General features: G+C 39.1%; 1 protein-coding gene and 1 pseudogene across 1 annotated transcript in view; one reads left to right on the plus strand and one right to left on the minus strand.

Annotated features, from left to right (window-relative positions):
- LOC102432467 (cadherin-6) overlaps nucleotides 1-43,550 on the minus strand; it is a 128,625-nt gene extending 85,075 nt beyond the window's left edge. Inside the window, exon 1 of the mRNA XM_006081482.3 lies at nucleotides 43,361-43,550. The gene's annotated coding sequence lies outside the window, so the exon portion shown is untranslated. The remainder of the gene's footprint in view (nucleotides 1-43,360) is intronic.
- Nucleotides 43,551-55,589: 12,039 nt separating this feature from the next.
- LOC102431822 lies at nucleotides 55,590-114,401 on the plus strand (annotated as a pseudogene).
- Nucleotides 114,402-133,221: the final 18,820 nt, after the last annotated feature.

The raw sequence follows: 133,221 nt of genomic DNA on the forward strand, positions 1-133,221 counted from the left end.
GAGGTTAATCATCATTATAACAATGGAGGCCTAAGAAAGAAGGTCTGGAGCCTAGAAAAGGAGACAAGCTTATCTCTATAAACTCTGACTGAATACACGGGCAGGGTGTTGGTGAGGGTTGACAAAGAAGAAGTGAAACCAAAAGGTAGAAAGGAAGGGAGGCTGATGCTCTGTGATTTATAGTGACATCCCCCAGTTGTCAGGAAACCAGTGGTGGACTGGAATGCAGTTCCCCACCCACTTTCCCTTCCCTTCTAGATTTATAGGATTCTGAATGGCAGACATTAGAAAAACAGCATCTTAGCTCTCAGCAACTTTCTCTTGGTGTCATTACTCTGGGGACACTTTCCCATTTTTAATCTGTGATAGTTTTGCTGAATTTGAAGATCTGACTTAATTAGTAGACACACATGCACTCGATATATGTGATAAGACTTTGACGTAATGGCATAAGTCATTAAAAAATACAGAGAGTCTTTTTGAATTTTATCCCAGTGTATAGAAATGTTCAAATCTACATATTTCCTTTTCTAGTATTATTTTAGCATAATATTTGCATGTACTTAAAAATTTAGTGTGTCATAAGTTTTTGATATAACATCAGAAAAGACTAACATATTAATGAAGAATAAAATTATACCCTTAAATATAATTATTAGGCTAGAGTTTTATAAACCCCCAGACTTTTAAAATATATTTTGTCAAAATATTTATTAAGAACACACTTTAAACAGGATAGCATTATGAAAAAGAAATTTTGAGATATTGCCTATCACTATAATTTTTCCATTCATTTAAAAGCTATCAGAATTGAACATTTAATGATTTAATCACTTGCTGAAGATTATTTTTGTCTTCTTAGTATGCCACAGACACAGAGTCCTGCCCTGTGGGCTTTAGGTGTGGTGGAGACAGGCCGCAGGGTGCACAGGTGGGTAAGGGATATATTTTTGCATCATTGAGAAGGCCTGTGCAGACAAAATGGACATGGTAAATGGATATTGAGTTACAGAGAGTGAGGGGGGGCTATTTTATATACGGTCAAGGAGGACCTCTCTATGAAGAAACTAAAACTATGACAAGCCACTCGTGGGAAGAACCGGTGGAAGTTTCCAGTAGAGGAACCAGCAATTGCCAGGCCATGGAGGAGGAACACTTCCCATGGTCTTAACAGAGCAAGACCAGAGTAACTGAAGTAAAGTAGGAAGGGAGATGACCAGAAACTGTAATGAGTAACAACAAGTAATAATAAAAAAACAGGGTAAGCAAGGTTTGGTAGTTAAAAGATAAGTGTGTATATGTATGTATGTGAGTGCATGCATGTGTATGTGTATATATATCTTTGTATGCACATGTATATTCAGTTGTTCATTGCATGGTAAGAGTATGGTACAGTGGATTTGGATGGCCTAAGTTTACAGAGCGGCTCTTCCATGTCCAAGTTCTGTGACCTCTGAAATGTTATGCAATCTCTTTGGTGCCTCAGTTTCCTCATCTGTACAATGAGGATTATTAAAGTACCTGCTTTGAAGGGATGCTGTGAGGATTAAATGAACTAATACATGTAAAGCCCTTTAGACAGTGCCTAGACAGTGCCTGGCACATGGTGTATGTAGCACTGAGTATAATTGCTGTGTAAGTGTTCCTTTTATAATTTCCTCAACAACTATGAGTAGACTATATTGTGATTAGTAACTCCAACTGACATTCTCAATCAGACTCGCTATTTCTTCACTGGCCACTCATATCCATTGACTTGGAAACCTAGTTTAAACTTTCATTTGTTTCTGGAGTATTTCAAGCTTGAAGAGGAAACCTCTTCTGCTTCTCAGTTGGGACAACTCAGTGTTTCTGTCCTGGATAGAAGGTGCAGCCAGAAACGTTTCTAGAGGTGAGGGGCGCATTACACATGTGTCCACTTGAGGGAGCTCCGAGATCTTTCTCAGTCTTCTTGGCCCTGGGACAGGGTGCCCACCTCACTGGGCTTGGGTTACATACATTGTGGAAGGAAAATTTAAAATGTCCAGAGTTTAAGTTTGGAAAAAAGTGCCGGGTAGTAAAAATGATAATTTTACTGTTTCCAGTTATGTATTTAATTGAGAGGAACAGAAACACTTTTTTTGAGAAGTTCAAACCGCTCAGCTGGAAGCATAGGAATTAGCATAAAGTGAAATATTTATGGGAGCTTAATACTGTTTAAGACTCGTTTTCTCCTTGCCTTAAGACAAGAAGTCAAATTAACCATTTCTAATTAAAGAGTTGGCAACAAAGTAGGGCGAGGCCAGAAGTGGAAGCTAAATGGTAATGTCTTAGTCGTAGAGTGAGAAATAGTCCTTTGACATAGAGGTCACGGATGTGGAGATATATATGGATCCCCGTAGAACAAGAGAAGCAATCAGGGTGATTTAAAAAGAAATAAAATCATGGTCGGCTTACTGCCACTGCTTTTGACATGAATGTTTTCCTCTCAGGGAAAAGGTCTACAACTGGACATCATAGTGCCCCTCTGTCTCTCTATGTCGGTAGTTCAGCTACAAAGGAAGCATACATGCGATTTCAAAATGAATTGGGGTTGCTTTAAATATGACGCATGGGAATTCTGGCCCAAAGGAATAGGCATCCATTAAGGATATGGAAGAGGTAAGAACTTCTCAAAGCCTAATGAAGACACAATGATTTGCTTTAAATACTAATTTCATATACACATTTTAATTGTCATTACATCATGAGCGAACTGTTAAAAGAGTTTGCACATTTGGCTCTCAAATCACTATAGGTCGAGTCATCTAAAGATGAAAATGAGGCAATGGAGACTGCTACCCAGAAGGAAAGGAATATGTTGCCTTAGAATATACTTTCAACAAATGAAAACTATAATTAAAATATGATCGGGTGAGTGGAAGTAAATTAAAAAGAGCATATCACACTTCCAGAATATTCTTTATATGCTTAGATATTAAATTTTAAAGTTTGATTGCCTTAAGATGGCTTTAAGAATTTTACACAAAGATTCATGTTAATCTTTTCATTTACATTTCATGAAATTTCCTACAATTGTTTGTTAATTAACACAATCTTTTAACCTGGATGGTGTACTATATTTTTAAGCTACTTTTGTATGCTGCTCAAATTTCCCTTCAGTGTTATCTTGATTTTGACTAAACTGAATGGATTTGTGCTGTGTGAGAACAGGATCAAGATTATGCTGCAAACGGTTTTTAAAATCATTTTCTTTATCATTTCCATTTTTCATGAAGCATTTGTTTCCTTTGCTTTGCCTATAAGTGTCTTCTCTTGTTTTTCATTACCTCAAGGTCTTAAACACCTTCTGTTGATTTCTTAACGATGAAACAAGACACTATGCCTATTGAGGAAACTGAATGCTTCTGTATTCTCTCATAAAAATAATTGAAAGTGTATTTTAATGGTGTTTAACATACAAAGTTAAATACATACTCAGGGAGATTGCTTCTCTGGCAGGGAGTGAAAATAAGCCAGGGTTTTTGAGATTTTTCTCAGTCTGTGATGGCTACACAGACAAGCCTGCCCACTGTCTGTTTATACAACATCCATCACCCCTTAGTGCGTTCTCTGTGTCTTTTCGGAGCAGTTACCAAAGGGGCAGAGAGGACTTTCTCCCCAGGTATATTGAGCTGATCTTTTAATTTGCAATGTAGACCCTAAACATTACCCTGAATGAGCACTTGGAGGAATACACAGGCCCCAGGCTTCTTAACTACTGCTTCTAAGTTAGGACTTCAGGGCTTTCTGTGCAAAAGAGAAAGCAAATTCTTTTCAACTGGGGTATTCTGCAATGAGTGGGATCTTTGTTATCCTGACTTTGTTGTGGAGACAAGACACAGTGGTGGTAGAGATAGCATTGGCAATTAAACTCAAATACTGCGTTCAAAGGATGTGGAAGATAGAATTTAATTATGAAACAGATAACACTACTCAGTCATAATTGTCATACCAGCATTCAAGCCAAGGGCCTGTTAATCACCAGCCATGAGAATGGGTAGCAGAGCCTCTGATGTCACCAAGGGCAAAAAATATCAGGTCACAGTTTCACTGCATCTTAATAATCCCAGTTAGGAACAACAACAAAAAATAGACACTTCTTATTTTCCCTAATACTAAGTGAAATATTTATTCAGTTGCTTTGATTGTAGGCAATTGGATTTCTCTTTTTCTTGGTTGATTCTTTCCCTAAGAAATCTTTAGGCCCACTTTCTTTAATTCTCACACATATTTTCAGAGTTATAATTCTTTTTACATAAAAAATTAACCACACTTACAGGTTTAGCCAATAATATCAGGGGAACTAGAGACCTATAAAAGCTTCCAAATTGGCACCAACCAGCGAGCCAGAAGAGCCGAGTTGCCGTAACAACTTGTTACAAATGCCTAACAGCTCCGAGAGAAAATATTTTCCTGAGACTCCAGTTCCTCATCTGTTTTGCTTCTCTGCAAACTTCTCAATTATAATGAGCAATATGCCTCATTTCCTATACACCAATCTAGTTGGGCCAAACATTTCACTTTTAACTAGTATGGTGACCAAAGTGGAGAACAAGTCATCTGTTATATAGAACAGAAGACCGCAGGACTTGGAGTAAAAAAATACTTGCTTTGCCCTTTCTTCCATTATCACTGAGTTAAGTCCCTTAACAGTAGATTAAGAAAGATGACATGGTTAGGGCAAGTTGGTAACCTTGGAAATGCCATACAATTGCTAGTTACATGAGATTGGAGCTGTGGCATCAGAATGACAAAGAACTAACCTTAATTGAACACCTACTAAAGGTCTGTTCGTATACTAGGTACTTACATGAGCTATGCTTTTTCTACATGTTACAGGCAAGGAAACATGAAGGGATTAAATAACATGCCTAAGATCATAGAGCTTTGTTATTGGCAAACCTGGGATGGGAAAGTAGGTATATCTAACCCTGGGATTATACTTTTTTTCATCCCTCCCAGTTTGGAATCAAGGTGAATGCAGCTTCTTCAGATGATTCGGCTCCTGAGGCTGGCACGGGGGATTTGTGGTGAGCAGAATGATGCTTCCCTAAAGATGTCCATGATCTAATCCTCAGAACCTGTGAATATGTTACCTTAAATGGCAGAGGGAATTTGCAGATGTGATTAAGTTATGGGTCTTGAGATAGAGAGACTATCTGGGTGGATCTAAAATGTCATCACAAGTATCCTTATAAGAGGGAGGCTGGAGCATCAGAGAAGGAGGTATGATGTAAGCACAAGTCCAAGAGCAAGAGATATGAAGATATTACACTGCTGGCTTTCAAGATAGAGAGAGAGGTCATGAGCCAAGGGATGCAGGTGACCTTTAGAAGCTGCAAAACACAAGGAAATTGATCCTCCCCTAGAGTCTCCTTTTGAAGTCCCGGCTGACACAATGACTTTAGCCCAGTGAGATTTCTGACCTATGAAATTGTAATACAAACAATTGTATTGTTTTGAGCCACTACTTCATGGTAATTTGTTACAGAGGCAATAGGTAGCTTACACAGGATCTTTAATGGAACTCTCAAGCTTTGCTTGTCCAGATGTTGGCTGGCTCAGCTAGAATCCCTTAACTTAGGAGGTGGGTGGATCCCAGAGGCCTGGCAGTTGACATCAGGAACTGCCTGAGAAGCACACTGACATCTTGTGGCTGGGATGGGATCTGTATTTGCCTTTTTAGAAAAATGAAGTTGGGGGTGAAGGCCATAGAGGTGTCAGTTTGGGAAGAAGCCTTGGCCTGTGAGGGTTAGTAGGAGGTAAAGAAGTAACTAGGGTGCTGGGCTCTGATGCACTGCCAGGGAGGGAGCAGGTGTATGTTCCAGATCCTTGGGAAAGAGTCAGAAAATGGTTCTGTTCCAGAACATATAGAACAGAGACCTCCCCAAACTGCAAAGCATATAACCCCCTAAAAGGTGTATTTATGTATTAATTATATCCATGCACTTCTGTATTAACATACAGTATACGGTATTGAACAAGCACAAATATGAATTGTAAGTATATGTGACAAAAATAATTTTATAGAAGCTCAAATATTTTCTTCATAAACCCCAACTGATTATCTTTCACATTCACCAGGGAGTGTAGAGCATGAGGGAGGTTTGGAAATGTGATTTGATGGGTGGAGGGTACCCTCTTCCTTTCTCTTCCCTCATCTCTTGCTCAAAGGGTGAGAAGAAACCTCCCTTCTCTCTGAGTTTGCATGTAACCTAAATGGAAGGACTGTGCGGTTGGGAGTTTGAGGAGCCCCGTTTTAAGGGAAACATGCCTGCAGGTAACACATTGTGCTTGGGAGAAAGGAGTGCTGTTTCCAGGGAGGAGTAATTTTCAGGCTTTGGGATTATGTGATTTGAACAGACTCACCATTTTCTTATGAAAATCATGAGATCATGTTTCTTCACATTTGATTCTGAGGAGCATAAAATACTGCAAACTCCTTAATTAGTTTCACGAAGTGATTTGACTGCATAATAAAATGAGGATTGTGGGATTTCCATGTTCTCATCTTTCTTCTTCAAAGGACTAATTTTCTACAACATATTTGCAGTCCTAAACAATTTCTGAAAACAAAGACAATACTGAGTTTGTGTCCCTGGTTTGTGAAAGGGTTTCACCAGTTCCAGAGGAGGATGAGGCGGCAGTTTTCCTGCCGGCAGCCATCCTGCAGGGAGGAGCAGGTCCAGGAGGTGGGGACTCTGTGGGAAGGAGCAAAATGGGACTCGAATTTGGAAAATGGGTTCTGATCACAGACTTCCCTAACTTGCTGTGTGAGCACAGTCAAGTTGCATAACCTCTCTGTGCCTGCTTAGAAGAAATTACCACTTATAATCCAACCTAAATACTCTATTTTATACCCTGTTTATGTGATAGCAGAATGTATTTTTTTGTGTGTGTGAAACTAGAACATTTCCCTCCTCAAACTCTCATATCCAATGGGCTACTCAATTATATTGAAGTTGAAGAACATTAAACTTTACTGGAGGAAAAAAACCCCACTTTAGTATAGTACAAGGTTAGGGCAGAACTCATGACTCAATATCTCTCTTGCTAATTGGGTCTGGGGTATGGTGGACAGAGTCAGTATTTGGGATGTGAATCTTGGTCCATCTACTTATGAGTTATGCAAATTTAGAAAAGTTGTTAACATCTGTACTATTCAGGTTCCTTACGCACAATATGAATAAAAATCAGTATTGTCATAAACATCTGAACATGTAGCATCATTGGTATAGTGAATGTCTAGTATGGGCTCTCACGTTGTGTTTTTAGTAGTAATAATATCATCAAGCCCAAAGGATACAGTACGTACATCTCCCACGACTCTAAGGGATGATGTAAGCCTTCTGTGTTTATTTTATGCAGTCTCTTCTATAAACACAAGGCCCAAAGTCATTTATGCATTAAAACAGAGCAGTTAGAGCAGAAATCAAACCATATAAAGACATGATTACTAGAAAATCGTTCACTGGACAGATAGCTCCTTAAAACAGGGTCTCACAGCCTCAACACGATTGACTTCTGGGCCAGACAGTTTTTATTGTGGAGCAAGCATGTCAAACTCAAAGGCTAACATGGGCCAAAAAAACAAGGTTTAAGTTTATAGGGGCCACAAAAAAACAAAAGCTTCAATTTTCATAGAAACATAGGTTTATTTCGATAGAGACATGCTGAATACAAAGGGCTGAAATAAATGAGTCATTCTTAACATAAAATAATAGAACTTTTTAATAAAAATTAATATTTTTTCTTGAATATTAACTTCCCAGACACTGAATAACTGCCAAATTAATAAGCATAACTCAAATAAACCTATTTTTCTTGTTCTCCAAAAGCGAAATATTTCCTGCTGTGCACACCAAACAAGTCAGTCCAAGACTAATGACGTGGCAATCAGCTGCTAAAATATTCGCTGCTAGTATTAGTGGAGAGAAATGGTGCACCTGCACATAAGGCAGGAAGGGAAATGAATGCAACACAATTATAGTAATCAGTCATTAGCAAACATTGTAGCTCGTTATTGAAAATTATGTATAACAGGATATTGTAAAAATTGAGTTATGAAATATTTATTTAACTGTTTCTTACACACCGTTATATTGGCTGGGTGGCAAAAATATTCATTGTGGGCCACGAGTTTGACATGCTTGTCATGGAGGCTGTCCTGTGAATGGTAGGATGTTCAGCTGTATCCCTGGCTTCTACCCATTATCAGCGGTTCTCAACCTGTGGGTCGAGACCCCTTTGGGGGTCGAATGACCCTTTCACAGGGGTCGCCTAAGACCATTGGAAAACACACATATAATTACATATTGTTTTTGTGATTAAACACTATGCTTTAATTATGTTCAATTTGTAACAATGAAATTGGGGGTCACCACAACATGAGGAACTGTATTAAAGGGTCGCAGCATTAAGAAGGTTGAGAACCACTGCATTAGATGCTATAGTACCTCCCAGCTGTAACAGCCCCAAATGCCTCCAGACATTGCCAAATATTCCCTGGGGGCAAAATCACCCCAGTTGAGAACCACTGCCTTAAAATTATGAGCTAAACAATACAGAGAACTAGACTGACCCATAAAAATTGTGAGATTACTTGTTATATTAGTAAAAACTAAAAGCACTAGTGAGTTAAAAGCTTGTCTCTGGAAACTTGTTGGTGTTTCATTCTACCGCTAGCTGTCCATGGGACTTTAAATAATTTACTTAACCTGGCAACATTTAAATTCTCTCATTTATGAAATGGGGGTAATAATCATACATGTCTAACAGGTCCTTGTGAGGATTAAATGAGTGAGATAATGTCATGATTTGGGCCCACAGGAGCAGTTAGCACAAGTTGGTAATCATCTTTCATTATTATTTATCACCGCTACTAATACTACTGTCACCACCACCATCATCATCATAATCATCATCATCGATAGATCTCTACACAGCACTGCTCTATTTCTCAATAGAGTATGGCTTTAAAAATAAGTATTTTGGAAAACTTTTTAACTCCTTTATGGCATTTCAAACTTCAGCCTTCTAAATGAAAGACTCATCTAAATATCCATCCTTTTATTTTTTGACTCATTCATTCATTAGTAAACATATTGCACACAGTTAAATATGCATTTCATCCAGAGATGCTCCAATGCAACATATACCACCAAAACTGAAATGCATTATTAATGGAAGTTAACAAAAGACAAATCATTCTATAACATGCAAACTACTTTTTTAAGAATTAAACACTGAGAGCTGCACATTTTACAAAAAATTACAAAAAAGAAAAAAATGAGAATCTCATTAAACTATTTAAATAAAATACTGGATTTACACACTCCTAAGTTCCACATTAGAAAGCACAATTATGATTCTGGGAAAGGAGGGATAATGTTACAAGGCTCCTGTTTTTCTAAAATCCTAATTTTATTAGCAGTGAAATAATTAATTTGGGGACAACAAATTCTTTAAGGAGAAACAAATACTAAGTTGGAGCAAAGCAGTTCAAGAAAGGGAGATAAAACTATATCAAGGAAGTCTTAAGAGCCATTTTTATTCCCCACTGTGACAATGCATACTAAAATCTGCTTCATTTTCAAAGGGCTTTTAAACAAATCTCCACTACTCAAAAGACAAAGGTGGTATCAATGAGCTTGCAGAAAAGTCAACTGGGAAAGAAAACAGGGGATTTTTTTTTTCAGGTACTGAAAGACACTGCATAGATTGAAGGAGTGAAGAGATCACTAAAAAATAGGTGTGTGTGTGTGTGTGTGTGTGTGTGTCTGAAAGAGAGAGAGAGAGAGAGAAAGAGAGAGAGAGAGAGAGGAAGGTGTTGTAGAAGAAAATAGACTTCATCATCTAAAAAAATAAGGATTTTGAAAGATAATATAGTCTCTCAAATATCTAATGATCATGACATTAATCAGGATAATGCATAAAATACTAAAAACAGAAGATAACCTAAATATATATTAGATTGACTTAATTTTATTTTTGCTATTTGCAATTAATGAATAGAGGATATGTGGAATTAGATGGACTTTGATTTAGGTTATAAACCTATCATTAACTAATTGTGCCACCTTAAATAAATTTCTTAACTTCTTTGAATCTTTTAATTTTCTCAACTGTACAATGAATCTAAATATTTATATGTTTATATCTCAAAAGTACTGAGGATTAAGTGAAATAAAGTATACTAAAGGATTAGTATTGAATTTGGCACCCAAGAGATGATTCTTATTGTACTGATATCTGAGTCATTGAAAGAAAACACTTTCATCTTAAGCCTAATTTAATGTACTCTTTTGGAATTTATTAAATTAAAAAACTTTTTGTAGCATTATCTCGGGCAAAATAAAAAGCACAAAGTTTAATATGTATAACAAATAAAAAAAGGACTTAGCATTTTTATATCTAATTTGCTCTGATTTATGTGCAGGGCTAACTTTTATATCTATATGAATCATTTTTACAAGATGGCAGGATTATATCCTCAGAGTAAGGAAAAATTGGTTTTAAAGAATGTTCACTTGATGTCAGAGTTTGGTCATTATATATCTTATGTTAAAAGCTATATATTTCAAATATTAAAAGATCCCTAGAAGTAGTAAATATTCCTATGCAAAATGTTATTTGGGACATTTTACAATTTATTTCTCTTGTAAGGAATTTTATAGAAAATCTGGTTTGGGAAGTCTTACCTATTCTTAAAAATACAATGGGAAAGGCATTTCATAGTCTTATGGAAAATGTTAATAGGTAAAAAAGAAAGGCAGACTAACATACTGAAAGCTTACTATTTGTGAGTGAGCATCCCCAGTGGTTTTGCATATGGTTTCTCATAGAATCCACACAACAAATACAGCACTTCTGATCCCTATTTTTATACCTGAAAGGACTGAAGTTTAAAGAACTTGAGAACTATCTGTCTCAAGGACTCATAACTAGTAATGGTCAAGTTGGAAATTTAATCATTTGTTGTATAATAGTCCACAACCGACGCTTTTGCTGTCACATCACTGGGCCTTTACTTAACAATCCTCCCCCAATATCTCAAACAAACAACATTCCTATTGAAATCTGTTAATTCACACTTTTCATAAGAGGAATGACATTTATTCTACTTTACAGATGAACAAATGAGGAATAAAAGAGATCAACTGCAAGATGACCCACAGCATCAAGTTCTATCATTACACTAAGTTGGATTTTCTGGTTCCTTCCAATTCCTTCCATGAGTCATAGATTTTTGGTGATGGCCATCTGTCAGGTGTGATTCATAAGATGTTTCGTATAGGCCAATGGTTGGCAAACTCATTAGTCAACAGAGCCAAATATCAACAGTACAACGATTGAAATTTCTTTTGAGAGCCAAATTTTTTAAACTTAAACTATATAGGTAGGTACATTGTTATTAACTTAATTAGGGTACTCCTAAGGCTTAGGAAGAGCCACACTCAAGGGGCCAAAGAGCCGCATGTGTCTCGCGAGCCGCAGTTTGCCGACCACTGGTAGGCCAATAAAAATATATTTAAAAAGGTAAAGTCTTTGTCAATGAGATTAATTTTCTAAAAATCTGGAGGACTGTTCCCACATAATTCTAAGATTCCATGACTTGAAGATGTTATGCATTAATTCTTTCAGAATAGAATTAAAGTTGGTTTCGGATGACCTACATATATGTGGACTGAATGCAAAATCAATAATAGGTTTCGGATTTTGGGTTACGTAGTCAACTCTATTGGTATGTAAGGAGAAAAACTATTGATTCAATCCACCCAATCAGAAGTGTTTACTTTCTAAAGGGTTCTGGCAGTGAGCTGGAGTGCTGGACTAGTGAGTGAAGAGTGACTGGGAACAAACTGAGTTGCTGCAGTTGACAAAGGACTTCATCAATGTGCAGCCAGGCTGTGCTTGCATAATGAACAACCAGGACATCTATTAAATCAAATCCTGTTCAAGAGATTCAATTTGCATGTCAAACTACATGGTTTCCATTGAAATGTCTTCCTCTCGCATACCCGTGTTCAGAACAGGGTGAGAATTCAGGCAAGACAGCATAAGATCTTAGCTTTGAATCCAAAAAGAAAAGAAAACATCCAGAAGATTTTAAGGATAATACCCATAAAAAAAGATCTCTTCAGTTCTTAAACTGGATCAAGCATGTTCCTCCCTCAGTCCTTACTCATGCTGCCCCCTTCCTGGTACTCTGTCCACCTTCATCTCACACCCCCAAGTTTTCTTTAGTCTTCTTCCTTTTCATCCTTCAGTTGCGAGATAAATTATCACTGCTTCAAAGAGGCCTGCCATGACTTCCTTATCAGAGTGCGTGCTCCCCCAGTTATTCTTTATCATTCCATCAGGTCTATCTCCTTGGTAGCACATATTATAGTTTTTAAATGACATACCTGTTTATTAAATTATTTATTTGCCTACCTCATTTTCCTTCTTTTATTGTAACTTTCTCAAGGGTAGAGGCTATGTCTCCTTTATTCACCAATGTATACCCATCATCTAGCTTAGTACCTGGTGCTTAGCAATGCTTCATAATGAAATGATGGAACAGGTGAGAGAATAAATGAATGAGAATTTGATCACCCTCACTTTAATCAACTACATTAACATTATGAGATAACATCAGATCCACGGATTGTGATGGAATGTGTTTATGAAGTTAAAATATTCCAAACACTTTTAAATGCATTTAGCATATCTGTTGGAGTTGGTCCTGCTTCCTGAGTTCTCACATTAAAAATATCAGTTTTTGCATTGATTTTGGCAATACGTACAATATTATCTCATTAATTAAGAAAAAAAAGAAAAAGAAAAAAAGAAACTAGTTAGTAAGTAGAACCTTAATGGTAGGTCCACACCATGACAAGACCTTTTAGTGCTCTCTGATAGGGATGATTTGCCATAGGAAATATAAAGAATTACTTTTAATTGTGATTATAGAAGCTTACAATCCTATATAATAAAAGCCTAATATGCTAAGTGTCCGGTCGTCTGGTCAGCTGTTCAACCAATCAAAGAGTAATATGCTAATGATATGCTAAGGCCACTCAATTGCTTGCTATGGTGTGCACTGACCACCAGGGGAAAGATACTCTGACTGGTAGGTGAGCTTGCTGCTGGGGTCTAACCGATACCCTGGAGCTCTTCCACTGTCCCTCCCTAGCAGGCCAACCTCCCAAGTCCCTCCCCAGCTCCGATAATGCACTGGTGGGGTCCCTTGGCCTGGCCTGTGCCCTCTCGAAATCCAGGACCCCTCCGGGGATGTCAGAGAGCAGGTTTCAGCCCAATCCTGCAGGCCAGGCTGAGGGACCCCACTGGTGCACAAATTCGTGCACCGGGCCTCTAGTATAGGAATAATATTCCTGCTCTGACTTAATCAGCTTTACTATACAAAACTATGGGATAAAAGAGCGATGGATTTAGGACATTTTTTAGCATGTATATAGTTTTCATATTTAAGACTTATGTACTACAATTTGTGTGTAGAAACTAACTGGGGAACTGCAACTTTTTAATGAGATGTTTAACTAGCTGCCTATTTCATTATTGTTAGAGTCACTGAAGAGGGAATGTACCAGGCCAAAGTGGTAAGGGATTATACATTCATTAGGTCATCTGGATCCCAGATGGGCTGAGCCCCAAAATGGCTTCAGCACCCAGGAATGGGGAGGCAGAGATTTTAAAGGACTCTAGGCAGGCTTTATTCTGGGTGGAGAATTCTCGGGCAGGTCGGATTCTGGGGAAGTCCAGAGAGGAGAGATAATGGTCTTAGCAAGTGGAATGTGGTCTAAGCGAAAGGAAATGTCTGTTGTGAAGTGGCCTAAAGCTCAATTCCCAGGGGAGGGGTATTGATTCAATTATTTGATCAGACCTAACAATTATATTCTGAATCTTGATAAATAGTGCTTAGGAAGCAATTTGAACTTTAACAAAAATACTTTCTTTATTAATTTGTTCATTAATTTACTCAATACTTACTGAATGCCTACTGTGTCCCGAGGCATTGTTCTAGGTGCTGGGGACCTATCAGGAAACAAGATCCAACAGGTATTTTCCCTCATGGAGCTTGGAATCAATGAGGGGAAACAAAAAATATACAAGCAAACAAGTGAGTCAAGATCATTTTGGGATGATGAGATAAATAAAATGAGGTGATGTGTTGGAGTATCTGAGTGAGCTACGTTGAACTGAGACATGAGTGATAAGAAGGATGCAGTTATATGTTGAACCTGGAAAGAGAGTCCCAGACACAGAGAGCATCAAGAGCTAAGGTGGTTTAGTGAGAAAGGATGTTCTAGAACTATAGGTGTTGAAGATGTTATAGTGAGAAAAGGTGTGATAAGTTTGGTGTATTAGTCAGGGTTCTCCAGTGGAACAGACCCAACAGGATGCCTGCCTATCTAACTTTATCTATATCTATCTATCTATCTATCTATCTATCTATCTATCTATCTATCTATCTTCTATCTACCTACTTATCTATCTATTCTATATAATAAAAGGCTAATATGCAAATTGACCAAACAGGGGAATGACCAGTTGCAATGACGTGACTGACCACCAGGGGGAAGACACTCAATGCAGGAGCTTCCCCCTGGTGGTCAGTGTGCTCCCACAGGGGGAGCGCCTCTCAGCCAGAAGCTGGGCTGACGGCTGGAGAGTGCAGCAGTGGTGGCGGCAGCCTCTTCCGCCTCTGCTGCAGCACTAAGGATGTCCGACTGACAGCTTAGGCTGGCTCCCTGCAGTCAGTTGAACATCCCCTGAGGGCTCCCCAACTGTGAGAGGGTGCAGATCGGGCTGATGGACCCCCCAAATGTATGATTTTTGTGCACCAGGCCTCTAGTATTTATATAAAGGAATTGGTTTATGCAACTGTGGAAGCTTGGTGAGTCCAAAATGTGATGGGATAGACTTGTAGGCTGGAGACTTAGGAAAGGGTTGCAGTTCAAGCTAAAAAACCACGTGCTAGCTGAATTCCTTCTTGCTTGGGGCTAGAGGAGGAGGAGGGAGTGCTCGTCTTTGTTCTCTTAGGGTCTTCAACTGATTGGATAAGGCCCACCCACATTATGAAGTAATTTGTTTTACTTGAAGTCCACCAATTTAAAAGTTAATTTCACACAAAAATTGCCTCCATAGAAACATCCATAGTAACATTTGCCTAACTATGTAGGCATTGTGGCCCAGCCAAGTTGACACGTAAAATTAAATATCACATTTGGGAAACAAAAAAAAGTTAAATGTGACTGAAGCACAGTGTATCAGGAAAGGGGTGGTAGAAAACAAGGACAGTAAGAGCAGAGGGAGCCAATGAAGCTTTTGAAGCAACATGAAAAACACCTTCTGATTTAAATTTTACAGATAACTGTGTAGAGGCTGGAATTCATAGAAGCAGGAGAGAGAAATTAGGGAGACAAGTTAGGCAGTTTCTGTGGTAGTTTGGACAAAAGGAAATGGTGGTTTGGATGCAGGGTTCTGCAAATGGAAAAAAGGAAGCAGAAGGATTTGGGGTACACTGGGGAAGCAGAGATGACTGGGCACCAGTGCGCCGAATGTGGGGCTCACACCCAGGGGTCTACTGCTCCCCCAAACCTGGAGTAAGATGGGGAGGAGTGGGAGGCACTTATGTAGGAATTTTCTATCAAAGTAAATGGAAGTGGGTGTAATTTCTTTAAAACTAGAAAACCCTGTGCTTTCTCATATACACCAGTAAAATAGGTTCTTTGTTAAATGGATGAAATTGCAGTGCGTTTGGAATTACCTACCTATGTTTTACTTTAATTAACTATAAATCTTTAAGACGTGAGATAAACCTCTTTCAGGTACAGTTTTCTTTCAGCTACAATTTTAAATACAACAATCGGGTATTGTGTTCTTTTGTTGTGTGAATGTACCTGCTTGCTTATAAAATGTTTAATTGCATCATAGGATAATATATTATAATTAAGCTTAAAATAGGGAAGGTTACAAAAAGGTATTGCAAGTATATTTCAAGTTAGTATTTTCAGGATTATAAATGCTCTGCAATTTCAGATGTATTATAATAATATTATTGAATAATTTTGTTATGAAAATGAATTAAAATAAACTTTAAAACTTTAATGACAGTGGAAAAAACAAATGCCTTCTCTACTTAAGCAAACAAACTCCTAAATGCCTAATTTCAGTATCACCTATACTTATACTCGACTTATAACTCTATTTAAGCTAAACATATCTTAAAGGTCTTTGTACTCTCAAAAACTGGTTTAAAAATTTTTGGGAGGGATTAGATCTATCTAAGTAGCAGAAAAGGAAGCCATGTCTTCAATCCAAATATTAGTCAAATAGAGGTAAGGCTGGGCCTGGGAGTCAGGTATTTTTTACTTGCTGCTGGGAACTCCATACTACAGCTTGTGTAAACCCTGGCCAACCTGAGGAGCGTTCAACCTCCACATCCCCTACTCTTTACTTGTTACCTTCCCACCTAAACATACAGCCCTTTGGGGTTAAGGAGAGTGTCTTGTTGATCATAACATCCCAGTAACTGGCATGGTGTCTGGGCCAGGCACTTAACATTTCAATGCTGGCATAAATGAATGATTTAAATAATAGTGTAGAATATCTGATAGAACTTGTAAACATGGGAGACTCCTTTACTCTCCTGGTGTAGGAGAGCCCAGATTTTGAAAAAAGTCAATAGCCCTGAAAGAACTGATCCCCTCAATTCACTTGTGAGTATCCAGCTATTTATTTTGAAATATTGTAGATCCAGATTTTCAAACTGAATTGTGACAATTGGTTGGTCGTGAAACTAATTTAGTAAGTCTGACAAGAATTTAAAAATAATTTAATGGAATACAATATAGTAAATGGATAGCTTTGCATGTAGAAAGATTATTATTTTTTGGGGTAAACTCTTCTTCATTATAAATGTACTAGAGACACGATGCACGAAGATTTGTGCAAGAATGGGCCTTCCTTCCCCTGGCTGCCGGCACCGCCTTCGCTCTATCCAGAGCCTCCTTTCACCTTTGCTCTGGTCTGGAGCCACCTTTCTCCCTTTGTTCAGGCCTGGAGCTGCCTTTCTGCCTTCCCACGCTGCTCAGAGGTCCGGAGCGGCTGGGGCAGTGCAGAATACCTGCATCGTCGCCATGGTGATGATGCAAGCGTCCCACCCCTCCCCCGGCCACTCGGCACCTGCGTATGCAAATCAACCCACCATCTTTGTTGGGTTAATTTGCATACTCACGCCTGATTGGCTGGTGGGCATCGCGAAGGTATGGTTAATTTGCATCTTTCTCTTTTATTAGTATAGATGTGAATGTGTCTATTTGGTTGCAATGTAAAATGTATGTCTTACTGTGGTTTGCAATTAAAGTTAAAAAGTTGGTGTAGATTTTAAAGTTGAAATGACCTTTCCTTTTTAAAAAATAAAGGATACAAATTTATGAAAATTGCCGAATAATAAGAGACAGGGACTCTATGGGAAAATTAGGCCATATTGACAATTTAACATACACAACATAGAATAAATGGTTCTAATCTCATTTAACAAGTATATAGTGTGCACTTGTAAGTGCCCTTGGCTGAGTAGTGTGAGGAATATAAAAATGCCTAATAGAAGGACTGTCTGGACTCAGAGCATGAGAGCACCCAGCTGAAGGGCTATAGGTTTCTAGCTACAGCCTTTAATCAGGAAAAGGTAATGGAAATATTTTCCTCCTCTTCTCTGCAGTTATGGCCATCTATTTCCATATGTCATAACTCAGGTTTATAGTACTATAGTTAAAAATAAATGAAAAGTTAATCGGCATTTGTGGGTTAGCCTAGGAATCACACTGTCACTTATTATATTTGGTATACATGGACAACTGACTTCCAAATGGATTTTTGGTATCAAGCCTGTTGCTAAGTTGGACGTGCTTGTACAATTTTGTTTTGAATTTTTTTGTAGCAGGACTCGCTATATTAGAACAGGAATTGGCAGACTTTTTCTCTGAAGAGCCAGATAGTAAAGATTTTAGGCTTCGCAGACCATACATGGTCTCTGCTGCAACTATTCAACTCTGTTATTACACTGTGAAAGCAGCCATAGATAATGCACAATTGACTTGTTCTAATAAAATTTTATTTATGGGCACTAAATTTGGATTTTATATAATTGTCATAAAATACCACCATTTTCCTGACTTTTTTTCCACCATTTAAAAATGAGAAAATCTTTCTTAGCTTGCAGGTTGTAACAAAACAGGCAGTGGCTGGATTTGGCCTGAGCCAAAGATTGTCAACTTCTGTATTAAAGCAACAACATATTTTTTCCCCCAAGAGATTTACTGGACTGGTTTTGTGCAACCGAATCAACAAAATTAACATGAGATTGCAAATAAACTTCTCAAACCCGGGAATGGGCTCATTTATTTTTTTTTGAAAAACACCAAGGTTTTGAAAAACATGCCAGATGTAACTTCTAAAAATGTATAGAATTCTGGCATAAATGAATGATTTAAATAATAGAGTAGAATATCTGATAGAACTTGTAAACATGGAAGACCCCTTTATTCTTCTGGTGTAGGAGAGTCCAGATTTTGAAAAAAGTCAAAAAGCCTTCCTCTTGCTTTGTAACTATGTTTTACTGTACAGTTATTGTGAGGAAAAACAGGTTTTAGGTCATCTGTTTCCTGGTTCCCACGTGGAGCTTCTTTTTCTATTGTTAAATTGGATGATCGAGGTTTGATTTTATGAAAGGAGCTGGCTGGTTTCCGTGTGTGTGTGTTTGTGTGTGTGTGTGTGTGTGTGTTTGGGGGCGGGGGCTGGGAGGATTCAGGAGTCACAATTTTGCTTGCATACAATAATCATTAATAAAAATTATTATTAATAAAACATTACTAATTAAAATGGCCAAGATTTATTGCACACCTACTGTGAGCCAAGAATTGTGTGATGGCTCTATATCTCATTTAATCCTCCTGGTAATTTACAGACGTAGGACACTGAGGGAAAGTGACTGTGGCTGAGTGATTTACTCAAGGGCACATGACTGGTGAGAATCCAGGGAAGGCTCTGACTCCTAAGCTTAATCGCCACCCTGAATCTGCCGATAGGTGGCAGTTCTCTTTAGTTTAGACATGGGAACATTAAAACCGCTGTTGTGGAACAAACCTACAGCCAACACATACTAAATAGGCAAAAACTAAATCCATTTCCCCTAAGAACAGGAAGAGGACAGCATGCCCACTTTCACCACTCCTGTTCGATATAGTACTGGAAGTGCTAGCCATAGTGATCAGACAAGAAGAAGAAATAAAAGACATCCAAATTGGGAAAGAAGAAGTAAAACTGTCATAATTCACAGATGACATGATACTATACATAGAAAACCTCAAAGACTCCATCAAAAAACTACTAGACTTAATAAATGAATTCAGCAATGTAGCAGGATACAAAATTAACACCCAGAAATCTATGGTGTTTTTATACACCAATAATGAACTCACAGAAAGAGAAACTTTCTGTGAGTTCATTTAAAAAAAATCCCATTTACCATTGCACCAAAAAATTAAGATACCTAGGAATAAACTTAACTAAGGAGGTAAAAGACCTGTACTCGGAAAACTACAGAACATTGAAAAAAGAGATAGAGGAAGACATAAACAAATGGAAGAACATACCATGTTCATGGATTGGTATAATCAACATCATTAAAATGTCTATACTACCCAAAGCAATTTATAGATTTAATGCAATCCCCATTAAAATACCAATGGCATATTTCACAAACATAGAATAAACTCTCCAAAAATTCATCTGGAATAAAAAAAAACCACCTTGAATAGCCACAGCAATCCTGAGAAAGAAGAACAAAGTTGGAGGGATCACAATACCAGATATTAAGCTATATTACAAAGCCACAGTTCTCAAAACTGCCTGGGACTGGCACAAGAACAGACTTATAGACCAATGGAACAGAACAGAGAACCCAGAAATAGACCCAAGCCATTATGCTCAATTAATATTTGACAAAGGAGGCAAGAGCATACAATGGAGTCAAGACAGTCTCTTCAATAAATGGTGCTGGGAAATTTGGTCAGATACATGCAAAAAAAAAAAAAGAAAACTAGATCACCAATTTACAACATACACAAAACAATCTAAAAATGGTTAAAGGACTTAAATGTAAGATAGGAAACCATAAAAATCTTAGAAGACTCCATAGGCAGCAAAAAATCAGACATATGTCATAGCAATATTTTTACTGATACAATTCCTAGGGCAATGGAAACTAAGAAATAAACAAATGGGACTACATCAAAATTAAAAGCTTCTGCACAGCAAAAGAAATCATCATCATCATCAAAAAAAAAAAGAAAGACCACTGCATGGGAGAACATATTTGCTGATACTATTTCAGATAAGGGTTTAATTTCCAACATTTTCAGGGAACTCATAACAACTTAACAAAAGGAAGGTAAACAATTCAATAAAAAATGGGCAAAGGACCTAGTAAATAGACACTTTTTGAAAGAGGACATACAGAAGGCCAAGAGACATATGAAAACATGCTCAAAGTCACTAATCATCTGAGAGATGCAAATCAAAACAACAATGAGGTACCATCTCACACCTGTCACAATGGCTATCATCAACAAATCAACAAATGACAAGTGCTGGCGAGGATGTGGAGAAAAAGGAACCCTCGTGCACTGCTGGTGGGAATGCAGACTAGTGCAGGCACTGTGGAAAATAGTATGGAGTTTCCTCAAAAAGTTAAAAATGGAATTCCCATTTGACCCAGTAATCCCACTTGTAGGACTATATCCCAAGAAGCTAGAAACACCAATCAGAATAAAAACAAATAAAAAACAAATAAAATATAAATAAATTAATTAACCAAGCTAAAAAAAATCACTGTTGTGGAATGAGTAAATGAGTCTTCTGCACACTATACATAGAATTCGCAATCAACCTAACTTTAGTAGTGTTATATCCTATGGGCTGCATCTTCAAAGCATTGATTTGCTCCAATCAGCATTATTTTACATGGTAGAATGGAACTGGCCCTAGGCTGTTTAGTTATATATTTTATATTACCTAAATGTTAATGGTTTCCCCCAAACATCACTTTCACTGCATTTCTAAAGGCATGTTTTTACTAACAAATTTAAATGTTGTAAATTATTTCAGGGATCCAATATAGAAGCTATAGTATATTGAGGCATGGGTTGAATATTATTCACATGCACAGCAGTTTATTATAGCTCAATAAATGTAGTATCTAATTCTATGTGATGCTGTATTTAAAGGATTTAAAAAGTCATTAAATATTTTCAATAAAAAGTAAACTATCATATAAAGCATCACTAACTAGTTGATTGGTACTTACTAAAGTACTTTCCTTCCAATTATAGTTAAAATCTATTAAAGTTAATGATAGACATCATTCAAGAGAATATTCAGAGAGAATTACGGCAGAAAAGAATTTCCAGTTCTCATTTTTGGCAATTTATCCAAAATTGGGTGAGACATGTCCTCAGCAGCAGGACTATAATTTCAATTGTAGAAACTAGATAAAAAACAATTAAACTTAATCATTCATATGTGTGACTTGATCCATTTCTATTGGATTTCATGAATGAGTTAACATGAATTGTAATACTTTTTACATCAAAATTTCAAACTTTTTGAAGCTAGGCATTTTGAAAGTAGTGAGAAGAGAGTGATAGTATAAAATGATTCAAAGTAATCAGTTCTTTTAAAACAAACAGACAAACAAACAAACAACACCACACAAAATTGGCAGTTCATCTGAGTGACCAAAACTTTACTAGGACATTTTTCATTAATTTCAGGTCAATATTTATCTGCAATCAATAAATAAAGGCTTACAGAAACGAATTCCATTGTTTACCTTGGCTTTGAAATGTGGTTTCCTTTAGATACAACACAATTTCTTTCTGATCCTGTGCAGATGGGCCTATGCTAATATGAAATGGTGCCTTAGAAAGGTTATTTCTGTGTTCTGCAGGGAGCAGTCATCCTTTGACCTACATTCAATATGTGACACAGATCTGATTGTGCCGCAACCATTAGCCTCATCCGAAATCCCTAGTTGGAGGTCAGGGCTCAGGTCGGGGACCATTACTCTTGGGTGTCAGAGCTAAACATAATGCCTTTCAAAAATATGTGGATGATATTTTGTTCTCTGTAGGATGTATGAAAATGGCCTGAGAATTTAATCCTGAAAAAAGTTCAAAACAAGAATGGGTTAGTTGTCTGACATGTCCCCGTGACCTCTTTCCGAAATCATCAGCATTGCCCAGTGCATTTGGCTTTTCCCCTGCCTGCTGTCCAGCTGTGTGTGTGTGTGTGTGTGTGTGTGTGTGTGTGTGTGTGTGCGCGCTCGGTCCTGTGTACCTTTCTAGTCCTCAAGACACCGTCAGATAAACCACGGTCCTTTGAAAATAGATTGTCTCCAATCCTGCTGTGCCAGAACCCCGGAAGGCACAGAGGGCAGAGCGTTACAGAGGAGGGCTTGGACTCACAGTATACGGAACAATGGCAATTTCTATAGTGCCAGTGGGCAGGGCAAGGAACTCTTCTTCTGAGCTGGTGCTGAAACGTTTAGCAATCATTCTCCAATGAGAATTGGCAGTCGCTTGCCAGCAGGAGATGTTATGTCAGCACAGGTGTCAGGGAACAAGGGAGGTTTCTGAAGGAAGTAATTGGCAGATCAGTTATGGCCGGGGAAAAAGAATCGCGCTGGGGAGGACAAGCGGGAGGGGGCAAGGCGCTACTCAGCAGATAGCGTTACAAGTAATTTTTAACCAACATTATTTAAGAGCTTTGGAGAAAGAGCCCCCTTTCCCAGAGGCACCTGCTAACCGACAGGGCATCAGGAAAAGAGAAAACGACTTCCGTAAAGGCTTTAAAAAAGGACTTTTAGAGGCAGTTAAAAAGACATACAATCACGTTCCATGTAAACCTCTTTAAGGAGCAGTTTACTGCCCAGGCTGGGCTTTTTGCACTTCACAGTCTGCTGTTTTCCTTTACCCACCATCCCACCACCTCCTCTCCAGAGCCCTTCACAGAAAAGCTGAGCAGCCTCTGTTTTCCGGCTGAGCTCCTAGCAGGATGGAGACACAAGCAGCTAGTTCGCTTGTGTGAGGTCCTGAGATGTAGCTTTAATTTTAACTCTTTCATCCTTGCAGTAAAATGCACACCGCCCCACCTCTGACTGTCTGTGGCATATACTGTTTGGGAGATTTTCCAATGGGCATGTTACAGCCTTCATTATGCACTTTCATCGTTTGGGTTCTAATGTTCTTTCCCATCATTCATTACCCAGCCTGCAAAGCAGCTTGCATCTGTGTTTTCAGAGTTGAAGAAAATGCATCCAAAGTGTCCCCCACCAGTTCTTTTTGAGAATTTGCTTAGAGATATAAAATGCTCACTGAAGGGAACAGGAATTCCATTCATCATTGTATCTGTTGTAATTAGCACATAGTAGGCAAGCAATCAATAATTGTTGAAAATAAATAAGAATGAGTGTATGAATGAATGAATATCAGAAGAACAGGAGTAGGGAATAGCAATGGGAGATGTTTAGAGGCACAGAGTTGGGCTAGAAAAACAGCTTTAATCAGCTGGCAGCCTTGATTTCTAGAATTGTCACTAATTTGCCCCAACTTTTTAAATCCTATGCAACTACTTTATTCCGGAGTGTTTTTCCAGAGAGCAGTATTTTAGGCAACAAAGCAAGCGAGAAAGAGAACCGAATCAAGAAAGTGTTATCAAGTTAGACACAACTTCATGGCCCTAGAAACCCTATGACGTGCATTTCAGGACTCTGTCTCCTGGGGAAGAAAGGGAGAACCATTTATCCATGGGCTCCCACCCCCGTTGGTCAGAGGTTCACTTCCCGGGACAAATAGCCTGCACCTCTGGCTTGTATGTGGTTTAGCATGAAACAGGTTCCTGCGGTGTCTCACTCTGTGGCATCAACAGAAGAGTGCCAGAGCAGAAGACAAGGTGTGCGTGGCACAGGACTGACCGTCAGGTTGCACCTGCAAGAAGCCGGTCTGAACTGGTGCAGAGCTGGTCGTCATAGCAGCGGCTGGAATGGGAGACAGGTGAAGCCAAGGAGATCTGACATGGTGCACGAGCAGTATTTGATACAGTCCCTCAAATACTAATATACTACATCATTGATGGCGAACCTATGACACACGTGTCAGAGGTGACACGCGAACTCATTTTTTTGGTTGATTTTTCTTTGTTAAATGGCATTTAAATATATAAAATAAATATCAAAAATATAAGTCTTTGTTTTACTATGGTTGCAAATATCAAAAAATTTCTATATGTGACATGGCACCAGAGTTAAGTTAGGGTTTTTCAAAATGCTGACACGCCGAGCCCAAACGGTTTGCCATCACTGTACTACATGTAGCCATTGGTTGTTTTTAGGAAAAATATGTAAAACCACTTACATCTGAATTTGTAAATTGAAAACTAGGATGTTAGGTATTGTGGTTAGTAATGTAAATTGAGTGTACCATTAGTAAAATAATGTCATTATAGAGTTAGAGAAATAGAGAATTAGACTCATCTAACTGTGTGTTTATGTGTCTTAGTTTTGATCAATATATTGTTTTCAAGAGGCCTTAAAATTGGAAGCCTGCCAGGAGGGACCTGTAGGTCTGATGCTTTCTCCACTCATGTTAGGGGAATGACTGTGCAAAGGAATTAGTCTGGGCTTGGCTCAGAGTTACTTGGACCGGATTTCTGGGAAATCTAATGCTGGCTACAGAAGTGGCCCAACTGATGAATGTAGGGATGAACCAGAGCCTCAGAGCGGAAGCATGTCGGATAAACTTGTACCAATATGAGAGGTAGAGTATGTGCACGTTAGTCTTCCACGGTCTACCACAGTGGACCTCAAACTTTTTGTTTGCACATCAATTAAATTAATACTGAAAAATCTATGCATTTCTTCCACATCAAGTTAACGCTAAAATATTTTGCTCAAAATTTAAGTTGTTGAAAATGTAATTTCTGGCCAATGGTAAATATAAATATTAACATTAAAACAAATTATCCATCACTTTAAAATTGTGGATGAAAAAGGGCCACATGCTAACCTGACTAGCTCAGGGAAGGCCTGCAAAGACCTGAAATAAAATTAATTAAAACTTTTTAACTAAAAGCAGTTTATGGTGGGTAGTCATGTCCTAGGCCGGCATCTTCCCCGACAAAGGTCAATCTTTATCCTAACTGAGCCTGTCTGTTGTCTTTTTGCAGCTACGATAACATATCTTTGGAATGTCAAAGTAGTTTTCCTTTTTCCGGACCCCTCAAAGCACAGGCACCACTCTGCAGAGACCACAAATCCCCTCATTGTTACTGAGTTAATTGTTGACTGTTAACTATCCTATACCCACCTGTGTAAAAGAAGCATGTGTCTATCATTTTACTTTTTATCCAATCCCCGCTTTGCTTTCTCCTCCTCCCTAATTTATCATCAGTGAGTTTCATGTAACCCCCTCATGCCTCCTCCTTTGATTGTAATAAAATAAGGTGCAAAACTGCCATTCTCTGGAGCATTATCTCAATCCAATTGTTGACAGTTTGGTTCAAATAAACTCACAGAAATTCTTCACAGGTTTGAATGTTTCTTATGTTGACACTCCCCCCCCAATAGGATCTTAATATAATAGCCATTCAGAAGCCAAAATGTCTCATATGAATACATGCGAACAAGCTCATTTTAACAGTAAAAAATTGTATGCCATTCCTTTTCTTATTGAACTTATTTTCATTCAACTTCCCCCAGATGTTTTTAACGGAATGGTAATTATTATTCTTAAATGTCTTATATCGATCTTATGGATTCTGCAAAAATTATGAAAAGGAATTGAAGTTTGAAATGAAGTTTTCTATAAGTCCCTAAGAAATACATTTTTTTCCTGAATAGATTTAGCTATTATCAGTATGACCCGAAGCAACTTATTTGGCAAATTTTTAAACTTCTATAATTATACTTATACATATGAAAGTTATCTTTATATGGAAAAGGCTCATGCAAATATATACAATCCTTCATTCCAATTAGCCCAAGAACAATCCCCATGGACCAATGCCAGGTGATCCAGAAGCAGGTGCAGGTGATGCAGAGGCCAAACTCCCGGCTGCCGGCGATTATAGGAGCTCGGCTGGGCGATCCCGCGTGACTGCAGGAGGGCGCTGGGCACCGAGATGTCAAGCAGGGCCTGTGCTCCCCGAGAGGCTCGTCCTAAGCCCCAAGGCCCCTGCGGAACCTGCAGCCCATCTCTCAGGCTCAGCAGACTAGGCTCTTTCCAGAAAGATGGTGCGTGCAGTGCCCGGGGGAGCCACTTGCCCAGAACTCTCTGGGCCCTGAGACCCAGGACCGGAACCCCCACCACCAGAGCCGGGCGGTCCAGGGGATCCCCTGGGCAGCAGCCCTAAGAACTGGGCCCTGGGGCTGCAAGAGCTCCCCTGGGGCGATGCCAGCGCCCTGAGCGGGCAGGACCGTGTGAGGGGCAGCCAGGGGGCGCCCAGCCATGGAGCGGCAGGGAGGGGGCCTCAGAGATGCGCGCACCGGTTTGTGTTGGCGGAGAGCACCCCAACAGCCCCACGCGGGTGTCTGCCCCTCGGGCTGAAGCTCCAAGCCGAGCAGAGGAGCCTCTCCACACCGAGTCGCCCCCATGGGTCCTCAAACGGTGAGTCTGACCGCGCGCACCCCACCCCCAGCCCTTTCGGGGTTCCCTGTAGCCCAGGTCTCCTGGGAAGCCGGTGGGTTCTCAGAGCTGCAGGTGTTGCGGGCTCCTCTCTCAGAGGCCGGCCTTCAAAGTTGTTGGTGCTCCACGTGGGGATGGAACTTTCAAACGGTGCTGCTCAGGGAGAAGCTTCGGGTTCGAGTCCCCCCGGCTCTGGATCGCGGCACAGGGATGGGGTTTATGGCAGGACTGTGCCCCAGCCTCTCCTATCCGCTCCCACGGGGCTCTTAGAGGGGTTGCTGAGCCTTAAGGGGTCTTTTCAGAGGAAGTTGTTGCATATGTAGCTGTGGATTGGTGTGTTGGAAGGGATGGGTTCAGGAACCTCTTGCATCACCACCTTGAACTGGAACCTCATTCCCCTTTGATTTGAGGTGTTTTTGGCAGTGGAGGGGGTAGGTGGTGGGTGTGGGTGTGTACGGTATTCTCATGTGAGCGCCAGGACTGTTTCTCTCGCTTCTCCCCAGTCACTACCCCGGGAATGAGGGCAGGCTGGCCAGCAGCTTAGCATAATATACACAGGCCATGACAACAGAGTGATGAACAGAATTCGCATCTACCATTTTTACTTCATTTTGGCTGCAGTTAGTTCACACCTTTGCAAACCCAACTGAGGGGACCAGCTCGGGTTGCAGATTTTCCGGGGAGCAGCGCTGGAGAGGCTCTGAGGAAATTCTGAATTTCAGCCGCATTTGCCACATTCACTGTGTCAGCCAAAACACGTTTGAGTGAGAAGTATTGTGGGCATAGTGCCCCCACTGCCACATTACACTTGTGACATAAAAAAATGCTGTGCCTCATTTCACTTGGGGAAATTTAAAAAAGAAAAAGCTTGCAGCTTGTTAAAAAAATGCCCAAGACCCTCAAGTTGATTTAAAATTTGTAAGAAATAATGGTAACAACAGTAGCAGCAAACAGAAACACCTAACATGTTGGGGGTGCTGCCTGTGTGCTCAGCACTCTGCTCAAGTTCCTTTCAGCATCATCTTAGTTACTCCTCAGAACACCTTTATGAAGTTGAAACTACCGTTCTCCTCATTTTATAGGAGGAAACTACACGAAGAGAAATGGCCAACAGGGTCATCCGTCCAACTGGGAAGTTATTGTACCTGCACAGTCAACCTGCGACTCTCATTGTCATGCAAAAGTAGGACAGTGTAAGAACTCAATGATGAAAGGGATGACCCTTTTCTTCAAAGTTTCACATGTAACTCATCTAACTAAATATGAAGCCTTTATGGCTATGGCTCCTTAATTCTGCCCCTAAATTGATAGGAAAAAGAAAGAAAGAAAGAAAAAAAGACATTTTTGTTATAGCTAAACATTTGCAGAAAGATGTACCCACACTGTGGCAAGGTCAGCTCTAAGGGAATACAAATAAGATCAGGACAGAAATGTAAGCTTTTAGACTCTATTGCAGGATGTCTCAGGGATAGCTTGTTGTGTGGCATACATCACATCCACATAAATGCATTTGTAAAAATAGCAACCCCACTACCCCACTTTGCCCAAAACTACCAGGATAACAGTGGCAACAGTATCCTGCTTTATAATTATTTCTCCTACTGTTTTGACTTGGATTTAGATAAGCATCTGCATTTCAGCTTATTTGCCTTTCGAATAAAACCTAAAAGAAAAAAAAAGTATTCTTAAAGAAGAACTTGAGGTATTTTTAGAAACAAGGAGAAAAGAAAATTGTTTGTGGTGCTATTTTTAAACCCTTCTTAAAGCTTTCTTAAAGCTCCAGTGGTCAGGACAGTGCTAAAGGCAAAAATGGTGCTTAAGGAAACACTTCAGAACATGCTAGGAAAGTTAGAGCCCAAGCCAAGCCCCGGAGATCGAGGGAAGTGCTCATGTGGCGTGGTGTCCTTGGACTCTTTGAAGGTTATTTCCTAAATGAGACGATGAGAACAAAATGAAATTATACTTTCCTTCCAGCTAGTTAAGCTTCAAATCCCCGGATGAAAAAAATAGTTTTCTTTTTTGGACAGTGATGTATTTCTAGTCAGTCCATTCCCAAAACAAACACACCAGAAACGCACTTTGTGCACAGAGTAAAAGAATAGATAGAAACAGGCGTCCTTCAAATGGTTCAGTATCGCTACAGTTGCCATTTTGCAGGTAACCTCACTTGATGGAATAGGTGAGCTTTGGTCTTGTTACCTATTACCTCTAAAGCCATAGATTATTAAACTGAATCCCATTTGAATCTCTCACTTACAGAATACTTAGATTTTCACTCGGAGCAATGCTGACTCTAAGAGACTAAATTGTAGTAGACGGAGTTAGTTGATTACTTAGCATCCTTTTCTCACCTTCTTTCCTCCTAATAGAATCCTGGTTTTGTTCAGGTACCTTCCTCTCCTTTTCCCCGTTCCCACCCCCCCCACCCCCCCGCCACACACAGGGAAGCTGACCCCAAGAATGAATCTTTAGCCTAAAAAAGCCAATGAGCACATGGAATTTTGCAGCAATTAGTGATGTATTAAGAGCATTCCTATGACTTGAGCGGGTTCAGTGGGTTTGATGGGCACTAACTACCCTTCATCCTCGATTGTGAGAGAGGTTATTCTCTCTCCTCCTGCTTAGACAAGAATAAGGAAGCACATAGCCCCACTTGCCACTGGCAACCATCTTAAAGTCTGAAGAGGAACAGGGGTTGAACAACTTTGGTGCTGAAGGTGACATGATGGAGAAACAGAAAGATCCTACCTAAGTTTTTGATCACACCACTCATCTGTGGGTCACTAGGAGCCTGTTTCACTATGGGCTCTCTTTTCTGTAAAATATATTTTATTTATTCCTTAATCCAGTTGGAAATGGGATTTTTCTCTTACCGATAGCTCAAAGTATCCCTAATACACAGGCTGAAAACACTTAGTGAGAACGAATAAGAAGTAATTAGATCTTTAGGATGCTGACCATGAATTACTGTAGCTTGTTTTTTTTCTGATCGTCTTTCCTCTGGTAATAGGCTTACTTATTGGCTTCTCTTTTACCCCTACCAGTTTAATCACTTCTGAAAATCCTTTAATTCTCTACTTATTATTCTGAAGTTGGGGATGTGAAGTGTGGGGGAGGACTGCCCCTATTCAGTTAGGTTACTTGTGTTAATGTGAGATGTTACTGATTGAAAGTGTTAATCAAAGGAATGGTGCAGAGGCAGAAAAACAAGTGGTGCAGAGGTTGGGAATCACATTTCTAATATTTCAGAACTCATAGTTTCTACTCCTTTTCCATGGAAGTCACAATTTCCCATAGTGTTGAGATGCAACAGAGAAAATTTCCAGAATGTACCATGGTACTTATTTTAGGCTAGGAAGTGTGCTTATGTAAAATAAACTAACTTCGATTGATCAGTAAGTTAAAAATTCTCTATGTGCCTTTGACTTCAGGAACTATAAAGAACATCACCTAAATCTCTCCACTTCATTTCCCAACCTTACAAAACATTTGGCATACTCAGGGCTTAGCTGAACTGCATATTTCATTGCCAAACAGTATTCATGAAGACACTATTACATGTATTGACTGCCACTTAAGGAATGAAACAGGACTACATAATCAGTTGAATTTAATTCAATCTATTTTCTACAGCCATGTTCAAGGTTATAACAAGGTATATAGAATCTGGTGTTAGACTTCTTATGGAACCTCAAGAAACATTTTCAGGGTAGGAATTTAAGGGAAAAATGATTTGTTCATAAAACATGTACTTAAGAGTGTTTGTAGATTATTTTGTAGATTCACCTTGATGTAGCACTATGGGTGGATAATAAATAAAAAGATAACCAAAAGTTTATCATACTAGTTTCCACCAAAGAGAAAAAATATTCAGCCTCAGTTTGCAACCTTAACATATAAATAAAAACTGCAAACAATTCTATGCTATGGAGTAGAGTGACCAAAAAAATGTCAACTTTCAGATAAGAAATTATCCCAAATAAAAAATTCAAGTATTGCCTTAGGAGACCCACCACTGATAGGATCTGTAACCCTATTTCAGATATTTGGTCAAAGTCACCAAGATCATCCTGGGTTCTGTAGGGTATAAACCTTTGGTCTTGACAGTCTAAGAGGCTGGCACCAATTTTCTTAAAGTGTATTTCCACAATGTGTCCAAAAGAAATCAGATTACAAGAAAAGAAAATTAACATCCAGCATGAATAATGTAAAAGCATATAAATGTAGTCCAGAATTTAAAAATGAGCACTCTCCACTTGTTCTTTCAACAAACATCTAATGTGTTCCTGCCATTTGTGAAAAACAGTGCTTATGTCTTAGCTGTAAAAATAAGACCCAGAGGCCTCGTTCTCTAGATGCTTCCAGTGTGATAAGTGAGGCCTAGACACTAACATAGAGACTTTTGAAAAGATGTATTTACAGCTGCATTGATGCTAAGTAAAGTCTATTATGGGATCTTGCAGGATAGGTAAGTGGAGGTGAGGGAAAGCTTCCTGGGTAGATGGATTCTTGACCTCTTTCCTAAAGATTCTATAAGATCCAGTAAACAACCTGGACAGGTGAATATTAGTACCAAGCTTCAGTGTCAACATAGCAATGGTAGATCCTAATCTATTTCGTGACTAAAAGACTCAATCCTGACAGAAATCTATTTATTCATTGAATACATTTCTAAGATGGCAGTTCCGAACAGTCACATTTAATATTAAATACATATTGTAACCAACCTGGTGTCAAAGCATGGTGGCATCCGTGGCACCCAGTACAATACCTTGCACAAAAGTGTTTATTAAATGGTTATTGAATTGAAATCCTGTTGCCTAAATTCTAAATTTCAGCTAGTCTTCTTGTATAAAAAGATTTCTTGCTGAAATGTATCTCTACTGGCCAGTATATGTAAAGCTGTGTGGCAAACTCATTGGGGGAAATTTTAGTGGTAGGTGAAAGAAACACTATGGAAATATTTTGGGGCATATTATAAAAAAATAAAATTCTTAATAAGCTTTTGGTAGTAAAGAGGATATGGTGGTTCTTTTTGAGGTGGGGCAGGAGGTCAAAAGCCAAACCTGACAATGAACAGAGACCCTACAAATCACAATGTAACCTGAAATGAAAGGCTAATTTCTGTATTCCTGGAAGATGTAAGTATAGAGATAAGACCAAATCTAATAAACTCTGAATGTCTTAATCCTATATAATAAAAGCCTAATATGAGAAGTATCCAGTCGTTTGGTCAGCTGTTCAACCAATCAAAGCGTAATGTGCTAATGATATGCTAAGGCCGCTCAACTGCTTGCTATGACATGCACTGACCACCAGGGGGCAGACAGTTGACCAGTTGCTATGACCTGCACTGACCACCAGGGGGAAGATGATCCAACCAGTAGGTGAGCTTGCTGCTGGGGTGTGGCTGATTGGGACTGAGCGAGATGGGCAGGACACGCTCTGGAGCCCTCCCACTGTCCCTCCCCAGCTGGCCAACCTCCTGCATCCTTCCCTGGCCCCAATCGTGCACCGGTGGGGTCCCTCAGCCTGGCCTGCACCCTTTTGAAACCTGGGACCCCTCGGGGGATGTTGGAGAGCTGGTTTTGGCCCTATCCTGGAGGCCAGGCTGAGGGACCCCACTGGTGCATGAATTCGTGCACTGGGCCTCTAGTGTTATATATAAAACTAATACTGTTAGCCCATTATTTATAGAGTCTAATGATGCTGCCTTCCTTCACTTTGTTTCCAGGTTCTGGCTTTGTGCTTAGGAAGTCCATTACTATTGCAAAGATTGTAAACATATATTTATCTAATTGTCAGCTAGTAAAGTTACAGTGTAATTTTGTACTCATAAGTCTTTAGTCCACTTGGGATTTAATTTCTATGAAGCAGGAGGAAAAGAAAAATCTAACTATTTTTCCCAAATTGTAAGTATGTGTTTTTCTTGTCAACTACTGTCTGTCCAGCACTGGGCGCAGGAGGCCCTCAATAAATATTATAGAATGAATAAATGAATGAATGATGAATCTGAACTTGAGACTTTCTCCTGCCAGGTTCCTCTTGGGATCAACAGTAAGCGATTGCAAGACTGACTCAGATTAAGGCAAAGAGCCAGACCTAAAGCTGACAGGCTTTTGTGAGGCTGATATCTGCTGCTTTGGGCTGTCATTAATTGATCTATTGTTATGTGACCATACTGATAAATCCATTGAGGGATGAAAAGGAAAGATGTATTTTCTTGTTTTCTTTCGAATTATATTTTAAGTCCTGAGAAATGTGTACATTGCATGTGTTGTGTATGTATATCTTCCTACACCATTGACATTCTTTGATTTGACATACATTTGAATCTATCATCTATCTGAGTATATACATATACATATATATCCATACAGAAATAATAAGCATAAAGGACATGGGAGTTTAATAGTTAAGTGCATGGGCTATCAAGTCTGCCAAGACTGACAAGTACTAGCTATGTGATCTTGGGCTAGTTGCTTAACTGTACTGACCCTTATTTTGCCTTTAAAAGTGGGAAGATAGACAGTATTTACTTCAGAGTATTGTTGTAAACATTAAGTTCATGTAAAGCAATTAAAATAATGCTGGTATATTGTAAGTGCTCTCTAATTGTTAGCTTTTACTATTATCCTACTCAGTTTCCCCAATAATCTTTCTTATTTTTGCTCAAGTAACAGATTCAAAATATCTTAAAAAAATACACAAAACCATAGGATTATTTGAATGAGAGGTTGAAAAACTCACTTAGCAAAAAAAGCAATTGCTTTATTTATCATAGGAAATATATAGTAATATACAAGGGCACTAAAACTGTAAAAGAAAACAGTCTCAGAAAGAACAGTATTTGAATTCTGAAAAATATATTGAAAGTAAACTCAGAGGCATACCCTGTTGCCAAGCACAAATTAAGAATTAAAAAATCAAAATGACAGACCTGTTAATCTACTTAGGAAGGCATAAATTGTTAATCAGGCCCCAGGCAACATTGCTTAATACCAAGTTTAATAAAAAGTCTGCCTAGAGGAAGAAGAGGTCTGGTGGCTGGATTTTGAAAGCTGGGCAGCTCTACTTACAGGCTTATCCCTATAGCTCTCAGGACACCATTGATAAGGTTTCCTTTGAAACTGGCTCCTTTTAAAGGAGTCAGAATTATGAAAAATTATTAGCATGGGATAAAAAAGTTATATTTTTCCCTGATATGAATGAACTTGAAAAAGAAATAAATTGGAAAAATATTTAAGAGAATCATTCGCAGTGTGTATGAGAATTCCATCCAGTAAGCATTTATTGAGCCCTCACTATGTGCTTACATTTGCTAGTGATGCCTTTACCTAAAAACTGTGATCTTGAGATGGAGAAGTGATGTTTTAAAGCCATTTTCTCCCCAACCTGGATTTACCTCCATCATAAGGCATCTTAGATCAGCTGGGCTTTTGCTGGGCAGGGAATAAAATAAGGAATTTTCCAGTAATCTTTGCATCATTTTTAGGAACATTTGTCAATGAGGTAAAAACTAAATTGGAAAGTATTCAACTAGCACATCATCTTCTGAGCAGTTGGAGCCTCGGGGTTGCTTCTTTGAATTGAGCCCAAATTTCACTCCTTGCTTTAAAGTCTTTCTTCATAGCATCATGGAGAATAGCTCATTCTTTCTTAGTTACAAAGCAGGGCAAGGTTGGCTCTCATTTTCTGTGACTAGGTTCTCTAACTGGCCATGATGGAAAGATTGTCATAAGGAGAAAAAAGAAAAAAAATAAGCCATTTCATAACTCATTTCAATTTAGTGACAAATTGGGAAGCAAGCATGTGCTCGATTATGTTCAGAATGCCCAGGGTGCAAAGCCAACTTCTTGTTCTTCAGTGCCCAATTAATCCAGCATAGGGTTTCAATAATTTCTCCGCTCTCTGTCCACTACATAAAATCTTTCATTACATCACATTAAACTTAGTCGCTTGAGAGCATTTCACTCTTGTGTTGCTTTCAACTTCATATTTTAAATACATTAACTGTCCTATTTAGCATTCTCTTTGAGAAAGTGGTTATTCATATAATCTCTAGATATTTTGCAGTGCCATCTCCTCTACTGTAGTCTTCACTTTAATACTTTTTAGAACACAAAGCACATACACATTTAAATTCAAGGTGTGTGTGTGTTGGGGGGGGGCGGGGGGGCGGTGAGGGGGGGAATTTTAAAGAAAAACAAAAAAAATACCCTGGTACTATTTGGAAAGATATTGTGGAACATAGTATCTGAGAATTAAAAGCAAATCTAAGAAAGAAAAAGAGGTATCATGAGAACATTTAAAAAAATATATAGGACCTATGTTTGGCATGTCTGCACTTATTTCAAAGGCAGTTGCCTGCAGGTAAATGTACATTGAATGCAAACATTGCAGAGCTGGTACTTTCTGGATCTGGAGGTTTGGGACTACGTCCTCTTGGTGACACTAATCAGTAAGTGACCCCTTCATTCTGCTGTCTTAATTGACATCTGCCCCAAACACCTATTTTTTTTTTTTTTATAAAAAGGGAGATTTGAGTCAGAGAAGGAGAGAAACTGTGGCACTGATGTTTATTATAAGGCCTCCCTCATAGAATTAATTCTTTAGGAAACACTGACAAAATCCCAACTAGATAGTTTTAAACAAGTAGTTTAATTTGAGAGTAATGGCTGGGAGGTACAGTAGCTTGACTTGGTTCAATTTAGAATTGGGCAGTAATATAACAAACTGGGTGGGTTTTATCATTTTGCATTGGTGATTACTTAGTCTGACCACATCATTTTAATCTGTGTTAAATTAAAACCTGTTGCTAATAAGAGCTTAGAATATTTTATTTGAATGTGAAATTGGGCAGTTTCATACATTTTATAAAATGGATGATAGTAGACTAATGAAACTCTTTTTTATTTTTTTCAATCCTGCAAAGGAGGTTTAAGCTTTGTAGCTAAAAATATGATAAGCTCATTTTCATGACTGAAATCTATACAATATGCTAGAAGGCAATTGTTTTTTTTTTTTTAAAAAATGCATAACTTAAAATATAAATCAACACCTTAGAAATTTTTTCCAGTTGTATAGAGTTCACTTTTAGGGAAAAAAACACCCTTTTACAATGGATGAGGTTAAGCTGAGTTTTCTTTAACTTGTCAAATTAGATGTGTATAAATTTAAAAGGTTTTTATTTTCCCTGAATAACCTACTTTGCAACCAAGTGGGCAAATTCATTGTTTATGACACATTTTGGCCATGGGCTTGGCAAAGCATATTTTTACAGGACCTTTAGTAAAGTCAAAATTGTATTAGTATTCATATCTATACGGTTTAATTAAGGGATCCAAAGATACCTTTGGATTGAATGACTTTAGTTTGTTGTTTTGGCTATTTTAATATCATTATAATTCTTCTTTACTTTTCATTCATCCAAATAAGCAGGAAGAGAACCAGGTCAATAATTTTTCATCATGAAGTTATTCATTATCTAACACAGTGGTCTTCACACTTTTGGATTTCATGGAACATTAATAATTTTTTTTAAGGGGGAGGTTGACATTGGGTTGCTTGCCAGGTTTCAGTTTTGTTAAGGGATAAAAACAACAACATAATCCATACACACCCTTTCATGAAAGAATAGACATTTAGCTCCAAAGAAGTAGGAAGGACACTGTTTGAGTCCTTTAAATGGACTAAATTGAGATTTAGGAAACATTGAATAGGTTCTCATTTTGCATGTGTGACCACTCACCAATAAAAAAATTTTTTTTCCAAGATGGACACAAGAGTTTGGCTAGTCTGAGGAATCACTAGTTCAGTTAAAATGCACTCAAAACTGCCATCAGACCATTACACATAAAACAGAAACCTAAATTTATCATGTGTCCCCCTAGTACTGGTCAGAATTTCAAAGGACAATTTTAATTCTTCTTTGCAACAGGAGCTTTATAAAATGGTATGAACACATGGAATTCCTAAAGAAGCCTGAATCTTTATTTTCTCCATAAGTTTCCACATGTATTCCTTCATGGCATATTTATAAATAACAATATTATAGATTTAAATTTCCTTGTTAATTTTTAATGTCAGACTTAAGTGGAGATGGTAAAAAGCAATAACACTCAACAACTAGAAGTTAACTTACAGAAGAGAGAGATGGAGATAAAAGAACAAAATGTATTTAGTATATCCATGGACAAGCCACTTCATCTCTCTGGTCACCATTTATCTCAAATGTAAAGGGCAGGTATTGGGCAAAGTCATCTCTAAGCTCCTTTCTGTGTCTCACATTCTCTAATAATGCTTCTAATGTTCTAAACTGTCTTTGAAGGCTAGATTAACTATATGACTTTTTGAATGGTGGCAGTAGAAAGAATATAGTTCAATGAGAATGGCTTATCAATATCACCTATATATAATATTGTATTATGAGAATGTCTTCCTTCCTTCCCTCACTTCCTCCTTCCTCCCTCTTTTCTTCCTTCCTTTAATATTTTTGGTGAAATTTTACTTGGTAAAGAAATAATTCAGAACAAATACTGAACTATGGTGGTAATGAAATAACAATTGTGGTTATAAAAGAAGAAAATTATTTTTACCCATGAGATAAGGATGAAATAAATACAGTCTTACTAAACTCGACCCACAGTCTCCACTGCTGTGTATAGAGTGAATATGCCAGATGCCCTCAGAGGGTGCTGTGAGGTTGGGATGCCCCTTGTCAATGAAATGAATAGCTATCATTTTTAGCTACCTTTGTGAAGTGCCCCCTCCAATGTGAGGCTCTCTCTGAAGGCAAGAGAAGATAATTTATTCTCTTATGAAAGTACCATTATTATGCTCAAATGGCCCACACAATCCTGTTTACTACAATTATAAACTTTAATGCACACTTGCAAATGGTTTACAAAAAATGACTAACCTACAAACATTTCTGCATTGCTCTGATCAAAATAATTGAATAATTCCCATGCCCTCTGCTTCTCTGTATTTCTCAGAGTCACACTTTTGCTTCTAAGATACCACAAGTGTTAGTTAACAGCAAATTCATTAAGTGCTTGGCTCAAACAGAAAATCCCTAGAAATTCAAACTAAAAAAGAGCTAAAAAAGGATAAAAGTATAACATTTTCCTTTGACCTATTGAATAATTGTTACTATACAGAATGCACGTAAAACACTTAGAACAGTATGTGACATGTTGAAAAGCTCAGTAAAGGTTAACTTATTAGTGTGTACTTTGTAATTGTGAGCATTATTTTTTGGATATATAAAAAATTTGAGCCCACGGTCACTTTTTTATTATCAGGTGGGGTGGGCTGTCTTGCTAGTTCAGCCTTTTATCATGATATACACATAGGATTCAAATGGGTGACATATTTGGTCTGTATCACTATTGTATACTTTGGGTTGTAGGCATCCAGAGGACCCATTGTATATCCATTTAGTTTGTAGGACAATAAAGGTAATGGAAGGAAGAGAGTTCATTTTCTTTGAAGCACTAAGAAAAATCTCTTTCTTTGATTCTCATGAGAGTTCAGACCACTTTTTTAAAAAAACACACTCCTCTAGTTATTTTATGATTCATGCAGGATCATTTCCTTTAGATGGCCATTTTTTAAAGGATAATTTTCAAATTTTCATTCTGTGGTAGAATGTTTACAAACATGTGGTAACATGTTTATGAACATGTTAATGATATAATTATGTTTCTAAAGTTGTATTTAATGGTAGTAGTATTTATAAAGTAGAAAATGTAACCTGTACAAAAATGGCAGTTTTGATTTTACTTCTATTTCTATGTTTCCCTCATATGTAAAAATTCACCTCCTTATCTCTTTTCATTTTGCTCACCTGGACACCTCAATTTATTTTTTTCTTGCTGATTTCTATTCCTATGACTTATGAGGTCTCCTGTATATATTTTGGGTGATCTACCAATTTGGGAAATTGTAGAAAGAGAAAATCACAGTGCTCTCTCAGGTGATAAAATATGAAGATCAATCATACTCTGTTCTGTGGTGGCTAGCTTTATATTCCTCACGCCCATAACTTGTTCTCCTCTACAAGAGAGCACTCATATTGCAGGAGAAGCTTGGGACCCATGCTGCCCATTTATACTGCACATCAAATTTAATAGTAACATTCTGGCTTTAATTAAATGCTTCCTCTTAGAAATCTCAACAAGTTGATCTAATTAATAGAGGAAATGAGCACCCAACACTGATAGTGTAAAGATATTAAACAGATGAAACAAGGTAAAATAATTTCTAATAATCTGTGGGGATGGAGGACATAGTACCCTCTGCATATGTGTCTACTCTACACTTATGGATGTGTGCTCAGAGCGTTCATCCTCCAGTAAGTTTTCTTTGTTGGAGGAGTTAAAATTTCCTGGATAGTTCAGTCTTGTTCAGAGTACTGGCTGTATCTGGTCCCCTCTGACCCAACCATTTTGGCTTAAAGGGCTTGTACTCCATTTTACTTTTGTAGTAAATGAAGGTGCACCACCTTTTCGAAGGGTTATTTGTACTTGTCCCCTCTTACCTTATCTTCTTACTTTGTGAATGATGAGGTTACAAAGACTCTATACATTTGGCTCTATAGTTAATTAGGGAGAACCTGAAGTTTCTCATATGACTGCTTTGAAAAAGGGAGCATTCCTAGGAATAGGAACTTTAAAAAATGTAGGCCAGTTAATCTTTATAAGTGGAAAGCTCAAACAAAAATATTACTGTTCAGATCCAGGAAAGTGCCTCAACCTCTCATCTGTCTTCAAAATGGAATAAAAATCCTAACAGAGGGGAAAAAAAGAAAATAAAAGAACGAAGAGGAAAAAAACCAACCCAAGCCCTATATTTTTATATTTCGTCTCTAATTCTGTTGGAACAGTGTGACAACTGGGTGCTCGGTGTGTGTTTTTTCTTTTGTTCAGCAATTTCCCTATTAGCATGATGTTCTTGAGGCTTTGTATTTAGAATCATTATTCGGAAAAAGAATTTAAACCAGAGAAGGTTTGATTTTCTACATTTTCACCTTTTTGTGAAGCAAATCAGATGAGCTCTGTAGACACTAGCTAGGCGGAAACACTATTAAAAATGCAATTCTGACTGAGGCACTGCTTGTTATTTTTATACGTGAGACCCTAGTTCTGATCGACCCCAAAGAATGGGCTGCCATGACTAAGCAAGCAGCAGAAGGCGACTGGCTTCTGCGGATGTTATCTCATTTGGAACACATTTCAAACTTTAGAACAGATTTTTAAATTGGGAGTTGAAACTTGCAGACTGTCAGCAGAAGAGGCTGATTCACTCCCATGGAACTATCTTACTTCAAGTTACAGAGTTTTAAAGAAGTAGGTTGTGATACATCCAAGAGAGAAATAAGAATCACCTTCCAAAATAAGGGTGACGTGTCTATCTAACACATCTTTTGGACTTCCAATATATGCTTCTTTGAATCAGGCTTCTTTAAATTAGAAACCTCTAGCTTTGTCTAACTTGTGGTTGTTCATGGATCTCTAAAAGGTTAATGAATTGTTTTTCTTAAAATATTTCTTTAGTGGTGGGATTTCTTCATGTGCAACTTTATGAGTTATAGCTTTAGCACCATTATTATTATTGGGTAATTTGAATAGAGGAAGGACGGTCTTGACAAGGTCAGGAAATTTTATATTGCTGGTGATGAATTCCTTGCTTTTATTTGGAATCATAGAAAAGTTACCAAAAATCTGGATACCCAAAGAACGGTGCACATACTCTCGAATTCCTTAAATTAGAGGAACTACACAAAAGATGCCCATGATAATGATTTTTGACCTGGCTTGAATGCCAAAATAGCATTTGGAGAATACTATCTTGTCTATGAAGAAAAAACTGTTACCTGCTTATTATCTTAGGTAACAAAATCAATGATGCAACTGAACTACAGAGAGAGATGCATGGAGTGACCCACTAGATGTCCCTTCCAACTAAAAAAAGTTTCTGTCATTCAAGAGTAAGTTGCCTTAGGAAGTTGGCATTCGTGACTGCAAAGCAAGTACGGGCCAGAAGGGGGGACCACACGTTTCAGTTTCACTTCCTTAGGAAGATACATAGTTTTATTCAGAATATCTGTCATATTTGATCTTTTAAAAAAATCCTTATATGGGACAATCACTCAATTAGCTCTAAATAGATAATCAGAACTTGTTTTAACTTACGATGCATTTGCAATAAGAAAGTAGCTTTAAAAAAAAAGAAAGAATAAGTGTCTTTTGATACCCTGGAACTGTAGTTGTGCTTTCTAGAAATTTTAGCAGTTTCAAGTATCTCAGAGCGGTATTTTGCAAGATAGGTTTTTTTATTTTCATAAGAAGGAAGAGTGCCTCAGAGCAAGTTTTTACTTGCAAAGCTGATGGAAGTGGTGGGTGGAGGAGGTAAAGTACATGTTTTCTGATAGTAGGCAACTTGGTAGAAAATGGTTTTGCTTCTATATATTATCTTTGCAGAGTTAGCATTCAGAAATGTAATTGCAATAAATTGATGTAAAAGCCAGAGAGTAAAGGGACTGAAAGTCCCTGTAGAGACACCAGTCTGTCACTTGCTTATAATGGCAGCAGAAGATAATTGTAGACAACTACAGGATAACTAAACCATTGCCATTTTCCTTCAAAAATGTGCTGCTGCTTCTCATGTTTTTTTCTGAAGAAACTGGTTACTTCCTCTGCTTCAAAAGTATGCCCTGAACCAGCAAAATAGGTAGAAAAAGATCTGCCTTTTGTTTTCCCCCAATGCCTGCTTCATTAGAACACACCAAAGAGCAAAAGTGGGTGAGATACAATCCTGTGTGATTGTATTTCCCAATAAATTGTGGGGTTTCTTTTAAGTTTGGGAGCTCTGCATGGAAAATCTGGCCTCTGGCATAAACTTTGCCCTCCTCCTTAGGACACAATGAAGACATCTGCTGGGTCACATCCCCTTCCTCCACACAACTTGCTTTCCGGCTCTCCAAAAGAGCAAACACGGAGCCATGCAAGTGCCATTACACAAAGGATGATCTCAACCTGGAAGAGATTTATTTTCCCTGAAGTAGAATCCTAAGGGTTTTCCTTTTCAGGTAAAGGCGTCAGCAAGAGAAGAAAGGAAATCAGCAATCCTTGCCCACCGTTTGTATAAGCATATTTGTTATTCATTCTCAGAAGAGTTGTGCATTGACTAGGTAGGTCCCTGTGTTCCTTTTCCAGCACAGGGAGGAGTTGGCACCTCCTGGACAATGAACACTCAGAAAGCGCATATTTTGCATGTGCATCCCTCCAGAGCAGCATTCTAGAGGGCAAAACCTCTTCTTTCCCACTTGCATGCCTCAGTAAGTGAAAGTGAAGATTGGACAAGTCATGGGCCTAATACACCTCTTTAGTGTGAATATCATAATTAACATGTATTTACAAAAAAAAAAATGGGAGAGGGAGAGAGAGAAATGTGTGTCTATTCCAGACGATTAAACTTCTAGGTTCTCCACTGTTCTCGGTAGTTAACTCAGGTGAGCAGCCCCGTGTGCTAGCAGAGACCTGCATATAACTCCCCATAAAATATGGATTTTATTGCAGCAGTGACAACACTTCTCAGCACCACGCTGACCTCTCCAGCATCTCCCATCTTAAAATCTCCCGCAACTCGTGGCAGCAGAATAACTACAGAAGTGATCTCAGCTCTGCGACTGCTGCAGTACACATTGCAACGGCCCCCGTGATTAGATTCCCGGGTCAACAAGCAAAGCACGCCGAGGCTCCACTCTCCTGCCTCGGAGACCCAACCCCGGGCGCACCCCGTCTGCTCTCCACCCAGTCCGGGCAGGCGGTCCACCCCCGATTTGTGCCTCGCCAGCCACGAGAGCACGGGCGAGCTGCGTTAACACATGACTTTTCCCTGGACAGTGTGCTCCATTTTCGGAGTCCAGTGTTGGACTTTTCTTGCCATCTGAGCATTTCTGTCCGAGCGAGCAAGCAAGCTAACAGTTTTCTTGAGCCCCTTCTCTGGGCCAGATCATCTCTTTAGCTTAAGTTTTCCTTATTGGGAGCAGCCAAGAGTTCTCAAGCCACCCGATGTTCTGCTTTACTCCAAAGCCAGCGAACGTAACTCAGCCAAAGCAGTCCCTTCACAGACCCTGGTGATGCGGGCAGGTGGAAATAAATCAAGCCCCAAACGGCCCTGCGGGTCCGACACGCACCAGCGCCCTTGGTAATTGACCAGCCAACTTTGCAAATGCCGGCGCTGCCCTGGAAGCCTCTGCCCGGGAGAGAAGGGCAGCGGGCTCTTCCGGCGGCCCCGTTACCTCGCCCCCCTCCAGCCCCGAGCGGATCCGTCTTACCAGGAGGCGGGGGAGCAGCGCCCGGGCTCCCCGGGAAGCGGCGCCGGTCGTGGGCAGCGGCGGCAGCGCCCGCTGGACCCGCGTGCCCACCCCTACCCGGGCCGGCAGGCTGAGCATCCCTCCCAACTCCGGGCGCGCGGCTCCCACCGAGAGGGCTCTTTCTGATTGGCTTCCATCAAAGCGATAGAATTAAGGCACCGAAAAGGCATGCACGGCTGCCACCGCGGCCACCGGAGATCGAACCCACCTCTGCTCGCCTTCCGGCGCCCGGAGACCCCGCGACCCGCCCAGGCTGCTCGCGCCGCCGCCGCCACCGCTGCGCTCCCCACTCTGCGGTGCTCGCTGCCGCGGCTGGAACTGCAGCTCGCGGGATGGGAAGGTTACGGCTCGGCTCCGGAGAGCTGGCTCTTGTGGGCACACACTGATTTGCAAGTGAATGAAGTGGGAGGGAGCAAAGAGAGGAGGACTTTGTTAGCGAGGCCCAGCGCCTGCCCCCACCCGCCCCCTCCCCTTGACAGAATGACTCCCTGTGTCTGAAGTCCTGAGCAATTCGCTCCCTTAACACTCCGTCAGCCCAGGCGTTCCTTTCTTTTTCTTTCTTCTTCTTCTTTTTCTATGCGGGGGGTGGGGGGGGGGTTAAGACATACTCAGAACTTATGTGACTCTGCCTGTTCCCTCCTTTATACTATCGGAAGGCACCCTGTGCTCACAGCAGCAAGGGTTTGCTGTTCTTATTTTACCGAGAGAGAGTGAGCAATTACAGTTCCCAGGGACACAGTGCCTCCTCCGCTATCAGTGGGCCGGCTTCGTGTTACCGCCCGCAGAACGTGCACACATATAAAACCAGCCCCGGCTCCCGAGAGAAGGGCGCGGATGGCTTTTCTTGACAACACACACAGGCGCCCCCAGACACAAGCGGACATAGTTCGAGGAGTCTTCCCTTCTCTCCTGCCAGGAAGACAGGTTCTACAGAGTCCTCTGATCTCCGTGACTCTTCCAGAGCGAGTCACCCCGGGGTGCTGCAGCACGAAGCCATGCTTCCCTGGGTTTGCAGAAACACGTGAAGCCCAAACCCTTCAGGCTCACCATGACTTAGGGCTGATTCCATCTTTCTAAGTGAGTTAATAATACAAGGCTACCCGGGACTTGTAGAAGAGGGCTGTGTAATGATATTCAAGGTCTATTGAACTGGTTTAGGAGCTTTCAGAAAAGTTCCTGCAGTAGGATAGCCTCCAGATTAAACTCTTTGGGGCACATCATTTGAATAGCTATATTTATAGTCCCCCCAAAGTAATTTCTAATATTGGGGAGCCCAGCTGCAAAAAATCTTAATCATGTCAAAGTATTATTAAATGCGAGTAATGGTTTTCCGAATAGGAGACGTAGACATGATGGAGCCAGGCACTGTTGGATTAGGAAAATTAAATCTAATTACCACAGTGATCGCACCCGGGGTCAGCAGCCTCCCAAACCAGCTGTTCGTGTGTCTCCAAGTTCACGGGGAGATTTCCGGCGCATGGTGCTCTAAAACAAAAATCCGGGCTCCTTTGGCCTCTGAGTAGTTAAATTGGTTGGAGGTTGGTCTCTTTCCCAGCTGAGCTTTTACTAGAAAATCTTTTGTTTCTCCAATAGAAGTCCAGGCATTTAAATAAAGCCCAAATCAAAGTCTTTCCTCTAGGCAGTCAGTGCTTCAAAGAAGTGTGCATGGAATGGCTTAGCACAGATGTTCCACACATGCAAGATAGAAAGACTTTGAGTTTCTTTCTTGAAAAGATCTTCCCCTAATGAAGAATTGCCACCAAAAAGAGGCTGATCACTTGTTCATGCAGCTTTTTAAACTCTTGTGGAGACAGAATAGGCAGAAGAAAGCTGCTTTTCATCCATAGCCCATTCCTCAGATTATGAATTTCTTACACACTTAATTGGGAATACTAGCTCCTTAACTTTGAATAATCCTTTACTACTTACAAAGTACTTTCATAGACTGTTTTATTTGAGTCATCTTTCAACAAGTGGTGTGCTTTCCCCCCATTAAGACAGAGGACGCATATTGATGAGATGGCATAGGTTAAGTAACATGTGCAACACAAGAGACCTGGTAAGCAGAAGAGGCAAAAGTATGATTGGTAAACTGTGTGTAGGTGTGTGTAGATATAATAATATAAGTATGCCAATTAAATGTCACATTTTAAGGTTACCTTTATAGAAAGTTATGCAAGATTGACTGATTTTTATGGTAAAAGTGGGATAATGGTAAAGTTGATATTCTACCCATTGAACCAGTTAATATCTCACAAAGGAAATCTCTAATTGTTTGCAATATACTATTCTTCAAACCCCATTAAGTCACATATCAAAGGTGATTAAAACAACGACTTTTCCTTTAAGAGTGGATAAACAACAATTTGCTTCTGGACAGTTCAAGTGGCAGCATTAAATTGCATAAAGGATAGCACTTAAAGTATTGTCTTTCTTACACATTTTTCTTTTTTTAAGGATAGCACTTTCATACTAAAAAACATGTTTTGTGTGATTTTCGAGGATTTCTAGATACATTTACCGCAACAATTATTAGTTTTTATTTACATGATTGATGTAAATATCCAGAATTATTTATTCTCATTTTAGAGATAAAGAACTACTGAGCATTTACTAAGGTTAAATGATTACCTGGCATCACATAAGTACTGTTCCAGCTCATTCTTTGGCACACCAAAAACATGCTGGCAAGTAACAGAAGCTAATCAGAAATAGTTAAGCAAATAAGGGGGTCCTTGCTATCATCATGTAGCGTCCTCTCACGAACCTGGAGGGAATTCTGCAGGGCCTCCAAAAGGCCTGGGAGCAGACACCCAGACTCCACTCTCGCTGTAGTGCTACTTTCTTCTCTTGACTGGGCTTCTGCTCCTGTTTTGTCTACCTCCTCTGTCCTTCAGTCCACAGGGCAGAAGAGCACCACCCACAGTTCAGAGCTTACCTGTGGCAAAAGAAGGGAGTTTCTCTTTCTGCTACATCACCAATTTCTTGGAAAGTAGCTCTGCTTGGTCAGGTGTTCCTCTGGACTGGTTGGCTAGGCCTGGGGCTGGGTCTGGGGCAGGAGGAGGCAGCAAGGTGACCTAAAGGCTGGCTCCCCTAGGACCAAAATGAGGGGCTGCAGCTAGGGAGTGTCCTTGTGACATAAGAAGACATTTCAAAGGGTGTGCCATTCTCCATATCCTCTTGTTTTGGTTTAGTAATTGGGTAGCATCTCACCAGTTTTTAGGCTACTTCACTATTTTATATACTTCAGTAAAACATACTTGTATTTTTCTCCTTTTACAGCTTACAAAGTTTCAATGTTAAAAAAACACTTCTTCAAAGACCATTATTAAGGATATTAATTTTGATGAGGGATTTCTCAACTTCCACTAAATCTCTCTTCAGATGATTAAGAGGCTATCTTGTTCTTATAATGGGGATGCATATCAATAAATAATTGCAAGTTCTCTGACTTTCTTTTCCATAATACACATCTGTATGCAATGATGATCTGATAAAAAAACATTTTCATGATCATCAACTAGTATTCCTGATTAGAAGAAAAAAAAAAGTTCACTTTCAAAACCACATGCCTAATTATGAATCTTGGCATGGATGGTTTTGATTCAGCCAGTCCAAATCTTCTACCTAAAATTTACCCTAAATGTGTTGCTGCCTGTGAAAGCACAGACATTACAATGCTTATTACTTAATCATCATGCATGTGCACAAGTGGACAGATTTCACTAAGAAATCCACGTCTGTTCCCCACCTCTGTCCTGTGTATGTGTGTGTGTGTGTGTTTAAGGCGGGAAAGAGGTTTGAGCACACACACAGTGTTTAAGGGGGAAAGAGGTTTAAACACTCTGGATAGTATTGAACTGAAACAAAGGAGACAGGAAACCTCGATGGAATTCCCCTTTTGTGAGTGCCATAGACATCTCAATACAAGCTAAAATAAATTCACACAAACTTCATGTGCTCATCCAGGTTTTCTAATCTTGGGAGAGTTCCCAATACGGTATTTAAAAATGGGTTGGATCCCAGGATGCATTAAGACATTTCTCTCCTGATCTTTCTATTTGATTCATCACTATAGGTAGATTACAATAGCCAGGAGATTTCCAAATGACAGAAATGCACAGCAGCAAAATGTTATTGCCCTACACAGGACATTTCAGTACTCTGGGCATTTCAGGGTAGGTGGGGAAGACTTCATTTTTTACTGAATTCTTTTCACATTTTATTCACTGCTTTGTGATGGAATCTAAATTTGCTTGCTCAGATGTGTATAACTCATGTATGGTGGCTGAAGAGGCATGTCCTTGTTTAGAAGAAACAGCTCATTGGGAGGATATGAAATATGTCAATATATTCTTTGAAATAACTGGCCTATATTTAAACCACAATAAGTGGAAATAGATCAGAATAAACAGAAAATTCTACACTTGCATCCAGAGGGAAACATTGATCTGTTTTGGTCATCATTTTGTCTCCTGGTGCTCAAAAAAGTGCTTGGTACTTATTTGTATACATAAATAGAGATTCAGACAACCTATAAATGGATTCAGTAGACAGAAACTGGAGATGGTTCATAGATGTAAGATCCTGCTTATGAACTAAAATCAATAAAACTGGAAAAGGGAAGGTTCAAGTTGGCCATGAACACTCTTCAAATACTTGAGGAACTGCCTATGGAAGAAAATTAGACTGGCTTTTAATTTGATAGAAGCTTCAGTTAGTATCAGCTGGTGAAGCTACTGGATTATTACATTTCTTTGATTCTAAGGACCCATATTTTCATATTTTAACGTCTCTGAAATTTTGATGACTCTTACATTTGACACGATGAGAAAGCATCCTGTCATGTTAAAATGGGCAGTGCCTCTTCTTTCTTAGTGACACGAACTAATGGTAGTAAGTGAACTTACTACCATTGACTTCTTAGATCTGATTACGTGCAGATGGTAGATTTCATCTCACCATATGGAAGAATTTTCAAGCTATTAGTGCTGTTCAAGATGAAAGGTACTGTCAGCTTTAGGATAGAGAAGGCTTCCATCCCTGAAGTCATTCTACCACAGACTGACAAACACTTATTATAAATGAACTCAAGCATAGGATTTGGGATTGAATGATCTTTCACATCTTTGTCATACTTGAGATTCTTGAATTTTGATCCAACCTTCTTATTTTAGTAGATGAGGAAAAAAGGATCACACAGGTTGAATGCTTTGTCTAAAGTCACACATCTCATCAGAGGCCAAAACTGAACTATTCATGTCTCTTATTTCCCAACCTGAAGCTCCTTTCATTTACTATTTATCCTTGTTTTCTCTGAGACTCACAGAAAATGGGTAGATAATAATATTTTGAAAAGAGCAATAGCTAATATTTATTAACTGTATACAATGTTCTTTACATGTATCATTACATTTAATCCATCTGACAGCTGATGTGCTAGGTATCATTACCAGATGAGGAAACTGAGGAATGGGAGGTACAGTAATTTTTTCTAGGTTACACATTACTATGAGTGAGAGCTTAGTCAGGGGTGGGCACTGTCTGGCCCTCGGGCCATGTAAGGCCCATGAAGTCATTCAGCCTGGCCCTGCCAAGGCATTAGGGGTGAGTTAATTAAGTGTTTGACCAAATATAGCAGGCTAATTTTTAAGTTGATAATTTTCTATGGCCCACGAATGACAATATAAATATACAAATGGCCCTTGGCAGCAAAAAGGTTCCCCATTCCTAGGCTTAGATTCAAGCACACACTTGGAAGCGAGTTCCTGTACTCTTAACCACTACATAGGGGCTTACAGATTCACGGAATTTACTGGGGAATCTATATGTGGTGATGTGAAAATCGAAACCTGCCGTAGTCCAAAATGTCTGACTTTAAGATAAATGTGCTTTGGGTGTTACATTACTATCTTCTTTATCATTTGCCTCAAGGTACCTGGAGAACAGTTCCAGCTCTCTCCTGCGTTTGTGTCCAAACAAAACCGTACGTGCTTTTGTTAAATTTTGGGGTCAGCAGAAAGCTTACTGAAAAACCAAGTAATTTACCTCTCAAATCAAGAAAATTTAGTTTTATTCCCTGCCATTTGTGTACCCAACCCAGGCCGATTTCCACTCTTTCCCTCTCTGTAGGTACTCAAAGTTAAGAAAACCCTGATTTCCTGACCTCTATTTCTGATTCATTATGGGCCCTTGGCCAACTGTAAAGACACTTCTAACTGGTCTTTTTGAGGAGAGTTATCTTTGTGAACTTAACAACCCTCAGGGACAGTCTTATTCCTCAAAGAGGAGTCCTTCATAGGGGACACAGCAGAATTCTTGGTCACAGCTGAAGTCTTCCCTTTGCCCCTGGAACTATATTTATTATCTCTCTCAGCAGAAAAAATAAAACTGCAAAATAGAAGCTGCTGAATGTTAATTGATAAGGAAATTGTTAAAAGTACTTTAGTTAAGTACATTTTGGAGATAATTTTCCAGACATCATAATATTCAAAATATAAAAAAACTATTTTTATACACTTGTGGTTTATTGAAAAATTGTGTAATCTTGACTACCCCTTGGCCTTAGTTTTTTTTTCTGTAAAATGAAGGTGTTGAAATAGTTTTCTACTACAGTAGTTATTCTGGCCTTTTCTTTACATCTCTATTTTGTTTATGGCCACTAGGGGGCAGAGGCAAGGCCTTTCTTTACATTTCTAATTTGGAATATGGTCTTAAAGAACAGCCACAGGTTATGCTTATATGCATGCATACAAGTCCTTTGGTTGATCTCTTACCTCCGCCGCCCCCAAACCTCCCCAGCCTTCCCACTGTCCTTTGACAGTCTGTTCGATGCTTCTCTGCCTCTGTATCTATTTTTGTTCATCAGTTTATAATGTTCTTTATTATCCATAAGTGAGTGACATCATGTGGTATTTTTCTTTCACTGACTGGCTTATTTCACTTAGCATAATGCTCTCCAGTTCCATCCATGCTGTTGCAAATGGTAAGAATTAAATTAAACATTAAACCTTAAAAAAAAAGAAAAGGGAAAAAAGAACAGCCACAGGGATAACCCATTTTTCTTGAGATATTGAATATTTTAAAATGCCTTTTTATTAATTAGTATTAAAAGTGTTGTGAACTTGTACTTCTTTGTAAAACTTGAGAATTTGAGGAAAATGATTATTACTATTTCTATGACCACTGAAGTCTTTATAAGTATAATTATGTACCTCCATGAACATTACCATGTAGAATTCACTAAGCTCATTAAAAATCACAGATACAAGACTTTTTGAAAAGTATTACAAGCCATGATATTTTAAGAATGCAGATAAATACATTTAAAGTATATATTGAAAATTTTCAGTGATTGTCAAGGTTGATAATAATTTGCTAATATTTTCAGAAACTAGAGTGAAACTAGAGCAACACAATAAGAAATTTCTAATTGCAAAGTTGAAAGGGAACTCACTGTTTTATAACTGAAAAGGGTCCATAATACATACTGATTTAGAAACTAACATTTATTGAACACTTACTATGTATTGGGCAATGTGTTAAAAACTTTGTTTATGTTTTTTTTTATTCTCTCAACAACTCTGTGAAGAGTTGCTCTGTCATGCCCACGAGTAAATGGAGATTTAGAGACTTTCATTATCGGGCCTGTCACTCTGCTGGCCTGTAGCAGAGTGGAGCTTTGAACCCAGGAACTCACATTCACCAGAGCGGCACGTGTCCACACTGGTGATAGCCTGGGTTACATAGCCCTTCTAGATTATAAATGCTTTGTGTTTACTACTATTTTGTGCGCTTGCTACAATTCTCTTCAGTAGAGGATGCGTATATTATTAGCCTTTGTGTTTTCAGGGCGGGCAAACTCAGAAAGGTTGAATCCTGAGCAAGAATCTGCAGTTTGACTTCAACAGAATGCACTTAGAAACAAGAGTTTATCTTCAACAATTAGAACTAGAAGATTTCTAATTCCTGAAATGAGCTGTTGGTTTTTAAATGCTTACAGTTATAGTCTAGTTGCTTCTAACTTAAAAATCAGACTGTAAAAGTCTCAGAAAGCTTGAAACTCCCCATTTTTGAATATTAACAATCACACCATTTATCACATGCCTATAATGTGCTGGGCATTACAGTCGGTGCTTTATTATGGCCTTGTTTGATTCCTCACAACAACTTTCCAAGGTCAATATTAATCTCATATTACAGATGAGGAACATGTACCACAAAGAGATTAAGTAATTTATCTGAGGTCACACAGCCAGCAAATGGTTGGATATGAACCCAAATCTTAAGTATGACTTGAACTCAATATACTCAATGAGGATTAAGGTATCAGATTTGATTAAAATGGTTGTGATGACACGTTCTATCCTTAGATATAGATATGACCCAAGTTGCAGCTGGTGAGACAGGAAGCCTTTGGCTTTATGTGGATATGAGGAAGTATATGCTATAGAAGAGGTTTCTGCTGGTCTGTTTATTTTGAAAAAATAAGATCATTTTTGTGAAGAATAAGGCAGGTCATGTAATAAGTTCGGGCAGTTGTCCTGCAGTGATTGGTCCTAAGCAGTGAACATGGGGGTTGAAATGCAAGCACTGTCTGCTGATAATAATACCCAGTTATTCTATTATTGTTTCCTCCCACCCCCAGATATTAAGTATTAAAAGTATTTAGATTTAATACTTAATATCTTTGTTTAGAGTGAAAGGAAAAGGAAGCACAAAGCTCGCCTCTCCTCAGACCCCTCAGCCTCTTTGAGGTGCCACTGGAAAAGGGGGGGGGTGTCTGATACAATTATATTGCAGTTCACAAATAAATCGATGGTCCTTCTTCAGAGGGTTTCTCACTTTAAATAACTGATGATACACATAAAATTAGACTAAGATATAGTATAATGTTACATACTCCTGTACAGATATATATTTGGTATATTTTATCTGTGATAGTTTGTCCATGAGGGTGTTGGATAAGTGCATGAAAATTATATTGTGTGCTTAAAGATGGTAGTTTCACTTGTTATTTTTATTTGTGCCTTTATTTACAAATGTATCCAGACTTCATCTACGTTTTATCAAAACTTACTTGCAACAACATTTTTGCACCAAAAATGAATATATTCCTGAGGTGTGACTTCTCTCATGCATGTGTGTAGTCAGACCCTCACCCCCATCGCACTTCACTCCCCTGCTCCTGCACTCAGGACTTGCCACTGAGTGAGGCAAAACTATTGGGGAACTTGAATTTTCTGTGCAGGTATTGCAAGACTGCATTTAACTGTGACATTCTAGTTTGACCTCTTCATTACTTCCTGTCTCTTCCTTCTTTTCCCACCCTTGGCTTGGAGCATGGAGGCTACCCCCAAAAGAAAATGATTATGTGATCATGATCCCAGGAGAAAGTAGTTGCGGCGAGTCTTCCTAAATCATTTTTGGGCACATCTCTTATTCCACTGGCATTCATATGGCCCCTGATTACAAACATGCAGAGTTCTTGAAGATTGATTAAACATTAAAAACACAGCAGCCTTTTGCATTTCTAAATGAAAATCATTAGAACAGGCTATTAAAAATGGCAAGAGAGTACATAGCCTATGGGATGAAACATTTAAGCTCATATTTTTCTGGTGCAAGTTTTTATGGTGGAAACCGTGTGCGAAATATTACTCAGTTTACACGTCCTTTGAAACCCTCTGCATGTTGCTGTCTCTGTGGCGTTTTACTAAAAAGTTACAGGGGCTTCAGTGAGATTTTGTGATAAGTTGAACTCCTCACAGCTTGATCCGTCCCTGACTTTGTAGTGGAAACCACTGTTGTTGAGTGGAACACAGGTCGCTAGTTGCTCTGCTGGACCTGGCATTCGACCCAAATGCCTCCTGTTTATTCCTAGCTGCCTGGTGGCTCCATTTGATTGCTCTTCTGATGCATGCCTCTGAATATAGACAGAGGTGGGATAGTATTTTGGGGTTCAATATCTAAAAGCACAGCTTAATGATCTGGACCTTCCCAGAGAGCAGATTTCCTGGTTTGTGGTTCGCCCTCTTGGAGTTGAGACTGATGCAAAGATGTTGCTGGGTTTTATAGGCTGGCCTCTTGGGATGTGGCAGCTTGCCATGATGCCATCAGTTTAGACTAATGATTGCACAGAATTCTCATGAAGCAGATGGCTACTCACCACAATATTAATATTATTTTGCTTTGTACATTTAGGGAAAAAAGTCATTTCCACGGTTGCAAAGGAAAACCTCGCTTAGATTTTATAAAGAATGATCTGCAACAGAAATAACATGCTGTCAAGACCTGTTTTATATGCTTTCATTATCAGTGACAAATTGTGATATTAATTCTATAGCAAATTTGTGCTTGGGATTTTAGCATCATGCTCAGCCATTTCCTTCCCCTGCATAGCTCACTGTAGAATAAAATGCTATGAATTTTACCTTGGAGGGATCAACAGCTGGATTTAAATGTCATCCTGTAATTTGCTTGGAGATACTATTGTTTATAAATTTGAAGAGTGGATATTCTTTGACAGGATTCGGAAGGAAGTGGACGTTGGCAGTAATAGCTTAGATAATCCAGGTAGCAGAGACACTTCTGCCTGGATTCCCCTAATCATGTAGCCAAAACAAAAGAAGTTTATTTTGTTGGAACCAGTCAGGTCATTACTCCTGGGCTGTTTTGTTTTGCTGATGACATTCTGGTTGTGTGTGTTGGGAGAGAGGATGGTGACAGGCCAGTTCATGCTGATGGAATGGCTGTCCTGTGATCTGTGTAATTCAGCACCGAGTGCCAATCATCATTTTATTGTGATCAGTGTTCTAGACTTCTGTAATGCTATTTTCAGGATAACTCACAAAGGTAACTCAGGAATGACTACTATTAGGGCACTAGGGAATTTAACATGACTTTGCCTCAAGCATAAGAATTTTAAAATTGGGGACACGAGAGTGAAATGGAACACTTGGCAGCAGTGTGTACTTCCTGTTCATTTCTCAGTCTCGAAGCCCAGCGTAGGCAGACGTGGGGTCATTGTGTGTAGCTTTTTTTTAAATAGACCAGATGTTTGGAAATGGTTTTTCACTTGCTTGGTTTTTAGATTTTTTTTATTCCTGTGAAGTCTTAAAACATAATGTATAAATAAAAGAAAAAAACACCCTCAACTAATTTTTGTATCTAGTGAACTAGTAAAAGACATAAAATCATCAAAAGATAGGAAACGGCTCATGAATAAGAGTAGAAGAAAATCCCATCTTTTCACAGAAAGGGTTGGAAGGAAGACTGAGTAAGGGACAATAGTCTTATTCTACTTAGGTCTATTTTGAACTGTTGGTAATTCATTTCCAAATCCAAAATAAGAAAAGTAAAGTCTTATTCAGTATCCAAGCGAGTGTTCCTTAACAGACCATCCTTAATTATATTCGACATCTAGTTTTTGACCACTTAGCAGTTTTTCAGCAATAAATTAGAAGGACAGGAGGTGACATGGTGTTAGATGGAAGTTTAATGACAGCGGAAGTGACAGCTGCCCTTGTGTGAAAAGAGAACAACAATCACCACAAAAAAGCAGATATTGAGGTTATTATAGCAGAAACACAATGATGAATTCTTACAAAGGTGACTCTGAAGTTTAAGAAAAGTTAAATTATAGTCACTTTTCCTTAGAAAGCTAGTAATGACTTCTTTAAGAAGCTGATGGATGAGTTAATGGTGAAGTTTAGCATATGAATAAGTGTGCTTCAATAATTTGTAAAATTCATTTATGTGGAATAGTAGATTTCCAATGATGCAGTTCATTAGGTGTCTTTGTATTTGAGTTGGGTCATATTAAATCAAACACTCTATCTCTCCCTGGGTAGTGATACAAGGAATACTGGTGTGGGTCAAATATCTGAAATTATTCACTTGGAGATTCATTCCTTTAGGCCTTGAAGCCATTTTCATTTTCACAGTCCTCCTGTTAAAATTAAAATGCCTATAGGGAAAGAAACTGTACCTTGGTAATACATGGGTATTACATTATTGGACTACTCTGGCAGTTAAATACTATGAGGATTTTATGCGGGATGAGTACTTATTCATTTCTTGAGCCAAAACTATCTTGGATACCGAGGAAAAGATTTTGGAGGTAAACTCAGCTTCTTTCAGTGCTATAGAACAGTCGCGCAACTTTCATTTTCACCTTCCCACGGAATAGAAATCTTTCAAGCTTGATGCACTGGAAACTTCCTTCCATGGTGCTAGCTCGAGCTGATAAATTGATCAGTCACTCTTTTGGACTAAATGACAAGCTTGCTGATACTACAATTGCAAAATAAACCTTTCAATTAAAGGACACTTGATATGCAAGGAGAACTAAAAAATGATTGATAATGTTGTGTACAATTGCTAGAGAAATAAGAAATATATGCAGTTCCAGCTAATATATACTGACACGGACAACTATGCTTCTGGTTAGTAATAACGAGAGAAGAAGAGGTGGAGACTGCAGAAGGCGTGAAAGAGATGCTGTGGCTGGTGTGGAAATCAGGCGAACTATTGGCCACATGCGCGCCTTGTTTAGAGAAAGCACCGATGGTAGGCTCTACCAACCTCAGTTCCATGTAGAAAAACATTCTGTAGGAGGATTGCTTAGTTTTAGGGTAATCATCCATTCTAATTGGAATAGTCCCAGGGTATGCATGTTGTACTGGTGTAATTATTATTAGTGCCTTATTTTACTGGCAGATGTGCTCTCTTGAGCAATAAATTATTATGTGGCCACTCCGCTTAATTTTGAGTAAAACAGAAGAGAAAAATATGGAGCCAATTTTGGAACTGGTCATTCACAGATAACCTCTCTCACAATCTCTTATTTCCTTACAAGGGAAATAATGAAAACACACCTGGCAGTCATAAGGCTAGTTTCCTACCTAGTAAAGAAATGACATCAAGCCCTACAGCAACTTCAACCTTTCCCCTTTACTGCCTTTATGTTCTATGGAGCCACCTATGTTCACTATGGAACTGATAATATCTAGGCAAAGATGAACATTCTGGATGAGAACTGTGGAAAGAAACAATGCCGGACTTCTATGTTTATATCCGACAGTGTATCAGCCAGAAATAGGAGGGGAACAGTGAAGTCCAGAGAAATGTTAACATTCCCTGCTACATCTGGCCCGAGCACTGTTTCTCCTTGGCATCCCACCCCCACTTCTAGCTGGCGAGGTTGTTGAAATGAATTTATCATCCTTTGGTAGTCATTGACACTGACAGCAGTGGACAGTAAATTTTTCACACTCTTCATGAATGGGTCTGGAAAGCAGTTTCAGAAATTTTCAAAGTGATTTTTGGGGGCAATATTCATTATATCAGGGACATATCCTTGCAAACATGAAGAACAGAAGAGCTAACTCTCAGCAATCACACAGAGTTGCTTTTAAGGTGTTTCTGGTTTTAAAAATCCTACTTACTAACTTTATATTCACTCTCTTATGTGACATTAGTATTTTTTTAAAATTTTTTTTGCTATTGGCTCTTGGAGTGTGTTAGCGTGTAGCTATTTGCCCTTGGTGAAGGCAATTGAGAGATTTCTGAATATTGTGCTCACCTAATCGGACCATATCTTATTGCATTTTTGGCATCAATTCAGTGCCTTCATCTTTGTCTTCTTTTTTGCTTCTACCATGAAAACACTCTTGAGGAAAATTCTGAGGATCAAACAGTAGGATCCCACAGGGCATAGTACAAACAGGTAGTAGAAATATGACAGATATTAGGAGGACACATGAAGTATGGGGTGAAGTGAAAAAGAACTTAAGATAGTGAAGTCCAGAAGTGTAGTCCTTAGGACCCCCAATACTGTGATGTAGGCATGAAGAGAACAGTGGGTTAGCAAGCGTTCCAGTTATTCCATCAAGTAAGAGGGGAGTGTGAGTTCTCAGCAAAAGTGAAGTGGTAGCAAGGACCTCTGATTACTGATACAGTGTAGAACCCTGGATCTAAATCCTAGCAGCTCTCCCTAATAGATCTGTGACTTTAGCAGATTGTTAATGTCTCTTTGCTTCAGTTTCTTTATCTTGAACTGGACATAATTGCAGTATCCATCTAATAGGGTTGACATGACTCAGTCTATAAAAAGAGCTTAGAAAAGTCACAGGCACATAATGAGCACTCAGTAAATGTTAGCTGTCTAAAAACACCCTGACTGGTAGTTTCTGGCATGATCCTCTCCCTATAGTGATGTAAAGTGTAACCGAACATTGCTGAGCCAGGAAGGACTTAGCTAACAGGACAGGCAGCAATGTAGCCCTGTAACAATAGTAGTATTTCTCTGTGACACAGTGTGGATTCTCAGCTTGAAGTCACAGTTCCTGACCAGGCCAAGAAAGACAGAGTGCTGAATGATTACCAAGTAGAATGGGACATTTATGACCAAAAGTCTAGGCATCCATTGGGAATACCAATTGGCCCTAAAGCAATGATTTGTTGCCCTTTGATGGTAAGTGCTAGAAAAACAAAGCATCTCATCTTTTCTTGTTCTCTTCCTGTTCACTCTGTGTCCTTAGAGATGGTGCTTAGTGCTGGGGAGAGTGTATTATCCGCTTCTAGTGAAGGATAAACTATTCCCTACAACTGGCGTGTCTCAAAGTCCTGTTGCTTACCTTCTTAAATCTAAAGCATCTTGAACACTGATTATGCAAGTGAAACGGACTCTCCCAGTTTCTCATATCAGTGCTCAGTAAACTAGCCGTTCTTGAGTGTATCTAGGACTGTGCTGAGAATAATGGGCTTATCAGACTTTTCCCACCCTCAGTGAACTTACGATCTAATTGTGAAATAAAATAGTGTGCTTTTAAAAAATACATGTTTTTATTGATTTCAGAGAGAAAGGGAGAGGAAAAGAGAGATAGAAACATAAATGATGAGAGAGAATCATTGATTGGCTGCCTCCTGCATGCCCCACACTGGGAACTGAGCCCTACAACCCAGGCATATGCCCTGACTGGGAATCGAACCTCAACCACTTAGTTCACAGGTCGATGCTCGACCACTGAGCCATGGCGGCTGGGACAACATTGGTGTGCTTTTGACTATTATACTGCTGGATATCAATGCAATTACTGTGTGTAAAAACAAACAAACAAACAAACAAACAAGAAAACCTTTCAACCCCTTCTTCACATGTGTTCTGATAGTGCAGCCCTTCCTTTCTGACTTGTCTTAATTCACCATCCTGGTAGCACAACACCTAATGCAGTGCACTGGCTATGTTTGACGAATGAGCCTGGTAAATTAATCACTCCCTAGCTTGTTTCTGCCTGAATAAAGACAAGACCCTGTTTTCCACATGCACATTACAAAGGCTTTTGTAATTTGTCTGCTCTTACCTAACATTTTTGTACCTGAATTCTCCAGTGCTATTTTTAACACCTTGATTTACTTCATTTTTTTTATTTAAAAAAAATATTTGAGGTCATCTATGTGAGGTGCCTATTACAGTGTCTAAGACATAAAAAGTGATCAATGACAGTTAATTCAACTTAATCATACTTGTTTGTTCCTCCATATACACTTCCAAATCGTTCTTTTCAATCATGTAACACATCTAAGTCCATTTCCTTGCTATGCATTTATTCTCACAGATGGAAGATAAAACTAAAATGGGAGGGGTATTATCTCTCTCTCCTGGAAGGAACACAGGCCCAAGTAGTATATTCTGTGGAGCAAGAGTAAAAACAATAAATGTCAGAATATACTTCCCATTAATCAGGTAAAATTATGTTCCTATGTTCACAGCTTTGTATTTTATTGTATAAATTCTATGCTCTTTTCAGTCATTGCTGATGATTGTACTGAGCAATGGTCAGTAAAGACTACTTTTCGCTCCCCATGCAGTGTTCCTGACTTGTACCCAAAGGCTTTCTCTCAGGTAACTTGCTCGGTCCTTTCATAGCAGCAACATGGAACATCATTTTAAAATCTTGCAAAACCTCAGGTTTATACGTGGTCATATTATTTGTTTAGTCTTTAAAAATATTCTTTTTCTACAAAGTAACTTTCATTTTTTTTCTTTGAACTGGACTATAAAACATGGCATGGCATGGCATGAATTGGATTTTCATGATTCTTCCTCAAATTTAGGCTTTCTTGTCACTGGCAGATTATTTTTTACCTCTTGGAAGATGAATTGCATTGTGTCATTCATCTCAGAGTACTCCTTTGAGATGAAGTAAGAAAATAATAAATATGGTTCTACACACACTTTTAAAAAAATATACTTCCTTTATTGACTTCAGAGAGGAAGGGAGAGAGAGAGAGATAGAAACATCAATGATGAGAGAGAATCATAGATTGGCTGCCTCTTGCATGCCCCCCACTGAGGATCGAGCCCACAACCTGGGCATGTGCCCTTGGCTGGAATTGAACCCAGGACCCTTCAGTCCACAGGCTGATGCTCTATCCACTGAGCCAAACCAGCTAGGGCTCTACATACACTTTTAAGTGGGCGATTTGTTAGAAGACTATGACCAAAATGGGAAAAATGCCATCAGTTTCTGGAGGTTTCTGGCGCTCAGGCCTGACGGCACTCTGGATTTGGTTAGAGCGCTCTCAGGTGGGAAAGCTGAGGTCCACCTTCCCCTTCCCATCACAGGCTTCACCAGTTCTGATTCTCTTGTGCATCCACCAGGCTTCTTTGGATGTATATTCAGATCATTTGGCCATTTCTATTACAGCATCCCCTGGGGATACCAAAAGACTACCAATTATAATTTCATTTAGAACTTGTATTAAATGGAACAATCTCTTTTAATTTTACCAGACAGTGAAATTAATTTAGACTTTAAAAATATTAATCTGAATGAATGAAGATGAAGATATATAATATTAACTCTTCACTTTAGAGCTTGCTCTCTGTCCAATATTAAAGATGAACTCTGGCTACAAAAAATGCCCACAAAACAATCAGAAGATTTTGTTATTTTCTTTTACCTAGAGGACTGGTTTATCTTTATTTGTGTTGGTTGGTAGTAAAACCCAATGCCCAGGAAGATGAAACACTGGTAGATAGTCCTCAGAAATGGCTCAGAAAATTTATCCCATTTAGACCTCAGCTCTGATGAAGCACAGCCAGTATCCCAAATACGTGCTCTTGTCAGCAGCACAGTGTTTGACACTCTTCAGGCTTCTATTATATTATACAACTACTATCCTTTTTGCCAACTCTCAATGGACAATTAACTATCTCACTGAATTCTTATCTAGTTCTGAAGAAGTGACTAAAGGCCAATTATAAAAACTTGTGTTAACTTGAACCTTTGGCTATTACAACCCTCTGTCTTTTGTAAGATGGTCATGATAGGCTTTAAACTCTGAATCTTTTATTTTTTTTATGTCCTATTGATGTGAAGCAAGCAGTGTAAGGTCCAAAAGAAACTGAGATAGAAGAGAAGTAAGGATTGTTTGTGATTTCAGCTCTATAACTGCATACAGTAAATAATGATGCATTCAGTAAGACAAATTGGAATGAGGAGGCAGGAGACATAAAAAATACCTATACATCCCTTTTCTGTAACTTTTTTCATATCTAAGACATAGACTTTTATTTAGAGGAGAACTTATAAATCATGTCGGAGGCCGTTGCACTTAATGCAATGTCTGTATGGGTGACCAGTTGGCATGGCAATGATAGATGGACTCACACAACTGGGTCTGGTGGTTCAAATGTAGTTCACTTTGGCAGTGACTAAAAGTCTTTATGATCCAGCAATTGTTCAGCGACCTGGATGAAATGAATTGGTCTCTTTCCCAGTGAATTGCTGTCCATGTCAGAAGACTAGAATGTAACCGGTACTAATTGTCTCCCTGGTTGATAGTTTCCGAAACAGAGTTAAAGAGGTCATAAAGAAGGGTGACGAAATGTTCTGTCTTTTCACACCATCGCTCATTTATTGAGCTCATTGCACCAGGTCATCCCATATGCTAGGCAGAGAGGAGGAAACCATTCATTGTTGCAACCTTAGTTAAACCGAGCCTATCTTAAATGACACGTCTTCAATTCTCTTGATTATCTCTGTGACAAAAATCTTTATGCACGCCAAATCTAGTCCAACACCTTCACCCCTAGGGGAGGAGGGACAGAAACAGAAGCAGTGTTAAGAGAGAAAGTAGTCTTAAAATGACAAATGCTTCTGCTCATTTAGAGCAAAGTCCAGATTTAAAAGATTTGTGGAATTAGCTTCATAGTTTCTTTATAATTACATCCCACTGTGTTAGAGTTGATTTAAAATTTATTCTCATTGATGCTTGTCCTTCAGGACCCATTAGAATATTTTTAAACTTTTTGTCCTACACAAAATGAAGTCCAGAAGAATTTTCCCTGGATGGGAGAATTAATAATGTGAAGATGTTGTTCTCTACGAAAGGAATTGAAAAAATAGAAGTCAATCCCAATCAGCATCCACACAATTGGTGTAAAGTCCATAGGGAAAAATTCCAAGAGAGTTAATAATAATGAGGTACACACAATAATATTAAAAAGATAAAAGAGTTAGTGCAATAAAATAATGTGAGACTGGAAGTTAAATAGACAAACAGATCAATGGAACCCAACTGGGCAGTGGCCACATACACACATCCCCACATATGGGAAGTTAGTATTTGTTAATCATGGTATTTCAAATCTATGAGATGTTTGGATAATTGAGCATTCAAAAGAAAAACAAAATTGGGTTCCCCCTCACACCATACACAAAAGATAAACTGCAGATGGATCAAAAGTCTAAATATAAAAATTATAAAAGTGTTTGTGAAGAAAATGTTTGTGTTTGGAGTGGATTTCTTAACTAAAATACAGAAACCAGAACCCATAGAGAAAGCACCATGGCCAGATCAGAGTACATAAATATACCAAATTCTGTAAAAGACAGACAATCCAAAGTAAAAATACAAACAGCTAATGTGAAAATTATTGTGCCATATATAACCCGTGTAGGTGACTAATATTCCTAATATTTAAAGAGTTTTTCCAATACAGTGAGAAAAATATTCACCACTTAGTAGAAAAATGGGCAAAGGATATGAACAGTTACTTCAGAGATGAAGAGCTGGAAAGGACTGATGAACAAATAAAAAATTGTTCAGCTTAAGTACTAACTAAGAAATGAAAATTAAAACAGTATACCTTTTCCTGGTTATTAGAGTGGGACAGTATAAAGAAAATTGAAAACATTCTGTACCATGCTATGCTGGGCTATGCTGAGGCATGAAATTGACCTTTCATTCTCTTCTGCATTGAAGTGAATTTGTAAAACCTTTGGAGCTTAGTTTGGTAATAAATGTTAAAAATTTAAATGCACAGTTTCTATAACTTAGAAATATCATTCTAAGGAACCTCACTTATAGTTATAGGTTCTAAAGCATATGTTTGTGCCTATCACAAACATAAATGTCCATTAATAAGAAAATGGTAAAATAAATCACATCACACCTGTACAATGGATTCTGTATAACCATTGAGAAGAATGGGGTAGAGTTACGCACACTAGCATGAAAAAATGTTTTTGCTATATTGTTTAGTGAAGAAAATGTGTAGTATAATGACAGTTCTTTAATCTGTGTGTGTTTGTGTACATTTCTGTATATCTTAGGAAAACATTGCGAAGTATGTGTCCCCAGTTATTGGAAAGTAGTGATAGTTGAAAAGATGAGTGGAACTGGAGAAGCCAAGGTGGGACTTTTACTTTCATAAAAAACTTTGTTTGAAAGGATGCAAATATGAATAATTGTCTGGACTTGAAATTTTGGGCTTTTCAGTTAGATAGGTTTTTGCCTGCATAGTCACACCATGCATATACTTGTCAACTCCTCCCCCTCCCCTTTTTTTATGTTAAGGCCAAAGCAGGAATTATCATTAGTCTGCTCAGCAAAGGAGCAATTAGACCTGGCTAAGTAGGCCATTGACAGTGTATAAAGCACCACCACGGGTTTGAGGGTGCCGCATTCTGGAATATAGATAAAAGGAAAGTGACCATTCAGTGCCTGTTGGGAGAATGTTTGCCTTCCTGTCACTGATGCTTAATTTCAGTCATTTGCTGTTGGTTCCTTTTTTTTTAAATTCTTTGTTGTTTAAAGTATTACATAAGTCTACTTTTTCCCCCATTGACCTCTCCCCGACCACCCCACCCCCCAGCACATGCCCTCACACCCTCCCCCCCATCTGTGTTCATTGGTTATGCTCATATGCATACACACAAGTCCTTTGTTTGGTTCCTTTTTTTAAAATGAATGCATAATACCTATAATATATGACTCTCAATAAGTAAGTGTCAATTTTGCAAAATGATTGTCAGTTGGAAAGCTAATTTAAAAAAAACCTTTGGGTTTTAAATTCAGTGTTTTAGTAACATGTGGATATTGTTAAAATGGGAACATCTTGCTCTTTTTTTTTGGTTGTTTTTGCACTTTTTTCTGTAAATAGCTTCAGTAGTTCATGTTGTCAAATTGGCATTTGAATCAAGGAGGGAATCTGTTGTCCCCTCAAATAAAGAAGTGTGGCAAAATTTCCAAAAGACTTAAATGCAAAACTTGCTTCTATATTCATCCTATATAATAAAAGACTAATATGCAAATCGACCAAACTGTGGAATGACCAGTCGCTATGACACATACTGACCACCAGAGGGCAGATGCTCAACGCAGGAGCTGCCCTCTGTTGGTCAGTGCACTCCCACAGGAGGAACACCACTCAGCCAGAAGCTGGGCTCATGGCTGGCGGGTGCAGTGGCTGTGGTGCAAGCATCTCCCGCCTCTGTGGTAGCACTAAGGATGTCCGACTGTCAGCTTAGGCCCGCTCTAGCCGTCATGTCATTCGGACATCTCCCGAGGTCTCCTGGACAGCGAGAGGATGCAGGCTGGGCTGAGGGACCCTCCTCCTCCAGTGCACAAATTTCATGTACCAGGCCTCTAGTGTTTTTATAACAAAGCATGGAAATGCACTTTCTGATTTCTTGAAGTGAGGAATTACTTTCTGAGGTACCAAATTGCTTGAAAAATCACTTTTTCTCATTCATTTTCTTTTTCTATCTTTAGTATAACAGTTTCTGTTACTGGTTTTTGCAACAAGTTTGTTATTTGTTTTTACTCAGCACACATCAAACTAGATATTTATATTTTGATATCTAATTTTTTTTTTTACCATGACCAGTATCCTAATTTATAGCTATGATGTCAAGTTGATATCTCCCATATGGGAGATATTTTATTACCAGATTGTATGAGAATGATTCTTCTGTTTATACCACAGCTTTCTGTTCTCATTTCTTCTAAGGAACATTTTTCTTTTTCATAGGTAAAATCTTAATTTAAGGGATCAGTGATGGGGAGTGATTATGGCATTTGCTCAATACTAAGCTAGTGAGAAGGAATTATGGAGATCAATTTCCCTGAAAAGCTGCTTTGACTTGCTAATCTGTTATTAAAGATTCTCTAATATTTTAGTTCTGTAGCACCTCTTGGCTTTCATAAAGTAAAATAAAACATTTACCTCTGACCTCTTTACAGTCCGTACAACTCCCTGTATATATGAAAGTGTGGAGACTGATAAAGAGGGTTCCCACCTGGTGGCAGGACCGGTCTTGAAAGAGCTCACCTCTTGCTCAAGGGGAAGTGGCCAGGAAAAATGATCTTCACGTTCATTATATTCTTGATCTTCCTGCTAAAAGAGAGAGAAAGGAGCCCTGGTAGGGATGGCTTAGTTGGTTGGAGCATTGTCCTGTACACCAAAAAGATTGCAGTTCGATTCCCTGTCAGGGCACAAACCTAAGTTGCAGGTTTGATCACTGGTCAGGGCATATACAGGAGACAACTGATCTATGTTTCTTTCTCACATCTCTCTCTCTCCCTCTCCCTCTCCCTTCCCCTATCTCTAAAAATCAATAAAATTATATCCTTGGTTGAGGATTAAAAGAAGAGAGAGAGAGAGAGAGAGAGAGAGAGAGAGAGAGAGAGAGAGAGGAGAGATAAAAACATAAAAAGCTAAGAAAAGTTAAGTCAAAATCAAGGCAGATTTCAAAAGACACTTATAAGTGGATATTTATATAACTACTAGAGGCCTGGCACACGAAATTCATGTGGGGGTATGGTCCCTAGGCCTGGCCTGCGATCAGGGCCATCTTCCCCAGTTGTCCACAGTTGGCCCAGCCCCCCACTGCCATCCACCCCCAGTTCCCTGTTTGCCATCAGGTGATCAGTGCCTGACAGCCGGGGAAAGGGACTGACAGGTCGGCTGTTCCTGCCTGCTCGCCGGCCCCACCCCCACCGTGGGTGGCCATCAGGCGATCAGACCCTGCCGGCCGGGGAAAGGGACCAAGAGGTGGTCAGTGCGCCTCATAGTGACTGGTCCAGCGGTCGTTCTGGTCATTCTGCCTTTAGGGTCAATTTGCATATTACCCTTTTATTATATAGGATTTTATCCATGGGAATAAAAGTTAACAATTGTAAAAGCACTTTGGGGATAAATTCATGAGATTTAGTGGTGGCAATTCACATTCTAGGCAGGCAGGTCCTTGATGTCAGCCTTGGAAGTAGAACAGCTTTTCTGGCTAAATATCAAGAGCCAGGCACAAAACTGTTGGAACGCATTGAACTGATACTTCTGAGTGGACCCTAAATAAAAATAATTTATATGTGTCTTAGTAATGAAATGATGCAGACATTATTTTCAGTGAAAAGCACTGTGATATAATAAAGTTTGTGGAAGCATTTACTAGTAAGTCCAGGTTGAGGGGATGTCTGTGCAGAGCAGCCTGTTGACAAATAGACGCTTAACTAAATCACTCATTGTGCAGGGACTAAGGGTGATGGCCACTGATGCCAAGGGGCATCCAGGGCCTGCTCACTGGGGTATGTACAGCAGTGAGCAAGCTTAAATGACTCGGTGTTCAGAGAAGGAACACAGCCATGGTCAAGAGCTGCTGCGCACCTGTGTGGTTCAGCAAGGAGCAAAAGCACACACCACCCTCATTCCCCTGCGTGCGCGGAAATTAGGCTTCTCTTGTCTGGTTTGCATGTTTATTGGGCAGGAAATGATCTATGATCTGTCAGTTTAACTTAGAACTTGTATTTTCGATGGAACTGACATTGGGTTAAAAAAAATCAATATAAGACTTAAAAGATAAAGTAATGTTATCTTATTGACAGCTATCAATAATGGATAATGAGGCCATAGTTTGCACTTTCTTGAACAAATAATGACTTGAGCCTATCAGTAGGTTATAAATGAAATTCTAATGATGTAGAATTTTTAGCTTGAATTCCAGTCTTAGACATTCATGTAATGAATATGTGGAAAAGTGGCAATTTGAGTGTGAGAATTCAAGTATGTGTTAGAAACTTTTTTCAGAGATGAAATGGTTTTTATTTAAATGCATGGAATGATATTATTACAATTTCCTTTAAATTTTTTATTGTTGAAAGTATTACAGATATCCCTGTTTTTTCCCCCATTGACCCATTCTAGCCTGCATCCACCCCCTGCCCCAGGCTTTTGTTTTATTATTATTTTTTTTACAAATAGTTAGATTTTTAAGTAAAAATACTTTTCCCCTTTGCAAACAGAACCATTGCACATGTATATGTGACATGTGAGTACATGTGATATGACACAGATTTTTTTTCAGTTTATAGGACATCATTATAAATTTATTGAGAAGAAAGGAAATATAAATTGCTCAGGCAATCTAATAAAATTCAGTTAGAAATAATTGAGTTTAAGATACTCAAGTTAGTATCAGTTCAAGATAAAAATACATTTTTGTATTCTGTGCAAGTAAGGTCACTGTTATAGTTGCTATTTTTTCCCTGATGTGGTTTAAAATAGAAGAGGAAAAGTACAACTCCAGAGCGCTTTCCATTAGGTTAGCTTTCTAGAAAATTAGGATCCTCAGAAAGGGAGAGATGAAATAGATTTTTTAAAAAATTCTCTCCTCTGTGCTTTATTCATAATAGCCAAAACTTATAAGTAGTTAAGATATTCTTTAATAGGTGAATGGATAAACAAGCCATAGTATACCCATGCAATAAAATATTATTTGGGATAAAAAGAAATGCCTATTAAACCATGTAAAGACCTGGAATTTAAGGTACTTAAATGCATATTGCTAAGTGAAAGAAGCCTGTCTGAAAAGGCTGTACACTCTGATTCTATTTGACATTCTGAAAGGAATAGAGACGGAAAAAGATCAGTGGTTTCCAGGGGTAAGGGTGAATTAGAGAGGAGGTAGGAAATAGATGGAGCATAGGAGGTTTTTAGGGCAGTGAAACTACTCTGTAATGGTGGATACATGACATCATGTATTTGGCAAAACCCATAGTTGAAAAAGTGGATGAAATACTATGAATTAGTATATCCAATATTTAGAAGAAAAAATGAGAATTGTACTTAAAAAAAACCCTGGGGAGATTATGCTCTAAAATAAAGACAGTGATTTTTTTTTCCTGACTAGTAGCAGACCTTACATTTTCTTTTATCCATTTTTACATTTCCTAATCCTATATATTAAAAGGGTAATATGCAAATTGTCCCCTTGAACTCCTGAGGGGACACTTTGCATATTAGCCTTTTTATAGATATAAAAGCGCAATATGCTAAGTTTCCGACCGTTTGACCATTCGACCAGTCGCTATGACGTGTACTGACCACCAGGGGACAGACGCTCTGACCAGTAGGTTAGCTTGCTGCTGGGGTCTGGCCGATGGGGATTGGGCGAGACGGCTGGACATGCCCTGGAGGCAACTTCCCGCAGTCCCTCCCTGGCCTCTAAAATATTTCTTCTAATTTAATTTCCTTTCAATGTGCACAAATCTGTGCACCAGGCCTCTAGTGTCTATATAAATCCCACTATTCCTTTGTCCTGATCATTTTCCATAAGTAATTATTCCTTGTTTTGTATTAACTCTAATATATATATTTTCATAAGTCATATTGAATACTTACTGTCTCTCTCCAGGGTTTTCCCCTACGTAACAGTAGGTTCTTTAAAGCAAGGAATTTTGACCATTACCTTTGTATTCCTAGGACTTAGGAGGGTACCTGGCATTATAGAAGGCTCTCAAATAATGTTTCCTAACTAGAGCTCAGTGATGAAAGATGGGCTAGGATAATACTACTCAAATTAACCGTGAATTATGTAAAATACACAGACTCTGATGAAAAAGCAAAGATTATTGATTCATTATATGAAGAGGGAGCAATAGGTTTGAGGACAAATATTACATACTTCTTTTAAAAATGTATAATTGCATATCATTTCCAAAAAGTTCAATAGAAGTCCAGGAGATTAACATATGCTTCTCGTGTTATTTTTTCTCCCCATTGCATTAAACTATATGTAGCAATAATAGCTCTCTATAGAAGTATTTGATTCAATTATATTAATTTCTCGGTCTTAACGATGCTTATCAAATTAGTTCATTAAAGTAAAGAACATCTGACTAACTTTCAAAGTGCCTTCCTGAGATGAATGAGAACTTCATGAAACTAAAGAAAAAGAGTTAACTACTTAAAAAAACATCAGAAGAGTTTTTCTCAAACTTTGTTCAAATTTTGTGGTGAGTTTGGGCAGCAGTGGGCAAGGGGCTCTGGTACTCTGGTTAAGTGCTGATGTGCTTCTGTTTGGAGAAGTTCAGCCAACCAGTTCTATAAGGGGAACATGAGGAGAGAGGAGTTGCTGTGCTGGCAGTGACGGGGCTGTGAATGGCACGGGTAATGAGCTTGTCTGAATCCTTGGTGACTCAATGGCATGCTTTACTTGCTAGCTTTCAAGTGGGAGTTACTGCTTCACTGCTGGCGACAAGGCTCACCTTCTCTTGTTTTTCTTCTGAATGCACTCTGCAGGAAGTAAGAGCCACAGCCCGCCTTGGACATTCCAGAGCCTTTGGATTTAATGGGCACAGGGAATGTGTTCAGAAGCTTCCTGTTTGGTGATCACATCCTTTGTTCTTTTGTGCATGTCCTATGTGAACTTTGCTCCAGACAAATTAGCCTAAGGCCAGGCCTTAAAAAGAGATTCCAAGAAAGACACAAAATGCAAGAAAAGGGAGTACTCATTTAATTCTATTTAGTTTCTAGTTTTAGCCGGACATTTATCATTTTCACCTTTAATTCCTTCTAAGAATGTTAGTAATTTACAGCTTATTTTGTTATGAGAATACAATAGCTTCTTTTCCCTAAAGTTTTAAGTACTGGTCAACTTTAGGAGCAAGAGATTCTTACATTTAATGGGGGAACAACTTGATCAGCATGTCTGCTTGAAGTTTTTACTGTCTGTAATTTGAGGCAGCAATAGGTCTGAAGAATAGTTTCCTTACTAACCTGGAATAATTTGATTACTTTGTCAAGTTAAAAAGATAAGCAAGAATTGTGATAATAGTTCAGGATAAAAATGTATTGTATTCCAGAATTAAAAAAATAAGTTGGACAGTCAATTATGTAACACAAACTTTGTACCTCTCTCAGTATAATATTTATTTGTAAGTGTGGCAATATTTTTTCTAAAAGAGGTGAGTGACAAGAAGCGACCTGGTTAAGAGCATTGTGAAATGGCCAAGCTGTGCATACATTGGAGCACATGTCTCTGCTTCTTATGGTCCCGAGGGAGACTTGATAGATAAAACACGGTCTGTGGTGCAGGCTTTTCAAATATACACAGAGAGCTAGAACAGCTAAGAGGAAAGAGAGAAGTAAGCAGGCAGGGAATAGAGGGAGAGAAAAGTCGGGGTAACGAAGAGTATGACAGTAGAATAAAACAGGACAAAAGAGAAAGATGAGAGACTTATAAAGTCCCTTGTAGTATGATCTGGGAAAGAATAGTTAGACCATCAACTTGTTAAGAGATTTATGAATGGGTCACACAGGATTTGATAATGATGAAACCTGCAGATATCTTAAGTAATGTTACCTTTAAGAAATCAGCAGCGCCGTGTTGTCTCCTTCAACTATGGGCCTCTTCTCAAATATCTTTCCTGTGAGAAGGCTGGAACTCAGAAGGCTTGTGATATGCTATCCCATATTTTTAAAGGCCTATCCATATTTTTGATTGGCGACCCTCCAAATGCCTGCCCACTACAGTTCCGATCTCTGAGGGAAGGGTTGCTGCTCAAAAGGGGCAGGCTCACTGTGGGGCCCTCAGAACTCCACACCTGAAGTTGTGTCACACAAGTTCCCTCCACATCATACATCTGCGAGTTGTAATTCATGGAAACCCATTCCAATACAGTGAAATTTAGTAATAACGGAAGTGGATACCAGCTACTTCAACACAAAAGGATTTATCTATTTTTAGGGCTTGGTACAACACCCGGATACAAAAATATTAAATCACCAGAAAAAAAAATTAGTAGTGTTGTAAAGGATAGGAGAAGACAGAAAAGAACAAAGGACTTTTCTTGAATCAAATGCAAATGCAAATGACCTGCAAGATTCTGCAAACAGTCTTTCTCCTGACAATGAGATTCATGCGGTGAAATCCATTTTTGAGACTCATTAGCAAATGCTGTGATCTTGCTTAGTTTCTACAGCAGCGTCTGTTTTTTTTTCTTTCAAATTGATTAGGAGACCTCTGATGTGGGAGAGCGAATCACTGAACTACCCCAGGTATTTCTGTAATTGGTTATCATGCTTAATTACAAATGTTTCAGCACAACCAATTTATTCTGGAGTAGATTTTTCTTGCCTTTCCACCGCTGCTCCTGCAAGTTCTGTTTTCTGTTTTCAAGGAGAGAAAGAGAGAGAGAGAAAGAGAGATATTAACCTTCTCCTGTGCATGTTTTGGTTCTTAATAAAGCAGATTAATGGATTGATAGCTTCATTCAAGGCATTCTATCAATAGTAGTAGTTGAAAATGAAATAAATGGAAACATGTATGTATTGGTTTGTAGTGGAAGGTCACTCATTGCAAACGATTACCAATCTTTCCTGGTTTTATTCTTTCCATTACCTCGTGCTGAGAGCTAGAAGTTCAGCCCTCTTTCCTCTCTCACCCTGTGATGGTGCTGGCTGACCTTCATGTATTCAACCCACTGGCTCCTGAGCTCATCAGAAATAAATGGACTAGAATAAAACAGACGAGGGCTCCACATAGCGCTGTTCATCATCTGGCGATCCTAAAGACCTGAGCAAGTGGCTAGTTGTCCTGGCTGCAGGCAGGGCACACATTGCCTTCTCCACAGTCTCTTACCAACAGCCTGGAGCATTCCAGAGTCCAATGATGGGAGACAGGACTCTGGCCAGGGCACTGGCTTCCTGCCCCCTGCCTCAGCCCTTCTGTGAGGATCTGCATGAACTTTGCAGTACTGAAGAAAGATGGCAAGACCCCGAGTGTAACATCTTATCGTTAGAATGAGATTTAAGAAAATGTGGACATTTCTTTTTCCAGGCCATTCTTGCTGGAGGCCACATGTCACAGGGGCACTGCTACCCATTCAGAAGTGTCTGCTGCCTGTGCTGTGACAGACACTCTGGCATAAAAGCAAAACACACCTTACCTGATGCCAACTTTGATTTCCGTCTCGGTCTTTCAGATTTAAAGAGTTATCATCCTATCTAATAAAAGAGAAACATGGTAATTAGCTGTACCTCCGCTACCCTTCCCATTGGCTAATCAGGGAGATATGCAAATTAACTGCCAGCCAAGATGGCGGCCGGCAGCCAGGCAGCTTGAAGCGAACAGGGAGGCTTGCTTGCTTCAGTGACGGAGGAAGCTAAGCTTCCCCGCCTGCCTTGCCGGCCTCTGAGCTTGCAGTTTGAAACATTGTTACAAATATAGAAGCTAAACAAAACCCCAGAAACCTGCTTTAGTCAGCCAGGCTTCAGCCAGGAGGACCACAACATTGTTTCAAATACAGAAGGTAAACAAAGGCCAGAAACCTGCTTTCAGCAGCCGAGCCTCAGAGAGAAAGCCGGCTCTCAGCTCCAGTGACAGGCATAGAAGGTAAATAAATGCCAGAATAAAAAGAAAAAGAAAAAAAGGAGAGGTTTGGAGCTTCAGTCGCCCGCCAGCCTGAAAATAGCCCTCAGCCCCTCACCCAGACTGGCCAGGCACCCCAGTGGGGACCCCAACCCTGAAGCAACAAGATGGCGGCTAATTTGCCTACTGAAGGCAGAAGGCAGCAGGCAAGGCTGTCTGCGGTCTGGGACCTGGATCTGTGACCCTGCCAGGTGGGGGGCAGTGCTTGAGGCTGTCCGCGGTCTCAGGACCCGAATCCGTGACCTGGTGGGCAGGGGGGCAGCACAGGAGGCTGTCCACAGTCCGGGACCCGGATCTGTGACCCTGCCAGGTGGGGGGCAGCGCTTAAGGCTGTGCACGGTCCCGGGACTCGGATCCGTGACCCTTCACAGCGGGGAGGCAGCCATCAGCGCCCAGGAGTGACTGCGCAAGATCTGCCTCCTGGCCCAGAAGGTGCAGGATCGCAGGGACAACCACCGTGGTGGGCCAGACTGACGTCCTCCTGGCCGCACCACGGGGGTTTGCGGATCTGCAAAGCCAGAGGCCTCTGGTGTGCACATACCCCCCTGGCGTGCGAACATCCCCCAGCACACTGTCACCCTCCCATGCCTGCAACAGTTGCAAACCAAGGCGTGCACAAGTTCCCTCCACCTCTCCACCACACTTCCATCAACCCAGCATGCCTAACACCCCCACAGGATGTGCACACATCCCCTCTGATGCGCTCACGTCCTTTGGAGAGTGTCTGGGTGTTCTGGGTGCTGAGAGTGGGCGCCTGTGAGATGACAGTGAGAGGGCGGAGTGGTGATGCCCTGTTCCCACGGAGGCCAGTGCAGCTATGAGATCACCTCTGGGGAGTTAATGCAGGTGCTGAGGCAGGAGCAGGTGCAGACAGACACACCTGGTGGGCGCGGGCGGCCCTCTCTGAGGTGCCTTCGGTCAGCGTTCAAGATCAAGAGCCCAGAGGCAGAGAGGAATTCCGCCCTCTCAGTGAAACAGTGGGATAGTCGGGGCGACTGTAGAGGAGGAATGTGCACTTTGGGTGCCAGCACCCATGAGTGAAGGCTGCCCAGACTGAGCCTTGCTTGCTTGGGGCCTAGCGCACTCCTGCCAGGCAACGGGTGACAGGACGTGCTTTTCCGAATTAATGAGAAAAAACGTTGATTCTCCTGCTGCCCACGAAGGTGGAAAGTGAAGTGGGGAGACATGTGGGGAATGAGCAAGGTTCCCTGTCTGGGGGTTCCAAATCTGCTGTTGGTTTATTTCACCACTGACTAGAGATATACAGGGTGTCCCCCCAAAATGTATACACACTTTGAATACCTACTAATTCCAATGGTTTTAAGCATAAGAAAGAAACAACAATGGAGCTGTTATCTGTTAAAAGTGTGGGCACAAACAGGTAGTTGGACATTCCCTGAGGGCTCTCAGATTGGAGAGGGTGAAGGCCAGACTGAGGGGCCCCTTCTTCCCCCCTACCCCAGTGGACGAATTTCGTGCACGGGGCTACTAGTTATTATCTAAAAAAAAATGAAGTAACTGTTCAAATAAAGTGAGTTCTAAAAATATTCCTACTACTAAAGAATGGGAGAGGTTAGATTGGATTTAGTTTGATATCCCACTGGTGAAATTTATTGGGTTTGATGGGAAGTTATAAAAAGTTGGTGCTGGGAGGACTCCTGGAGGTAATTTAGGCTAACCTTCTCAGCTTCCAGATGACAGAGGTCAAAAGAAGTCCAATGGTTTTCCAGGTCCAGTAGTGGCAGAGCTGAAACCAGAATCTAGCTTTACTTCAGGTGTAGAACCTGCTTGATAGAACCAGCATCCTCCTGTATAAAAAAATGTTCTTGTCCCAGCCGGGTGGCTCAGTTGGTTGGAGCATCGTCCTATACACCCAAAGGTTGCAGTTTTGATTCCTGGTCAGGTCACCTATCTGGGTTGCAGGATCTATCCCTGGTTGGGGCACATGTGGGAGGTGGCAGATCTATGCTTCTCTCTTTTCCCTCTATCTCTTTTGCTCCTTTCCTCTCTCTCTCAAGTCAGTGGAAGCATATCCTTAGGTGAGGATAAATTTTTTTTTCTGCCTTAAAGAGTAATTTCACTTTGCTTTTGTTGTGGCAATATATAGGTATTACTGATAATTGCACAGAATATAATAAATGATAAGGAATGGCATTTTAAGTTTTTTAATATTCAGAATCTAATGAAACTATTTGTACTTGAGTCTTGAACATTTGAGAACACAGAGAAAGCACATTTCTTTGTGGCAAACATATCTATTTTACAGTTCCCAGTGTTTACTACCAGCATTTCAGTAAACTTTCATAAATCATTATTGAGGGTGAGAATTAATTTTAGGAGAAGTAGCCATTGGAAACATTCACACATATGTGTGAGAAAAACATTCCAAATGGGGATTATATAGTCACTGAAGGAAAAGCTCTTCTGTTATATTAGAGCTGCCAAAAGAATTCAGAGCTTGAAAGATCCAAATGACAGCAAAGCAGATTGAAGCCACTCTTCCCTCTCCATTCTCCTTCCTTTATGCATTCAGGGCTCGGCATCAAGAAAACTTGTGTGCAAGGGGTGCAGAGCAGATCCAATTATACAGAGCTCTAGCTAGTGTCTGATGTTTTAAGTACTTTTCAGAATTTTTGTAGGTCACTATAGCGTCACCTCTCAATTTCTCAAAGTAATGAGGAAAACCTTGGAATACATGACACCTATACCCATAGAATGAAGTAATTAGAATTCATTACCAATTTTATTTCAATGGCTAATTGCACTTTACACTCTTATATTGAACAAAAATCTGGACAGCCGAGTAGCCACAGATAATTTATTATGTGAATATGGAGAGACTGGTGGAAGGCAAGATTTTGTTGGCCCAATGAGTCTGCAAAAATTTGCACACAGTTTGATAAAAGAGCCGTGGTCCACTTAAAATCATACATGACACAGTGGAAGTGGGGAGGGGAAGGGAGGTTCTTGATCAGTAGGATGGACACCCATTAAATTTGAGGAGCAAGGAACTGGCCGCCATGAGAAAGGTGGTGGTGTTGGCATTCATATGCATGTGCATGCACTCTGACACCTACAATGGGCCTAAATGGGCATGAGAAAAGATTTGAGAAACTTTATCACTTTTGTCTATTGAGGATAATGAACTAGGCAACTTTCTATTTGACGGACATACCTCTATATTTTCTGTTCTGAGTCCTAGGTGGCATTAACCTTTGTTTGAAAACACCAGAGTGCTGCAGAAGTCCATAAAATCAACTCATCCCATTCTTGCCTCTCTTGCATTGCCACATAGATGTAACACAAATAAAGAAATCTGATTGATATTTTTACTCCTGGAAAATTTCTGGAGCCCTCTTGTAATCTAGGCACTGTACTAGGTATTTCAGCTTGTTTATTGGGAACAAGCAAGAATCAGAAACATACAAAAAATATGAAATTTGGGAAGGATATTAGGACAACTAAAATGTGTAGGCATTGTGTAGAAAAACCATAAGGTATTATGCGTTACCTCAGGGCTAGTAAAATTACTATTGGAAGTCTTCATGACTCTTAGGCCTGAGGGGCAGATGGAACTCAGAGAGAGAGGACTGGCTGTGGGAGTTCTGACTCGGTGGAGGGATACAGTCAGTGAACAGTAAGCCTTTAGAGAAAGAGTTGGGGGAATAAAAACTTTTCCCCAACTCTCCTTCCTCCATCACATCTCACGCTGGGCTTTCTACTGGCTGAACTCAACTGGAACCGAAGGAGAAGGGTGCTTGTTGATGCAGTTCATCATGGGTCAACATTTTGATACACAGATCAGGGTGTAGGTCAGGGGGTCAAAAAGAAAGGGGAGGTATTGAGGATACTGAGACTGTATGCTTCATCTAACTTCATTGCTTAAACAGCCCAGGGTGGGGAGTGTAAGGCAGGATTTTCACTTGCAAATAACAGAAACCAGCTTTGGCTGGCGTCAGCATGGAATGATGTTGAGAGCCTTCTACAATCACTGGGTCCTGGAAAACCACTGCTCTTTACTCTGGATTTCTATCAGAAATACTACAGTTGCTGCTATTCCAGAAACTTCTAAAGTTACCTTTGCAGCCAGAAATTCTTCCTCATGGACCGTTTTTTGTTTGTTTCACCAGCTGCTGATACAAACCTGGGGTGTCTGCCTGTCACTGGCTGAATGTAGGCTTCCTAACTGAGCTTTGCTTCCTAAGAGGTGGCAGACAGAGCAAGTACCTGGCATTACTAGCTTTCAATAGCGGGGCAGTGCCTCTCACTAGCATTTTTAGGCGAGGAAGTCTCCAAATTTAGGAATGAGGTTCCAGCGAAGGACGGCCAAAGAGCATGACAGATGTTTACTACAAGTAGGTTTTATTAGCTCCATTTTACAGATGAAGGTCTGAGGTTCAGAGAGGCTAAAAAACTTGCCAAATTTGCAGCTTTAGTTGGGAATTAAATCTCAAGTGTAGTTTTGGCTCTTTCTACTATGTCAAATTTTTTCTCTACTCTTTTAGACAATTCAATCTGACTCCCACTTTAGTGATTTTTTCCTTTTTAAGATAGCACTGGATATTTTTTTGAAAGTGCAAATGATTCTAAAGTTAACTTGGATAAAGAAACATGTGAGAAAAACATCAAAAAAGAAAGAGAAAAAAGAATACTGAGAGGAGATATGCTTTCTGAGTATTAAAATATAATAAAATGCTGCAGTAATTGAAATAGTGTGCTGTAGGTATAAGGATATGCAGATTAACACAATAGACTAGAAGTTCCAGAAGTAGATACACATAATATAATACTCCAGTATGTGATAAAAGTGGAATTTTAATATAGTAGAAAAAGGGTAGATGAAAAATGTGTTTGGACAACCTGCTAACCATTTGGTTTTTTGAAAAAAAAATTACATGTTAACACTAATGAGTTCCAAAGGCATTAAATGATTTAATATAAAAAAATGAAAAAAGCACACAAAATAATGTGTAGGTGAATATTTTTATAATATTGATCTGTATAAAGCATTTCTAAGTAATGGAGGCAGGGAGAAAAAACTATTGCTAGATCGTAGTATATAAAAAGTAGAAACTCCTCCATGGCAATAGCAATATATACAAATAATCACAAGGAAAAATACTTACCAAAAAGAAGTAAAAGGGTTACTAGCCTTTGTATGTAAGGAAACAATTCACAGAAGACATGAAAATGGCTGATTAACATATGAAAGGATGTTTAATCTCATGTGAAGTAGTATTCAAGTAAGTTTACATTACAACAAAATTAGCAGAAATTAAAGCAATTAAGGATGTCTAAGGTAGACCAGTGTGTGTGTGTGTGTGTGTGTGTGTGTGTGTGTGTGTAATTTTATTTTATACTATTCTGTTCTGGGTCAAAATAAGATTACTTTTGCTGGAGAGTTACTTGGCTCTATACACCAAAACTCTTTAAAATGCTCTTTGACATAAAATTTCTCTTCTAGTAATTTTTCAATATGAAATAGTTCAACAGACATATAAATCACACAGGGATGAATATTGCAGTGTTATTTTTAATGAAAAAATTAGGAAAAGTGCTACTAAATATTCATAAACTTAGGATAGCTAAATGGTTCATGTCCATTTATAAAGTGGAATACTGCTTAGTCATGAGAAGGTAGCTATCTATTTATTGATATTAAAAGAGATGCATGTTATATTTTTAGTTGAAAAAATGAATGAAATACTATGAATTAGTATATCCAGTATTTAGAAGAAAAAAATGAGAATTGTACTTAAAAAAAAAAAAAAACACCCTGGGAAGATTATGCTCTAAAATATAGACAGCGATTTTTTTCTGACTAGTAGCAGACCTTGCATTTTCCTTTATCCATTTTTACATTTCCTAATCCTATATAATAAAAGGGTAATATGCGAATTGTCCCCTCAACTGGGAGTTCAACCGGGGGGCGGTGCCGGCCCAACGATGGCCCAGGGCCTCTCCCCCCAGCCAGCCCGGTCTAATCAGCCCTGATTGGGGTGGGCCAGCCAGACCCCACCCATGCCCGAATTTGTGCACCAGGCTTCTAGTTCACTTATAGTAAGCATTGATAAGCATAATAAAAAAACCAAAAAGTTTTTTTCTATTTTGAAAAGAATGAAAAAAGGTATATAATATTAAGCAACATATAAAGACTAATTTCCATGTTCTCATTTTATATTTTTGTTTAGTATAATTGTGTGTGTATGTGTGAACAAGAGTAATATAAAGCTAGAAAGAGGCAAGGAAGAGAGAAAGATGGAGGAGATAAAGAGTGATTTGTCCTAATTTGTTGTCTTCAGAGGGTATTGAGAGAGAAAATTTATTACTGTAACCTGCATCTAACTCCTGCCTTTTACCCAGAGCTGGTCCCACTCCTCTTCATAACTGGTCTAGAATACTGTGGCTCTCACTTGCCTTCTCCCCACCCCCTCTCCTGTAGCAGCGCTGAAGTGCAAGGGAGATGACCAGAGACCCCCAGAGGCAGAGGGACATGAGCAAGCAAGAGGCTAGAAAAACTTCTCTTGATCACTGGATATTGCACTCTTTTGCTCAGGGAATGTGTTGACGTTTGAGGGGTCAGAGGAACAATATTTGGTGGAAATAGAAGAAAACAAGGTATTGGGGAAAGACACTTGGGAGGGTTCCTGAAATGTGACCAGGATGGGTCATTGAAGGCCTGTCATCCTCACACTACAGGGGTCATGTGGCTTTAATATACAAATAAAGTGATTTCAGCTTCCATGCTGTGCACTGATAGGGACCTTGAACCTTGAAGCTTCCCAATATGTTTAGATGTGGTCAGGGTGTCTGTACCCCAAAGCTGGGAGAGCTCACACCTCTCCTGCATTGGTGAATGCTGCAGCCTGACTCCCAATGTCACTGTTGATCTCCCGAGGCTGTGCTTTCCTACCATTTCACTCCATACAGGCACTACCCCTCTTTTCAAGCCTGCTACGGGCAGCGGCTTTAGAATAGGGCAGGAGAAGATGGGGGTGGTGAAGAAATGAATCAATATGATGCATTCGGCATGAGGTCTAGATATTTCTTAAAATTGATTGCTATTGAGAAATCCTTCCACTCCCCTCCCCCAGCTGCTTTACAGATCCCCTCTTCCTTAAATTCTGGGACTGGTATCCCTTCTCATTCAGGGGCAGAAACTTAAAATAGCATTTCGATATGGAGGTGAGAGGAGCTAACCTTTCATATCCAAAAAAATCCCTAAGCTGTTTTCTTAAATGGAAGAGCCATTTTCCCCTGGAGATTAATTACACTGTTCCCATGTTTGCAATAAGAATTGGTTAAATATTCTTTTTTTTTTATTCTCCCAATTTATAATACTGGATTGGGACAAGACTGAGGAATGGTCAAGGTATTCTTGGGATCTTTATTCTGTCATGAGATCTTTCTTAATTCTCAGGGGCCACTCTGTAGACAAGGTTAATTTTAATACCAAATAGACCTTCACTTGGGACAGAGTGGAGAGCCAACAGGGCCTCAAATCTGAGAATTAAGTGGCTGTTCTGTAACTGAATCAGTGGGGAGGGGCTGTGAATAGACAGAAGGAAGACATAAAAAAGTGCAAAATGGAAAGGAAAGAGCAGGGATATCTTTCTCTCTCTCTCTCTCTCTCTCTCTCTCTCTCTCTCTCTCTCATTAAGGAAAAGAAAGAACAGAGAGTCAGGCAATGAAAAAAGGAGGAGCTGGGTTCAAGTTCCTCTCTGAGTACTAGACTTAGAATGGATCATAGTGATCTACTCCAACCCACAATTAATACAGATATGGAGACAGGCTTAAAGAATTTGGGTCACTTGCCCAAGGCCCTTCAGTTAAGCAACATAGATCAGAGACTAGAATTCAGATCCTACAACTACCAACCCAGTGATGGTTCTACTAACACATATATTCTTATAGGAGGTATTAGACCAGCCAGATCATCACTAATTAATGAAATAATGTGGAACAGATATGGACATTAGTACAGCAACATTATTAATGATCTCAAGGGTTTGAGATTACCTCTTTTCGAGAACTTCACTACCTTTTATTTTCTCTAGTTATTAATAAAATTTAGTAACTTTCTTTTTTTCTAAAACAGAATACTGTATTTAGGAAAGTACTTTCAACATGAGAGGACCCTAGTAGTAAGATAAATAGGGATCAGTTCCTAAATCTATAATAATAAAAGTGTAATATGCTAATTAGACCAGACAGCCGAATGATCTTCCGGATGTCCTTCCGGACAACCTTCCAGATGAAGCTGGGGCTGTGAGGGCTGAGCCCCTTGCACGGATTTCATGCATCGGGCCTCTAGTAGTTGAATAATAATCTATTACGAGCACAAGTAATAGAGACCTGATGATAAAAAACACTTAATTTTCTTGAGCACGCATATTCACGTTGGAGGATATATGTATCTGCTCCCAGCTGGAAAAGATCAAAGGGCCAAAGCCCAAGAGACAACTTCAAAAGACAAGTCAGCATTTTTTGACCAAGTTGGAGCACTTTGCATATAGGCAACTACACAGCAAGAACAGCAGCAAAGGGATCTGCCAAGCAAAAGGAAGAACATTTAAAGCAGGAAAGAAATAATTTTCTAGCAAGAAGGGCTGTGTGATGATGGTTCAGCTGGTGATCCATTATGCCTGTTAAGAGGCCAAAGAGAACTGTAGATCTCTGAGGTCCATGGGCCAGAGGCAAGGGAATAAGGCGAGGTGAACACTGGAATAAATGAAGGGCCGTAACAGCTGAAAGGGGCTGATGGATGTGCTGTGCACCTCAGAAGGCAGAGCTCTCAGCAGGAGAATAAAGCGTGCAGCAGAGCAGAGCTTGCTAGAACCACACAGTTAGGGAACTGATCCTCTAATAACCTCTTGTTTCAGGAGTTTATAATATGCTATAAAAAACCAGTCTCTAGACTAAAACCTGGCATGACCATACTTAACTGCATTTTACTGCCATCACACAAATCCCCGATTTGCTGTTACTTTCTCTTAAAAAGGGCTGGCTCTATTTTCAGTATTGCAGGTGCCAAGATGTTTTGTAAAAAAATTTCTGTAGAGAATGGATTTGATTTTTTAAATGCAGAAACTGGATTTCAATTCTTAAGTTGAAATACTGGACTAGGCACCAAGGACTTTTGATTAAATCATGCCTATGTTCGGGCTATTAATTTCAACTCGAATGGTGTCTTTAGATACAGAAATCACTTGAAAAGCAGAGATATTCAGTCTCCAATGTATGAAGGTCATCCAATAGCTAACTCTCCTCAGTGGCTCTCATAACAAAAATTTTAGGAATCTTTGAATTCTCATACATATTGGCAGTTCCATTTACTGTCAAGAGGGAAAATATTTTATTTCATAGAAGAATCCATCGATACTTTAAAAAGTAGGTCCAATAAGAGACACAGTACTTTACATGTATATTTCAAATGTTGCAACTATCAGTAATGCATCTTACACCTTCACCCGATGATTTTATTTCAATGGTTGGTTATAATTATGAGCTCTCTATTCTATACTTTGAAAACGGGCTAATTAGCAATCTAGTTAAATGATTGTGCACAAATTCAGTGTCAAAAATAAAAGCCAGATCATTTTATATCTGCTTTTCTTCTCTGTAGTGTTCTCTATATCAGAATCAATTATAATGAATGAATTATCAATTCACCAATCTCCAAATATAGTCTTTTCCTAGGTACATAGGATATTCACAAAGTATAGACAAAATAGGCTAACATTATAGAACATAAATTGAAGTAAAAAACACATAACAAGGGAACCAAAAGCTGAATTAAGCAATTTACAATATTTTATATTTTCTGATTTGTCACTTTGATAGTCCAACTGTTCCAGCTAATTATTTTCAAAGTGAATTGCTATTTACGCTTGACTCTTGGTTTATTTACTTTCAAGTTAGAGGCTTAGCTTTAAGCAGATACTTTTATTTCAAAGGTCAAGTTAATATCTTCCCTTTTTTTGATGAAATAGTAGGCTAAACATGCTCTGCTAGGGAAGAAAATTTTGCACAATGGGTGGAAAACCTTATCTTTTTTCCAACTTGAAGCCACACATTCTCTTTTCCTTTCTTTTGTCACTAGGGCCGGAATGTGAAGGATTAAAAAGCGCCCTATGCTTTATTACTTTAACAACTCAAGATGGAGCGTTCGGGAAATAGACTAAGAACAAAAAAAGATCTCACTTGTACATGAATTCTTTGCAAGCATTTGGATTCTGTTTTCAAGGCTGAATTCTTTTACTTTGATTATCTGAATTATGAGATGCTGCCTTGCTTTTTTCAGAACCCTTCTTGGGTTCTTTTTGTGCATTTTGAGGTGTGCAAGTCAACTGGTATAGCGATCAGAATTTAACTGATATGCAGTTGTTTTTGTTCAGTTTTCTGAAGTATTCTGTAGAATAAAGTTCTAACTGGGATTTGTTTGCATATGGTGCACTTGAGACATATAAAATGGGAGCGTTCCCTAGCCTGGGTGGTAGCTTTCTGGAGGAATGCTTTGAGTTGAGTCTTGAACATTCAGTATGAGCTGCCAACGCGTGTGTTTTTAAAATTATTTTATTTTCACATGAATTCCAGGCTGAAGGCACTATGGGTGAAAGTTTCCAGAGATAAGAAAATGGTATGGTATGTCCATATAATTTTGTGCTGCTGGAATGTAGGGTATATGTGTGTAGAGAAGATGAATGGTGCAGAGGAGAAAGATAGGGGATGAAGTCTGGTGGCTCCAGATGTGTAATGGCTTTGCCAAGGGAGTGTGCAGGGGAAGGAGGAACTCTTTGAAAGACTTTAGACAGGTAACCAATTGCATATGGTTAGACCACTACTGAACATGTTGCCTGGTAGCCCTTTGAGATCTTTAGAATTCATTTTTTATACCACCTAGCAGGCTGCTCTCCTGGCTTTGTAAAGTGATAATCTTTCAACCAAATAGAACAGTTTGCTGAGATTCCTGGTGGCAGGGCTCACCCTTTCTGGGGACTGTACATTTCTTTGGGCCTCTCCTTGCTTTTCCCCCTTCGGTGCTTTTTATAATGCCAGATTCTTTCCCAGAGATCTTGACAAACTATTGTATTACTAGGTAAATCGAAATGAAAATTATTCCTCCCTGTTATGTTTTTGCATTTGAGTCTGAATCCTCAGAAATGGCTTTCCTGGGAGATTTCAGGTCCATTGCAGCCATGGAGAGATGCGAGCTTTCAGCTCATCTCAAACTAGGCCATGTGAGTGACTGGCTTCAGAGACACTGGATTTGGTGTTAATCCGGTCTGCCTGTGAGAGGCTCACCATTACACCTTCTAAAACTAAACCTGTGTGAATGTGTATTTAGATTTAGCATAATCATAATGGTGTGTGCATAATTTCTTTTCTTTTCTTTTTTTTCTAGTTTGTGCTTTCTAGAATCAACTAAGAAAGCTCTGTTATTTGATCCAGCTGATGTTCCCTTTCAGACGGCTGCCACCAGCATTGCTTGGCCACTTCCTTTTTATTTCCTATTCCCTTTTAACTGTCTAGCTTACTTTGATATGATTTCGCCTCTCTCTGTAATGGCAACGAGAGAGGATGTTATTTCCCAAGGCCATGGCATGATACGCCTTTTAATTCATTTTAGGCTTATTACCTTGCAAATGTAAGAATGAATTAGGGTTCTGTTTGCCTGGGCCAAGCATATTTTAGACATGCTGAAAGGTGAAAGTATGCATTAGACCACATGTATGCTTGAAAGCCCCATTCTATGACAGAATTGGTTGTTAGAGGTTTGATACCTGGGTCTGCCACTTTTCTGCTTGTGCCTTTGAATATCCCACATCATCTATCTGCTCACTGCAGTAAAAGAGTAAAAAGAATATAATTTCACCTTCCTGAATTCCCAGGGATGCCATGAGCTTTCATATCAGGTGTGAAAGCTGCTTGAATTCCATGCAAAAATGCTTATAAAACAGCTTAATAAAAAATGGTAAATAGAGAGCATATTTTGTTTTGGAAAACAATGTGTGTTTTTTAGAAATAATATTTCCACAGCAAATTACAGTTTAAAAATATTTTACTGTGACTTCTGGATCTTATTTTAACACATGATTTAACAATATGCTGTGATTTTGACAGCGTTATATATCTTTCTCTAGAAATCTGTAAGACTGTGCTGTTAATTTGAACCTAGGGAATGAATTAGGTCTCCAGTGAATATTGCCACCACTGGAACCTGATGTTCTATTAACAATCCACAAAATAAAAATCACAGGTAATGCTACTGTATTGTGGAGCAACTCTTTCCAGTAGATTCTAGTACCTATTTTGCAATGCACTTTTCTTTTCTCAGTTATTTCCTCCTGATTGCACTCAGCTTCTGGCTGACCTATTGGTAACTCCAAGATAGGACACAGCATAACTTTATAGGATACTCTGTAACTTTAGGGGGAGGGGGGAAGGTTTGCAATTAACACAGAGACGGTACATTTATATGAAGTAATATGCATAATGAAGTACCCTTATATTCATATTTATAATTCCTTGTTACTATACATCTCCAATTCTTTGTGTGTCTGTCAGATGTGGCAATTTGCCACTGGTACTTTCACAGGAGAGGGAGCATATGGTCAGCTCCCTAGATTTGAAAATTCAGACCATATATACCCACTAGTGAAATGATTTTGGAGATTATGGAGATTGCTTCCTTCTCTCTAAAGACTAGAGCTGTGATTCCCAACTCCAGTTTCATCGGCCTCCAGGGTAGCTGCAATCATACCAGAAAGTGGCATGAAAATTTTAAGACAAAATTAATTTTAACTCATTTTAAATTAAAAACAAATGCATGCCAAACTGTGCAGTTAAAGAGGGGTTATCTTGACATCCAATTCATGCCATGTTAAAGCTGAAAGAATTCATTCCAATCCATGCATGTTGTGCACGCTCTAGCCAGGAACTACATGAGATTTGTTCCTGGGGTGGCCCCACTGAAAAGAGCAGGCCGGGGAGGAAGAATTTCATTCTTCTATAGAAAACCCTTTTTCCAGATTTTCTAAGTAAGGCTAGAAATAATCTCCAGACATTGTGAAGGAGGCATGATTATAGTTTAACATTGACCCCCGTTTTCTGGTAAATCTTAGTCCCATCTGAACTATAGATAAATCTTCATGCTAGAATGAAAAATGTTTTGTTTCCTATTCCCTTCATTTTATGTTGCCTGCCCCTCAGTATTCCTAGAGTTGGCCTAGAATCCTTACCTGATGTCATATACCAGCTGTCAATTGAAAGTACTCATGGAAGATATCCCCTTACTTCATTGCATCGTTACCATGCTTTAAAAAGAATTAGTACTGTGTCAATTAATTGTCTTTCAGGAGTTAGAACATTTTTTATTGATCATGTAAGTCTGGTCATCAATGTTTTTGCCTTTTTTCTTCTCTTCTGATCTCATTGCTGAAGTTCGGCATAATTTCTTTTAAGCCCAATAACATATTATATCCTTACTATCCTCTGTGAGTTTACTGCCTCATCTTAAATGGGATCCTCTTTTTTTTCTTTACTTAAAAGATGTTTAGGACAATTTCAAGGTAATTTTTATTTTTATAAGTTACACAAACCTTATATTTACTGACTCATTTATTTGAAATCAAAGTTATAAGCACTTACTTTTCTTGACTCAAATAATTTCTCTAGGAGTGGGAAAAAAGTAAGATTTAGATTTCACCTCTTGAAGTCATATTCGAGCAACTGACAGTGTTTCGATCAGTGGAGCCTGGGTGTGTCAGTATAAATCTCAACAATTTGGTAAGGTCTGAAAAAAATGCAAGCAATCAAAGTCATTATCATTACTGGACCTCAGCCTACAAAATGCTAATTGAGGCCCTGATGCATTAAAGACTCTCCCAGCAGTACTTACATTTCTGTGCTTTCTATTTAGAAAATGGGGGATTATATCTCATCATAAACTTAAAACTTCCAGGAGAAGTGAAGACTGGAATATGTAAGCATGAATATTCTTTGTATATGCTGAAATTTTTCTCACCCAAATTTTAAATTATTATTAGTAGCACTATTTGATATAAGCCTACTATAGTGTTATAGAAGATGTATAAGCGATGTTTAATCACAAAAATTATTCCTTGCATGTGGAAGTGTGTGATGATTTGACTCTCCTCTAACTAATTTTAGATCTTTAAAGGCAAAGGACATTGAGAAGACATGCAAATGGCATGTTTGGCAGAAACACCTGAAGAATCCATGGCCCCATTCAGTGTAGAGATGATGCTGGGGAGTAGTGGTCCAGCCAGCGACTGCATTTCCCAGCTCCTTTCCCCTCGTAGGTGGGGCTGTGTGACCAGCTCTCACAGATGAAATATGAAGAAATGTGGCTTTCAGACTGGTGTGGTTAAGAAACAAGTGGGCTGAATGACAGGGACTCCCAGGACCTAGAAGAGGGCAGAGCTTTAAAGAAGATGGAAGAAGCATGGGCCCTGACTGACCATGTGGAAGGCTGCCCAACCAAGAGCACATGGATGAGTCTGCTGCACAATAAGCTTTGTATAAACAGAGAAGTTGGGATCTATCTGTCACAGCAATTAGCATTTACTGTGATAAAGATGACATGGTAAATATCATATCTAGTTATGGGACAGTCAGCTGAAACCATGTGCAGACTAGTTAACAGTAGGAACAATCAAGTTGAATACATGCTTACGGTGTGTCTCTTTTTAATATCAACACTTGGAAAATATTCTAAAAGGATTTCTATTTTCTAATTTTATTGATCATCTTTCTACCTGATAGTATTATCTGAAAGGGTTTAATGAACCTGCTGAAAGGCTAAGAATTTCAATGGACAGTTTACTTTAAAGGGTTATAGTACTGGGCTTTCCAAGTGTGTGCCTATCAGTTATGTTAACTAGCATTTGGTGCAAATGCACGGCATGTAAAGGTTTGCCTGTGACCACATATTAGCATTAATGTTTTGGATGTTGTATAGCACAATATACTACAATAGTCTTGTCACAAGATAATTAAAATTATTCACATGCCATAGAACTAGGAATGACAATGCACAGAATGTTGATACCGGATAGAGAAAAGGATTTAACATGCTCCAACATTCTAAAGTTCATCGTCCTCTAGCATGGACATTTTCTTCCTTATGGAGATTTGATAAGACTTCAGATTCCAAAAATTTCCAACTGAAATGAGAGCTGATAGTATAAAGGAAGCATCATAATTATTTTTTTTTATTTACCTGCATATACTATTACCAGTAAATGTGCAATAGTTCTGAAGGGTGTGGGAATTTGGAATATAGTTGCACTTTACAGACTAACCTAGAAAATTTTAATGTTTATCATAGATGGGACTACCATATATTTATTTTTTAGTTTTTAAAATCTCAAAATTAATATAAACACAATTAATACAAATCCAATTTATAGGTTGTTTTCAGATTTTGCCAATTGTGCCCATGATATCTTTTTTTAAAATTGAATTTATTTGGGTAACATTGGTTAATAAAATTATATAGGTTTCAAGTGTGCAATTCCGTAATACATAACCTATATATTGTATTGTGTGTTTATCACCTCAAGTCAAGTCTCTTTCCATCCCCATTTATTCCCCCCTATACCCTCTTGTACTTCTCCTCATCCCCCTGTCCCTCTGGTAATCACCACACTATTGGCTGTGTCTATGATTAATGCTTAACATTGCAGTACCGTGATTATTATAAAATTGTTACAATATTTCTGTAACAAATTCATCATGCTGTGGGGTAGAGGGAACCTATATTGCAGGCGCTTTGTGAATATCCCAAATGAGGAATGGCAAGCTTTCAGAAACAGAAGTTTGTGTATAAAAAATAAACTTAGGGGATTCATTCTCAGCCATTGTTTATTTGCTCAGCTAAGTATTAAGTCTTTATAATAATCAAAGTGTGGACTGGGTGCAAACTGCTCTAGTGGAGATGCACTATGCCACTGAGACTTAGAATTCTTGGTGTGGCATAGGTTGTAAAGTTTGGGAGACCACAGGGTGTTTTTCAAACATCTCTGTGTTGTCCATGCTGAGAACTTTTACACAATAAGCTCTTGATAAATCCTATATAATAAAAGCCTAATATGCTAAGTGTCCAGTCGACCGGTTAGCCATTCAATTGATCAAAGCATAATATGCTAATGATATGCTAAGGCTGCCCAACCTCTTGCTATGATGTGCACTGACCACCAGGGAGCAGACCGTTGACCGGTTGACCAGTCGCTATGACATGCATTGACCACCAGGGGGCAGATGCTCTGACCAGTAGGTTAGCTTGATGCTGGGGTCCAGCTGATGGGGACTAAGCGAGATGGGCCAGACAAGCCCTGGAGACCTCCCACAGTTCCTGGCCAACCTTCTGTATCTCTCCCCGGTCCCGATTGTGCCCCAGTGGGGTCCCTTGGCCTGGCCTGCACCCTCTCACAATCCAGGACCCTCGGGGGATGTCAGAGAACCTGTTTTGGCCCGATTCCAGAGGCCAGGCTGAGGAACCCTACAGGTGCACGAATTCATGCACCGGGCCTCTAGTACTTGTTAAATAATGATCTAGTGTTGTGTAGAGAGCACAGGCACACACACACATTTATATAGGGCTATTATTTTCCAAAAGAATATATGATTATTTCCTCTACTGAATTTTTAAATGGTATTAGATGCCTCTGAGTCCTAGTATTTCCTCTACTTCACACATTCCTCCCTTAATTACATTTGTCCAGCTTTGTAGAATGTTCAGTGTCACCTCATGACACTGTCATATCTCGTGGTTCATAGGAGACAGGCTTTGGTGACTTTCTGTGTGATTTTACTTTCCTGGGAGACCACACCATTCCGCAGGACTTGCAATGCTGTCATCTTCTGTGAGTGTACACTGAGATCTCGAGCTAATGCTCCTTAACTTCCAAATGATTTCTGTGAGACATTGCTAGGATTCTGACAAGTAGTCTAACACATAGCTGTTTTATTTTTACCTTACAGATAATGCATTTGAGCACCTAGAATAAAATCATTTCTCTCTTTGATAGACATAGTATTTAATTTTCTTTTAAGCATTTAAGTCTAATATTTTTACTTACTCTGCTATTTTTTGAAGTGCATTTTGATCAGTGTTGACATAGGCATTGTCATTTCTCCTAGAAAACATGCACAATAAAACTGAGGAACTCCTAACCAGACCTCCTTCAATCATAATGAAATTAACATGAGACAAGAATTTAAACTGTTTCAGGGTACTATGTAAATATAACTGTTATTACAATTACTATTAACTACTACTTTAACTATTAAAAAATCAGGTATAAGTTTGATTCATTGACATGGGACAATTGTCTACCCCAGTAGACAAAACCCCTATGACTGTTGAAAACTTCATATAACTTAAAAAATAGCTGTTGTTTTTAATGGAAGGCCGTGCATCTTTTAAACTACATAGGGCTTGGATTTTAAAATGAAAGAACTAGTGGCCTTTTGTAGATTTGTAGGCGTACTTGACTTATGTTATTTTGAATGCACCTGTTACTATGTTGGCTAACTTTGCTGTCTCCTCCCATGTTCCTCTGTGAAATGGTTTGTTAGCGGACACTAAGTTAGGTTGAATTAAAAAAAAATCCTAAAATCTCAGTGGATTAACACCACACAAGTTGGTTTCTCCCTCAGGCTATACGTTCACTGTGGATGGACAGAGGGAGCACTCTTTACAGTGGTTGCTCAGGAGTGGCTCCATCTGGAAATGACCTTCCCAGGGGAAAGAGAAGGCAGATCTTAAAACTCCTCTTGAGAAGTGACACGTTTTCTTTCTGCTCACCTTTCATTGGCCAAAGCAAGTCAGATGACATGACAGACTTCAGCGAGGTGGGCAGGAAGTACATCCCTCCCACAGGGCTGGCAGGAGAATTGGGATCTTTGTGAACACTTAAAGCCAGTCACTGTGGTCACCACTGTGAGTGATAACTGGAAACACAATTGGAAAGGAGAGTGTGGGGCTACATCCTGAACCTTTGTTTGCAAAACAAACAACTTTCACTTTTATGTTTCTGTGGACTGTTTTTTTTTTTTTTTAATTGGGTGGATAGAAGAGGGAATATTAAGGGAGAAGTTTTGGCAGTTACAGGCTACTTCATTGTCCCATCTGTATGTTTCTTCAGAAAGTATATGTAGTGCTGAGCTGTTCCAGGCCAATACATACGTTATTCCATGTGAGACAATGAGATATCTATTTATATTAGGTTAATTATAGTGATTTTCAATCTTTTTAAAGTCTCATGCACATAAACTAAAATTCTGTGGCACACCAAAAAATATTTGCTGATTGGATAAAAAAATCAGGTATAAGTTTGATTCATTCACATGGGACAGCTATTGTGTTGGCTGTTGTAATTTTTTATTTTATTTTTTTTGACAAGCTAAGGGAAAAGAGGTCAGTGCTCCTGAGTAAATAAGTATTGCATGTTTTAAAAATTCTTGAGGTGCCCCAGTTGAAAATCACTGGGTTAACGGTTTGCTTTATTCGTATGTGTGAAGTTTAAGATGATCAATGTCTATTGCTTCTATTGTCTGTGATGGAATGATACTGTAAAATACCAAACCTGAGAGACAGCTTCCCTCCCATATGTGCTCTTTCGATTTCTTTTGAAAATACATATAGAGTGGGGCAAAAGTAGGTTTAGAATTGTGAGTGCAGGAAACACAGAGTTTATTCTTGTATTATTATTTATTATTGTGTTATTTTCCATATGAACAACTGTAAACCTACTTTTGTCCCCCTCTGTATAGTTTTACATTTCTGAACTGAGTGCACATTAAAGATTTTCATAACAACAAAACAAAAATCACATCATTTTAAATATGTTTAATAATCGCTTGATGTATTCATATTTTCCCCATCGGTGTCAGTCAATTCAATGAGGGATTTCAAAAATTAAAAAAAGAAAAAGAAAATTGGAAACCACAACACTGTCATGGCTACAATGAAGAGAGTGTTTTTGGTAAGGGATTAGCATAACCCTGGGTTGTAGGTAGGTTTCATTAAATGATTTGGGAAATATAAGCCAAAATAAAATAATTTTTATTTAGTATGCATTTAAAAAGATGGAACGTGGATGTACACTTTCTTATGAGCAAAACTTTAGCATTAAAGTGACCCATATGACAAGTGGAATGTAATACCTTTAATGGAGGTATAATGAGTAGTAAAGTCAAGAAATGGATATACTCTATATTATTTCTTAGTAAAGGACAGACTTTTTTCAACAATAAAGATTTTTAAACAGTAGACAAAGAGAGCTAGACTGGGCTTCTATTTTATCAAGTATCATCAGAAAGTATTTTAAAAAGTTTCTAATAGGACTGTCTCATTAATACTGCATTTGTTTTTTAGGGACTTTGATGCTTGGGAGGTGTTCTCTTTTGTTAGTGAATTATCTCCCCTGTATGTTTATGCTCACTCTACTAAGGCTTGTTCCTGGCAGGAGCAGACATCCTCTGTTTGAGCTGCACAGAGCTGGACCTGTGCACTCTTTGTCTAAGAAAATGATCACTGGGGCCAATGGGTTTCTACAACGATGTGTCTCTGCTCACAGCAAGAGAGGAAATAGGAAATGACTCAGAGCAAGTCTTGCTAATCTGGAAAAATGAATTAGACGTACTCCTAAATAGAATCGGAAGGCATTATAGTCAGAAAAAGGATATGAGAAAGGTTGCTTACCATTCCCTGGGAACTGGAAAACAGTGTAGTACCTCCTAACAGCTCCAAATTTCTTTTCAGTCATGTTAACTAGAAAAGGGCATCACCATGGAAGATATATTTTTATTATTTCCATTGGTTCTGCCTTTTTTATTTTAAAAATATTACTAGTTATGAAAGAAGGACTGTATAGCAGAAACCAAAATTAGTGAATTTGACTGAAGTAGCATTTCTCACTTAAAATGTTGGGAAATTAAACTAAACATAGCTCTGACCTCAGGCACCATCCTTTATTATATCCAGTGTAAACTTGGGCTGCTCCATCTAACATCAGATTTATGAAAACAGAAATTTCTACAATTGAGTTGAAGGGTATATGATCTTAAATCATATTATTATTTTGTTAAGGCAGTGGAAGGGAAGCTAGAAAAGCAAATTTTATCTTCTAGAAAAAAATAAATCTCTGAATAGTAGCTTCTGCTGGTCTTCATGTTACTCTAGTATATTTGTCCATTTTATTCCTTTTTAATTTTAATTTTTAAAATTTATCTTTATTGTTGAAAATATTATAGATGTTAACCCCCCCCCTTTTTCCCATTGACCCCCTTCACCCTGCACCCGCCCCTCCCAGGTCTTCACCACACTATTGTCTGTGTCCATGGAGTTATGCATATCCTATCCTATATAATAAAAGCCTAATATGCTAAGTGTCCAATCGTTCAACCAATCAAAGCATAATATGCTAATGATATGCTAAGGCCACTCAACTGCTTGCTATGGTGTGCATTGACCACCATGGGCAGATGCTCCAACCAGTAGGTGAGCTTGCTGCTGGGATCCGGCCCATCCGGACTGAGCGAGACATGCCAGTCACGCCCTGGAGCCCTCCTATGGTCCCTCCCCAGCTGGCCAACCTCCCGCGACCCTGGTCCTGATCATGCATCTTTGGGGTCCTCAGCCTGGCCTGCGCCCTCTCGCAATCTGGGACCCCCTCGGGGGATGTTGGAGAGCTGGTTTTGGCCCAATCCCACAAGCCAGGCTGAGGGACTCACTGGTGCATGAATTCATGCACCGGGCCTCAAGTCCTAGATAATAAAAGGCTAATATGAAAATTTACTGAACAGCGGAAACACTGGTTGCTATGACACGCACTGGGGCAGCCAACCACCAGATCTGCCCCATAAGCCCCTCCCCCTGGCCGGAGGCCCCCCTGGTTAGCCCCCACACCCCAGGCTCAGGCTTTGAGTATCTGCCTTCCCCTAGCCGCTTGGTCTCCAAGCCGAGGCTGCTCCAGCGGTGAGCTGCACCCACATTTACAGCACCCTGGACCAGACAACCTGCAAGATCAACCTGGCCAAGTTCACCCATGGCAAGTGTTCCACCCTCATCATGACTGACCAGGCCGCCTGGGGCCTGGACATCCTGCTGCTGGACAATGTCATCAACTTCAGCTTCCCCACCAAGGGCAAGCTCTTCCTGCACCGCGTGGGTCATGTGGCCCCGGCTGGCCCAAGTAGCACAGTCTACTCCTTGGCGGCCCCAGATGAGGTCCCCTACCTGCTGGACCTGCACCTTTCCTGGGCCGTGCCCTTACCCTTGCTCCCCCCAGGAGGAGCCCTCAGATGTGGTCAGCGTGGACGGCATGCTAGGCCGGGTGCCACAGAGCATGGTGGATGACGAGGACTGTGACTTGGGGAGCACCCTGGAGGCATCGCTGGAGCTGCGGGCCTGGGTTGCGTGGCGGACAACACCCAGCAGTAGTACGTGCGCTCGCCAGAGTCCATCAAGTGGGCCAAGGAGCTGGACCTTGCGGGCTGGGCCTGCACCCCCTCTTCAATTCGAGCTTCGAGGAGGAGGAGCTGCAGCTGCCGAGGCTGGTGGACAGCATCAAGCAGTACCTCTCGCGGGCGACCATCTTTGAGATCAATGCCTCCAGCCGGGACCTGAGCAGCCAGGTGATGCGGGCCAAGCGGCAGCTTCTGGTAGGAGCAGCAGGAGGGCCTGGCTGGCCCATACCTGAGCTGCCCATCGCCATAGGCGGAGCAGTCTGGGAAAGAGGAGGAGGAGGGGGTGGTAGGAGAGAGCGTGGAGGACATCTTCACAGAGGTCGTGGGCCTGAAACAGCAGCAGCCAGGACCTGAGTGGGGAGCGAAGAGGTGGAAGGAGAAGGCCTGGCCGCTGGACCAGGATTTCTATGTCCGCTCTCGGCCCAAGGACTCAGACAGTGAACGGGACCTGGGTGTTGGTGGGGACAGGGGCGCCTTTGAGCAGTAGGTGGCTGGCGCTGTCCTGGACCTGATGGGGGACGAGGCCCAGAACCTGACCAGGGGCCGACAGCAGCTCAAGTGGGACCGGAAGAAGAAGCCGTTTGTGGAACAGTCAGGACAGAAGGACAAGAAGATCAAGACAGAAAGTGGTCGCTACATCAGCAGCTCCTACAAGTGGGACCTCTACTGAAGTGGAAGCAGAAACAGAAAATCGCCATATGCTCAACGCCTGAGCCCAGGGGCCACCAGCAGTCAGCCCTGTTGGTGGTGCTGTTGGTGGTGCTGTTTTGGCCCGAACTAGTCAGGGCATGTGCAGGAGGTAACCAATTGATGTGTCTGTCCCAATCAATGTTTCTCTCTCTGTCTCTCACCTTCCCTCCTACTCTAAAAATCAGTGAAAAATGTCCTCAGGTGAGGATTAACAAAAACATACAAAATATGCATACATACACACATATACAAAAATACATGAATATTGGGGGGCTGGAGGGCAGGGCCCCACATGTGCACGGATTTTGTGCACCAGGCCTCTAGTATGTATATAAGTTCCCTGGTTAATCTTCCCCACCTACCCACAGACCCCCACCTTCCCTCTGAGATTTGACAGTCTATTCCATGCTTCTGTGTCTCTGGATCTATTTTGTTCTTCAGTTTTTTTTTGTTCATTAGATTCCACGTATGAATGGGATCATGTGATATTTATCTTTGATTGATTTATTTTGCTTAGCATAATACTCTCCAAGTCCCTCCATGCTGTCTCAAAGTGTAAGAGATCTTTCTTTTTCACAGCTGTGTAGTGTTACATTTTGGAATAATATTGTAAAATACTAAACCCGAGAGACAGGTAAATGTACCACGGCCTTTTTAGCCACTCATCTGATGGGCATTTGGGCTGTTTCTAGATCTTAGCTATTGTAAATTATGCTGCTATGAACACAGGGGTGCATACATTCTTTCTGATTGGTGCTTTGGGTTTCTTAGGATATATTCCTAGAAGTGGGATCACTGGCTCAAATGGCAGTTCCATTTTTAATTTTTTGAGGAAACTTCATACTGTTTTCCATAATGGCTGCACCAGTGTGCATTGCCACCAGCAGTGTACTAGGGTTCTCTTTTCTCCACATCCTAACCAGCTCTTGTCTTTCTTGTTTTGTTGAAGATAGCCATTCTGACAGGTGTGAGGTGATACCTCATTGTAGTTTTAATTTGCATCTCTCTGATGATTACTGACTTTGAGCATTCCTTCATATATCTCTTGGCCTTCTGGATGTCCACTTTGGAGAAGTGTCTATTTAGGTCCTTTGCTTATTTTTTTAATTGGATTGCTTATCTTTTGTTAAGTTGTATGAGTTCCTTACATATTTTGGAAATTAACCCCTTATCAGATGTATCATTGGCAAATACGTTCTCCCATACAGTGGGCTTTTTTTTCATTTTGTTGATGGTTTCTTTTGCTGAGCAAAAGCTTGTTATTTTGATGTAGTCCCATTTGTTTATTTTCTTCTTAGTTTCCCTTGCCCTATGAGATGTATCAGCAAACATATTGGTATGAGAGATGTCTGAGATTTTGCTGGCTACGTTTTCTTCTAGGATTTTCATAGTTTCATGACTTATATGTAAGTCTTTTGTCCATTTCAAGTTTATTGTTGTGTAAGGTATACATTGGTCATCATTTCATTTTTTTTCCCTGAACCTGTCCAATTTCCCAGCACAATTTAATGAAGAAACTTAAAAAGTGATTGAGTTTGAAAGTCTAAAACTCAATGCCAATTATACATCCTCTCATTTAATGAATTCTTAGTTTTTGTTTAACCAAATTCAGTAAGGATATTTAAGAAATCACTTCCTAAGCCTCTTTGGGTATTTACTTTTATTCTGAATACCAGAAATTCAAAAAACAGGATGAAATGCTTATGCTCAGGAAGGTGTAGAGTCTAAAAGTTTACATTTTAGAGTAAACTACAACACATCTAAGAAAAATAGAATGTGAGATGAGGGAACAAACAGAAAAAAAAATCCCAGCATCTTGGGATAAAGCTGTCATTAGTGTTTACATTGGTGATTAGGGCATGTGAGTGGGAAAGGTTTATGGACAATTTACTTTCTTCATAATGATCTCTTCTCTTTCTCTTCCATCTTCTTTTCCTTTATAATGATAATTCTAGAAATTCATGCAGACAAGAAAGTTGACAAACCTAAATGAATATCAACCACCTTATAATAATATTTTTGGACACTGTAGAGATATAGGCATCATGGGAATATTCTCACTGAGAGCTCTCTCTCTGACCCTGTTTTATGGGAATATAATTAGCACTTGTGTTATAGCCATCTATTAAGCTTGATGCTTTGACATGAGTTCTAACAAATTTAGAAATTATATCAATTTCCAAGCAAAAGTACTGCATTTTTATTATTGGACTTGAAAAAATTCTTACCCGAAGATATTTTTTTCATTAATTTTTAGAGAGAGTGGAAGGAAGGGGGAGAGACAAACAGAGAGAAACATTAATGTGAGAGAAACACATTGATTGGTTACCTCCTCGACATGCCCTCCCCCATTAGGGCCTGGGACCGGGGATTGAACCTGCAACCCAGGTATGTGCCCTGGACTAGAAATCAAACCTGAGACTCTTCAGTCTACAGAGTGACACTCTAACCACTGAGCAAAACTGGCTAGGGCTATTATTGAACATTTCTTAATCCTGTTTACCACCATCAACCTTCCAAAGGAATCAATAAGCAGCGCTGAGTTGCAATGTGTACATTTTTTCAGCTCCTTTAATAGGTTATTTGTCTTTAAAAGGTTTTCAAAGATTTTTGTTTGAGCATTTCAGGTTGAAAAATATTATCTAGTATTTACACATGTCTGTGTTTACTCTCTTTAATTGTGAGTCAGATTTAACACACAAGATAGCAGACATTTGTGCAGTCATGATTCACAGGGTGTAGAATGCATTGTTTTTCTTAGGCTATAACCCAGTGAGTGATGCAGGACTCCAAACGCAATGGTTGACCACACAACAAGTTTCGGCACCATTGCTTTTGAAAACCTTTTTGGTCAAGTGTAGAACTTTTCAAAGATTAAAACAGATTTGAGGTATCAAAAGGTATTTTGATGGTCTGCCAAAAATCCCATGAAGATAAGCTTATGCACCATAAAATTTATCTTTTCCCCCCCAACGATTTTAAGATATGACTTTTAGAGATAGATTAAATGTTGATTTCCTTTGTATTTGTAATGCATATTCCGAATTACTGCAATAGGTTTACTATGGAGTTTTGCTTGAATACCAGGGATCTGAAGGCTGGCTTGGTCAAATGACTTCCAAAAGTGCCCTGGTTATTAACATGCTTAATGTTGTAAGCCAGATAAAATAAGGAAGCTAGCAGAAAAGCTCAGCTTTCTTGGAAAGAGTGCACTATATTTTGCTCTAATTCACTCCTTGGAGTCTTTGCATGCTATTGGTTATACAGGTAAGACAAGGTCACAAAAATATCTTTGTGCTATTTCTCCAAGGCAGGGTCTCTGTTTTATACTGAATTCCATAAATCTAGATTTCCTTAAATGCTTAAATTGTCTTAAATTCACAAAAATATTACATTTTACTCTGTATTAAAGGTTTACAATCTCCCATCCAAAAACTCATGAGGCCAAAATACTTAAGAAATCAGATTCCCACCCACCCCTCAATTTTAGAAAGATATATTGTCCACATACTATACATTTTGTAGTGCTTTCAGCAAGGGCTCAGGTAAACACCATGATCAAACAGATTATTTTCCCTACAGACATATCAATGACCATAAATGACCTGTCTTCAGTTCAGTTTCGATCTTTTTTTTTACCAAAACTATGAAAAACACTGCAGTTTTTCAAAGTTTTTATTTTTTATTTTAAAATTTCAGGTAAAGAATTGTTCTATATCAGTTTTGTTTTTCTGATATAGCTTGGTAGAATTTTTGAAGCTTTTAAATATTTATCAATAAAAGGAAGCATAATAAAGTTGTTCTAAAATATTAAATTAAATGCTTATACTATTTTTTTTAAATTTAGAAACTTTTGTTATTCTAGTGTTGTCATAGATGGTAAAATATTACTTATAACCAGTGTTCATGGACATAGCATCAGTATTTGCTTCATAATTATAAAAAATAAGATAAAATTACATATTTAAATTTTTATAAATTTCCACTGGGAACATTGCTTACTGTCATACTGGACATACACATCATCACTTCCCTCCTCCAGAACTCTTGATTCCATCTCTTCTCCTACGCCAGGAATTACTCCTTTCTTTCTTGGATCATTTTGTATTATTTTCCTTCTTGATTATTCACCTGTGAGCTTGTTTTATATTGTTCTATATATTTTTTTAAAACTGCAATAATATTGAAATTTGCAATTTCAACTGAGCCCTGCAATAAAATAGATGCTGAATTTCAGAGTAGGTGCTAAACCACGTGCAGAATTTCCAAAGGAGTTTTAGAAAAAGTGGTTGCATGACTCTTACATTCTGCACTCACATTATGAATATAAAAAGGTCAGATTAAAAAGCAGAGTTTGGAGATTTCTTTGAAGAGAGCAGCCCATGTGAGATGAGCCTTCTTCCTTCCTCTGTTTCCTCTCATCTCAGGTGTGTGAGAAGACCTTCAAAGAGACCACATGGAGAGCACGATGGGTGTCTTAACAAATCCAGATGTGCAACCCCACACTGAAAAATTTAATGGGGAGACAATGATGGTTCAGAAAACCAAGTGAAGAAAAGTAGCTGCTGCTGCTGAAGGTCTAACTATGTTCCCAGGGTCTGTTTGGGCAAAGAATGCAGGAGTGTTTTCAGTGAGTTTGTTGAGGGCCATGAGTGAGAAAAGGCTGCTCTGGGGTCACTGTTGATTTGACCTAATATGATCATCTGCAGAGGATTGAAAAGGCTTCAACGGAGAGAAGAACCTGGAGATGGCCAGATGAGAGATTAAGGAACCGTTAGAAGAGAGCACATTCATCTGGTCAGGCACATGCATGTGAGAGGCCGCAAGTGTCGTGAATCAATAAGGAAAAAGTCCCACAGAAGAGACAGCTAAACCTCCACTGAGCCAAAGAGCACAAATCCAGCTTCCAACAGTGTCAGTCATATAAGCCCTTTCCTGTGCTCCTTATCTCCGTTCTTGTCTCCCCCCTCCTTCCCTTCTAACCCAGAAAAGATAAGTAAGAGCAGTCCTCGATGGGAGGGGAGGAGAGTGAGAGAGCATGAACTCACTTCATTTTCCCCAACATTTCTGTGTTGCCCAGGGAATTCACAGGATATTAATTCTACGGGCAGTATTGGATTTGAGGTTCCAGGGGTGGGCAAACTTTTTGACTCGAGGGCCACAATGGGTTCTTAAACTGGACCGGAGGGCCGGAACAAAAGCATGGATGGAGTGTTTGTGTGAACTAATATAAATTCAAAGTAAACATCATTACATAAAAGGGTACGGTCTTTTTTTTTTTAGTTTTATTCATTTCAAACGGGCTGGATCCGGCCTGCGGGCCGTAGTTTGCACACAGCTGGGTTAGACCTCTATCTATACATTTTTTCATAAATCCATAATTTATGTCTTTTGAATGAAATTGGGTGCTTTGACTCTTACATGGTACTGGACATTCTAATTACCAAACTGCCCCTTCTGTGCATGCCCGGTGACTGCATTTGGGCTCATTGCTTTATGTCATCTATAGGTTGATGACATCCAAATTTATATCCCAGCCCTGACCTTTTCCCTGAGTTGTGGTACCAACTGTGTATTTAATTGTCTACTTGACCATATTGTTACATTTGGATGGCCAGCGGATGTCCCAAAATAGGCAGTTAATAAATGTCCATAGCCCGTTTTCCCTCAGATCTGTGCTCTCTGTCTTGCCTGTGTCAGTAAATGGCACTTCCATTCACTCTCTGTCTTGGGTCAGGAAGCTAATTGTTACTGCTTCCTTTCCTTTGTATCCCACATCCAAGCCATCACGTCTTATCAGTTTTATCTTCAATATTTATTGTGAATATAGAATCTATCTGTACTGCAACAATCCAGGTGAGAGATGATGTTTTTGGATCATTCGGACAGATGTATGAGAAATAGATGGGTGGGACAAGACTGGAAAATTCCCACTGCACTCCTACAAAGATCAGAGCCCTACCTCAGATATTGTCACCTAGTATACTCCCTTTGGCTGACTCTGTCCTGGGTAGACTTGCCTCCTCTTGTTCTTGACACATACCTGAGTCTTCACTGACTCAGGCCTTTGAATTTGTTGCTTCTCTTGTCTAGACATTTCCTTGTTTATATATTGGTTTACTTGTTGATTTCTCTTTTCTTGATCCCTTGCTCCTGTAGATAATGTATGAGTTCTTTCCTGCTAAATCCTGTATTCCAAACAGTAGAAGACCAGTAAACAGTAATTGCCTGTAAATATTTCTTGGTTGAATGAAATAATGTAAGTAACTAAAGCTTCAAATTTAAATAGATAAAAAAATCATGCTGTGATAGAGCACTGGGAGTCTCGATGTCCACTCCTGAGTCCTGACTCAGCCACTTTGGCAAACTCATTTAAAAAACGTCTCCATATATTCTTTTCTTACTTCCAAATATGCAGCTTCTCGTGCCCATTAAACAAAAGCAAATGACAGCCCACAGAAATAAAAATGTGGGACATATATTTCCACATTGAGTTCAATATAGTAAAAAACACATAATTTCAAGCAAATGGTTTCTTCTTAGTAACAGTGTCCTTTTGATAAGATTTCACACCACAGGAAATCCATTACAATAAATATCTGTTCCAGTATCTGTCCATTTAGCAATAATTCTCTTTATGCTTGGTGCTTCTTCCCTAATGGCCTGTCCTAGGGACCCTCCTTTCATTCCCTCTGAGATTTCTGGAGTTTATGCTCTGCCTCTGAGTACTGGGTTGTTGTCATGGTAGCCTTGCTAATTTTGCTTATATTTTTTTCTCCATATTTTCCCACAACCTTTGAAAAGACCAAGTTAAATATGTGCCAAAGGCTATTTCTGACTTAATGTTGTAGGCATGAAAATATTTCTTTTCTTAGCCTCTTGAAAAATGTTAAATGGTGGTCCCAGTGTCATTGATTGAGACTATTTGTTTATTCCCAGGGCTGAAAGTTAAGGCCATTCTATTTTGATAGAACTATTTATTTAAAACAAGCTTGAAATCAAAGACATCTTATACAGTATGTAGAGAATGCTGTTTAACACAAGTAATCCCAAAGTAAATAATTTATTGGATTACTTGGCAGGTTGAGAAATGAAGGTAGGATTTGGGTGTATTTGGTCTGCCTTTTTCTTTTTAATTACTCACTAAATAAGTGCATGTGTTGTGTGAGTTTAGAAGAAAACAAAATCTTAGTGAAAAGAAGATATTACCCTGGTAGTGACCTTAGGTGGTCCCAAGAAAGAACAGATCCTATCCATACCCTGTAGCATGCTCAGCCCTGCTGCATGGTTGCATGGTGGCAGTCAATTTTGTATCTCACAGATAGCTTTGCCAATAGAAAACTAGCAGTTACAGATTACAAACATGAAGTTTTGTTCTTTATTATTACTTTTCAATGAGTTTTTGGATTGCTATTTTTTTGTTGTTGTCGTAAAATACATCTTCACAAGCCCAGCTGCTCATGGACCCATGTCGGCTGCATATCCTGCTTCCTTGGAGTGTAGGTTCCTGTTGTTAAGCCCTGAGAAACAATACTTATTCATTTATTTACTTTTTGTGTGTGAGAGAATCCTGATAATTTTCTCTTCCTGGTAAAAGGAAGGAAATAGGCTAACCAACAGGAATTATTTAAGTAGACCATAAGAAGGAACGCATTGACCCTGGGCAATATAATGCTGACAAAAAATCCTAGGAGTTGTAGATGGGTAATTGATAACCACCTGTTTGGGAAGGATTTGAACATTTAATCAACTCAGTATGGAGACCTCACTTAGGCAGAGTCACAGTTACTGGTCTACCAATTCTAAGCATATTTCAACAGGAAACCTTTGGAAATGTGAAGCAGGTAGGTTAGGTCAAATGAAAGGAAACAGATTTATAGAGCTCATTATATGAAAAGTAGTACATGATTAAAATATCATCAGATGGGTTTAAATGAATTTATGGGTGAAGATTCATTGTACATCATAAAGGAAACCATGAACATTTGAAATAGATACCCGGTCTAAGAAACACACTTGCTCATAGCCTCAAATATTTTGGAATTGACAACATGCACAAAATGTACCTTGTTGCCACTCTCAGAAAAAGCGTATCAGACTAACTGGCTCATTAACTTGACCTATTATGGCATTTCTTATGTTCTTACGTTCCTATGACCTCCTTGAAAGCTCATTTGGCCTTGAAGGTGAAAAAAAAATCTCAAAATTAATAGGGAAGTTACCAGAGTGTGTTTCCTCAGGCTTAGCAAATTGTCAGTTTATCATTGAAAGAATAGCCTCTACCAGAATCTTTTCCCCTAGACCAGTGGCAAAGGGGCAGAGAAGGGGATTTTGAAATTACTGCCATAGACTGGGTTTCCTCCCTAATTCTTGCCTACCATTCATCCAGACACAGAGTAATCTTCAGTTCAAATATTTATATAATCTCAGATGAAGAAATAGAGATTGCATTTCTTAAGAGTTTCAGGGTAGCCAAAACCAGTTTGGCTCAGTGGATAGAGCGTCGGCCTGTGGACTGAAAGGTCCCGGGTTGTGGGCACATCCCCAGTAGGAGATGTGCAGGAGGCAGCTGATCGATGTTTCTCTCTCATCGATGTTTCTGGCTCTCTGTCTCTCTCCCTTCCTCTCTGTAAAAAATCAATAAAATATATTTTAAAAAAAGAGTTTCAGGGTAAGGCCTGACTAACTAGACACAATAGGCAAGTCAGGTGTCTTTCATTTCTAGTAAGAAAATCAAAACTGACTCAGCCTAAGGCAAATAAATCCACTTGAAGCAATTAAGAAAGCACAAAATACATCTTTTTTATTTTTAATATATATTTTTATTGTTGATAGTATTACAGATGCCTCCCATTCCTCTCCCCACTTTTACTCCCCTTCTCCCAGCTCCTACCCCCCCCCAGGTCTTCACCATCCTATTGCTCATGTCCATGGGCTATGCATATAAGTATATACATTCTTTGGTTTATCTCTTCCCCTCATCCCCACAAAGCAGTATGTGTCTATTCCATGCCTCCCTGCTTTGGGTCTTACTTTGTTGGTCAATTCATTTTGTTCGTTAGATTCCACAAATAAGTGAAATCACGTGATGCTTGTCTTTAAAGGCAAATGCATCTTTATTTCAAAATATTGTAATAATCTTAAAGGTTTTCTCTTTTGAATGCATATGATATAATATAAAAGTAATTAGTTACCTAAGTATGATTGCTTCAACTTATGTCTACGATGTATAACATTTTATGGCCAGAAGAAATAGGATGGGACAGAAATAATGTGTGAATAGATCTATATTGATGAATAACACCAGTACATGAAATGTTTTTCCAGAAGGCAGGTACTTGCTCCAGAGGTGGTTGTCTTTCACCTGGTTGTTATGCCTGAAAAAATTAATGCTTGTTCTGCAACTATAAACCAGCCTGTAAGGGAAAGCATCCCTGCCAACAATGTTTGAGTCATTAGAAGAGTCGACTAGTTGTTCCCCTGTCCTTTCTGCGTGGCTGAATTCCCTTAATGACCAATTCATTGTGTGTCTTCAAGCATGACACCTGAAAAGCTGTGATCTCTTTAATGAAGGATCCATTAGTTTTTCAAGAATGTGAACATGTGAAGTTGAAAAACCTATTCAATAAAGTATCTCCTTGAAAGAACTCGAATCATGCTGTGAAGTACATTTACACAAAATATAAGTTATTCATGCATGTTTAACTGAGCAGAATGGCTTTTTGGAGTCACATTAGCTGACCCTGGCAAGAACCCGGGCTCAGTTTACTAAATACTTTCCAGTTTCATACAATTGCTAAGATGCCATTTCTCTCTTCAGCCCACATTTATATATAGCAGAGCATTCTTTTTTGGAGAAGAAGCTATTGTACAGTACTCTTTCTGATTTCTTTGAACCTTGGAAGCACCCTGTCTCCAAGATTCCATGATCATAGGCAGCCACCCTGCTGTTGTGTGCAATGTACAGTGGCTTTATACAAATCTTTCTGGTGCCATCGGAAGTGACTCCCAGGAGACAAAACCCAGCAACGACCCCGAGCATTACCTCTTTGTATATTCACCTCTGCATTTTATCTTTGCAGCTCTAAACCTATTCAAAGGTTTTTCTGTTTGAGCTTCTGAAATTTAGCATATCCTCTGCTGAATCGAGGGAGAAAAAGATGTAATTATAATACATGAACTGCTCTTGCTCTGCACATTAATAGAGTAATAGAAAATATGAGTTTTTCAATACAAAAATAGGGTTTTGCTGTTATTTCACATATTTAAAAATAATGCAGTATATCAGGAATTAATTTTAAGGTAGTCATCTGTGATCCATCACCATTAAGTCACTTTTACCAAGGAAAATAACTTGATATACTTTCTATATTATTGAAGGAGAAATAAAGTATATTTCATTTTAACACTGAAATCCAATTTTGTCCCACAGTATAATTGAATTAGTAATATAGGAAGGTATCTCATAATTGGTTTTTATTGTATTTTTTCCCTAAAGTTGCATAATAAGTATCAGCTCTTATAAAGGCACTTACCTGCAAGATCATCTGAATAGTTGTTTTTCTGAGTATATTCCAGAGTTTCCATTGACTATGTTCACTTGGGAGTTTTCTAGTTTAGTATTTTTTTAAAATAGAATTAAATATTTGAACAGTAATTGTTTAAAAAGAATTGGAGTTAATAAAGAGTTTGGTGAACAAAGAGTTGGTCTATTACCCAATTTTTCCAAGTTAGAAAGGGTTGGAGCTAATGGTTTTGATGATCTGCCTGATGACAGTACTATATGCACTGTTACAGCTAGGGCTTTGCTTGAGTTGAACACCTTGGATGTAGACATGTGTGGGCATATGTGTCACCCTGTCGGGCACTGCCTACTCATTGCATGAAGGACAGAGGAAGTTTCCTGGGAGAAAATGCCTGCTGAGGAAAGAAGAAGGGAGGCAGCCAAGCTTGACCAAATCACAAAGACTTAATCTTCGGAAGGAAGTAGGGAATTTGAGTCCAGCATGGAGCCTTGCTCTTTTTTGATGATTTGTTTTCCAGTCTAGACCCCTGTGGACTCCTTCCCGTGGGTTCCTTATCCGGTGAAGAGTGTGTGTAAGGAGCTTGGGTGGGCGTGTGAGAAAGAAGGACTTTGAGTAAAAGCTGAAAGAGCTGAATGACCAGGGATTCTCTCAGACATAGATGTAACACAAAAAGTAGAAATAGGAGTATCCCCTTGCTTCCCCCGAAACCGAACCAAAACAGAAAACAAAAAAAAAATACTCCAAACCAAAAAACGCTGCTGTTTTGATTGCCTGTTAAAGGGCTTGTTCATCTGTAGTGTGTGAAATCGTGGGGCCAAGTGGGAAGGAATGTAGCTCAGCAGAAATGCACCATTGTCATTCCAACTCTGTTATTGAAACGACAGGCTGAATGAAAAGGCTAACTTTGTATTTAACCTACTTTTAAAACTCAATGCAGTACTTACTGAAAAAGGAGAAAATTCAAATGGGAGAAACAGATTATTTTTTATGAAACTAGTGAATTTGTGGAAATAGGTATGCATTAATAGCATATGGAAAACAATTTAAAAATCATAATTATGATATCTGCCTAAATAGTCCTTTATAAAGGGGGGCCAACTAGCGAAGATCAGGTTACTCAACTTCTGGGCCGATGCTATATGAGGGATTCATGAGATGGTTGTGCCCAAAAGGTCATATTTTGTAAAGGGGACTAACATTATCTACTAGTAAAAATGGTAGAGACAAATATAATCCAAATTTTAGTGAGGTCTCCCTTCCTCCTTCCCTTCTAAAATATAGACTCAAGTGGAATTGGCTTGATTAACTCCAAGCCATATGTCCTTGGATGCTAGTATCCTTTTCAGGTCTCTGGAGAGTCTGAGGAGTGGCTGATGTTTTTTAAGTCATCTCTGGCTTCAACTGGTCAATTGCAACCATCAGCTTCATGCGTCATTTCACTATTCCCAGGGTGCTGTCCTCTTGTATGCCTTGGTGTCCTGATGTGACAAGGTTTATTTTCCTTGATTCCCTCCCCACATACCCCGGTAAACAAGTTCACATATATAGTGAACTGTGGAGGCATTGTAACACAAACAGCTTAAATTATTATACAATTCATTTATTCTCTAGAGCAGTGGTTCTCAACCTTCCTAATGCCGCGACCCTTTAATACAGTTCCTCATGTTGTGGTGACCCCCAATTTCATTGTTACAAATTGAACATAATTAAAGCATAGTGATTAATCACAAAAACAATACGTAATTATATATGTGTTTTCCAATGGTCTTAGGCGACCCCTGTGAAAGGTTGTTTGACTCCCAAAGGGGTCGCGACCCACAGGTTGAGAACCGCTGCTCTAGAGGGTAAGTTTCCTCTGAAGTCTCCAGTCCCCGAAGATATTTGTCTCTCACCCAATCTCTCTCCTTTCTCCTGGCCCCAGGAAACACTGCCTCATCCCCCCAAATCTCTTCCACTTTATTAAAAAGAGCATTCTGTGTCCTTTCGTGCTTAGTCCTGTTTATGGAAAACTTGCTCATACCCTCTGCTTGACAATAGCCTGTCTGCTCTGGCTCTTAGCAATTTTTCCTCCTTCACCATCTGTAAGGGGAAGGAAGGAGTCAAGTGAGTGACTACTCCCTGATAGGAATTAATTAACTTTCCTTAGACAGCAGAAGCAAATACTTTTCTTTAATTAAAACAAAAACAAAAACCCTACTAAATCTTCATAATGCATTCTAACTTTGAAAACTATAGCACCCCAAAAGTTTAAAGTTTATTCATTTTGTTTGTTTTATTTTATTGTTGTTCGTTGCCTCCCCCTGGCCAGCTATGCAAAGATGATAAGGTTCTGTTTACCATGAAATAGGAGAGAAGGGCCATGGTACAGCTAGGAAACCCCTTTTCCAAAATTTTTGTTTGGGATTATACTCCTGGCAAGGTATAGACATAATTACAAATTTTGGATTTATTTTTGAAACTATTCTTCCAAGCTATTAAAAACTGTATTTTATTTATAGGAGTTTCCCCTTTCCCTCTCCTTCTTCTTTTGCCACATCCTTAGTTGAAAGTGAATAATTAAGCACTTAATTGGATAATTTAGGTCTCTAATCCCCTTTAATTTAAATTGTACATATAAGATCATCCGTGTCTTACTTAATTTTACCTTTTGAAGATTCAATCATAAAGAACAGGTGGGGAAATTTTCCCCCCAAGAATAATGACATGGATAGAGAACTGCTACTAGTGTGCTTAATTCCCGAGACACTGATTGAGATAATTGCAGCAGAATTGAGAAAAAGCAGACGTTGCTCTTGGTGTCACAGGGAGATTTTCTTCAACAGTTTTGATATTCATTATAGGAACCAGATAAGAGCAACAACTCAGGCTAAAGTTGAAAAGAAATATGTGGTTATATCAATGGTGTTAGACCTGAAAGTATTTGTACAATTCGATCAAGTGAGTTCTGAAAAAAAAAAAAGACAGAATATTTTGCCTTTTATAAAAGCCTATTTTAAGGAAATTATGTACATCATGGCCTAAGGAACCTTAACTACATTTTTTTTTGAATAAAAAGCTACATTCCTACAATGTTGATGTTATGGAAACCTATAGAGGAGAAATTCTGATTAAAATTAATTCCTGTTACTATGAAAGTAAAAGGCAGCCAGCCAAAGTAAGGGCAAAATGAAGTATATGCCTTGAGGAAGAGCAGTTTCAGACGATAAAATTGTGAGTCTACAAGAGGAGGGAATTGAGATGATTTATTTAACTCAGTAATGAAACTTAAATATAACCGAAGTAATGGTCTCTAAAGTAACCTAAAGTTACTTTAAATCGTCCAACTGCAAAAATTTAATTCTGAATGTATTTTAATTTTTAACAAGAAGGTATATCTCAACACATTGAGTAACAAAAGGTGTTCACAAACATAAATTCCAGAGGATAAATCCATAGAGTGAAGTGGATGGCAGATACATACTCTAAGGCACTTTTGAAATTACATAGTATTTTAATGTGTTAAATTTTGTGATTAGTATGGAATTGAAATAGCCAACGAAGCTCTTAGTAAGGTAAGATGAGATCAAGATTTTTTAAGTGTAAAATTCAGTCCAATTCAATTCAGTCCCTGAATATTTTTGAGGGTTAGATGATCTCAGGGCCTTTTACACACAGTTGCATCCTGAGTTGTAGAAGACAGATTTATTTGCTGTGTATCGGCTGTGAAGAGGTATGATCAGAGCATTTGGATACATTTTTAAAATTTTTGCTGTCTCTCTCCTCTTTTTCTTGACTTTCCAAAAACCTTTCTTGGATATTATTATTTGCTATTTTTCTCTTAGCATTTCCAGGTTCATTATAGCATTTTAATCTCTATTCTAATGTGGTGAGTTGCATTCTTTATGGAACCAAGGCTCTTTCATGGAATAGTCTTACCTTAAATGACATTATATATGATGCCCTATTTTAATAAGGATCCTGAGAATGGTGGTGGTTTCTGAGAATTTCAGTGTGGAGACTATGTCTAAATTTTAATGGTTTGCATCTTGAAAGTGTATATAGGAGTGAGATGTGAAATTTCTTTCCCTGTGTGCATTTTCTGCTTTATTCTTGGTGCATTTATACAAGGATGTGCTGCACACATCACATTTTATATGGCATAATTTTACCTCACCCTGTGACCAGCTACATCATCTATTATCACCAAGTAATAAAGCTCTTGCCACTGTCACTCTAGTCTAACTTAATGTCATCTCCTTTGGCTACCAAAGTAGCTTTCTCATTGGTCTCTCTCCTGCCACTCTTGCTTCCCTGAGGTTCACGATTCACTTGACACTCAGAATGGTCTTTTGAAAGCCTGGGCCAGATTTGCCTGAAATACAATAAAGGTTTTTCATAATCTATAATAATAAAAGGGTAATATGCTAATTAGACTGGACATCTTCCGGACATCCTTCCTGACCAAGCCAGGGCCTGAGGGAAGCCAGCCCAGATCCCGGGTGCCTGCGGGCGGCCAGAGGAGGGAGGCAGCCCAGGTCCTGGGTGTCGCAGGGAAGCCAGTGCTGGCAGCTGGGGGAAGGAAGGCCTACTCTTGCATGAATTTTCGTGCATCAGGCCTCTAGTATTTAAAATAAAATTCAAACATAATTTTGTCCCTGACTCCTCCTTGATCTCATCTTGCACTGCTCTCCCTCTTGTCACCACACTCCGGGATCACCAGCTTTCTCCCAGCGCCTCCGAAGGCCTGTTCTTGCTGGGCAATGCTCTCCTCTGGTCATTAAGGACTGCCCCTTACAGCTACCCAGCTGTTGGTCACATTGTCCCATCTACAGATAGGCTCTTGGCAACCAATCCATTGGAAGCAGCCACATAAAACCATCCATCATATCACCTCTTTTAATTCTCTGCATGCACTCACACTATTTAACATTCATCTCCTTTATTTAATTTTGTTGTGTTTTGGCCATCTTGGCCTGATAAAATACAAGTCTTCATGCTTGAGGGCCATGCTTGACTTGCTCATCTGCTTCCTCAGAGCTTATGATAGTGTTTGCTATGTAGTGAGTACTCAATAAATAATTATTGAATGAATACTAGCCTTCCTCACATTTTCCACCTTGGATGTAAGACTATAACTAAATTATTGCAAATCTAGATCTATCCCCTGTGTAAATAATGATACGATGTATCTTTCCTATAAGAACACAGAATATAACTTACTTCTATTTTTTGACAATGAATTTCTACTGTCCTTGAACTGAAAGTAATTTGATATCCTTCTCATTGTGAATGTTACACATTTGAGTATGTATTCAATTTTCAGAATCAAAACAGATTGTTTTATCTTTACCTTCTATCTCCCTAATTTTATTTTCAATTTGATACATAGAAATTTAGGATCCTAAGGCCAAATGTTTTAAAGATCTTCCTACCTTGAAGATGGTCTGATTTTGAGTTTGTGCTGACTCACAAGGAAAGGAACAGAAAACCAGGGGCACTATTTTTTGTTGTTGTTGTTGTTTGTTTTTTTAAGTTGACCCTAAGTAACAATACTGAGGCTGTTGTGGAAACCAGATATCAAAATATATTTTGCCTAATGAAACTTCAGTGTTAATATTAGAAGTTAGAAGTAGTGCCCAGAAAGTAGTGAGGTTGGGAAAACAGATTTCTGACCCACTCAAGCTGAAAGTATAGGATGCATGTGGTTTTAAGATGATTCAAGCAAATAACTATGGCCTGTGTTCACAGGTGCTTATGAATCCAACTCATATTTTTACAGACCCTGTCAGAAAACCAGTAGTAATTTCTTTAAGGAGAGTGCGACCTTTAAATCCATGACCTATTCAAAGGAAAGACCTAGTCTCAGGTGGTGTTCAACCTGTAGCAGGACGACCATTAGTGGCTCATATAATCAGTTCAATGGGTCATGATCAGCGGTTTTTTAAAAAGGAAATGTAGTAGAATTGAGTCAAATAGGAGGTATCAGAGGGCGTTATACATTGTAAAATTTATAACAGTTTCATTAAAATTATCTATCAGTTTTATGACTATAGTATGTTTGGCAACATGATTTAAAATACATTTCTCACTGTGATTGGGGTCAACAATTTGTGAAAGCCAGCAGAGAATATTGGATTGAGTTGGATCAAGTTCATCTGACATAAAATGAAGAAGAATTTACAGAAAATTTTCCCAAGGGTATGAGAACCAGGCCCCAAAGAAGGGCAATGTGAAATTGTCACTGAACTCCAGTAAGTAGAAAATTGCTGAAATACAGAAGAGAATCCGTATTTCACAATTCCCTGAAACATAGCCTGGTGTACTTTGCCCATTGATGGTTCATAACTTGCCTGAACTTCCCAGCAAGGAGTTAAGCTCCCTGAAGTAGACGTGGTAATATAATTCTTCTGCATGTCTTATAATGCTGAGAACATAGTAGTCACATAAAACATGAATTGAAAAATAAAAATGTGAGTAACTAAAGGTCAGATATAATCTGCATCATTTTAGCTGGCCCAGCAGTATAACCCAGTAGTTTTGCCTGCTAGGTTTGTCTGTCAGTAGCATATATGTAAAATTTCTATCTGCACATATTTTCAAGCTAAATCTATTTTGAATTTATTAAAAATAAGACATGCTCCCTGGCTGGTGTGGCTCAGTTGCTCAGTTGGTGGGAGTATTGTCCCGTACACCAAAAGGTGGTGGGTTCAATCCCCTCTGTCAGGGTGTGTACGGGAGGCAGCTGATCGATGTTTCTCTCTCACATCCATGTTTCTCTCTATCTCTTCCTCTTTCTAAAAAAAATATATATATCAAATTTTTATAAAAAGGACCTGTAATAGTTACCAAATATCAAAACCACTTAAAAAATCCCAAATAGCTTATCATAACCCATTCCATTTTTAAAAACCTTTAAATCTGTGATTCTATTAAGGAAAGATGTCACATTATCCTAGTTTGGTTTGTTTCTCTTCATTATGGTGAGGTCAGAACCCAAAAGAGATTTAGATTCCTTTGTCTAACTCAGGTTTAGGGTCAGTTCCTCCTTCACTACCCAAAGTCACTGAGTTAAATTAAACAAGAGATTGCTGAGTTGAAGCCAAGCATGACTAACATCTTGTCTCAGACACATGTCAAGCTTGGTTAAGAATTAGACTCCCCTTTGTTATTTCGGAGACATAGGGAAGTCCCTTATAGTAGGACCCAGCATGAGTGAGCAGGTCTCATGTTAGTTTGAAGCAATTTACTTTTGTATTTCTCTATGGTAGTTCACAGCAGGTTCTTTTAGTAGGAATAAAAGGGCTTGCTCTGCAATCTGCTTTTATTGTTTCACTGAAGAGTAGAAGCAAAACATATTTCAATCAGAAGAATTATACCTGAGTGCTACAATCGGTGCCAGAGCCAACAGAGAGAGCCTTGATACATTTAAGGTCAGGGCTGATGTTTTAAGAGAAAAATGTTGGTGGTGAACCCAGGGGGAAATAAAATCCTAGGCTAGCCTAAGTGAGCTATCTCATTGGGTAGTAATCAGGAGATAAGGCCAGAAATTCCTGAGATTAGCTAAAATAGATAAGATTCCAGATTTGGAAAGAGAAAAAGACATTGCTAGGATACGCAGTGACTTCTATGGAACTCAAGTGCCCCTGTTTTATAGTGAAGCCATCTTTCTATTGATTAGTGTTAATGAGATGAGGGGGCCCCACAGTGATGGATTATCAAAGTCTACCTAATCTTGTTTTTTTACTATTTAATCTTTCTTGTTGCTATGGTTAGAAATATGTGCAAACGAAATCCTTGTTTCTTCTTCCACTTGACCTCATTCTGATTCATCAAATTGATTCTCTTACACTCTGAACTATGCCAATTATTGTGTCTGTCAAGCCATACATTCATTAGAATATTGGGGCTAATGGACATGCTCTAAGAGCACATTCATCTTCAGAGATACGGTAAAAGCTAATTCTTCTGGCTCAGCAAACCTTAGGTTGACATCTTGCCGCTCTTCTGCTGCCAGGAATATCTGGTGACTTAATGAAGCAAAGATCTTAAACACACAACTCAGTGGATTATTCAATATTAAGGTTTGCACTGGAGTCTGTGAAAAAGGATTAATTAACGCTTTCAGTCCTACAGAGGCACAGGCGATGAATGAAAACACAGAAGGACTACCAGGAGGGACGGTGTGTCAGAAGGATTACAGAGTAACTTGTACCTCAAGAGCCCATTGATCTTCCTTTTCATATGGCATTTAAAAAATAATCTTTTATATGCCCGTGGTAATGCAGCTGGATTAGTGGAGCCAACGGGCTGTGACTGTTTAAATATTAATTGGGACAGCAATGTCTAAATCAGTCGGCTTTAACCCTGACTGCATATTAGAATCATCTAGAGAGTTTTTAAAATTTGCAGATGCCTAGCTCCCACCCGCAGAGATACTGCTTTATTTGGTTGGGGCTGGTGCCCTGGCATCAGAATATCTGAAAAGCCCTGTCAGTGACTTGCATGTATAGGCAGCATTGAGGATCACTAGTAAATACATGCTAAAGCAGCATAGCTTTTTGTTACCAGAGTGTCTGACTAAATATCCTATTCTTTTAAAGAACATGTATCTTGTTCAAAGAGTAGAGCCAGCATTTCATTTTGTTCAATCCCAATTCCTTTGGCCTTTGCCACGTGAGCTTATTATGAGCTGGGCTGAATGCAATGAAAACATTATGACCATTTTCAGGAAAGCTTCTTTAATTTTCAAATTATACTCAATATGAAATTTTAGTTATAGGAAATCTCTTGCTTTTTGCAGCGTCATGGCATTTGTTTTATTAAAGCAAAAAATGCAAAATATACCCAGAGGCTCTTTGTCAGTCCAATAAACAAATGGACAAAACCATAAAACCTGTTTTGTTTAGTTAGTTCAATTGACTACAAATGAAGGGGACAATTAGTTACTCATCAATTTGTGGCAGAAAAAAAAAATCAGTGTTATTTTACATTATCACACACACACATGCACACACGCATACAAATGCAAACAAGAGACCCACATTAATTGTGGAGTTTGACCAAGTCCTCAGCCTTTCTGGGCTTTGTGGTCACACAGCGGTGGAGCTGTGATGGACATCGGCGACTTGTCTCACACTTGACTTTTCTGCTACTTGGGAAATAAATGGGTTCCAAGTAGCTAGAGAAGGTGACGAGGGGAACTGATGTGAGGCCCTTCCTTAGAAATTAGTATGATTTCTGTGTTTCTCGTCAGCCTCCTCCTCGAACCATGTGTGCTGAGTGTGCATGTGTGCACGAGTGCACTAGTGTGAGTCCTTGTGGAAAGGCTGGCGTTCAGCCTCGGTTCTGTCAGGAATCCATGCAGATGATCGTCCTGCCAAGGGTCTTCCCAGCAGCGATGCTGATTGCAGAATGGGTGACCTGCACCGTCATTGGGGCCCCAATTCCTCTTCTGTCTGCTCCCTATGACCTTCTGTTTCATCACAAATTCCTGCTAACGGTTTCTCTAACCTTCCAACGACGTGGCACCAATCAGAGCAGTGCTTTCGCCCCTTGAGTTAGTGCCTTTCAGATGGTTTCTCAGTAAAATGCCATGGAAAAGGGGAGAAGCCAAGGCAAACCAGAGGGTGGTAGGAGCAGGACCTCCTGTAGGGAACCTGGAACCAGAGTTGGTTAAACTTTTCCAGTCCTGTCCTACTTTTGCATCTCTTCTCATGTTCTTGTTTGCAAAAATGCAAATCTTCTACACTTTTGTTTGCTTTCTTTTTTGTTTGCTGTTTTCCTAAAGTATCTTGGTGGCCTATAAACTTTCCTCCAAATCCACTAACTTCACACATGCATGTTCTAGTAATTCTGGTACATGCTCTCCATTCTCAGTTCCCTCTCCAATCAATTTCTGCCTGTGGGGCATCTCCTAACTTGTACATGCCTTCCTGATTTGATTGCTTTGTAAAAAATGATGCCATTTACGACATATTTTTTGGTTGATCTTTGTTTTCCTTTCTTATTTTATAGTGCATTTCATGATGTAATACTAAAAAGAATAGTATGAATTTTTGTTACTACAGTGCAATTCTTCCATTTTATTCTTTGAAAAGTGACATCTTTTTTTTTAAAAAAAATAGGTTTAATTGCTAAGCCCAGAAGCAGTACTTTTCAACCATTATCAATAACTTTATTCTGCTTCCTGCCCCATCTTTAAAATATGTTGGTATCTTCACTACAACTTTTCCTCTCTCCCTAACCCATGACTGTTCTGGTATTTTTAAACAGCACTTTTTGAGCATGCAGAACAGTATAGAAAATAGTAGTAAATATCTTCTCACCACAAGTTCAGTCAAATCTTGACATTTGCCCAAACCTACTTTAGTTATTTTTTGAGGGAATAAAACACTGCAGAACAATTGAAGTCACCTATGTACCCCCTTTTCTCTCTTCCCATTCAGCTCCTGGCTTCCTCCAAGGTAAGCATGATCCTAAATGGATGGGTTTTATCATTGTCAAATGCATGGATCCATAAATAAAACCACATTTTACTCAAGTGGCATTTTATGAAGTACTATTCCATAACTCCTTTTTTGGCTCTATATTAAGATATGGAACACATGGCTCAAATTTATGTATTTTAACTCCTATGTCATGCACTATTGAATATTTGTATAATGTATTTAGCCAGTTGATGGAGACTTTCTAGTTCTGAATTAGTATAGACAATGTTTCAGTGAACATCCCTGTACCTGTCTCTTTGTGTAATCAGGCCCCGTTTCTCCTGTGTCCCTAATGCATTATTAGTCATATAATAACTTCTGCAAAATTAAACTTTCTTGCCACTTGTGCCAGGGGGCTGAAAGGCACATTTCCTGGTTTCTATTTCATTTCAGTACCCTCTAGGAGTGTCAATAGTAAGGTTCTGACCAGGACAGTGGAAAGAGGTTGCGCTGCCTCTTTAGAATAAAAATAGCCCGGTGTGAAGTCTTTGTGATTCATTGGCTCCTTTAACTGTAAATTTGCACTGCTCTTGCAGTCGATAATTTCTGATATGCCACTTCCCCCGTGCTCCCTCTAATTTAACTTCCCCTGGAACTAAGTGGAAATTTTTCTTTACACCCCTCGAGGATGAAAGGCTTTTCCCTGGGGTCTTTCACACACGTGCCTGATGAGCTGCTTAGCGCTATCTGAGATTTAATGTTTAAGGTCACCATTCCAACTTTCCCTAAGATGGACTCGTCCTCCTAATGAAACCAGATACCCAACCACCCATTTCTGATAACTGCACTCAGAACTGGACCACGCTTTATCCCACCTCTGCCTTCAGCTCATTTCTTTATATAACAATAGGGAAGTGTTTTCCACAAAACCTCATCCAATCCTTTTAACAATTAAGTAAACAAAATCTAGCCCGTGTAATATTGCATTTTTTAAAAAATATTTTTTTCAATTATAGATGATATCCAGTATTATATTAGTTGCAGACATTTATATAATCAAACAGTAACAATGAGTGTCTGAGTCAGTTATGGCAGCGCCTGTTTCATAGATTGCTTTCATTTCCCGAGTGGCCTCTCCCACCTGGGCAGGTGCAGCTCCAATTTTGCTTTTTCCTGCATCCTGAGCTTCTTCGGGTTGGGAAAGGATACCAGTTTACATTATGCTACTCTTCTTCACTCTGATGCAGTTAAGAAGAGTAGATCAAGCCAGGCTGCATAGACCACCACTCCCTTCACCTAATTTTTTATTTGGGTTGAGACAATGATATTCTAGAGAGCTGTCAACTTCTGTCCCACATGGAGCTCCCCTAGTTTTGCAGCTGAGTAACCTGAATTTTTCTACTTCTATCATATCAAGAATTTCAACTTGAGCCACATTAGTTCCATTAGAGAAGACAGGGCAAGGGCCAACATTAACAGAGGATCCATTCCCGGATCAATATCCTGATTGAACAAGACTCATGGCCCCTCCACTTTCAATGAACCATATAACACATGAAACCAGGAAAAGGATGGGTAGTGTTGCCTATTCCAAGTAAGCTTCCTTCTTCATCTGAGCTGTCATCAGCTGCGCCCAGCTCTGATTATCCCACTATGTGTGAGTTAGGGTGACATGCATGGGTAATGCCATTTGGACGCCAGAGACTGAATTTACCACAGGAGGAAAGATGAACATGCTTCCCACTGTAAACTTTCCCTTGCAGGAAGGGCTACCCTATGCATTCCCAGTCATTTGTTTCTTGCTGGTATATATAGGCAGGAGTTATCTCTATTGGGGAGGGGCGAATCACCATAATTCTCTAGAGAAATAGGAAATCTTTGAGTATTCTGATTATCATAAGTAAAAAAATGGATAAGACAAAAAAAAAAGGCAAGATAAAGTTGGGGCCAGTCTTACTCCCAGGAGGCTTTGAGGTGGCTTACGAGTTGGCTTGTGTTATTATGTAAACCATACACAGTTACCTAACAAGGTACATGAAAACGAAGTGGTCCGCCCACCTTGACTAAGGGAAGAGGATGTGACTGGGTCTGTTCACCATCATTCCCTAAGCTCTGCAGCTTGTTGTGCTGGCATGCTCATGTGTGAGCACGTGCTGTTCCCACTCCTCATGAAGCCAGTTGATTTAAATTCAGGACAATCTGCTGCAGATTCTTCCTACACTGAGCTGTCAGTTCAGTCGCCTCTGGGATGGCACGGTGGTGTCTGGGTGCCCAATGTTTGGTCTTCCATTCTTCCATCCTAGCTGGGCTCTGAGTGCGGAGAAGTGACTGAGCTTTGGCTGCCTTTCCTAGCAAGAAAGCAGCTCCTAAAATTAAACATTTGTTGCTTGGGAGCTTCTAGGCTTTTGCCCATTATTTAAATTGTGCTGCTTGAGGAGTTTGATTTGTGGGTCTTTACTGATGGTAGTTGATCAGGATATATAGATGTTAATCAGTCAACTAGTGTTTATTAGAAATGTACTGTGGGTCTATCTTTAGCATAGGTAATAATAACTTACTGGTATATGGTTCTTGCTTTTTATTGTAAGTAAATTAGATGGTTCTTACTTTGATGGTAAGTCCATGGATAATTTGAAAGTGTGTGCATGTAGTTCACACCAGTGGGTAGTCTCCAAATGAAACAGATTAGGATGGATAGTGCCTGCCATGTACTCTGGGTAAAAATAATCACATTGAAACTTAAAAACTTATTGCTAGAAATACAAATTAAGACTTATGTGCTCATTTAAGTAATTGACATAGCAATATTAAATGAACCTAGAATTTAAAAAATAGAAAGTAAATAACTTTTAAACACATGTAGTAGAAATAAGAAATGGGAAAAATAATCAATTGGCACAAATTTTGGTTTCTAACAAGTGGAATTTGTTGACCTGGTAATGGGTTGAAAAGATTTTCAGAACAAAACCTGTAAATCATTCAAAGTAATAAGAAGGAAGTGAAAGTGCATGAAAGGTATTACTACTACTTATAGCAGTGACAAGACAGTAAGTTTAAGTGAAAAAGAGTAATAAAAAGCATACATTTGGTTATATCTTAAAAATACTAAAACCTTAAAATGGTAAAAGATGGGTAATCTCTAGCAATTAGTAGCTAAAATTTAACAGTAATAGTTGTTCTTATCTGTGCCTCATTCAAATTATGAGGCACAGATAAGAACAACTATTACTGTTAAATTTTAGCTACTAATTGCTAGAGATCACATACTAATATTGATATACTACTTTAAAAATTTGTAAAAGAATTTTCAAATTTCTGAAAAGCAGAAATGACATAGAAGAGAATTAGAAGACATCAGCTTAAACCAAAAAGTTTCCATGTGTAATTCTGAAATAAAAATCAGTCAACTGAAAGTTTTCAGAAATCCTCAAGATGTCAGAAGTCATCTCATCCTATTATAAGTTACTATGTTATACAAATAGTTGTTTTTAAAAAGCAATTATTTTGACAAATGCATTAGTAAATATAGCAATCAGCCATTCAGCATATTGACTTTTTGTGAATTGACTAGAATGCTAAGGTACATAGCATAGTTGAATCATTCCTGTTTCCCAGAGAAACTTAGTTTCATAGATAAAGAAGCAAAGCTCTTATATGTTTTGTGTGTACAAGGGTATGGTTGCTTGTTCCTTAGAAACATGAAGACTATAGATGATTCAAGCTCCTGTCTGACATTTGAAAGCTACAATGGAAAGAGTTCACAAAGCATATTCATTAAAGCATCCTATATAATAAAATCCTAATATGCTAAGTATCCGGTCATCCAGTCGGCCATTCAACCAATCAAAGCATAATATGCTAATGATAAGCTAAGGCCACTCAACTGCTCGCTATGACATGCACTGACCACCAGGGGGCAGACCTTCAACCTGTAGGTTAGCTTGCTGCTGGGGTCTGGCCGATTGGGACTGAACAAGATGGGCCGGACATGCCCTGGAGCTCCCCCGCGGTCCCTCCCCGGCTGGCCAACCTCCTGCGTCCCTCCCTGGCTCTAATCGTGCACCCGTGGGGTCCCTCGGCCTGGCCTGTGCCCTTTTGAAATCCAGGAACCCTCAGGGGATGTTGGAGAGCTTGTTTCAGCCTGATCCTGCAGGCCAGGCTGAGGGACACCACCGGTGCAAGAATTCGTGCACTGGGCCTCTAGTATCAGATAAGAAATATAATATGTAATACAGCTAATTGCCAGAAAACCTCCTACCAAGCTTTTCAGAAACACACATTATGTCACTTGAGCTCTTATGGAGAAAAATTAAATCCAAAGCAAGAGAGCTCTGAGTGCCAGTATATATGAGAAAATTGTCACTTCCAGATCTGGAATGGTATTTGGCACATGGTATGACATATGTCATCTTCACTGCAAGCACTTTCTTATGCATATGGTCCCTCCAGCTAGAGGAGCCCATCGACAGTCTATTTTATCAATAGTGAAGACACCTAGACTGAAAATAATATTTCATTAATAGAATCAACTTATATTTGACCAAGAAAGCGGTATATATTTTATAAATACACTTTTTTCCTTAAGCCATTATTGTAAAAAAAACACTGTGTACTGATGATATAGAATATCATCATGCCTACATGCTAAACATTAATTGTGTTGTAGCAAAAGTTTAAGAGTGTTCATTAAATATAAAGGGATTTGCTATGGATTCTATCATCTCATCTGGCTAACTTTAAACAAAAATCCTCCTTTTTAAAAGTAAAAATGGTTTATAATTTTGATATCTTGTTTTGATACATAGTATTCATTGGGTGTTTTATTAGTCAGTAGGATATTTAATGATGTAACTTTCAAAAGGAAGTCTTAGCACAAATGCTTTTATTATGTTTGACTGTTTCAATAAAGTAAAATGATGGTTAGTAGCTAATATGTAAATGCAATATGTTAAATAAAACCAAGTTCATTCTCTTTTGATAGTTTTTAAATGAAAATAATGCAGCACATTTTTTTAGTTCTATTTTTATTGTTTACTTTCTTTAAAAAATACAGGAACATGTTTACTTTCTTTAAAAAAAATACAGGAACATAATTTTAGAAACTGAAAAAGACAATGATTTCAATAATCTTTTTAATAGTAGGAAAACACTTTTTTTAAAAAAAGCACATTTTACCCAATGTGACGAGTAAATTTCTAAACATTAAGAGAACTCACAGCTGAACTTCAACTGCTATTTTTAAATATTGAGAAGGACCAAGGAACTATTTTGAATATAAATAAATGGAGTTTGGAAATGTCCAAGAGTTCATAAAACTAAAAGTAACAGTTTAGTTAAATATTTTCTCACACTCTAAAGAAACTTTTGTCATAGGATTTTCACAAATTGCTTAGCACTTTTCCCAATACTTTATGAATTTAGAGCCATAGAATCGAGACTTCTGTAAATCAGTGGAATTGCAGTGCTGTATTTGATGCAGAGTCTCCACAGGCAGGAGGCAGTTAGCTCCATCTCTCGGATTGTGTTTGGCAGTTACCGTGACTGTTATATGAGCCTATCTCAGATATTCTAGCTTTCCTGCTTCTGGGATTGTGGTAGAATTGCACCACCCCACTCCCCTTAAATTAGACATGATCTCTTGCTTTGAGGACAGAAATGTGATTCCAGGGGATGTGTCCTTTCTGGGTGGAAGTTTTTAAAAGACAATGTGCTATATGCTATATTCTCTTTCCCCCTGTCACACTGATGGGCACTTCTCCTCATGGAATAGTCTCTGTCAGCTTGGTTCCCAGATTGAGGTCACGTGCGCATGGAGTCCCCAGTTGACACAGGCGATATAAGAAATGAGCCTTTATTGTTAAAAGTCATGAAGATTTGAAGGATTCTTTATTACTGCTGCATAATGTTGCCTATCCTTACTCAACCAAACAATAATAAAAGCTACAGCAAATTAGCTACTATCCCAGAAAAGAAAACCAACAACAACAAAAATATTGCAAACTAATTGCTAACAAGACATTACTTTTTTTCTAGAACATGTGAAAAATTAATCAGTTAAACTGTGTTTCATAACATTTTATTTGATTTTAATGTGTAATCTAGAATTTATCACTGGTTCTGTATTGCTTTATGTTATAGATAGGGGTCAGGACACTTCTATTTATGGACTGACAGTAAATATTTTAGGGTTTGCAGGTCATAGGATCTCTGTCACAACTACTCAACTCTGTCACTATAGCCTGTAATTAATCATAGACAATATGTAAATAAATGGACATGGCTGTGTTCCAATAAAACTTTATTTATAAAAATGGGCGGTGGGCCTGATTTGCCCTAGTGGCTCTATATTAGATAACATATTAATGAGACCTAGTATGTTTATGTTGACATTGCTTTTATTTTTTTACACAACCCAGTGAAGTATATTTTCTTAAAAGTGAATTCCCTTTTTTATTCTTTTTACCATGTTCCAACTCTTTTTGTAGTATAGGTGGTATAATCAACATAAAGGGAGAAGTTATTTACTATACAGTGAGAAAAATGCATATTCAATTTCTGGTTTACTAAATAATATGATTTTTGACTAATTTAAAAATTTTAACAGGTAAGGCTGTTGAAACACATTGAGACTGAAGGTGTGGTTGAAGTCATGGAAGCAGTTTGTAGAAGAGCAGGGCCTGCAACCCTGGGCTCCTTTCCACCTATTTCCCCTTCCATTATACGCTGACTTCCAAATGGTCAGAATAAGTTCAGAAGGATTAGGCCAAACATTTTAAACAGGGTTTCTCTGACTTTAAAGACGGTAGGGACTGATTTTATTTAATGATGAATAAAGTATTAAAGTTAATATAGAATAAAGGTATTAAATGAGTTTGTCTGAGTGTACACAGAGTGTCTTAAGCTTCTGTTTAAGGTTTTTTCAAGGTGGGAGGAAAAGGAAGATGTAGAGTACTGCCTTTAACCTAATTTATGATGTTTACTTATTTCTACCTCTCTGACTAATGCTTCTTTTGTTCTCTTTATAATTCTTAGTTTCTATCTACTACTTCTTTCCCCCCCAAGAACTGCAAACATTAGCTGATTAATCCTCAGTGTTCTCAGCTGCTGTGATCAGTGGAGGTAATCTCTCATAGCACATTGATATCTAAATCAACATAATATATCTAAATCACCTTTGCTAATCTACTGGAATTTGCTTAATGTTTCCTGAGCTAATATCTACTACAACAGTGTGTTTAGAAAAAGAAATACCCAGGACATAAAGATATGAGAATTCAATTCTGTAAAAAAGAATGGGTTTCACTTTGTAGTGTGAAATGTTTCATCCGTCTTTCAGAAAGTTTTACTTTCTTTTCTTCCTTTCTTGTTTTTCTTTCTTTTTGGTTTAGGTCATACTGAAGATATTTTTTCCACATACAAATCATCAGCTTAGATGACACTTTTTTCTTATATTTCCCAATCTATTTCTCTATACCTAACAGAATGTATGAGAAGAAGAAATAAATATTCTTTGAATTGTTTTTTAGAAAAAAAATGACAGTAATCTGCAGTTCAGCTGCATGTTACCTTGCAATTTAGTGTCATTTAATTTGCTTTTTTGAAGTTTTAGAATGTTAATCCAAAATATAGATCTTTAAGCCATATCTTGATTGCTTGTACATTGTAAGGATTCTCTGTATATGTGCTTGGTCATAGATTGAAATTGGTTGGTATGAAAGCCTGAATAATTACCCTCAAAGAAAGTCAGTTCCTAGCTCCTGGATCCTGTGACTGTTATTTTACATGGCAAAAGGGACTTTGCAGATGTGACTAATTTAACGCTCTTGAGATAAGAAGAATATATTGGACTATCTAGGTGAGTCCAGTGTGATCACCACAGTTCCCATAAGAGGGAGGTAGTATAGTCAGAGAGAAAAAGATGTGAAGATGGGACCAGAGTTTGGAGTGAGGTGCTTTTAAGACAGAAGTGACCATGAGCCAAGGAAAGCAGGCAGACTCTAGAAGCTGGAAAATATAGGGAAACCGATTCTTTCCTAAAGTCTCCAGCAGGAACACGGTCCTGCCAATGCCTTGATTTTTAAATTTCAGACTTCTGGCCCTAGCTGGTTTGGTTCAGTGGATAGAGCGTCACTCTGAGGTTGAAGGGTCCCTTTTGATTCCCCTTCAAGGTTGCAGGCTCGATCCCCAGTAGGGGGTGTGCAGGAGGCAGCTGATCAATGATTATCTCTCATTATTGATGTTTCCATTTCTCTTTCCCTCTCCCTTCTTCTCTGAAATCAATAAAAATGTTTAAAAAAATAAATTTTAGACTTCTCTCCAGAACTGTAAGAGAATACATTGGTGTTGTTCTAAGTCACTATATTTGTGGCAATTTGTCACAGTAACAATAGGACACTATTACAGTTTTCTTTTTGGATTATCAAGGAATGCAAATTTTAATTTTACAATGAGCATCTGCAAGAGAAATAACCAGCTTCTGTTTCTCTATTACTAGAACACATGTTTTAGTAAAATACAATTTTGTTTTAGATTATTCATCATTTTATCTGTTTGTTCTTCCCTTTTGGGATAATTGTGAGCTCTTAGAAATACCATGGATTTTAGACTGCTCTTCCAAAGGTTACAATTGCTCTTCAGTTTATTCTGGGGATATTGTGGTTTTTTGTTTGTTTTTTTCTTTCTATAAAATTTAAGGAATACCACTGGGAAGTAAGAAGCTGGCCTATGCTAGACTAGTTAGCCTTCCAATGCTGGTAGAAGGAGTGGGTGTGTGGGTTCACTTTGCAATTAGGCACAGAAAGTGTTCTGTCTTTTCCCAGGGCCACTTCACCTGCATGGCCTGAGGTAGGGCCAGGGGCCAAAACAAAACAATGGAAGCAAAAATCTCCTCTTATAATTTAATTGGAAGAGAGGATGGACAAAAAGAAGCTTTTCCACCCCTTCTCTTTACTCAAGTGGCTTGTGAACTCTCATTGTGAAAGGGAGACTTAAACTCCATTTTATACTCGAGCATTCTTTTAACCTTGGTCAGGGCCCAGCTGCAAAGGACTTTTAAAGAAATAGTAGTCCTAGAATTTTCTAGGACTTTTAACAATAAGCCTGGAGAAGTGCTCAGTCACTCGCTGGAGGGACCACAGATCTCACATCCTGTTGCCATGCTCTTCGAAGAAGCAGCCTGCAATTCCTGGGGTTTTATCATAACTCATGGCTGGTTTCAGATTTGTATTAGGCTCAGAAGGAATACATTCTCTAAAATATGCAAAGTTTAAAATGTAGATTCCAGTAAATGCTTTGTTTTTGTATGTCTTCCTCCCTCCAACTATTCATTGTGGGTTGATTTGTTCCCCTTTCCTTCCTGATTTTAGAAAATAATTGTTTTGGAAAGTGGTTATATGATTTATTGCCCAAGGAAAAGAAATTTGTTTATATTGGGGTGGTAAATTTAAAAACTTTATGATGATTCTTTTTTTAAAAATTTTTTATTATTTAAAGTATTACATATGTCTCCTTTTTCCCCCCTTGACCTCTCCCTGTTTGTTCCCACCTGCCCAGCACATGCCCTCACCCCCCTACCATCTGTGTCCACGGGTTATGCTTATATGCATGCATACAAGTACTTTGGTTGATCTCTCACCCCCTACCTTCGCCTTCCCTCTGAGGTTGGATGGTCTGTTTGATGCTTCTGTGTCTCTGGATCTATTTTGATTCATCAGTTTATGTTGTTCATTATATTCCAAAAATGAGTGAGATCATGTTATATTTGTCTTTCTACGACTGGCTTATTTTGCTTAGCATAATGCTCTCCAGGTCAATCCATGCTGTTGCAAATGGTAAGAGTTCTTTCTTTTTTTACAGCAGCATAGTATTCCATTGTGTAGATGTACCGCTGTTTTGTAATTTATTCATCTGATGATGGGCACCTAGGCTGTTTCCAAATCTTAGCTATGGTGAATTGTGCTGCTATGAACATAGGGGTGCATATATCCTTTCTGATTGGTGTTTCTGGTTTCTTGGGATATATTCCTAGAAGTGGAATTACTGGGTCAAATGGGAGTTCCATTTTTAATTTTTTGAGGAAACTCCATACTGTCTTCCATAGTGGCTGCACCAGTCTGCATTCCCACCAGCAGTGCACGATGGTTCCTTTTTCTCCACACCCTTGCCAGCACTTGTCATTTGTTGATTTGTTGATGATAGCCATTATGACAGGTGTGAGATGGTACCTCATTGTTGTTTTGATTTGCATTTCTCAGATGATTAGTGACTTTTAGCATGTTTTCATATGTCTCTTAGGCTTCTGTATGTCCTCTTTCAAAAGGGGTCTATTTAGGTCCTTTGCCCATTTTTGGATTGGATTGGTTATCTTCCTTTTGTTGAGTTGTACGAGACCCCTATAAATTTTGGAGATTAAACTCTTATCAGAAATAACATTGGCAAATATGTTCTCCCATGTAGTGGGCTTTCTTGTTGTTTTGTTAATGGTTTCTTTTGCTGTGCAGAAGCTTTTAATTTTGATGTAGTCCCATTTGTTTATTTTCTCCTTAGTTTCCATTGCCCTAGGAGCTGTGTCGGTAAAGATATTGGTACAACATATGTCTAATATTTTGCTGCCTATGGATTCTTCTAACATTTTTTGGTTTCCTGTCTTATGTTTAAGTCCTTTATCCATTTTTAGTTTATTTTTGTGAATGTTGTAAGTTGGTGGTCTAAAAAAAACAACCCAATTTACCATTGTAATAAAAAAATTAAGATACCTAGGAATAAACTTAATGAAGGAGGCAAAAGACCTATACTCAGAAAGCTACAGGACATTGAAAAAAGAGATAGAGGAATACATAAACAAATGGAAGAACATACCGTGCTCATGGATTGAAAGAATCAACATTATTAAAATGTCCATACTACCCAAAGCAATCTATAGATTCAATGCAATCTCCTTTAAAATACCAATGGCATATTTCATAGTCCTGGAACAAACTCCCCCCAAAATCACATGGAATAAAAAAAGACCCCGAATAGCTGCAGCAATCCTGAGAAAGAAGAACTAAGTTAGAGGGATCACAATACCAGATATTAAGCTATATTACAAAGCCACTGTTCTCAAAACAGCCATATAGACCAAAGGAACAGAACAGAGAACACCGAAATCAACCCAAGCCATTATGCTCAATTAATATTTGATAAAGGAGGCGAGAGCATATAATGGAGTGAAGACAGTTTCTTCCATAAATGATGTTGGGAAAATTGGACAGATACATGTAAAAAAATGAAACTATGGATGATTCTTTATAAATTGATGTGTTCTTAGAAAAGAGAAATCAGTGGCATTTCTATACAGCAATGATGAACTATCAGAAAGAGAAACTAAGAAAACAATCCCATTAACTATTGCAACAAAATATAATTAGGTACTTAGGAATGAATTTAACCAAGGAGGTAAAAAACCTGTACTCAGAAAACTCTAGGACATTGAAGAAAATAATTCTGAAAGATACAAATAAGTTGACGCATATACCATGTTTGGATTGGAAGAATTAACATAATTAAAATGTCCATACTACCCAAAGCAATCTATAGATTCAACCTAATTTCTATTAAAATATCAATGACAAATTTCACAGATACAGAACAAATATTCCAAAAATTTATGTGGAACATAAAAAGACCCCAAATAGCCTTGGCAATCTTGAGAAAGAAGAACAAAATTGGAGATATCAATACCTGGTATCAAAATATACTACAAAGCCATTGTAATGAAAACAGCCTGGTACTGGCATGAGACGAGGCATATAGATTAATGAAACAGAACAGAGTGCCCAAAATTAATCCACACCAAATGGGTAATTAATATTTTACAAGGGAGGCAAGAACATACAATGGGGTAAAGACAGTCTTCTCAATAAAAGGAATTGGGAAAATTGGACAGGTGCATGCAAAAAATAAAACTAGACAACAAACATACCATATACAAGAATAAACTCAAAATGAATAAAATATTTATTTTAATATTTTTATGTTTTAATATATTTTTTATTGATTTTTTTATAGAGAGGAAGGGAGAGGGATAGAGAGTTAGAAATATCAATGAGAGAGAAGCATTGATCAGCTGCCTCCTGCACACCCCTCACTGGGGATGTGCCTGCAAACAAGGTACATGCCCTTGACCAGAATCAAACCTGGGACCCTTCAGTCTGCAGGCCGATGCTCTATCCACTGAGCCAAATCGGTCAGGGATGAATAAAATATTTAAATGTAAGTTGCAAAACCATAAAAATTCTAGAAAAAAACATAGGGTCAATAGACCTATGAAAAAATGCTCCATGTCACTAATTATCAGAGAGATGCAAATTAAAACTATAATGAGATATGAGATATCGTCTCACACCTGCCAGAATGGCTACTATCAATAAATCAACAGATGGGATTGTGGAGAAAAGAGAACCCTTGTACAATGTTGGTGGGAATGCAGACTGGTACAGCCACTGTGGAAAGCAGTACAGGGTTCCCTTAAAAAACTAAAAATGGTGCCCTGGCTAGTTTGACTAAGTGGTTAGAGCATTGGTCCATACACCAAGGGGTTGTGGGTTCATATCTGGTCAAGAGCATGTACCTGGGTTGTAGCTTTGATCCTGGCCCTGGTTGTGGTGAGTGTGGGAGGCACTCAATTGATGTGTCTCACATTGGATGGATGTTTCTTTTTTTTCCTCTCTCTCTCTCCTCCACCCCTTCCCACTCTCTCTAAAAAGCAGTGGAAAAAATATCGACAGGTGAGGCTTAACAAAATAAAAATGGAACTGCCTTTTCACCCAGCAATCCCACTTTTGGGAATATAGCCCAAGAATCCCCAAACACTATTTTGAAAGAATATATGCACTACCATGTTTATGGCAGCATTATTTACAATAGCCAAGATCTGGAAATAACCCAAGAGCCCATTAGTAGATGAGTGGATAAAAAAGCAGTGGTTCATTTACACAATGGAATGCTATGTGGTCATATAAAGGAAATCTTACCTTTTGAGACAGCGTGGAGATTATCGTACTAAATGAAATAAGCCAGTCAGAGAAAGACATATACCATATGATCTCACTTATATGTGGGATGTAATGAACAAAATAAACTGACAAACAAAATAGAAACAGAGGCATGGATACATGGAGCAGCAGACTGACAGCTGTTGCAGGGGAGAGGGGAGAGAGGAATTGGATGAAAGAAGATGAATGGGTTAGCCAAGAACATATATGCATAGCCCATGGACACAGGCAACAGTGTGGTGATAGGCAAAGGGAAGGGGGCCAGGGGCTGAGTGGAGGTAGGCAAAGGGGGACATCTGCAATAATACCAACAATAAAAATACTTAAAAAAAGAGGTTAAGAAATTGAGCACTTAATGCTCACTGGTCTGTTGGTATTGTATGCAAAAAGACAGGATACTATTATTTCCCTCAAGCAATTTCAGACGTTACTGGGAGGCAAAATGTAAATGCATTGGAAAGGCTAGTTGATAAAGCGCAAGCACATGTGGTCTGGTACCTGGTGCCTGATAAAAAGTTAAAGAAGCAAGAGAAGAGAGTGGGCTGGATGGCGAGGATGAAACACCTTCCTAGATGAGACGGGGCCGAGTTAGATTGTGCAGTATGGGGGAGGATGTACTACTAAGAATGTGAGGCGGTGCAATGAGGGAGGAAAGAGTCCAAGACACCAGGAGATGTCAACAGCAATTATGAGCACATCATGTCCCAGCGATTGAGAGGAGTCCTGATTTGTGCTGCTGAAAATGTGCATTTATAATATAATTGGAGGGCAGGTCACAGCAGTTTTTTTCTTTTCTCTGGGATTCTAAAGAGAAAGGCACTTCTCATTTCCAGGTGGGGCCCAGCTCTCCCTCCTCCGTGCCAGCTCAGCTGGTGAAGTATGTCTGAGCCCGAATAACAGACTCTTCTCCAGCAGGCACAGGCTTTTCTTAGAAGGCGTAGCATCCTGTCACTTTTCACTTAGAATTTGCTTCACACAGATGAAAAAAAAAATACAATCTAGCAATTGGAAATTTTGCAGTATCAACAAAGCCTGTGTTGGAGCTAGTCCTTTACTGTGTATATAGTTTCCATGTTAAGGTCCAGCGATATCCTCCATCCCTCATCATAGTCCACAATTAGGCATAATTTTGACGCTATCACAACTTTGTCTTGTCTTGTCTTTAATGTATTTGTAAATTGTTTGGAGGTGGGTGACATGAGAAATAAAATGCCCTACCATTTGTGGTCCCTACCCTGAAATTTGAAAATTATTTTTTGCCCTCACAGTTTGAAAATATGACAAACTCTGAAAAACCACCCTTTGAAAGCAGAAACAAAGTGGGTTACGTCAGATTCTGTTTTGAGACACGGCTTCCTAATTATCTTGTAGGACTCAAAAACCTTTCAGATGAAAAGCCTAATTTTGGAAATAAACTTCTTTCCAAGAATGAGAACGTGCCTCATGGCTGAGTGCTGTTATTAAACCGAGAAGAAGAACCCACAGGCTGCGCAGAGGGCCAGCGCTGTGGCACCTTCTGCACTTGTTTTAATATGCATACTCGCAGACTACTCCCAGGCCCACCTTCTTCCAGCTCCTAGTGTTTGTCTGTCCTCCAACTGTCACACCCAAATACTGTATCCGATGGCTCCTGTAATAAAAATACAAGCTCTTTAAGACAACAAAGAGCCCTCATATTTAAACAAAGTTTTCAACAACATTTCCAAAGCCCCCCCACTGGGTACCATTTTTATTTATTTGCTAGAGGTTGGTGCACGAATTTGTGCATGGGTGGGGTTCCTCCCTACTGATCAGGGCCGGCTGGCCAGCCAGGGGCAGGGACTGTGGGAGGTTGGCTGTGCGAGCGCACTGACCACCAGGGGGCAGCTCCTGTGTTGAGCATCTGCCCCCTAGTGGTCAGTGTGTGTCATAGTGACCAGTCATAATGGTCGCTTAGGCTTTTATCAATATAGATTTCTTTAAAAAAATATATTCTCACTAGAGGCCCGGTGGACGAAATTCATGCACGGGTAGGGTCCCTAGGCCTGGCCGGTGATCAGGGCAGAGCTAGGCCTTTGGCTGATGACTGGGACCTTCCTTCATTCCGTGCTGCCCCCTGGTGGTCAGCACACATCATAGCAAGTGATTGAACTCCAGGTCTCCTGTTCAAACACCTGAGAGGGCACTTTGCATATTAGCCTTTTATATATAGAGAGAGATTGATTTCAGAGAGGAAGGGAGAGGGAGAAAGAGATAGAAACATTAATGATGAAAGAGAATCATTGATCTGCCTCCTGCATGCCCTCCACTGGGGATTGAGCCTGCAACCTGGGCATGTACCCTGACCAGAAATTGAACCCGTGATCTCCTGGTTCACAGGTTGATGCTCAACCACTGAGCCACACTGGCCAGGCTTAGAGCCAAGTATATTGCTCCTTGTTGCCTGTGCATCATAGCACCCCTAGGTGATGGCTCCAGAATTTATCAATTTCTATTTGGTCCGGCAGGTTCAGCTTCCATATTTCCAACAACCAACGAGGATGAAGGCCCCTAATTCAATAAATTTAAAGCCAAACTTATGAATTTTCTCCCTCAATGTCTTAAATCTCCTACTTCAGCTAATTACATAGCTATTCATTCTGATGCTCAAATCAAGACCCTTAAACTCATTCATAACCCCCTCTTCTTCACCATCTTTTATCCCTTCCAGTGTCTCCATTTCCACAGGGACTCTGGTTCATTTCAGGCCCTAATTTCTTACCCAATTAACACCACAGACACCTCTTTCTCTCTGCTGTCTCAAATATATTCTTTGTGCTGCCTCAAATAAACACGTCCTCAAACACAAATCTGTTCGTTATACTGTCTTTTCAAAATCTTTCACCCAAACAAAAAATAGATAAATTTCTTGGCATGGGTTATGCGTAACTACATAATCTGGCCCCAAACTACTATATTTTACTAATTTCCCACCAACATTATTGCTGGTTCCTTCTCAAAGACATTGTTCTCTGTCAAGCCTTTTGTTGTTCCTCACTTTTTCAGGACATTTTCACACATGTTAAAACTCTGCCATTTAAGACAGTTAAAATGTCACCACATCAGTAACCTATCTTTGATCTTGCCCTTTCAACTCTCATTACCCTTTAGCTTCTTCTCTCGTCTGTAACATATCAAATTCTAACATGTCGCATGTTTAATAGAAGAAAGTTTGGAATTGTCATAACAAGTTTAGGTTGAGGTCTGAGTTTTTCCTTATCTATGATCTTGGACAGGATATTTAATTCCTCTTGATCCGTAAGAAATGGATACCATTCCTCACTTTTAAGGGATAAGGTATGTGGCTATCCATATGAAATTATGAAGTGCAACAAATGTGATCTGTTAGCATTTGAGAAACCAGAAGATGGTTATGATTGTAAGGCTAAGCCTGAAGGTTCAGTGGGGCAGGGATATTGAAATTATAACTTTTGGTTGAACTGGTCAGGAGTATATTTAAGCATAATTGGCAGAGAGAAGTCTAGTCTTTGAATCTTTGAATTACCAATGTTCACCTCTACGTTCATAGATTTCTAGTTGCCACCATTGTGTAAGTCAAAATGTATATTTTTTGGAAATAAGAAAATCTGGATTTAGATGCTGAGCCAACATTTAAGCCAGGGGTCCTCAAACTACGGCCCGCGGGCCACATGCAAATACAAATATTGTATTTGTTCCCGTTTTGTTTTTTTACTTCAAAATAAGATATGTGCAGTGTGCATAGGAATTTGTTCATAGTTTTTTTTTTAAACTATAGTCCAGCCCTCCAACGGTCTGAGGGACAGTGAACTGGCCCCCTGTTTAAAAAGTTTGAGGACCCCTGATTTAAGCTATCTTACCTATTTAAGATTCCGTTCCTCACAGTCAATAAAATAATTCACTGGTAAATATTTACATGAACTTGTGATAAAAGGCACGAACACTGTCAAGCATTACTCCTTTGAAATGGCACAATTGTAGGAAATTTAGAGGAAAAGGATACTGATTTCTGTTGAAGGAAGAACCGGTTTCCTCAGTATCCTGAAAAAGTGTTTTCAGCAGTTAGTCCAGTCCTAGAGCTTATTTCCTTATTTTGGAGCAATTTCAGGTAGCAGTACCAATAAAGAGTGGTGCTTCCCATAAAAACTGAGGTTCTGTGAGTAGTAATCATGAGGGGTTGGAAGACTCATGAGGCTGACACGTTAGTTGGGGTATTTTCTTACTTCCTCACCGTCTTTATCTCTTCACTTGGCCCATAGACCAAGGATGGCCCCATATCCTTACAGGCACCACAGTGGTGTTGCTTGTTTCACCTTTGTTGAATGAGGGCTGCATACTCCTTCTCTAAAGTCTTTCTTCTCTTTTTTGCCAGCTTTTTAATATCTGAGATAACTGCTAAGGGACAGACATGCTTTTAAAAATCATGTTTCAAAACATATTTTCTATTATGTATATAATAATAAAGCTAATTTATATTGTAACTAGAGGCCTGGTGCATATAATTCATGCAGGGGGTGGGGGGATGTCCCTCCGCCTGGCCTGCACCCTCTCCAATCTGGGACCCCTCTCATAATCCGGGACCACTGGTTCCTAACTGCTTGCCTTCCTGCCTGCCACCTGATTGCCCCTAACTGCCTCTGCCTGCCTGCCTGATCGTCCCTAACCGCTCTCCTGCTGGCCTGATCGCCTCCAACTGCCCTCCACTGCCAGCCTGATTGCCCCTAATAGCCTCTGCCTTGGCCCCCACCACTGTGGCTTTGTCCGGAAGGAAGTCAGACATCCGGAAGATGTCTGGTTGACCTGGTCTAATTAGCATATTACCCTTTTATTGGTATAGACTAGAGGCCCGGTGCACAAAAATTTGTGCACTCGGCGGGGAGAGGGGGTCCCTCAGCCCGGCCTGTGCCTTCTCGCAGTC

Source organism: Myotis lucifugus, unplaced genomic scaffold (assembly GCF_000147115.1).
Source record: "Myotis lucifugus unplaced genomic scaffold, Myoluc2.0 scaffold_0, whole genome shotgun sequence".
In the NCBI taxonomy this organism is placed as follows: Eukaryota; Metazoa; Chordata; class Mammalia; order Chiroptera; family Vespertilionidae; genus Myotis; species Myotis lucifugus.